Raw genomic sequence first — 144,179 nt, 5'->3', positions numbered from 1 at the left:
TGGGACAGAACACAGGGAGGGTGGGGGGGGGTGACACAGTGACAACAGAACAGAGAGGAGGAGTGACAATGGCTGGGACAGAATACACGGGGGGGGGGACAGTGATTGGGTCAGAATACAGGGGGGGTGACAGTGACTGGGACAGAAAACGAGGGGGGGGGGGTGACACAGTGATAAAACACAGAGAATGGCTCAGGCAGATACAGGGTGTGACAATTGCCAGGACAAAATACAGAGGGGCGGTGACCCTGACAGAACACAGAGGGAGGGGCTGACATAGTTGCTGGGACAGATCACAAGGGGTATTACAATGCCTGGGACAGAATAAGGTGGTGGGGGGGACACTGACAGAACACAGGGAGGGGTGACAGGATAGAAGGGCCAAGAGAGAGGGGTGGCAGGGCCAGCACAGAGGGGACAGAACAGGGGTGACAGGGCCAGCACAGAGGAGACAGGACAGAGATGACAAGGACAGGACAGGGGTGACAAGGACAGGACAGGGGTGACAAGGACGGGACAGGGGTGACAAGGACAGGAGGGCCAGTAGACAGAGCAGATGTGACAGGGATAGGACAGGGATGACAGGACAGAAGGGCCAAGAGAGAGCGGAGACAGGGCCAGCACAGGGGTGACAGGGACAGGACAGAGGGGAAACCGGACCAGCACAGGAGTGACAGGGACAGAACAGAGGTGACAGGGACAGCACAGAAGGGCCAGGAGCGAGAGGAGACAGGGCCAGCACACAGGGGACAGGACAGGGGTGACAGGGCCAGCACAAGCGGGACAAGGACAACAGGACAGAAGGGCCAGGAGAGAGGGGAGACAGGGCTAGCATATAGGTGACAGGGACAGGACAGAGGTGACAGGGCCAGCATATGGGGGGACAGGACAGGGGTAGTAGAGTGTGGAGACACAGCCCTGAATTCAGCACTGGTGGGAGTAAGTAGTTAGCAGCCCGGCCTCACTCACTATATACTGTAATTGATACCGTATGCCCTACCTCCAATCCCACTCACTACATTACTTAGCAACAGGACAAACACAGCCCTGCACCCCGCGCAATTCCCCGTCCAATACATTTACCTCTCCACACCCAGTTAAACTGTTGAAGCTGTCCTCCGCCAGTGACTCGCCCGCTGAAGCTCGGCCACTTCCTCCTTGGATCCTGGATCACTGGGCAGCAGCAGCAGAGGCCGGGAGCCGTGAAGAGGCGGAGCATGCAGGCGGCCAGCTGGATCGCTGTCCGGCTATGTGAATGCATGTGGAGTGGCACCGTGGCGGTAGAAGAAAAAGCCGTCTGGGTCTTCAAAACGGGCGGCAGTGACGCTACTCCAGTCGCTGCTGCTGCTGTAAGGAGTCCGCTCTGTGGCCTTTCTGGTGGCCGCGCAGGAGAAGGGGGGGGCGCTGTCGGCCACGCGGAAGCGGTTTAGAGAAAGTGGGCAGCCACGCGGGAGAATGTGGGGAGGGAAGGGGAAGCCCGCAGCAGCAAGAGCCTGGTTTTCTCTCACCCACAGGGATGCAGAGCAGGGAGAGCGCCTCTCCAGCCAAGCGCTTCCCTGCACTGCATCCCTTTGCAGAGCGAATTGCGCTGTCTGTGGGCATCGGTATTGTGACCGCTGGCATCCTGTCTGCCAGTCACACATCCTGAACCCCTGTACCCATATCCTTCGTTATGCAAGTAGTGATTACATTGAATTTGCTTGAAATAAATGTGCTCCATCTGTACACTAAGTAAAAATAATAACTCATATACATATTCCTTGCTGCTGGCGTGTACTATAAAAATTAAATCTTTTTGTGTGATGATAGCCTGTTTCCTTTTACTGATGAGAACTTTTGTTATTATCCACCGGGTAGGACATGTTTTAAATGTTATTACTTAAATTGTGGTAGGACGTAAAGAGTAAGCTTTGCTTTGGCATTTTATTCAAGTGTTCCACCAGCACAGAGAAAGGGTGTCCCTTCTCATTATGGAGCCTGATTCAGATCACGTTGCTGTTGTATTTCATGTCACAAAGTACCAATGTTTGCGCATGTGCATTATGGGTCCTGCGTCTTTGGACGCACTATGGCTTCAGGTGTCAAGTGATTGACAGTCTGCAGCTATTTAGGGGTGAGGAGGGGGCGGCGATGGATACTGTTTCCCAAAATGGGGGTGTTTCACCTCTATTTTGGGAGAGTGCCCCTACCAGGATCTCCGTCTTCTGACCGAGATTTTCTGGCCTCTTTGTATGAGCTGTGGTGGCTAGCTTGTGTGACCCATGAGTCACGCAACCGGCCGATGGTGTTGCAAGTGATTCGATGCTGTGTTCTGGGAGACAGTACTGGATCACACATTCATGCAGGAGACATCTACTTATACCAGATGCCTTCTACTGCATTGCCATATCTGTGCATCGCTGCTGGCTCCAAGTAAGCAGCAGCTATGCACAATCCAACCACATCTGAATCAGGGCCATGGTACAAAGATGTACAGTAATTATCTATTATCGGTAAGTTAAATTCCTGAATATTACTAGTAGGCTGCCGGCTGGCAACTTTGGGGGTCATTCCGAGTTGTTCGCTCGGTAAAAATCTTCGCATCGCAGCGATTTTCCGCTTAATGCGCATGCGCAATGTCCGCACTGCGACTGCGCCAAGTAAATTTGCTATGCAGTTAGGAATTTTACTCACGGCATTTTCATCGTTCTGGCGATCGTAATGTGATTGACAGGAAATGGGTGTTACTGGGCGGAAACAGGCCGTTTTATGGGCGTGTGGGGAAAAACGCTACCGTTTCCGGAAAAAAAGCAGGAGTGGCCGGAGAAACGGGAGAGTGTCTGGGCGAACGCTGGGTGTGTTTGTGACGTCAAACCAGGAACGACAAGCAGTGAAATGATCGCAGATGCCGAGTAAGTCTGGAGCTACTCAGAAACTGCTACGAGGTGTGTAATCGCAATATTGCGAATACATCGTTCGCAATTTTAAGATGCTAAGATTCACTCCCAGTAGGCGGCGGCTTAGCATGAGCAAATCTGCTAAAATCCACTTGCGAGTGAACAACTCGGAATGACCCCCACTGGATTGTTTACAGCCAAATTTTTGTCTTCAAAAATCATCAGTGGATTTGTTGCCACACTCGTAAGTTTTTTTTTTTCTTGCTACAGTACATTTTGTTTGTCAATATGAAATATAATTGCTTTAGAAAGGTGTTTATTAAGCAACTCGTTTTTTAAATGAATTTTGATTAGTGTTTGATGGTAAAAAGCCATTGTTAATACTCCTAGAAGATTTTATATTATGACGGTATATCTGCTACAAACATATTTCCAAGGAGCTATTCACAAACATAAAATATAACATTTTAGATGTGCTGTCAAAACAAAATCCATTCAGTAGTTGTATTTTTATGTAGGTCTTATTATACATTTTATTAAAAGGTTAATACTGTACAATAACTATTAATCAACATTATGCATACCCTCTTAATCGGAGAAGAATAAATGAGATTCAGGTTAAATTTTACAGCAGTGGGTATATTTGGATTTTATACCAAACCAGTAATAGTGACACAGTCATTTCTCAATGAATCATATTGAGAGCCTGCCTGCCATGAGGCTATGTGAGTCAGGTAGCATTTTTGATTCGCAGAAGAATCAGCAAAATAAAATTGTTGTTATCTGAGAGTCTGTTTTCACTGTGTAGATTGTCCCCCAGTGCCAGGAAGCAAGCTGCCAGTTTGCCGTACATAGCGGGCAGTCTGCGTCCCAGCACTTAGTCTCACACTGTCAGTTTACCTCCCAGAACATCAAAAATAGCTTGTCCCTAGCTATTGCTTCAGTGTAAGGGTAGGCTAGTAATAAGGCTCTTGGAGTCAAGCTGAGAGCACTCAGCTTTACGGTGTGCTTTAAATGTTTTAACGCATATTACAGTAAAAGTATAATTGTTTCTCACTTTTTTAACAGAATCTAGACCAATATAAATTTGTTTATATACTCTTATCGGCTTTGCCTGATGTCCCACTTCCAGGACAGTTGAGAGCCTGGCTGGGCCCAGGTACTTTTAAGGGGCCGTGGCCCAATCACAGGAGGGGTGGTTATACATCCTTAGAATAAAATGGTATTTTACGTGGGCTGGGCTGAGGAGGAGAGCTGCAGCTGCTACTGCAGGGTAAGGGTGAGGGGGCCCGGGGGCCCAACTGGACTCCTCAATCAGACCTGGGCCTGGGTAATTTGTACCCTCTCCCCTCCTCTCTAGGCACTACTGCCCACTCCTACTCACTGACTTTTTCTCAGTCCGGGGTTACAGACATCATGTAAAATCAAATAAAAAAAGAATGTTTGTAAGTGGTTTGGAGTACAGTACCACAATTGTCATTTCAATTAATGATAACAATATCTGTGAACATTTTCTTACAATGAGTCGGTTATATTTCACCATGGTCTGGTGTCTTGCAATTATGTCTAGTTTAGTTGACTTAATTTGTGCTTGCCCTTTATTTGAATGTCTTGGTTTTTATTAGAAAATATTGGGAATTGCGTACCTTCCTGAAAAATGTGTTACCCAACCGCTTCTACCTGCATAGGTCAGCAGTAGAAGGGAGGTACTGTAGCAGGGATGTGGAGCAGTGAATAACACCTGCTCACTGATGGCTAATTTTTTGCAGTATTGGGCAGATCCATGAAGTCACCAAACTGTTCACTTTGCTGGGGAAGTGGGTGATACAGGAAAGCTTGTAAACCAGTCTGAGTGGCTTGAGCCAACGAGCTCCTTCAGCAAATGGATAGATTACATTTAGATCTGGCACTGATGTGAAACTAGTACTGTATATAGGAAACTGTATGTAGGGATAAAATAGTACATATATTCACTTCATTGTTGACATTTTTTTTTACAATAGTATGATAATAGGAATATTACAAAAGCTCTAAGACGAGAATGACTATTTTCATAAAGATTGTATTTTATTGTATGGGAAGCAACAAATTAGAGCTCTGCTTTTTGAACCTGTAGAATTACAGTTTGGACTACACTTCATATTATTTCATATATACTGTTTTCAAACCAGCATAAGAGGTCAATTTACTGATACAAGGCCAGACATTCTTTAAGAGGGAGTAGGCGAGTAAGTTGCCTACATGTCCCGAACCTGAAATGCAATCTATCTATTGAGTAGCAAGCAGAGCCGTAACTAGGGTGGTGCTGGAAGTGGCCCACACTCTACCCCTTTGGGTAGAATCGGCTGCTTCTAAAATGTCCATTAGCTGGGCACCCACTGTAATGTTTTTATTAGCGGTGCCTGGCTGCTTCTCAACTGTCAGTAGTGTCCGGCGCTTGAGCTCCAGAGCTACACCTACCAGCTACTGCACAGAGTATAGGGAGGGAGAGATGCCGCAGTACTGAGGACTGAGTAGCTGCAGGATCAGTGGCAGTATCAAGGAGGTAGCAACCGGCACAGTGCTGTGGTCAGGAGAGTCACTATGCGGGAGCAGGTGGGCAGGCAGGCAGGCTTTTGGCCAGGCAGGGGGCATAATGTTCAGGAACAGGGAACATATTGCAGCTGATTTTAAACTAATTTCAGTGGTTCTGATTTTAGAACCAAGTAGCACTATAGAATTCAGGACATGTTTACTTGACTAGTGATCTGATTTACTGTATATCACAGTGATTTAAAATGCTGTGCAGGGGCGGCTCCAGATGTGGGGCAAAATTCAAGTAGGGGAGCCACACCATCTGCCAGTGAGTCAGTCTGAGTTGGCAGTTGGTGTGGCTCCCCTATTTGAAATTTGAACTGACCTGCAGTCCCACTTCTGGAGCCGCCACTGATGTACTGTATGTGATCTGACGTACTGTATGTATCACAGTGATTTATTGTGCTGTGCATGATCACTGTGATCTAATGTACAGTACTGTGTGTATCATAGTGATCTGATCTACTGCTGTAACTTGTATGTATAAGGGGCACTACTGTGTGATGTAACATGACTAAGAGGCACTACTGTTTGGTATAACATGAATCATAGTATGAGGCACTAGGGCCCGGGGGGGAAGGGGGGGGCATCAGTGCTCTTTCTGGCACAGGGCACCACAATGTCTAGTTATGTCTCAGACAGAAGGTTAGGCCAGCCTGGCTAGTGGGGGCCTTATGGTTAGTACAGGTTATATTGAAGACTGTATGTAAGTGTAGTAGATCATCCATCCAGTGGAGCTCATGGATGAGTTTCCTCTCTATTACAGGGAATAATGATGAGTAAACAGTTTTGATTTACTGTCATTGTCAATCCTTCCAATAAAGAGGGTCCTCCCACTGCCCAGCAGAACCCTCAGCTTCAGCAATAAATCTGTCACTCACTCACTGAAATTGCAGAATTTCAGATACTTATTTCTAAATGAGTATTTCTGCCCCATCCCTAACTTTAATCTCTTCCCCTAATCCTAACCATCCTTCCAGTGCCTAACAATAGCCCCCCCCCCCCTCAGCCTAACCCTGACCTCCCCTCCACAGCCAAACACTATCCCTCCCATCTACAGCCTATACCTAACACCAACATTCTAGCCAAATTGACATTTCCCATAACTGTGGTGGCGACACTATGAATATTGTCATTGTCTCCCCCAGCCACAGTTATGCACTAAGGGGTCTATTTACTAAGATTTGGATGGAGATAAAGTCCATGGAGATAAAGTACCAGCCAATCAGCTCCTAACTGACATTTTTCAAACCCAGCCTGTGACATGGCAGTTAGGAGCTGATTGGCTGGGACTTTATCTCTGGCGACTTCATCTCCATCCAAGGCTTAGTAAATAGACCCCTAAATTCTGAAGACAGTGAAGGAAGTGGAAAACTGTCAGTTATAGAGTAATGCTAGGGGTGCTATCTGTACCCCTCCAGTGCCAGATGAGTGGGTGTTGCTATGAGCATAAAGGTAGAATTTAATTCAGTTTCCAGGGTACTCTATGTACCCAATATCACTTAAGGAAGGGAAGATGGCAATCAAAGCTACCACTCAGGGCTCAATATGATTTTTTGGCATATTATAAATATTAATAATGTAAAACAAAGATGCATAATATGACTTTACCAATTACATAAAATGATGTCCCCCACCCCGAAACATGTTAAATAATGGCAAGTTACAGAGGCCCTCATTCCGAGTTGTTCGCTCGCAAGGCGATTTTAGCAGAGTTACACACGCTAAGCCGCCGCCTACTGGGAGTGAATCTTAGCTTCTTAAAATTGCGAACGATGTATTCGCAATATTGCAATTACAAACTACTTAGCAGTTTCAGAGTAGCTTCAGACTTACTCGGCATCTGCGATCAGTTCACTGCTTGTCGTTCCTGGTTTGACGTCACAAACACACCCAGCATTCGCCCAGACACTCCTCCGTTTCTCCAGCCACTCCTGCGTTTTTTCTGGAAACGGTAGCATTTTCAGCCACACGCCCCTGAAACGCCGTGTTTCCGCCCAGTAACACCCATTTCCTGTCAATCACATTACGTTCGCCGGAGCGAAGAAAAAGCCGTGAGTAAAAAAACTATCTTCATAGCAAAATTACTTGGCGCAGTCGCAGTGCGAACATTGCGCATGCGTACTAAGCAGAAAAACGCTGCGATGCGAAGAAAATTACAGAGCGAACGACTCGGAATGAGGGCCAGAGAACCAATTTACCATTTTCATTTATTTACAATTAGTCTCTCGAGGGAAAACCTTCATAATATTCCTGGGCTGACTTCATATTACAGTTGAAGAGAACTGAGTGGTTTTCCTACAATACAAGCCGCAAACTCATTGTAGGAATGTATTACGATAATCCATCTATCTATCCCACTGCGTTCTAATGACATTTTGTATAACCTGAAGGCAGCAAGAGTAGCATTAAATGAAAAGTCAGTGACATTAGATGGTAATCGTTTCATGACTAATGTCTGGATTCAAATACTTGTACCACTTCTTCATATTTTATAGTGAAATAATTGTCCCACCATCCTGCCTCACAGATATTTGTTTCCAGCTCATTATACTTTGCCTTCATAGAGAGCCACCACAGGGGGAAAAGCTTTCCAGTAAAATAAAGTGGCTTAGCACATAGGCCAATGACCTTATTGAAAAGAGTTCCATCTATATGTTAACCAACACATTCCAGCATGAAATAACCTAACACAAAAGGTTCTTGTTTTCTTAATGTTACAACAACATAAAACAACATACACTAGTGAAATGGCAGAATATATTCACCTGTATCAATGCAGGAGGTTGCTCTCTTAATGCAATTAATACTTGTCAATGGTTGGCTCGATTATGCTTGCTTTTCTAATCAATCAATGTTTTCCTCCAGTAAAATTAGAAAGGAAATATGATTAAAAGCTGGGAATGATAATGGTAAAAAAATGTTCTTCTCTGAGACAATTTGCCATTTATATAGTATAACAAATTATATAAATGACAATGAATATTTATAGAAACCACAATTGCACTGTAAGAGGTTTTAGCATTTTAATAGTGCAGTATAAATTCTAATAATTCCATTCTAATTTCTTCTGATGGCATGCGCTATACAACTGCCCAAATTATATCTTCAAATTACCTGCTTTATATATCTGATAAACTTGTAATGCATTCTTAATAACCTTGTAAACCAAAAAGAAAATGTTAGAAGAGGCCTGTCAAAAGGTCATAAAGAAAATGTTATTACTATACTGTGCATTATATGGCTTGCTTCAATTTTATTTTTAGCACGTATAAACAGACAGTACAGAGATAATGTAATAATGCACTTAGATGTAGGCAAGCTTTGTGTCTACTAAAAAAGCAAATGAAAATGAATATGAAAAATAGTTTTATATGTTTAAGACATACAGTATATGAGAAAATACTTAATTTCCTGTTACAACAAAAATATCTAGTAAATAAAGTTATTCAGTTTGCACATTAGAATTTAACAAATCTGACAAACCCTGAAATTAAGGGGAAGGGTATTACATTTAATCTACAGTTTTTCTATTTGCCAATGCATGTGATGTCACCAACCTGAGCAAAGCATGTTACTGAGGACTTACTGTCTTGGCTCACCTTTTGTGGGAGCAGAGGTAACATTTCCTTTTGGGTATGAATCTGTTTTAGGGTGATGCCTACTCTGTTAAATCTGCTAAAGCGCCAACCCCACAGCTGGAAACAGGCCTTCCCTCCTCCTTTAGGTAAGGTGTTCAACAAAGTTCACTTACACTTTACAATTTTTGTGCCATTCTCTTCCTCAACCTCCTCTCCCCTCATGGAGTGGATGGCCTGGCACGCATACTGTATGTGACTGATGGCGAGAGTGCTCAATATATCCATAACCCTTCTCTGTCAGGCCCATTGGCATTAAATTAAATTATATTGACTCTTCTTGAACTGTCCTTTTTACCAGTTATTGTCTGTTTGATTTCCTGTATCTACTGTTACTTATTTGGCCTTATTATTCATTATATTGCATTGTGTACACATTGGATTATTCTTGTATCCTTTACTACATATGCCCCCTCCCCCTCTCTGTTTTTCTTTTTTCAGTACCCCTTTCCTGGAAAAATCTCAGTAAAAATTATAGAGTTAAACAAACAAATAAATTCAACATATGAATACCAAATGTATAATGCTCCAACAATTACGTAGTTTATTTCTCAGCAAGGGCGTAGCTACCATACAGATGGAGCCATGCTCATCTGGTGCGGCTCCATCGCATAGCGGCGTTCCTGGCATGACTAGATGATCCGTCCGCCTAGTCACGCCGAGAGCGCACAGAGATGCTCCCATTCAAGTGAATGGGGCACGTGCACATCATGGATGCGTGCACGCCTTGGACACAGATGGAGCCGCGATTAGTGTGGCTCCATCTGTAGGTGCAGTGAGTGCAGCTGCTATGGGGCCCAGAGCTGATAGGAGCCACATTACCTGTCAAAGTTACATGTTTTATATATTTATCACCATTGGGGGCATTCAAATATTACATAATATGAACTGGGGCACTATAATAGAGTATACTGTAATATGAACTGGGAACACTGTATGTGATAATGTGAATTGGTTATACTGTGTTGCATGATGTGCATTGGCGGCCCTACAATGTGACATAATGTGAACTAGGGCATTACTATGAGGCATAACATTAAAAAAGACACTACTAAGGTTCAGAAAGTGAACAAGGGCACTATTATGGGGCATAATATTAACAACTCCAGTGGTCTCTCTCTCTAATAATTGGTACAGGGCCCCCTCATAATGTTGCTATGGGGTCCACAAAGTTCTGGCTACGTCCCTGTTTCTCAGCATCAAAATAAACAGAAACATCCAGTTAAAGGGACCAGTATTTAGGATGACTCACTTTCAATGGAATACATATAATATCCCGGCAGACGGAATGCCGGCTGCCAGCATCCCATCTGCTGGAATCCCAGCAGCGATGCCACGAGTCCCCTCGCGGGCTCACCGCGCTTTAGGTCCAGTGGCTCACTGTGCTCACCACAGGTTATATTCGGTAGCGTTGACCCACCAACTGAGTGGGAATACTCTGTGGAGGTTGGAATTCCGGGCATCAGTATTGTACTGGAGGTTGGGATTCCGGCATTGTTCTCCTGAACGCCGGGATCCCGACAGCCGGAATCCCAACAGCCAGAATTTTAACATGGGAACACCCTGCGGAGGACAGGATGATTAGCGGTTTTTGGGCCAAGGGTGGCAGTATTTCTGTAGTTTGTAGACTGAATGAATGCCGCTGGTCAGATGAAAATGGGGCTGTTTACAGGGATTTGGTTTTGCCTGCCCGGCTTATTGGGGCTAATAGGATAGCCCCCGGCGGGACAATTAGCCCCAGTAATTAATCACGGTTAATTAGATACAGTACCACCTTTGTTTCTAAAGGTTTAAGGTCAAAGCTTGTGAAAGATCAATATATGCTTTCTGATAAAAAACGAAAAAATCTTTTTGGTGAATTCCGGTTGTAGCTCAGGTTTGACTACTACTGTACTCATTTTGGGAAACGGAAGAATTTCCCTTTTTTATACATACTGTACCTTTTGTCAGTTAACCTATTAGCTTAAGGAAAGTGAGTTCGGTTTACTATTATTTCATGTTATTCACAAAGTCTTTTTATACTTGGAAATCAGTCAGAATGGCATCATTCTGGTCCTCTAGGATAAATCTTTGCCAAGGATTTGTCAGTCACCAGGGATAAAATGCATGGATTCTGACTACTGTGCCAGACTCAATTTGTTAGCACATAGTGATCCAAAAGTAAGTAAGAAGCCTTTTATCTTAAGCAAACAGCTACATTGATAAGATCACAGAAAGCTGCTTTGGATTAGTGCTAAATTGTTTCCACTCCTAGCAAGATTCATAGAAAGTACCTGTGAAATGACAATCTATGATGCTAGTCTCCTTCAAAGTTGGGTTACTGAAAACAGCTAAAGGTCAAATTCCCTGACTGGCTCTATGTTAAGCAGTAGGTCACAAACCACGGGGGAAATGTAATAGGGTGTGAGAATCAGAAAGTGAGAAATTTTGGTAAAATTCTCCTGTTATTTTTTAAAGTGGCAATCATTTACATCTCAAAATCAACCTGGTTTTTCCATGTAAATGATTGCTACTTTAAAAAAACAGGAGAATTTTACCAAAATTTGAAAAGCAGATTACTGTTAAACCATTTATTAACCAAGAAATCAACACCCAGACCTAGGGATTGGATAAGGATACAGAAACAATCAGTGTGGGATGTATTCCCGACACCACCACATACATAGTCACAATAACTGCACATACTGTAGCAAGGATATACTAGTTACATTGACATCTAATTATTAAATCGTGCTTTGCTACATTTGCTGTGAAACTGTCAGGCTCTGTGGTTCTGGAGATGTGATTGGCATATTGAGATCCCAGAAGTGACTGTGAGAGAAAAGCATCAAATTTCAGTGTGAAATCATTTTACAGGAAGAGGTACAAACCGAGGCATACTATAGAAAACTCTAAACAGTGGATCATCATTAACATTTGATAACAGTAAGTGGCTTTTCGTAGCACAGAAGCTTTTAATATTTTACCGTAGTTTCACTTTAAGAATGGTAAATTAGACTATTTCTTATAGTTTAGATTTCCTCAGAAGTTGGATATAAGATTATTCAATAATGATTGCTCTGTTAGTATGGACATTTAGAGGCTGATACATGCAAGGTGGCAATAAATACTCCCACAATGCGTGCATGGGACTAGATGTGTATATAATAATTATACTCACATTTGCGAGTGTATGGCTCCTTTTCAAATGTTTGGAAAGGAGAGCTATACTTGGTGCAATAGATACATCTGAAAACAGACATTTTCATGCTTTTCTGAAAATCGCCCTAGCCCGCAATTCCCTCACCATGTCCTCTTGTCAAAATTCCCCTTTACATTCCGCTTATACCTGTCCAGTTGCAAGTGGAAATGTGCGTGAGATGCTCCTAGAATGTGTACAACTTTGCATCACCTGTGCTTGCGTATGTTTGGTTTCTGAACATGCACAGCATGAAAGCACACAATGCAAACAGGGGTGTGGTATGGTATGCCGGCGGTCGGGCTCCCAGCGACCAGCATACCGGCTCCGGGAGCCTGACCGCCGGCTAACTGACAGTGTGGCAAGCGCAAATGAGCCCCTTGCGGGCTTGCTGCGCTCGCCATGCTGCGGGCACGGTGGTGTGCTACGCGCGCCACACTATTTTATTCTCCCTCCAGGGGGGTCATGGACCCCCACGAGGGAGAATAAGTGTCGGTATGCCGGCTGTCGGGATTCCGGTGCCGGTATACTGTGCGCCGGGATCCCGACAGCCAGCATACTGAAGACCACCCTGCAAACAGGCATGTTCTACACATCAGCTCTTAAATGTCGCTTTGCTGGAGCAATGAAATGAATATAACATAAAACTGTTTATATCAGAGTAGAAGGCTTCTTAAAAAAGTGTATGTATGATGTTTACAAATTTGGTGTGACTGGAAGACAAGATGGAATTTTGTTGTATGGTTTTATTTTGTCTCCCTGCAGAATAGGTACATAATTGATTTAGAAGAAATGCTTGATTAGGAGCAGTGACGGAACATGTGAGTGGTGGACTCAGGTGACCCCCCTACTCCACCCCAACCCATGTTCACAATAAACCACACGGCAATGGGTGATAGGCGGAGGCAGCGTAAGGGAAAGGGAGGATGAGGATAACATAGAGAGGCAGTGGAAGACAGCAGAAGGTAAGGGGAGGCAGAGGGTGACAGCAGAAGGCAAGGGGAGGCAGAGGGTAACAAGGAAATGGAGTGGGTGACAGGGAGAGGGTGAAAGGGAAAGGCAGTGGAGCCACCCTGTTCTCTGTACTGAACCATTCATCTGACATTGCTTAAATTGGTGCGGGATAACTCATTGCTGGTCTGGTCAGCAGTGGACCCCTTAGACCTCAGGGGCCCCGGTGCAATGCACCTGCTGGACCAATAGTAGTTCTGCCTCTGATTAGGAGTAACAAGGGCATGATTCAGAGGAGCATGCAGATAATATGTGGCTGCAATTTCTCACAGATTCTCAAGTGTGAAAATATGCTAGTCCAAGTTTAAGCATTGCCCCTGTGCTCTACCGGACTTCGTAATTACTGCGACGCCCACTTTGCAAATGTGAGCAAAGGCACTGGGGGATCCGATTACTCCACAATCGATGCTCCATCAGTCGCTTACCTGCACAAACATCGGTACTAATTGATCTTTTCCTGTTTAGATTTGTACAAGACAAAGTATAAAATCTAAAGTGAAATGATGGAAGCGCTAGATAGAGGCACAAACAATGGTGACACCCCGTGGAAAAGTGGAATGTGCGTGCCTCCTCTGTGGAGCAAGCCAGTGCCTCGAGTGTGCCAGCAGCTTACATGACCCGTCTGACACCTGGGGAATGCTGTTGCCCCAATCTTCTGAGAAAAGGGTCATGGGCTGGTGTGATACTTTGGGGGTATGACTGCACCCATTGCCCAGTGGTCTGGCAGCCCCCAGATTCTCCCTGGACTCCTGGCTGCTTGGTGACACAGCCCAAGGGGGTGACACCATAATAGGAGAGCAGCTTTATTTTTTTGGTACCACCCCCTAAGATGGTGTCACCCAGTGTGGTCTGCACCCCCCTAGTGATGCCACTGGGTACAAGCATAGACATAACAAACACAATATTCAAATGAATACAGCTCTTTTGATGAATATATTTAATTGAATGGCAAGTTCCAATAGTGGATGATATTATTATTATTATTATTACTATTATTATTACTACTACTGGTTAATTAAACATGCAAAACGTCATAAAAAGAGATACAGTATATTAAGTTGAATGTCATGTCTATGCTTCTACCTATAGGGCCTAACACTTGCTAGCGTTTTTTGCTGTGAAGCGATCAGGTAACTACTGCACATGCGTATGCACCGCAATGCGCAGGTGCATCATACGGGTACAAAGTGGATCGTTGCTGTGCACTGGTTCTAGCAAAGAATCCATTCACACAGCCGATCACAAGGAGATTGACAGGAAGAGGGCGTTTGTGGTGTCAACTGACCGTTTTCTGGGAGTGTCTGGAAAAACGCAGGTGTGTTGAGGCGTTTGCAGGGCGGGTGTCTGACGTCAATTTCGGGCTCAAATAGGCTGAAGTGATCGCAGCGGTTGAGTAAGGTCAGAGCTACTCAGAAACTGCACAAACTGTTTTTGTACTACTCGGCTGTACATGCGTTCGCACACTTGCAAAGCTAAAATACACTCCCCTATAGGCGGCGTCTATCTGTTCGCAGCGCTGCAAAAAATAGCTAGCGAGCGAACAGATGTGAATTAGGCCCATACTGTGCTGCATGTGAGCCCTATCCTACACTTATTGTAAACTTAGCACATACTCTAGAGCTTCCATTGTTTCACTTAACAATCAAATCTATTTTGATATTGATAGCTGATTATAAAATACCCAGAAGCCAGAGCCGGCCCTAAGCAATATGATGCCCTAGGCAAGATTTTGTCTGGTGCCCCCAAGCACCACCTTCTGGTTCCGCCTCTGACCTTGCACCTCTTTCCCAGCACCATCACCCCTCACCCATAGCAGTCCTTATTTTGGTGTTTGTATCCCCTATATTTGAAATAGGAACAGATCACACATTTGGCGCACAGCCCAAGAAGGGGTGTGTTTTGCTGGCAAGGGGCATGGCCACACAATAGTAACCCCAATTCCAATTACGCCACACAGTACTGCAACTTTATTCACATTTGATCATGCGATAGTGTCCATAATTCATATTACATCCCACAGTAGTATCACTTTACCTTATAAACGTTACTCCTCACAGTAGAGCCCCTTATTCACATTACATCACACCGTATTGCTCTTTCTTCACACTAGACAACACAGTAGTGCCCTTTCTATGTGCAACGCCACATAGTAGAGCACCTTATACACATAATGCCACACATAGTAATGCATTTATACACATAATTCCACACAGTAATGCCCTTTAAACATATGAGACACATTATTAATGTCCTTATAAACAAAATGCACCTTACACATTATGACAACCTTTATTAATGCCCTTTTAAACATAATGTACTTTACACATATGCCGCACATTATTAATGCCCTTATACACATAATGACACACATAGTGCCCCCTACACATTTGCTGCACATTATTAGTGCCCCTATACACGTAATGACACACGTACAGTAGTACCCTGTTACACATATGCCGCACATTATTAATGCCCTTATACACATAATACACATAGTGCCCCTTACACATATGTTGCACATTATTAATGCATTTTTACATGACACACACAATGCTCCTTACACATATTCCGAACACTACTGCACAACCAACCCACTCACATGCACACAGCACTCACACTGCCACTAACACTGTGACCTCTGCATCTGCTTGGATACAGATGTGTCCTCATAAAGCTTGCCTCAATGCTAACGTCGGGCACCATTTTTTATGAAAATGCATCTTATTTGCATTACTATGTGGCTAGGATGCACAAGCAGCTTCTGCTGATTAAAATAATATGCAGCATGTCTATATACTTTGTGAGACAGTGGCTGTATCTGCATATGAAATGCTGCACACAGAATATAGACATGCCGCATATCATTTTAATCAGCAGAAGCTGCTGATGCCCATGGGCATATCAAATGCCCTAGGCAATTGCCTAGTTTGCCTATGCCTATGGCCGGCTCTGCCAGAAGCACTAAGAATTCCGCCATTTTTTAAAGAATAAACTATGCTTAACTAAACCAAACAACAGAACAATAAAATGCTGAAAATAATTCAATTAAACCTAAACTTTTTGAACAAATTACCATATACAGTATAGAAACAGGTATATAGCACATCAGATACAAAAACAAAACTAAAATTTTTAAAAAAAGAGAGTCACAATAATTACATTTTATCTTATGTACTGAGTACACCATTGTATTCTGTTTTAAATGTACAAGCATATCTCCCAACATGACCCTCTCCTGGAGGGACACAATGCTCTGCTTCTGGACTTATCTCTTAATGTATGATTGCTGGCACCTGTTTTGAACAGGTTAATGGATAAGAAAGGTGTTTCAGCACAGGTGATGGCATCATACATTCAGAGGGAAGTCCAGGAACAGAGCATTCTGTCCCTCCTGGAGAGGGTCATGCTGGGAGGTATGTACAAGTTATTACCCCACACATATAATAAAGGAAATCCGTATTAACCCTTAAGTGGTGAGTAGAACAATAATAAAATTATGGAGAAATGAGCAGCATTTAAAGAGACAAATAGTAAATATTGAGTTGGATAGAGCATAGGTTCTCAGACTCAGTTCCCGATTTCCAGGTTACTAAACAGATGCACAGGCGTATTTATTACTCACTGACACATTTTAAAAGATCCACATGTGGAGCTAATTATTTCACTTGTGATTCACCTTCTGATGAAACTGTGGTTTGATTTTCATGGAGAAACATGTTAAGGACATCTCACGCTGCTGTTTTTCCCTGAGATCTACACAAGCACAGCACCACAGTCCGGACTCCAGCACACGGCAAACTGCCTGAATTCTGCAGCTACGAACGGCGCCCTCCCTCCCCGGTGAACTGAATAGAACACCGCCGCTCCCAACAACCACAACGGATTCCGCATGCTGACAGCCAGCCTCACATGAGACTCTAAGGAATAAGTGGTGAGCACAAAATTGTTTGGCGGTCGGGGGAGGTAGTAGCATAGCGCCCTTCGTTTATACAGCTGAACATTCACCATCTAGTGAACACCATTCACATTCCCTTAAACAAATTGGGACTTTATAATTTGCTTTGGAGCGAACCAGCCACACTGGTCTTTTGGATGTGTATATCTGTGCAATATACAATTGGGATACAGTATATGTCAGCGTGTAAATAATATCAGCAGTGAGAATAATTATTTTATGAAAATATGCATTGCATTTTTTATGCTTTTATTTTATGTGATTGAATAAAATGTTTATATAGTAATGATCGGTATCTAGCGCTCTCTTGTGATATTGCATGTTTCACAATTACTTTGTATTCTTTGAGGAGACCTTGAAAACATGAACCATTTGGTGTCCTGAGGGCCGAGTTTGAGAACTCATTGAATAGAGCAGAGGATCCCAATCACGATCCTCATGGCATACTAACAGTCCAGGTTTTAATGATAGCCATACTAGAGCACAGGTGACTTAATTAGTATATCTTTTTTTTGTTTTGACCATCTGTGTTCACACATGAATATCAATAAAACAGGGACGTGCAGTCAGGGGAGGCAGGGGAGGCAGTGCCTCCCCTGTCATTAATGAGTAAAATAATACAAAGAAGATACTTATGACACATAAGTATCTTCTTTATTATTTTACTCATGATTAAATCAGTTTGGGAGGCACCGATCGTGGTGCCTCCCGTACCGACTGATAAAAGATATGGGAGCGGGGGCGGGTGCGGGTGGGGCCTAACAATGGGCAGGAAAAGCCCATTGAAATTGTATGGGAATGCGGCACCATTAGAGGTGCCGCTTTCCTACAGGCACGTGCTTTCAACCTATGAAAGCACGTCCCCTGTCAGTGAGGCCACAGTGATTGGCCAGTGGATCCGTCACTGGATCCGCTGTCAATCACTGTGTGGGCCTCGGTGGCGGCGGAGGTGCGAGCGGCGGAGGTGCGGGATGCGGCGGGCCGGGCGGCGGAGGTGCTGGCGGCGGTGATGCGGACGACGGTAGCGGCGGCGGGGCGCGGCATTACCTACAGTTCAGCAGAGTTTGGCAGCGGAAGCGGTACCCATTTCAAAAATGGCGCCTCAGCGTCATTTTTGAAATTCAAGATGGCCGCCGCGAGCCAATCATGGCTCGCCGCGTCATCGCCCCGCCCCCTCCGCTGACTTATATAAGTCAGCGCGAGGCAGCGGCTGTCAGTCCGACGGCGGAGGAGGAGCTGAGAAGAGCTCCTGAAGACCGAAGACGCCGGAAGTCCAGGATGGGCGGCGGCTATGCAAAAGAGCTTAGCAGCCGCCGCCCACCAGGTGAAGATGCTGGAAGTCCTGGATGGGCGGCGGCTATGCAAAAGAGCTTAGCAGCCGCCGCCCACCAGGTGAAGATGCTGGAAGTCCTGGGAAGGCGGCGGCCATGCAAAAGAGCTTACAGGCCACCGCCTCCCAGGTGAAGACGCCGGAGGAAGACGCCAGAAGCCCTGGGGAGGTGGCGCCCCCCCATGTGAAGACGCCAGAAGCCCTGGGAAAGGCGGCGGCCACGCAAAAGAGCTTAAAGGCCGCCGCCCCCAGGTGAAGACCCTGTTTAATAAAGTTTTTTTTTTAAGTATGTGTTGTGTTTTATTTTTAATATTTTCTTTACAGGTGGACTACGGGTGCCAGCGGGCCCTTTATGTCCGGGCATGCTGGCACTTGTGGTCCTCCAAGTGCCAGCATGCTGGGGCAGGCTTGCTGGGACCTGTAGGTCACCTGTAAAGAACAATATTACTATTCTTTACAGGTGGACTGCAGGTGCCAGCAGGCCATTTATGTCCGGGCATGCTGGCACTTGTGGTTCTCCAAGTGCCAGCATGCTGGGGCAGGCTTGCTGGGACCTGTAGGCCACCTGTAAAGAACAGAGCATACAATGAACCCCGCACCCACCGCCACCAGGGGTGCGGGGCATAGCACTGGGCTATCAGCCCAGTGCTGGTTATTGCTCGGGAGGGGGGACCCCATTTTCATTTTTTGGGGGCCCCACTTTCTGAGGAATGCCAACACTGGGCTGACTGGCTGGGGGGTGTATAATGGCATGGCAGGGGGACCCCACTCTGAGTGTCTCCCCTGCTATGGCATTACCCCCCCCCCCCCAGCTGGTTCTGCCTGGTGCTGGTTTTAGCGGTGGGGGGGAACTGCATTTTTTTTTGTGTGGGGGGGGGGGGGTTAGTTGCAGTGCCTCCCCAGCCCCTGACCTCGCCGCACGTCACTGCAATAAAACCTGGGCTGTTAGTGTGCTTTGAAGACCAATGTTGGGAATCCTGGTATAGAGCCTACTGTCACAGTTCATAATACGGTTTTAATTAATTAAATAGTTTTATTTACAGTTGACTAGACTAGACTACGGTACAATAGAAAAGTTTTTAATGTACAATTTTTAAAACATAAAAAAGGAATATGAGTTCAAAAGGGAGACAAAATTAGAAAGGAGGTAATGGAGGAGGTCACGATAATTAACAACAACAACAACAACAACAACAACAACAACAACAACAGGTACAGTAAGAGGGTATAGTTTATGTGGTGATGCGATCATTACTTGGCCATTCTATAAAACAAAAACAGAAAATGTGACATAGAAAAATAAAAAGTAAAGATCACTGCCGTGACTACATGTGTGCCGAGTGTGCTCGACCTACAGCACATAGGCACTGTGGGCATAGAACCGGCACATCTGCCCCACCCCCGCAGGCCCCTGCCACCTCCCGCATCCACAGCAAACCGGTCAGCACCCTCAATTGCTTTAATCTTCCTTCTGCCACCCGCTCGCAGCTGACATGTCTCCCTTGAAGGGAGACCTTTCTGTCAGCTCACCTGTCAGCTTTGTTACATGCAGAGCTCCAGAGCTCTGCCTTCCACTCGGTCCACATGTGAGTGTAGGAGGGAGAGTACAGCACGGTAGCAGACTAAGGCAGTGGTATGGTAAGTCACAGAGGCAGGGGTAGGATACAGCGGGCAGCGGGAACACACACTGGGCTCAGCGGTTCCAAACTCATTGCTCCCTACATTCACCCTCACTGCTCCCTACACCCACTCTCTCTGCTCCCCTCACTCACTGCTCCCTATACCTTTCCTCACTGTCCCCTACACTCATTCACCCTCAATGCTCCCTACACCCAGCCTCACTGCTCCATACACCCACCCTCACTGCTTCCTACGCCCACCCTCCCTTACTGTCCCTCTATAACAACCTTCACTCACTGCTTCCTACACCTACCCTCACTGCTCCCTTTACCATCTCTCTCTGCTCCCCTCACTCACTGCTCCCTATACCCTTCCTCACTGTTCCCTACACTCACCTACCCACACTGCTCCCTCCACTCACCTTCACTGCTTGATAAACTCACCCTCACTCACTGTCCGCTGTGCTGCCCTGTGTGTCCATGCAAGTGACAGTAGCTGCAGCACTACTTGTACAGAGCTACATTGAATGGTAACTGGGTAGCACTGCAGGTTGTGTGTACATGCTCTGGCCATTGTGGTTTAGTCATAAGGTAAAGTTGTGTGCTTGTTACGGTTGTCAGTAACCAGACGACCAAAGTTACCAGTATGGAGAGAGACAAGGGCAAAGTGATAATAAAATAAGAAATGGTGACTTTATTGTCACAAAAAAACCTGGACACAAATAATAATCACTCAGAGTCCAAAGCAGGAGAGATGGCTGAACGCCGATGATGCAACTGATAGTCACTCAGAGTTCAAAGCAGGAGAGACAGCTGAACGCCGATGATGCGGCTGAACGCTGGTGATGATAAATGAAACTGACTACTGAGCTGTGGAAGTGGTTAGTGAGTCTATATTATGGCCAGGGAGCCAGTATAATAGTTTGTAATCAAACAGTGTGGCAGTTCTGCCGATGTTGTGCGCTAGTGAGCCAATCTAGTAGTAAGTTTACAGAAGGTGCGGCAATTGCGCCTATGGTTAGTTAAAGGTGCGCCGATTGTGCCTATGTTGTGGCTAGTGAGCCGGTATTGTAGTTTGTTTGTTGAAAGTGCGGTGATTGCGCCGATGTTGCAGCTAAAGGCGATATTGTGGCTAGTGAGCCAATATTGTCGTTTGTTTGCAAAAGATGCGGCGATTGCGCAGCTGTTGTGGCTAGTGTGCAGATATTATTGTTTGTTTGCTGAAGGTGTAGCGATTGCACCGATGTTGCGGCTAAAGTGCCGATATTGTAGTTTGTAAGTTAAAGGTGCGTCGATTGCGCCGATGTTGTGGCTGGTTAGCCGAGATTGTAGTTTATTTGCTGAAGGTGCATCGATTGCATCGATGTTGCAGCTAATAAGCCGATATAGTAGTTTGCTTGCTGAAGGTGCGACTGGAGGCCGGAAATGCAGGATCCAAACAACCGATAGGCAGATCTGGAAGATGCAGGTACACAATCTGGAGAAAACGAGGTGGAGCTCACTGCAGGTGAAGTATATGGTTTCACCAAACTTCAGATGAAATATAGATGGGTCCTCCGTTATCTTGGCTGACTGAGGCGTTAGTCGCGATCAGGCATACGCAGGGTGCCTGGGCGCAAGGAGGCGCGCCCAGTCAAAGGGAGGCGCACAGAGCATTTGACGTTACCTTTGAGTATAATACCTAAGATCACCCACCAGATGTCGCTTTTTAAAATCACCAATGCACATGCGTATGGTCTCCATTAAAATACAATACTGAACTACAGCATAAGAACTACTTTACTGGTGCGTCTCATTACACTACATTATGCTACAGTATGTATAACAGTATAACAGTATATACAGTACAGATGCAAATAGTACAGCATATACAGATGCAAATGAATGTGTTACAGATACAGTATGGCCTATTGATGTTAGGGATATGTGAGTGTCCAAATCCCATTGTATTAAGTATAATGGGGAGAGATAAAAGCTCCTCCCTAAGTTCCTGGATGCCAAATCACTGTGTGTATAGTTTATACAGACGCAAATGAACGTGTTAAAACACTTGTGTATGCAGACGCAACTAATGTGTGAAAGGAATAATGTAGCTCATTAACTTTACAGTATGTACAGTGAACAAAATGAGCGTCCGAGTCCCCTAATGGCATAAACAAACACCAATGGGAAGGAATCACTCTTTGCAGTACTTTTACGCATGAACTTGTGAATTTTCCATGCAGTGTCGTGGGCTAGTGATGAAGGCTCCTGCCTGCCACGCTTAGAGTCCCGTGTTCGATTCCCAAAGTGCCAATCTTTTTTTTTTGTATTCCCATGACATTCACTTTATTATTATTATTTTTTGTGTGTAATCCATTGTAAAACATTCAATGGAAGGGTGCACACAGGTTTCACACAAATCGAGGTAAATCTGCAGGATCGACAATTTGCTATCTAAAATACATAGCAGTAAAGAGCACCTGTAGACATACCAGTAAATATAAATAAAGAGAGATAAAAGCTCCTCCCTAAGTTCCTGGATGCCAAATCATCATCCTTAGTATATCTGTACAGTATGTTTCTATTAGGGTACTAATTAGCTGTTCGTGCTAATTAGTACTCTAATAGTAAATACTGTACAGAGATACTAAGGATGGTGATTTGGCATTCAGGAACTTAGGGAGGAGCTTTTATCTATCTCCATTATACATAGAAAGATTAACCTTGCTGCCGTATGTTACAAGCTGTTTGTGCTAATTAGTACAATAATAGAACATACTGTACAGAGATACTAAGGACGGTGATTTGGCATCCAGGAACTTAGGGAGGAGCTTTTATTTCTCTCCGTTATACTTAGAAAGATTACAAAGGATAGAGATAAATGCTCCTCTCTAAATTCCTGGATGCCAAATCACCATTCTTAGTATCTCTGTACAGTATGTTCTAATAGGGTTCTAATTAGCATGAACAGCTTGAAACATACAGCGGCAAGTTTAATCTTTCTATGCATAGCGGAGAGATATAAAAGCTCCTCCCTAAGTTCCTGGATGCCAAATCACCATCCTTGGTATCGCTGTACAGTATGTTCTATTAGGGTACTAATTAGCTGTTTGTGCTAATTAGAACTCTAATAGAAAATAGTGTACAGAGATACTGAGTCGCTCCTGCAGATTTACCCCCCGATTGTGTGAAACCTGTGTGCACTAGAGATGAACGGGTTCGGTTCCTCGGAATCCGAACCCGCCCGAACTTCAGCTTTTTTTACACGGATCCGAGCGACTCGGATCTTCCCGCCTTGCTCGGTTAACCCGAGCGCGCCCGAACGTCATCATGACGCTGTCGGATTCTCGCGAGGCTCGGATTCTATCGCGAGACTCGGATTCTATATAAGGAGCCGCGCGTCGCCGCCATTTTCACACGTGCATTGAGATTGATAGGGAGAGGACGTGGCTGGCGTCCTCTCCATTTAGATTAGAAGAGAGAGAGTGAGATTGAGACAGAGACACTTGATTTACTGGAGTTTAGGAGTACTAGAGAGTGCAGAGTTTACTAGTGACTGACCACTGACCAGTGACCACCAGTGCAGTTTTATTTAATATAATCCGTTCTCTAGACAAAACAGATACTCTCCCTTTTGCGCTATTAAACAGAAAGTGAGAAAGGATTGGGTTAAGGCTGCCAAATTCCACTAAGTCCCTTGTTAGGAGGGACTAAAAAGATACAAATATGTGCCAATAGAGGAATGGGCGCACTTGGGTTGTTTTTCCACCCAATATTCAACGGGGAAAAACAGCAGTCTCCCTAAGATATTTACTCCTAATTTGTGAGCATAAAACCACATTTAACATGTTCCATGTAAAATTTATCACAACATAAAAGCAATGATACAAAACGGTATAGTATCTCTTCTTGCAGATAACACCATATAGTACAGAGGACCAGTTGAAATAACTTTGATAGATTCCTCCTTCTCCTTTGACAATTCGGAGATTTGATGTTTATGAACAAATAACCCGACGCGTTTCGTCTTACTCTAAGACTTCATCAGGGGTATGTCTCTAGTGCTTGATAAATACTGTTAGTGCATCAATAAAATGGCAATTACGTATTCTGGATACTTGAAAAAACCACACACCGGTGGGGTACACAGGTGAAAGTTAGATTAAGCCTTATGGTTAAGTGCTTGAATAACAAGTTCAAACGCATAGGCCTGAACGCAAGTTCAAATAGGTATGTGACCTTATGATTCAGGGATTTGGATAACAAGTTCAAATACACAGGTCTACCACAATTTCATATGCGTGTGTAACCTTGCCAGCAGCTACAATAGCTTCAAGTCACAACCAGTGTAATCCGTTCTCTGCCTGAAAAAAACGATACACAGTGACTCAGTCACATACCATATCTGTGCTCAGCCCAGTGTGCTGCATCATCTATGTATAATATCTGACTGTGCTCACACAGCTTAATTGTGGGGGAGACTGGGGAGCAGTTATAGGTTATAGCAGGAGCCAGGAGTACATATTATTAAAATTAAACAGTGCACACTTTTGCTGCAGGAGTGCCACTGCCAGTGTGACTGACCAGTGACCTGACCACACTGACCACCAGTATAGTATACTATATTGTGATTGCCTGAAAAAGTTAAACACTCGTCGTGTGACTTGTGTGGTGTTTTTTTATTCTATAAAAAACTCATTCTGCTGACAGACAGTGTCCAGCAGGTCCGTCATTATATAATATATACCTGTCCGGCTGCAGTAGTGATATATATATATTTTTTATATCATTATTTATCATCCAGTCGCAGCAGACACAGTACGGTAGTTCACGGCTGTAGCTACCTCTGTGTCGGCACTCGGCAGTCCATCCATAATTGTATACCACCTACCCGTGGTTTTTTTTTTCTTTCTTCTTTATACATACTACATCTCATTATCATCCAGTCTATATTAGCAGCAGACACAGTACAGTACGGTAGTCCACGGCTGTAGCTACCTCTGTGTCGGCACTCGGCAGTCCATCCATAATTGTATACCACCTACCCGTGGTTTTTTTTTCTTCTTTATACATACTACATCTCATTATCATCCAGTCTATATTAGCAGCAGACACAGTACAGTACGGTAGTCCACGGCTGTAGCTACCTCTGTGTCGGCACTCGGCAGTCCATCCATAATTGTATACCACCTACCCGTGGTTTTTTTTTCTTTCTTCTTTATACATACTACATCTCATTATCAACCAGTCTATATTAGCAGCAGACACAGTACAGTACGGTAGTCCACGGCTGTAGCTACCTCTGTGTCGGCACTCGGCAGTCCGTCCATAATTGTATACCACCTACCCGTGGTTTTTTTTTCTTTCTTCTTTATACATACTACATCTCATTATCATCCAGTCTATATTAGCAGCAGACACAGTACAGTACGGTAGTCCACGGCTGTAGCTACCTCTGTGTCGGCACTCGGCAGTCCATCCATAATTGTATACCACCTACCCGTGGTTTTTTTTTACTTCTTTATACATACTACATCTCATTATCATCCAGTCTATATTAGCAGCAGACACAGTACAGTACGGTAGTCCACGGCTGTAGCTACCTCTGTGTCGGCACTCGGCAGTCCATCCATAATTGCATACCACCTACCCGTGGTTTTTTTTTCTTTCTTCTTTATACATACTACATCTCATTATCATCCAGTCTATATTAGCAGCAGACACAGTACAGTACGGTAGTCCACGGCTGTAGCTACCTCTGTGTCGGCACTCGGCAGTCCGTCCATAATTGTATACCACCTACCCGTGGTTTTTTTTTCTTTCTTCTTTATACATACTACATCTCATTATCATCCAGTCTATATTAGCAGCAGACACAGTACAGTACGGTAGTCCACGGCTGTAGCTACCTCTGTGTCGGCACTCGGCAGTCCATCCATAATTGTATACCACCTACCCGTGTTTTTTTTTTTCTTCTTTATACATACTACATCTCATTATCATCCAGTCTATATTAGCAGCAGACACAGTACAGTACGGTAGTCCACGGCTGTAGCTACCTCTGTGTCGGCACTCGGCAGTCCATCCATAATTGTATACCACCTACCTGTGGTTTTTTTTTCTTTCTTCTTTATACATACTACATCTCATTATCATCCAGTCTATATTAGCAGCAGACACAGTACAGTACGGTTGTCCACGGCTGTAGCTACCTCTGTGTCGGCACTCGGCAGTCCGTCCATAATTGTATACCACCTACCCGTGTTTTTTTTTTTCTTTCTTCTTTATACATACATACTACATCTCATTATCAACCAGTCTATATTAGCAGCAGACACAGTACAGTACGGTAGTCCACGGCTGTAGCTACCTCTGTGTCGGCACTCGGCAGTCCATCCATAATTGTATACCACCTACCCATGGTTTTTTTTTTCTTCTTTATACATACTACATCTCATTATCATCCAGTCTATATTAGCAGCAGACACAGTACAGTACGGTAGTCCACGGCTGTAGCTACCTCTGTGTCGGCACTCGGCAGTCCGTCCATAATTGTATACCACCTACCCGTGGTTTTTTTTTCTTTCTTCTTTATACATACATACTACATCTCTTTATCAACCAGTCTATATTAGCAGCAGACACAGTACAGTACGGTAGTCCACGGCTGTAGCTACCTCTGTGTCGGCACTCGGCAGTCCATCCATAATTGTATACTAGTATCCATCCATCTCCATTGTTTACCTGAGGTGCCTTTTAGTTGTGCCTATTAAAATATGGAGAACAAAAATGTTGAGGTTCCAAAATTAGGGAAAGATCAAGATCCACTTCCACCTCGTGCTGAAGCTGCTGCCACTAGTCATGGCCGAGACGATGAAATGCCAGCAACGTCGTCTGCCAAGGCCGATGCCCAATGTCATAGTACAGAGCATGTCAAATCCAAAACACCAAATATCAGTAAAAAAAGGACTCCAAAACCTAAAATAAAATTGTCGGAGGAGAAGCGTAAACTTGCCAATATGCCATTTACCACACGGAGTGGCAAGGAACGGCTGAGGCCCTGGCCTATGTTCATGGCTAGTGGTTCAGCTTCACATGAGGATGGAAGCACTCAGCCTCTCGCTAGAAAAATGAAAAGACTCAAGCTGGAAAAAGCACAGCAAAGAACTGTGCGTTCTTCGAAATCCCAAATCCACAAGGAGAGTCCAATTGTGTCGGTTGCGATGCCTGACCTTCCCAACACTGGACGTGAAGAGCATGCGCCTTCCACCATTTGCACGCCCCCTGCAAGTGCTGGAAGGAGCACCCGCAGTCCAGTTCCTGATAGTCAGATTGAAGATGTCAGTGTTGAAGTACACCAGGATGAGGAGGATATGGGTGTTGCTGGCGCTGGGGAGGAAATTGACCAGGAGGATTCTGATGGTGAGGTGGTTTGTTTAAGTCAGGCACCCGGGGAGACACCTGTTGTCCGTGGGAGGAATATGGCCGTTGACATGCCTGGTGAAAATACAAAAAAAATCAGCTCTTCGGTGTGGAAGTATTTCACCAGAAATGCGGACAACATTTGTCAAGCCGTGTGTTCCCTTTGTCAAGCTGTAATAAGTAGGGGTAAGGACGTTAACCACCTCGGAACATCCTCCCTTATATGTCACCTGCAGCGCATTCATAATAAGTCAGTGACAAGTTCAAAAACTTTGTCCGACAGCGGAAGCAGTCCACTGACCAGTAAATCCCTTCCTCTTGTAACCAAGCTCACGCAAACCACCCCACCAACTCCCTCAGTGTCAATTTCCTCCTTCCCCAGGAATGCCAATAGTCCTGCAGGCCATGTCACTGGCAATTCTGATGATTCCTCTCCTGCCTGGGATTCCGCCGATGCATCCTTGCGTGTAACGCCTACTGCTGCTGGCGCTGCTGTTGTTGCTGCTGGGAGTCGATGGTCATCCCAGAGGGGAAGTCGTAAGCCCACTTGTACTACTTCCAGTAAGCAATTGACTGTTCAACAGTCCTTTGCGAGGAAGATGAAATATCACAGCAGTCATCCTGCTGCAAAGCGGATAACTGAGGCCTTGACAACTATGTTGGTGTTAGACGTGCGTCCGGTATCCGCCGTTAGTTCACAGGGAACTAGACAATTTATTGAGGCAGTGTGCCCCCGTTACCAAATACCATCTAGGTTCCACTTCTCTAGGCAGGCGATACCGAGAATGTACACGGACGTCAGAAAAAGACTCACCAGTGTCCTAAAAAATGCAGTTGTACCCAATGTCCACTTAACCACGGACATGTGGACAAGTGGAGCAGGGCAGGGTCAGGACTATATGACTGTGACAGCCCACTGGGTAGATGTATGGACTCCCGCCGCAAGAACAGCAGCGGCGGCACCAGTAGCAGCATCTCGCAAACGCCAACTCTTTCCTAGGCAGGCTACGCTTTGTATCACCGGTTTCCAGAATACGCACACAGCTGAAAACCTCTTACGGCAACTGAGGAAGATCATCGCGGAATGGCTTACCCCAATTGGACTCTCCTGTGGATTTGTGGCATCGGACAACGCCAGCAATATTGTGTGTGCATTAAATATGGGCAAATTCCAGCACGTCCCATGTTTTGCACATACCTTGAATTTGGTGGTGCAGAATTTTTTAAAAAACGACAGGGGCGTGCAAGAGATGCTGTCGGTGGCCAGAAGAATTGCGGGACACTTTCGGCGTACAGGCACCACGTACAGAAGACTGGAGCACCACCAAAAACTATTGAACCTGCCCTGCCATCATCTGAAGCAAGAAGTGGTAACGAGGTGGAATTCAACCCTCTATATGCTTCAGAGGTTGGAGGAGCAGCAAGAGGCCATTCAAGCCTATACAATTGAGCACGATATAGGAGGTGGAATGCACCTGTCTCAAGCGCAGTGGAGAATGATTTCAACGTTGTGCAAGGTTCTGATGCCCTTTGAACTTGCCACACGTGAAGTCAGTTCAGACACTGCCAGCCTGAGTCAGGTCATTCCCCTCATCAGGCTTTTGCAGAAGAAGCTGGAGACATTGAAGGAGGAGCTAACACGGAACGATTCCGCTAGGCATGTGGGACTTGTGGATGGAGCCCTTAATTCGCTTAACAAGGATTCACGGGTGGTCAATCTGTTGAAATCAGAGCACTACATTTTGGCCACCATGCTCGATCCTAGATTTAAAGCCTACCTTGGATCTCTCTTTCCGGCAGACACAAGTCTGCTGGGGTTGAAAGACCTGCTGGTGAGAAAATTGTCAAGTCAAGCGGAACGCGACCTGTCAACATCTCCTCCTTCACATTCTCCCGCAACTGGGGGTGCGAGGAAAAGGCTCAGAATTCCGAGCCCACCCGCTGGCGGTGATGCAGGGCAGTCTGGAGCGACTGCTGATGCTGACATCTGGTCCGGACTGAAGGACCTGACAACGATTACGGACATGTCGTCTACTGTCACTGCATATGATTCTCTCAACATTGATAGAATGGTGGAGGATTATATGAGTGACCGCATCCAAGTAGGCACGTCACACAGTCCGTACTTATACTGGCAGGAAAAAGAGGCAATTTGGAGGCCCTTGCACAAACTGGCTTTATTCTACCTAAGTTGCCCTCCCACAAGTGTGTACTCCGAAAGAGTGTTTAGTGCCGCCGCTCACCTTGTCAGCAATCGGCGTACGAGGTTACATCCAGAAAATGTGGAGAAGATGATGTTCATTAAAATGAATTATAATCAATTCCTCCGCGGAGACATTGACCAGCAGCAATTGCCTCCACAAAGTACACAGGGAGCTGAGATGGTGGATTCCAGTGGGGACGAATTGATAATCTGTGAGGAGGGGGATGTACACGGTGATATATCGGAGGATGATGATGAGGTGGACATCTTGCCTCTGTAGAGCCAGTTTGTGCAAGGAGAGATTAATTGCTTCTTTTTTGGGGGGGGTCCAAACCAACCCGTCATATCAGTCACAGTCGTGTGGCAGACCCTGTCACTGAAATGATGGGTTGGTTAAAGTGTGCATGTCCTGTTTTGTTTATACAACATAAGGGTGGGTGGGAGGGCCCAAGGACAATTCCATCTTGCACCTCTTTTTTCTTTTATTTTTCTTTGCGTCATGTGCTGTTTGGGGAGGGTTTTTTGGAAGGGCCATCCTGCGTGACACTGCAGTGCCACTCCTAGATGGGCCCGGTGTTTGTGTCGGCCACTAGGGTCGCTTATCTTACTCACACAGTCAGCTACCTCATTGCGCCTCTTTTTTTCTTTGCGTCATGTGCTGTTTGGGGAGGGTTTTTTGGAAGGGACATCCTGCGTGACACTGCAGTGCCACTCCTAGATGGGCCCGGTGTTTGTGTCGGCCACTAGGGTCGCTTATCTTACTCACACAGTCAGCTACCTCATTGCGCCTCTTTTTTTCTTTGCGTCATGTGCTGTTTGGGGAGGGTTTTTTGGAAGGGACATCCTGCGTGACACTGCAGTGCCACTCCTAGATGGGCCCGGTGTTTGTGTCGGCCACTAGGGTCGCTTATCTTACTCACACAGCTACCTCATTGCGCCTCTTTTTTTCTTTGCGTCATGTGCTGTTTGGGGAGGTTTTTTTGGAAGGGACATCCTGCGTGACACTGCAGTGCCACTCCTAGATGGGCCCGGTGTTTGTGTCGGCCACTAGGGTCGCTTATCTTACTCACACAGCGACCTCGGTGCAAATTTTAGGACTAAAAATAATATTGTGAGGTGTGAGGTATTCAGAATAGACTGAAAATGAGTGGAAATTATGGTTTTTGAGGTTAATAATACTTTGGGATCAAAATGACCCCCAAATTCTATGATTTAAGCTGTTTTTTAGGGTTTTTTGAAAAAAACACCCGAATCCAAAACACACCCGAATCCGACAAAAAAAATTCGGTAAGGTTTTGCCAAAACGCGGTCGAACCCAAAACACGGCCGCGGAACCGAACCCAAAACCAAAACACAAAACCCGAAAAATTTCCGGCGCTCATCTCTAGTGTGCACCCTTCCATTTAATGTTTTACAATGGATTGCACAGAAAGAAAATATTAATAAAGTGAATGTCACAGGAACACAAAAAAAAAGATTGGCACTTTGGGAATCAAACCTGGGACTCTCAGCGTGGCAGGCAGGAGCCTTCATCGCTAGCCCACGACACTGCATGAAAGATTTACAAGTTCATGTGTTAAAGTACTGCAAACAGCGATTCCTTCCCATTGGTGTTGGTTAATGCCTTAGGGGACTCGGACGCTCATACCGTATTTCAAAAGCACGGTATTTTCCACTGCCTCCCCCTACCCCCATCGTCCTTCCCCCCTGGGAGCCTGCACAGTTCATGCAGTAGACAGGTCAGGTTACAAGATATGTGCAACAGTATGCTGTGTATGAAAATCACATAGAGAACTGCAGTCGCGTTGATACTGTAGATGTGCAAATGGTACAGTAGCAGTGATCCCTTCTCATTAAGTACAACACAGATTCTCACAACACAGATTCTGTAATGTCGACGATCTAGAGTACTGTGTTGCTCAAACAGTTAGTTGCATCAGAATACACTCATTTATATTTACTGGTATGTCTACAAGTGCTCATTACCGCTGTATATTTTAGATAACGAATGAGTCGCTCCTGCAGATTTACCCCGATTTGTGTGAAACCTGTGTGCACCCTTCCATTGAATGTCTTACAATGGATTACACAGAAAAAAAATAATAATAAAGTGAATGTCACGGGAATACAATTTTTTTTGGCACTTTGGGAATCGAACCCGGGACTCTCAGCGTGGCAGGCAGGAGCCTTTATCACTAGCCCATGACACTGCATGGAAGATTCACAAGTTCATGCGTAAAAGTACTGCAAAGAGCGATTCCTTCCCATTGGTGTTGGTTTATGCCTTAGGGGTCTCGGACGCTCATAATCAAAAGCACAGTATTTAGTGCACTGTACATACTTTAAAGTCAATGAGCTACATTATTCCTTTCACACATTAGTTGCATCTGCATACACAATCTTTAGTTGCGTCTGCATACACAAGTGTTTTAACATGTTCGTTTGTATCTGTATAAACTATTTATTTATTTTTTAACTCTCTCCGTCTGACCATTGGTCACCATCTGTGTGTATAGTATGCAGTACAGGACTATATATTAACATTACAGTCATCACTGACCATTTGCCAGAGCTTGTAGATTAATCCGCCGCTATTCGATCTAAAGTACTGGATTAGTGGAGCATTAGCTACCCCAGTGGTGGAGATGTGTATTGCATGCTAAGTATCTAGTCATGCCTCAACGCGCCTGTCCGTGATTAAACTCAGCAACCTAAGCTATCACCTAGGTGTGACTAAACCTCGGTCTAGGCGCAGAAAGAGCCAAGATAATGGAGAACCCATCTGTAGGTGGCACTCCAGCAGAGCTGACTACTGGAAGGATTAAGCAATAATCTCATTGGAATTTGCAGGCTAAAAAGCCTCTGGAAAGTCTGAGTTTAGAGACAGTATAATCAGCACTGAGTACAGGGCTGGCAGTAACTTAAAGAAGGCAGGGCCCAATCAGACAGCTCCTAGAGAGTAATTTTAAATCAAAGGCATGTGTGTACCTGCTGTGTAGACAAACAGTGAATTACTTAGTGAACACATGATGTGAACATATAGGGAGGCAGGAAAGACCAGCTAAGCTGTATGAAAACAGAACCATGTTTGAAGCCATAACCCATGGCAACAAATGACCGGGACCTGCCAGCAAAATGATCCACTACCTGCAGATCCTAACAGTGCTGTGGGGGAGGGTGTCAGACAACTCTCTCTCTCACACACACACACACACACACACACACACACACACACACACACACACACACACACACACACACACATAATAATAACAACATATTGTGGGCTCTACCTGACATAATGTATATCAGAGGCTCCACCTGGCATAATGTGGGCTCTACCTGACATAATGTATATCAGAGGCTCCACCTGGCATAATGTGGGCTCTACCTGGCATAATGTATATCAGGGGCTCTACCTGGCATAATGTGGGCTCTTTCAGGGATAATGTGTATCAGGGACTCTACCTGGCATAATGTGGGCTCTACCTGGCATAATGTGTACCAGGGGCTCTACTTGGCTTAATGTGTATAAGGGCCTCTACTGTGGTGTAATGTGTGTAAGGGGTACTACTGTGTGGTGCAATGTGAATAACGGACACTACTGTGCTGTGTAATGTGAATTGGTACTTGAGTCCCCACTGTCCCCTCTGACAGGTCCACACAGGTCCAGTATTGGGTCATCTGTACCCACCCTTTATCCCTGGCCATTGAAAACATTTTATTAAAATGGAAGAGGCAGAGAAAATGTCATGGAAGCTATCAATCTCCATATAATAACTTCTTGAACCCATACATATACTGGAAGGGAGAAGCAGATAGGAGATTTACAAAACTAAGGTGGAGGTGTAAGAAGGGTCATTATGGGGGAAAATGTGCAATATGACAAGGGCAGTATGCAAACCTGTCGTTATTGGTGCCGCTGTCTGTAGGTAGGGTGCTGAAATGGGGAGGCAATGTATGAACGGTCAGTAGCACTGACCATTCCAACAACTACAGAACTGTCCCTGGCTGCAGGAATATGCAGCCAGGTACCCTGTTTACAAAAAAAACAAGATTTTTTTTAATAGAGGCACGGGTGCTCCTGGGAGAAAGAGGCAGCATCTGCGCAGTCCAACTCAAACGTCAATTAAGGAGAGCCGAATGTGTGAGGGTACAGATCATAGGACAGGTGATTTTATGCCCTCCCACTTCAAAACCAGCAACATTAATACATGAGGCCAGTAGCAGGACCCGCTTCACTGCAATCCGGCGAAAATGCAGGTCCACACAAATAACACACAAAGCCGGCCCCATCATAAATCTCTGGTGGCTTTAACGATAAGCTATGTACTACAACACATCTAACAGTAGTCTGACGCAGTCTGGGATTATGATGTAGAAGGATCAGTTCCAGTGAGAAGTGGCCAAAAGCTGGAAGTACTCAATTAATTAGGATTAAGACATCTTTCCACAGACTAACTACAATAGGGCAACTCCAGAACATCACATTGTCACAACCCCTCCAACAAACTTTTCATATTATCCATGGTCAAGTATAATTTATAATTGACAATTATTGATCTTTATCTCACTTTTCTTTGCAAATGATAACAAAGTGTTGATCTGTAAGTAAATTGTTAAATATTACAAGCTGTCTCTTAACATTACTGATCAGCCACAATAACATCACATGTCTGTGTTGTTATCATGCATGGATCATTAGCCACAGTAACATCACATGTCTGAGTCACCAGACTTAAAGGTCAGGCTGTTTAGACTATAGGTGCATGTTGCCTACTTGGCCCTATAAAAGGGTGCGCATATGTCCAAGTCTGTCACTGTTTTATTGGAGCATCATAGTGCTGTACAGCTGTACAGCACTTAGCCCATGAGAGATTGCATATTTACTACTGTTGTTTTCTATCACCTGTATCATGTTATCTTCAATAAAACCTACTCTGGATTGAAATCAATGTGTTAACTAACCTACTAGCTTACACCTTCTATGCACCTTCCAACTTGTAGGCAACTGCCAATACAAACCACCTAGTCTATGCCACAAGGAAATATGTAACTCTGGAGTCAACCTAGAGAGGTCAAGGATAGAAAGGTGGGAAGTGGGGAGTATACATTTCTGGCTCAGGTTCAACTTTTGATCCCAGGCTGTCACAGTATCCAAGACAAATTTTAATGAAGAGCTAGAGGCATTTTATGTTTTGTATTGCAGGTCACCTAGTGGGAATGGTTCAGAGAGAGACTTTTGGACCATCATCCACGGTTTTGGAGGTTCAAGAGCAAATGAAAAATGTTATCTAAGGTGAGTCTGGGATGCCTGCCTGAAACACAGTGGCATAAAATGTATTGATAACACTATGTATAGGATAGGTCAATATAGACACAAGACCTTTCAGGAAAAGATCATTTTTAGCTGCTATCTGTCAATGTCACAAGACCAAGTAGTTAAACCAAGTTTTAGTCACGGTTTAAGATTTCTGCAAAAGCATATTTTAATTACTGTCAACAGCGTCTTAAGTGTGTATAGGGATATTTATGCCAAAATAATTCAAGTAAGAACAAAGACAAAAATATGAAACATTTCCTTGAAGCTAATGAAGTGGGTTATGGGGAATGTTGATAGTTGTAACTTAAGATTCAGAGGTATTAACAGCCTTATTCAGGTTTGTTAGCAAACCAAAACAGTTAGCAATTGGGTATGTTGGGTATGTTGCACTGCAGGTGGGGCAGAAATAACATGTGCAGAGAGAGTTAGATTTGGGTGGGGAGTGTTCAAACTGAAATCTAAATTGCAGTGTAGAAATTAAGCAGCCAGTATTTACCCTGCACAGAAACAATATACTGTAACCCACCCAAAACTAAATCTCTCCGTACATGTTACATCTGCCCCACCTGCAGTGTAACATAGTGTTGCCAAATTGCTAACTGATTTGGTTTGCTAACAAACCTGAATAACCCCCTTAAGTTTGTAAAAAGTAATTATTGTGAAGAATTTCATTTAAAGTGGGAAGAGAATCACTGGGACTGGACAAAAACAGCAATATATTGTCAGCGAAAAGCCAAATGTTATGATGAATGAGACCAATCACTGATTAAACAGATTAAAACTATATTTTATTAAAAACAATGTGCATAATAATTTTTTAACACAGTTCAAAACACAAAGACATAGGAAAATGACAGCTAACGTACCCTCATAATTTGCTCATCAAAGTCTGCCAATTTCAGTTAATACTGGTTTATTCTCAGAACAAACCTATGTTTATCCAAGTCATTGTTTCATTCCATCACTGTTGTTGTTTTCCATTATAAATCCTGAAAGTTTGTTCCAAACTTCTACTCTTCTGAATAATAATAATAATCCTTAATAATTTATAAGTAAAATTATATACTTTCATTCCCACCATAACCTGGCAGTCGAATGTTTACCATAACATCAAATCAAATTCACTTGGGGACTATGGGGGTCATTCCGAGTTGATCGTAGCAATGCTAAATTTAGCACAGCTACGATCAGGCACTCAGACATGCGGGGGGACGCCCAGCACAGGGCTAGTCCGCTCCGCATGTCAGTGCCGCGCCCCCCCCCCCCCCTCCCACACAGAAATGCAAAGGCATTGCACATTGGTGATGCCTTTGCACTTCAAGAGTAGCTCCCGGCCAGCGCAGCTTTAGCGTGCTGGCCGGGAGCTACTCATCGCTTCCCGGCCCACAGCCGCTGCGGGCCACTCCCCACACAGTCCGGCCACGCCTGCATTGGCCGGACTGCGCCCACGAAACGGCGGACAAATGCCGCCATTTCGCCCCCTCCCGCCCATCGACCGCCTCTGCCTGCCAATAAGGCAGAGGCGATCGTAGCGCAGCGATGGGCGGCCATGCACTGGTGTACTGTGGTGCCGGCGCATGCGCAGTTCTGACCCGATCGCTACGCTGTCAAAAACTGCAGCGTGCGATCGGGTCAGAATGACCCCCTATGTACTAATACTTGGAGAGAGATAAAGTGGACAGCGATAAAGTACCAGCTATTCAGCTTCTACCTGTCATTTTAAATGAGGGGTTGGTTGGTACTTTATCTCCGTCCACTTTATCTCTCTCCAAGGATTAGTACATAGACCCTATTGTCCGTAAATTCCATACTTATGCATAGTTTTAACAGCGATATTATAAGCAATAAACCGAGTCAGCCTGGTGCATTCCTTTTGTTTCCTTGCTCACTGTACATACACTCACAGACACCTGATTGACACTGGACAAACAGGTTAGTTTTCATTATTCTCACGTTGAAGCCTCAGTGACACCAGGATAAAGAAACAAGAATCACACGACAAGATGAGTTTGCCCAGGATCTTGCAACTGAGCAAAATAACAAATAGCAAATAAGAGCTACATGTGAATTTCCCAGAACAAATTGGAACCAAAACATGAATTAATTTAAGGGTAATAACAAGAAACAGATAGATTCTAGTGAAATCTACAAGTTTAAAAAAACACAATTTGGTACATATAGAGAGCTGCATTGAACTTTTTAAATGGAGATTTTACTGCTAAAATAATACACCAATAACACCAGTAACATAAATAAATAAAAAAATACAAAACATTTGTCAAATAGTATAAGTTCTATACATGGTTCCAGCACCTAAACCTAAAGATATGAAATAAATGAATGAAATAGCCCAATAGTGTATTATTGTATGTTAAAGAAACATCCTCAAGGACTAATGGTGTGTACACACGGTGAGATATTTTCTCACGATTTTGACTATATAATCAAAATCGTAAGAAAAGTTAGTGCAGATTGCAAGGTGAAAGTCACCTTGCGATCCCGATTCTATGCCGATGCGCAGTCCCGCGCAGTCGGCATCGCAAGAAAAGATAGACTGTGTAGGCAAGTAAATTTTGACTGTCTCGTAGAAAAGATAGTCAAAAATAAGAATTTACTTACCGATAATTCTATTTCTCGTAGTCCGTAGTGGATGCTGGGAACTCCGTAAGGACCATGGGGAATAGCGGCTCCGCAGGAGACAGGGCACATCTAAAGAAAGCTTTAGGATCACCTGGTGTGCACTGGCTCCTCCCCCTATGACCCTCCTCCAAGCCTCAGTTAGGATACTGTGCCCGGACGAGCGTACACAATAAGGAAGGATTTTGAATCCCGGGTAAGACTCATACCAGCCACACCAATCACACTGTACAACTTGTGATCTGAACCCAGTTAACAGCATGATAATAGAGAAGCCTCTCGAAAAGATGGCTCACTACAACAATAACCCGAATTTTTTGGTAACAATAATTATGTACCAGTGTTGCAGACAATCCGCACTTGGGATGGGCGCCCAGCATCCACTACGGACTACGAGAAATAGAATTATCGGTAAGTAAATTCTTATTTTCTCTGACGTCCTAGTGGATGCTGGGAACTCCGTAAGGACCATGGGGATTATACCAAAGCTCCCAAACGGGCGGGAGAGTGTGGATGACTCTGCAGCCCCCAATGAGAGAACTCCCGGTCCTCCTCAGCCAGGGTATCAAATTTGTAGAATTTTACAAACGTATTTGCTCCTGACCAAGTAACTGCTCGGCAAAGTTGTAAAGCCGAGACCCCTCGAGCAGCTGCCCAAGATGAGCCCACCTTCCTTGTGGAGTGGGCATTTACAGATTTTTGGCTGTGGCAGGCCTGCCACAGAATGTGCAAGTTGAATTGTACTACAAATCCAACGAGCAATAGTCTGCTTAGAAGCAGGAGCACCCAGCTAGTTGGGTGCATAGAGGATAAACAGCGAGTCAGATTTCCTGACTCCAGCCGTCCTGGAAACATATATTTTCCGGGTCCTGACAACGTCTAGCAACTTGGAGTCCTCCAAGTCCCTAGTAGCCGCAGGCACCACAATAGGTTTGGTTCAGGTGAACACTGAAACCACCTTAGGGAGAAACTGAGGACGAGTCCTCAATTCCGCCCTGTCCGAATGGAAAATCAGATAAGGGCTTTTACAGGATAAAGCCATCAATTCTGACACGCGCCTGGCCCAGGCCAGAGCCAACAGCATGACCACTTTTTCTGTGAGATATTTTAACTCCACAGATTTAAGTGTGTCAGACCAATGTGACTTTTGGAACCCAAAAACCACCTGGAGATCCCAAAAGTGTCACTAAAGGCACAAAAGGAGGCTGTATATGCAGTACCCCTTTAACAAATGTCTGAACTTCAGTGACTGAAGCTAGTTCTTTTTTGGAAGAAAATTGACAGAGCCGAAATTTGAACCTTAATGGACCCCAATTTCAGGCCCATAGATACTCCTGTTTGCAGGAAATGTAGGAATCGACCCAGTTGAATTTCCTCCGTCGAGCCTTACTGGCCTCGCACCACGCAACATATTTTCGCCAAATGCGGTGATAATGTTTTGCGGTTACATCCTTCCTGGCTTTGATCAGGATAGGGATGACTTCATCCGGAATGCCTTTTTCCTTCAGGATCCGGCGTTCAACCGCCATGCCGTCAACGCAGCCGTGGTAAGTCTTGGAACAGACAAGGTCCTTGCTGGAGCAGGTCCCTTCTCAGAGGTAGAGGCTACGGATCCTCCGTGAGCATCTCTTGAAGTTCCGGTTACCAATTCCTTTTTGGCCAATCCGGAGCCACTAATATAGTGCTTACTCCTCTCCATCTTATCAATCTCAGTACCTTGGGTATGAGAGGCAGAGGAGGGAACCCATACACTGATTGGTACACCCACGGTGTTACCAGAGCATCTACAGCTATTGCCTGAGGGTCCCTTGACGTGGCGCAATACCTGTCGAGTTTTTCCCAACGGTTTATAATCATGTGGAAGACTTCTGGGTGAAGTCCTTACTCTCCCGGGTGGAGGTCATGCTGAGGAAAACTGCTTCCCAGTTGTCCACTCCCGGAATGAAAACTGCTGACAGTGCTATCACATGGTTTTTCGCCCCGCGAAGAATCCTTGCAGCTTCTGCCATTGCCCTCCTGCTTCTTGTGGCACCCTGTCTGTTTACGTGGGTGACTGCCGTAATGTTGTCCGACTGGATCAACACCGGCTGACCTTGAAGCAGAGGTCTTGCTAAGCTTAGAGCATTGTAAATGGCCCTTAGCTTCAGGACATTTATGTGAAGTGATGTCTCCAGGCTTGACCATAAGCCCTGGATATTCCTTCCCTGTGTGACTGCTCCCCAGCCTCGCAGGCTGGCATCCGTGGCCACCAGGACCCAGTCCCGCATGCCGAATCTGCGGCCCTCTAGAAGATGAGCACTCTGCAACCACCACCGGAGGGATACCCTTGTCCCTGGTGACAGGGTTATCCGCTGAAGCATCTGAAGATGCGACCCGGACCATTTGTCCAGTAGGTTCCACTGGAAAGTCTTGCGTGGAATCTGCCGAATGGGATTGCTTCGTAGGAAGCCACCATTTTTACCCAGAACCCTTGTGCATTGATGCACTGAGACTTGGTTCGGTTTTAGGAGGTTCCTGACTAGCTCGGATAACTCCCTGGCTTTCTCCTCCGGGAGAAATACCTTCTTTCTGGACTGTGTCCAGGATCATCCCTAGGAACAGAAGACAAGTCGTCGGAACCAGCTGCGATTTTGGAATATTGAGAATCCAATCGTGCTGCCGCAACACTACCTGAGGTAGTGCTACACCGATCTCCAACTGTTCCCTGGATCTCACCCTTATCAGGGAATCGTCCAAGTAAAGGATAACTAAAATTCCCTTCCTTCGAAGGAATATCATCATTACGGTCATTACTTCAGTAAAGACCCGGGGTGCCGTGGACCATCCCTACGGCAGCGTCTGAACTGATAGTGACAGTTCTGTACCATAACCTGAGATACCCTTAGTGAGAAGGGTAAATTTTGACATGAAGGTAAGCATCCTTGATGTCCCGAGACATCATGTAGTCCCCTTCTTCCAGGTTTGCAATCACTGCTCTGAGTGACTCAATTTTGAATTTGAACCTCTGTATGTAAGTGTTCAAAGATTTTAGATTTTAGATTTTAAAATCGGTCTCACCGAGCCGTCTAGCTTCGGTACCACAATAGTGTGGAATAATACCCCGTTCCCTGTTGCAGGAGGGGTACCTTAATTATCACCTGCTGTGAATACAGCTTGTGAATGGCTTCCAAAACTGCCTCCCTGTCAGCGGGAGACATCGGTAAAACAGACTTTTGGAAACGGCGAGGGGAATACGTCTCGAATTCCAATTTGTACCCCTGAAATATTACCTGAAGGATCCAGGGGTCTACTTGCGAGTGAGCCCACTGCGCACTGAAATGCATTGAGAACGGGCCCCCACCGTGCCTGAACTTGTAAAGCCCTAGCGTCATACTGAGAGCTTGGCAGAGGCGGAAAAGGGTTTCTGTTCCTGGGAACTGGCTGATCTCTGCAGCCATTTTCCTCTCCCTCTGTCACGAGCAGAAAAGAGGAACCCTTTTGTCCGCTTGCCAACCAGGACTGCGCCTGATAATACGGCGTCTTATTTTGAGAGGCTACCTTTTTTAAGGCAATACTTCCAAATGCCGTTTGGAATCCGCATCACCTGACCACTTTACTGGTATAATTGGACAACGCACTTATACTTGATGCCAGTCGGCAAATATTCCGCTGTGCATCATGCATATATAGAAATGCATCTTTTAATTGCTCTATAGGCAATAATATACTGTCCTTATCTAGGATATCAAATTTCCAGTCAGGGAATCCGACCACGCCAACCCAGCACTGCACATCCAGGCTGAGGCGATTGCTGGTCGCAGTATAACACCAGTATGTGTGTAAATACATTTTAGGATACACTCCTGCTTTCTATCAGCAGGATCCCTAAGGGCGGCCATCTCCAGAGAGGGTAGAGCCCTTGTTCTTACAAGCGTGTGAGCGCCTTATCCCCCCTAGGGGGTGTTTCCCAACGCACCCTAACCTCTGGCGGGAAAAGGTATACTGCCAATAACTTTTTAGAAATTATCAATTGTTATCGGGGGGAAACCCACGCATCATCACACACCTCATTTTATTTCTCAGATTCAGGAAAACTACAGGAAGTTTTTCCTCACCAAACATAATACCCCTTTTTTTTGGTGGTATTTATATTATCAGAAGAGTGTAAAGTTTTTCCATTGCCTCAATCATGCAATGTGTGGCCCTATTGGAAATCACGGTTGTCTCTTCACCGTCGACACAGGAGTCAGTATCCGTGTCGGCGTCTGTATCTGAGGTAACGGGCGCTTTAGAGCCCCTGTATGAGACGTCTGGACATGCACAAGCTGAGTAGCTGGCTGTCTCATGTCAACCACTGTCTTTTATACAAAGCTGACACTGTCACACAATTTCAACAGTACATCCACTCAGGTGTCGACCCCCCAGGGGGTGACAACACTATTACAGACACTCTACTCCGTCTCCTCATCATTTTTCTCCTCATACATGTCGACACAAACGTACCGACACACAGCACACACACAGGGAATGCTCTGATAGAGGACAGGACCCCACTAGCCCTTTGGGGAGACAGAGGGAGAGTTTGCCAGCACACACCAGAGCGCTATATATATATACAGGGATAACCTTATATAAGTGTTTTTCCCTTTATAGCTGCTGTATTGTTTATACTGCGCCTAATTTGTGCCCCCCTCTCTTTTTTAACCCCTTTCTGTAGTGTAGTGACTGCAGGGGAGAGCCAGGGAGCATCCCTCCAACTGAGCTGTGAGGGAAAATGGCGCCAGTGTGCTGAGGAGATAGGCTCCGCCCCTTTCTCGGCGTCCTTATCATCCGTTTTCTTGTATGTTTTGGCAGGGGTTAAATGCATCCATATAGCCCAGGAGTTATATGTGATGCATTTATTTTAGCCATAAAAGGTATTCTATCGATTTATTGCGTCTCAGGGCGCTGCCCCCCCAGCGCCCTGCACCCTCAGTGACCGGAGTGTGAAGTGTGCTGAGAGCAATGGCGCACAGCTGCGGTGCTGTGCGCCTACCTTTATCTGAAGACAGGAAAGTCTTCTGCCGCCGATTTTTCCGGACCTCTTCGCTCTTCTGGCTCTGTAAGGGGGCCGGCGGCGCGGCTCCGGTGACCCATCCAGGCTGAACCTGTGATCGTCCCTCTGGAGCTAATGTCCAGTAGCCTAAGAAGCCCAATCCACTCTGCACGCAGGTGAGTTCGCTTCTTCTCCCCTTAGTCCCTCGATGCAGTGAGCCTGTTGCCAGCAGGTCTCACTGAAAATAATAAACCTAAACTAAAACTTTCACAAAGAGCTCAGGAGAGCCCCTAGTGTGCACCCTTCTCGTCGGGCACAGAAAATCTAACTGAGGCTTGGAGGAGGGTCATAGGGGGAGGAGCCAGTGCACACCAGGTGATCCTAAAGCTTTCTTTAGATGTGCCCTGTCTCCTGCGGAGCCGCTATTCCCCATGGTCCTTACGGAGTTCCCAGCATCCACTAGGACGTCAGAGAAATTAACACTTAGCCAAAATCGCACATAGGGGGATATTCAATTTGGCCTGAAGAGACATCGGGAGTAAAAACCCCCGATGTTTCTTCGGGTGATGCGGTGTGTTTTCGGGTGAAATAGCCCCGTTTACTTTTCGGATGAAAACAGGGCTGTTATCGGGCATTTTGCTTCGCCTGCCAGAGGCAGGTGAAGCAAAACCCCCAATAAGCCACAGCACCTGCCAGCTTATTGGGGCCAATTAAATAGCCCCCGGCGGCGTTACTTATCACCCGCCAGCCTCGGGCCAGATTGAATAACCCCCTTAGTCAGTATCGCAAGGACACTCATTGGGGGAGATTCAAATGTTTGAAAAGTCAGTTGGGAGTCTGTTTTTTCCTATCTAATAGACAGGAAAAAACAGACATCCAACCAACTTTTCAAACATTTGAATTCCACCCATTATGTGCTTGCGATGCTGATCTAGCCCCTGTCGCATAGTGAGAATCGGGCATTGCCCGAATCTCACCGTGTGTATGGGCCATAACACAGTGTTGAACGGAAAATGTGCATTTTTTCCCCATCAATTGCTTTTTTTTTAATTCATGTACATAACACATTCTTACACATGGCAATATAATATACTGTAGATTCTATTTACTATTATAAAATCCACAGAAAATAATTTCTATTCAGACTAATTCTTATTTATGCACAATATGACATTCTTTACACGTCAATAGCTTCATACTAACTGATTCAATATAGGTATATTTTTTATAAATTACAATGCTTGTCTCAATTCCCCTCTCATTATAATTATGTGTTATCACAGAATTTTCCGACCAGAGTACTAATTCTATACAACAGTAGTTTTATAAACAGCAATGTATTCGTTACATTTACTGTGTGAGAGAGAATTACTGTAGGTGTTTGTCCAAGAGGGGATATATGTTAATCTGATTTCCGTTATTTTGAGTTTTCACAGTTTCTTTTCTTTGATTCTTTTTTTTTTTTTTACTTTTGTTTTTAATATTTTACTAATCAATGATTATTGTTTTAAGAAGGATTTCTAGTGTGTAATTTTAATGCATGTCTAATAAAGAGTGTTTTTAACATATTAGTTTCTATGGTTACCTTTGAGTTCCCTACTATCGAAGCACTTCCTTTTTTTCTCTTTGTAAGCATACTTTATATTATTCTGAGGAGCACCGTCTTGTACAGTAGTATATTTGTTTTTCTGGACAATTACAGAGGAACTGTATAAATTCATACTGTACTATTTATATGGGACAGTTTGAATATTTTCAAAAGTTCCAAAATCAATTACCTTGCACTATGGAAATGGAATGGAAATTGGAAGGAGCTTGTAAACATGGGCAAAGTACAGCATTGACATGGTCTCATGCTGACAACCAGAAGGATGATTATGTACCTGCGTGTAGACAGATCACTTGTGAATTCACAAGCCCCAATGAAAATTGTGAACTGATTATAACAATCATTGTCCACTTATTATTGGGTGAATGCTTCTGAATCTGTCCAATTTATGATAATACTTTAGCAATGTTGCCACTACAATTTATTCCGGGATGCAATTGAGTTGGCTCCCACCGGGATCCTGGCCTGAAGGGGGCACCACTCCTCAGGGATGCCATCAGCATCAGGGGGGACTGGGGTCCCGGCAGGCAGCCGCAGCCATGGACAGATAGAGCTGCAGGCTGTCTCACTCTCCTGTCTAACTCTCCCCTCCTCCACCCACCCCTGAAAGTACTTCAGTCTCGCGATCCTGGCCGACGGTCACTGCTGTGCAGGGAGTATGGGGGTCACCGATGGTGGCTTCCGGGTCCTATGTCTCCTCTGTGTGTTCTGCTGCTGCTTGTCCCTCCTCAGACTTTGTTCTCTGTCAGCGCCCATCACAGACACCCAGACCCCGAGGTACAGGCTGGGTGTTACTGTGTGTGGGGGAAGGGGGCACAGGCTGGTTGTTGCTGTGTGTGTGTGGGGGGGGCACAGGCTGGGTGCCTCTGTGTGTGTGTGTGTTTGAGGTACAGGCTGCATGTGACTGTGTGTGTCTATCTATCTATCTATCTATCTATCTATCTATCTATCTATCTATCGTATACCGGTATACTATATATATATATGATGTGCACCAGATACTATTCTGGTTTTGTGTTTTGCTTTAGGATCTGGATCTCCATTCGTGTTTTCAATCAGGATTGGTTTTGCCAAAATCACCCTTTTGGGTTTTTGGTTTTGGATCTGGATGTTTTTGATAAAAACAGCTAAATTCACAGAATTTGCTTTTTCTTCTGTTCCTACAGTAATATTAACCTCAATAACATTAATTTCAACTCATTTCAAGTCTATTCTGAATGCCTCACACCTCACAATATAGTTTTTAGGCCAGAAGATTGCACCGAGGTAGCTGGATGACTAAGCTAAGCGACACAAGTGGGCGTCACAAACACGTGGCCTATCTAGGAGTGGTACTGCAGTGGCAGACAGGATGGCAGTTTTAATTAAAAACTAGGTCCCAAAAGCACATAATGCAAAGAAAAAAAAGTGCAAGATGGAACTGTCCTCGGGTCCCCCCACCCACCCTTATATTGTTTGAACAGGACATGCACAGTTTAATAAACCCATCATTTCAGCGACAGGTGGTCCCCCTGGAAAAAGCTCACCAAGTTCTCCGAATCATAGCTAGCTACAAACATACTACCCCCATATTTGATGACTTTTCACATTATGAGAAGAGGCAAGAGGAAGAGGACAGTGTCAAGAAGAGAGGCACATGCAATCAGAAACAACACACAGGCTTTCACCTCCACTCCTGTATTGGTGTGGAACAGAAAGGACTTCAACCAAGCAAATATATAATTACCACATTACTGGACAATCTCAAAAACTAGGGGCCAAAGCCTCTGAATTTGTACCCCCTTCTACATTTTCAGGGATTAAGATAATCTCAGATTTAATGCTGGGAGGCAAAAAAACAAACAAAACAGTTTTATACTACAGGATCAAGATTGGATATTTTCCCTTCCACGGAGTCTGGAGTCTTATTTTGTGGAAATCTCGTGGGTTTCTTTTTTCCATTTTTTATTTACATAATTTGTGGCAGATGCCTTAAGGGGGGTACTCACGGAGCGATATTCTAAGCAATCTGACTAGATTGCTTAGAATTTAAGCAGGATCGCTCCATGTGTACCCCATACAGCGATAGCGATGCGCAGCCCCGCGTATCGCTATCGCTGCTGCTAGATTTCACCCGCTGGGTGAAATGAGCCCCCCCCCCATCTCCCCCCCGCATGCTCAGCACAGATCGCGCTGTGCTGAGCGGCGGGAGAGATGTGTGCTGAGCGGTTTGCTCAGCACACATCTCTCCCACATCGGCCCGTGGGTACTGGGCTTTATTTTCATTTTTCACAGCTCCCAGTTACATGCATGTGAACATACCTGTGTGTCCCAGTTACATGCGTGTGAGCATACCTGTGTGTCTTGTTTATTTTATTTATATTTTATTTTTAAATAAAGCAGCCCCTTAGATGTATTAGCAGCGACTCCTGAGCCTCCACAGCAGGGTCGGATCGGGCAAGTTGAGTTTGGGTGGGTTCGGTACAGTACTAAGCAGGATTGTGCAGTGAATTTTTTGTTATTAAGCCCCTGCCCTAGTGGAACTTACAACGCTACAGTCGAAACTAATTTAATATTACAAGTAGGACTGTGGGAGGAAGCAATGCTAAACTCTGTGCCACCACCATGCCTCAGCCTGGCAAGCCAGACAGCTTCCTGGCTGTAAGCCACCAAGAGACTCCATACTTCCTTATACAATTCTTATTCAGTAACTGTGCCTCAAAGGAGCTCCTGGCCCATCTAGTGCTGCAGTGCAATGGAAAGCTGATGCAATGCAAGATCACTAAAACTCTGTTCTTCTAACACCACAAGGTCTTACGATTACCCTACGCTGCCCTTACATTGTAGAATTATTAAGGAGAAAATGTACAAAAAATGTGCATCTTGTAAATAATCCTAAAATGTGGAACATTAATAAGTCATAATTAAGGTTCACTAATTGGAGCCATTCTTTTGCATCCCTAACATGAAATAAATAAGAAGAACCTCTCTCAACTGCTGGGTACACAGTGCACACTAGAAGATATATCTACAAGAGATGAGCGGATTCAGACAGGGCACCCCTGGAATTATATGTCAGACATATAGACATACAGTAGGTGTGTTTGGAAAATCTAGTTTTCCATGGCAGTTGCCAGAGAAAATGAAGTAGGACATGTTGCCATGTTACGTTCTGCTGGATTATGATTCTTTCTCTTCTGAGTCTGACTGACTTTGGCCACAAATGTGGTCTCTCCCCACATTATTGGAAAACACTTTGTCAAACTTAGAATTTCTATTTCCACCTTTGCGGCTATATGTTTTCACAAATCTGGTTGTGATGTTGAAGCTTGTTTCATATTTTGCTCTAGGCTTTAGTTTAAACCTAGGATCAAGTACAGCTGCACCCACGGAATTATACGGCAATGCTTCTGGACTTATATAGCAGCTAGGCAGCACCCCTGGACTTATACAGTAGTTAGGCAACACCCCTGGACTTATAAAGCATAGGCAGCACCCCTGGAGAATTACTCAGCATAGCAGACAGGCAGCAGCACCCCTGCGCTTAAATGGCAGTGGGGCAGCTCCCCTGGACTGATAGGGCAGAGGGGCAGCACCCCATATGGGGCAGCACCCCTGGAATGATGTGTCAGACAAAGAAAAGACATGCAAGATGGATTTGTCCTTGGGCCCTCCCACCCACCCTTATGATGTATAAACAGGACATGCACACTTTAACAAACCAATAATTTCAGCAACAGAGTCTGCCACACAGCTGTTGCTGAAAGGATTGGTTTGTTTGGGCCCCCACCAAAAAAGAAGCAATTAATCTATCCTTGCACAATCTGGCCTTTACAGAGGCAAGATGTCATCCTCATCCTTCGATTCCTCGCCCCCTTCAGTGTTTTCATCCTCATCTTCACAGATAAATATTTCCACACTGAAGAGGTGGATTTTTTGGTATTTTGCCTAGGCATGACAATGGGCTTTTTCATCCTATGGCCAACAACTGTCTCCACTGGTGCCTTATTCAAACAAACCACATCACCATCTGAATACTCATCATCAACTTCCTCCTCAGCGCCAGCTACACCAATATTCTACTCATCGGGTGTAGTATGGTATGCCGGTGGCCGGGCTCCCGGCGACCAGAATACCAGTGCCGGAAGCCCGACCGCCGGCATACCGACAACATGGTGAGCACAAATGAGCCCCTTGCGGGCTCGCTGCGCTCACCACGCTGCGGGCATGGTGGCGCACTATGCGCGACACACTATTCTCCCTCCAGGGGGGTTGTGGACCCCCACGAGGGAGAAAAACTGTTGGTATGCCAGCTGTCGGGATTCTGGCGCCGGTATACTGTGCGCCGGGATCCCGACAGTCGGCAAACTGAAGTCCATCCTCCTGATCCTGGTGTACTCCTACAGTGACATCCTCAATATCAGCAACTGGACTGGTGGTGCTCCTCCCAGCACTTGCAGAGGGTGTTCAAATGGTGGTAGGAGCCTCCTCTTTCCATACAGTCTTGGGAAGGTCAGGCCTAGACATCCCAATCGCTGACACACTGCGATTCTCCTTGGGGATTTGTGATATCTCTGAGTTTGAATGCACAGTTGTTTTTTCCTGTGCCTTAACAACCTTTACTTTTTTAATTTTTCAAGAGGGATGAGGGCTTCCATCTTCATGAGAAGCTGAACCACTAGTCATGAACATAGGTTAAGGCGTTAGCCTTCCTTGCCACTTCATGTTGTGAATGGAATATTTGCATGTTTTGTGTTTCTCATCAGATAATTTTTTTGGGGGGTATATTCATTTTTACTTCTTGGATTTTACATGCCCACTATGACATTGGGCATCAGCCTTAGCAAATGATGTTAGTGGAATTGCATTGTCAATGTCATGACTGGTGGCAGCAGTTTCAACACTAGTACTAGGAAGTAGTTCCTGATCTTTCACAAATTTTTCCTCCAAATATTTGTACATAGAACAGTGGCCCTTTTTTTACAGAAAACATAACAGTGCCCCTTCATTTTTATAGCACCCCTGTATTTTGACAGCATACAGGACAGGGACACAGTGCTCCTTTATTTTTACAGCATCCCTGTATTTTTACAGCACCTGACAGGGCTATTTTTACAGCACCCATGTATTTTTCAGCGTTCCTTTATTTTTACAGCACTACTGTATTTTTATAGCAAACAGGACAGGGCCACAGCGTTCCTTTATTTTTACAGCACCCCTGTATTTTTACAGCATACAGGACAGAGCCACAGTGTTCCTTTATTTTTACAGCACCCATCAGGACCACAGCGTTCCTTTCTTTTTACAGCACCCCTGTATTTTTACAGCATACCGGACAGGGCCCCTTTATTTTTTACAGCACACAGAACAGCGCCCCATTATTTCTACAGCACACAGAACAGTGCCCCTTCATTTTTATAGCACAAGGACAGTGCCCCTATATTTTTGCAGCACACAGGACAGTGCCCCTTTATTTTTACAGCAAACAGAACATTGCCCCTTTATTTTGACAGCACCCCTGTATTTTTACAGCATACAGGACAGGGCCACAGCATTCAATTATTTTTACAACATCCAACAGGGCCACTTTGTTCCTTTATTTTTGCAGCACCTGACAGGGCCGCAGCATTCCTTTATTTTTACAGCACCCAACAGGGCCACAGTGATCCTTTATTTTTACAGCACCCGACAGGACCACAGCTTTCCTTTATTTTTTGTAGCACACAGGACAGTGCCTCTTTATTTTTATAGCACACAGGACAGTGCCCCTTTACTTTTACAGCACACAGGACAGTGCCCCTAACAGCACAGGAAAGCACCCCTGTACAGCACAGGACAGCAGCACCCCTGTACAGCAATCCTTAACACCTAACAGCACAGGACACCACAGGATAGCACCCCAGGACAGCACCCCTGTACAGTACAGGACAGCAACACCATGTACAGCATCCCTAACAGCACAGTACACCCCTGGACAGCACCCCTGGACAGCACCCCAAACAGCACAGGACACCACAGGGCAGCACCCCTGTTCAGCACCCTAACAGTACACAGGACAGCACCTCTAAAGAGCACACACTGACCCCACCTGATGCCACCACCCACAGAGAGACAGATGTCTGTCTCCCTCACTTTCCAAGTCTGGAGTGAAAATGGCGGCGACACGCGGCTCCTTCTATGGAATTCAAAACCTGTGAGATCCGACAGCGGGATGATGATGTTTTTCCTCATTCTTGGATCCGAGTCTGGCGGGAAGTCTCGAGCCGGACTCGGATCCAGGATCAACATCTGAAGTCTGGGGGGGGTTTGGATCTCTGAGAGCCAAACCTGCTCATCCCTAAGATATATATATATATATATATATAAACAAACAGAAAATTCAGCACTCACCAAAGCAAGCTCCTTCACAACATCAATAAATAAATGATGGGGGTTTAGTTAGTGAATTGGCCAATGCACGGAAGCTTGCAAACCACTCGCCAAGGTTTAATTTTTAAGACTCTGTGATAGTGTAGGACCTGCATGAAGGTGGGGTACCTTGGCGAGCGGTTTGCAGGCTTCCGTGCATTGGCCAATTCACTAACTAAACCCCCATCATTTATTTATTGATGTTGTGAAGATAAGTGAGCTTGCTTTGGTGAGTGCTGAATTTTCTGTTTGTATATATTTAAGTAGGTGGCCGATTGTTTATATATATTTAGGAGGGGCATCAACCTTTATCTTGCCTCTGGCTGACTGGGATGAACTTACGCCATTGATTACAGTGACACTAACAATCAGTCGACAGCAATAAAGCAATGATCCATATAATTGTTTAAAGGGAAAGCGGACAGGTGAGTTTATTGATTTTGTCTTTGCGTCTTGCTCTAATTTCCTTCTACATAATAACTGTGACCTGCCATGTAGTAAATTTTGTATGAATTGTGTCCTATTGTGTACTATACACATTTACTACACAGAGAAGCCACAACTACTGATGTAAACCAGGTACATATACCACTGTTATCTCTAGGAGGAAAGCAGGAACATATGCTGCCATTGCTGAGCTGGAGGCATATTATGTACATACATGGACAGCTCTGTAAGTTAAGGATTATGCATGTTTTTTTTTTTCAGGATGTATTTTTACTTACGATATAGACACAAATATGATGCAACATGAACTCCTCAGTGGTTAATGTGCATACATGTAAAAGATCATTTAGCTTATCTGTTTGATATTATCCCCGCTGCAGCTTGCATAGTGGCCACTAATACTTCTAGGAGTCAGGCAATAACCTGTTCTAGTGGAAACTAGTGATGAGCGGGTTCGGTTCCACGGAAACCGAACCCCCCCCGAACTTCACCCATTTTACACGGGTCCGAGGCATACTCGGATTCTCCTGTATGGCTCGGTTAACCCGAGCGCGCCACAATGTCATTATCCCGCTGTCGGATTCTCGCGAGATTCGGATTCTATATAAGCAGCCGCGCGTCGCCGCCATTTTCACTCGTGCATTGGAAATGTTAGGGAGAGGACGTGGCTGGCGTCCTCTCCGTTTATTCATTGTTGAGTTGATGCAAATATTTGTGCTTGCTTATATCATTGTGGGGACTGGGGAGTAGCCAGAGGCGTCACTAGGGTTGGTGTCACCCGGTATGGTAACTCAGGGTGTCACCCCCATGGACCTCCTTCCGTATCACACCACACAGAACCCGTAGTAATGGTTTTGTACTAGTTTTACTTGTAAATCATAATTCCCGTATATATATTCCGTGCTCTACGTGGAGCAATGTGTGTAACGTGCTCTACCTGGCGCAATGTGTATAACGTGCTCTACCTGGCGCAATGTGTATAACGTGCTCTACCTGGCGCAATGTGTATAACGTGCTCTACCTGGCGCAATGTGTATAACGTGCTCTACCTGGCGCAATGTGTATAACGTGCTCTACCTGGTGCAATGTGTGTAACGTGCTCTACCTGGCGCAATGTGTATAACGTGCTCTACCTGGCGCAATGTGTATAACGTGCTCTACCTGCTGCAATGTGTATAACGTGCTCTACCTGGCGCAGTGTGTATAACGTGCAATACCTGGTGCAATGTGTGTAAGTGCTCTACCTGGTGCAATGTGTATAAAACGTGCTCTATCTGGCGCAATATGTGTAACGTGCTGTACCTGGTGCAATGTGTATAACGTGCTCTACCTGCTGCAATGTGTGTAACGTGCTCTACCTGGCGCAGTGTGTATAACATGCTCTACCTGGTGCAATGTGTATAATGTGCTCTACCTGGTGCAATGTGTATAACGTGCTCTACCTGGCGCAATGGTATAACGTGCACTACCTGGCGCAATGTGTATAACGTGCTCTACCTGGTGCAATGTGTATAACGTGCTCTACCTGGTGCAATGTGTATAATGTGCTCTACCTGGCGCATTGTGTATAACGTGCTCTACCTGGCGCAATGGTATAACGTGCTCTACCTGGCGCAATGTGTATAAGGTGCTCTACCTGGCGCAATGTGTATAACGTGCTCTACCTGGTGCAATGTGTATAAAACGTGCTCTATCTGGCGCAATGTGTGTAACATGCTCTACCTGGTGCAATGTGTGTAACGTGCTCTACCTGGCGCAGTGTGTATAACATGCTCTACCTGGTGCAATGTGTATAACGTGCTCTACCTGGCGCATTGTGTGTATAACATGCTCTACCTGGTGCAATGTGTATAACATGCTCTACCTGGTGCAATGTGTATAACATGCTCTACCTGGTGCAATGTGTATAACGTGCTCTACCTGGCGCAATGTGTGTAACATGCTCTACCTGGTGCAATGTGTATAACGTGCTCTACCTGGCGCAATGTGTATAACGTGCTCTACCTGGTGCAATGTGTGTAACGTGCTCTACCTGGCGCAATGTGTATAACATGCTCTACCTGGTGCAATGTGTATAACGTGCTCTACCTGGCGCAATGTGTATAACGTGCTCTACCTGGTGCAATGTGTGTAACGTGCTCTACCTGGCGCAGTGTGTATAACGTGCTCTACCTGGTGCAATGTGTATAACATGCTCTACCTGGTGCAATGTGTATAACGTGCTCTACCTGGTGCAATGTGTATAACGTGCTCTACCTGGCGCAATGTGTGCAACATGCTCTACCTGGTGCCATGTGTATAACGTGCTCTACCTGGCGCAATGTGTATAACGTGCTCTACCTGGCGCAGTGTGTATAACATGCTCTACCTGGCGCAATGTGTATAACATGCTCTACCTGGCGCAATGTGTATAACATGCTCTACCTGGTGCAATGTGTATAACGTGCTCTACCTGGTGCAATGTGTATAACGTGCTCTACCTGGCGCAATGTGTATAACGTGCTCTACCTGGCGCAATGTGTATAACGTGCTCTACCTGGCGCAGTGTGTATAACATGCTCTACCTGGCGCAATGTGTATAACATGCTCTACCTGGTGCAATGTGTATAACGTGCTCTACCTGGTGCAATGTGTATAACGTGCTCTACCTGGTGCAATGTGTATAACGTGCTCTACCTGGTGCAATGTGTATAACGTGCTCTACCTGGCGCAATGTGTATAACGTGCTCTACCTGGCGCAATGTGTATAACGTGCTCTACCTGGCGCAATGTGTATAACGTGCTCTACCTGGCGCAGTGTGTATAACGTGCTCTACCTGGTGCAATGTGTATAACGTGCTCTACCTGGTGCAATGTGTATAACGTGCTCTACCTGGCGCAATGTGTATAACGTGCTCTACCTGGCGCAATGTGTATAACGTGCTCTACCTGGCGCATGCTCTACCTGGCGCAATGTGTATAACGTGCTCTACCTGGCGCAATGTGTATAACGTGCTCTACCTGGCGCAATGTGTATAACGTGCTCTACCTGGCGCAGTGTGTATAACATGCTCTACCTGGCGCAGTGTGTATAACATGCTCTACCTGGCGCAGTGTGTATAACGTGCTCTACCTGGTGCAATGTATATAACGTGATCTACATGTCGCATGTGTAAAAAAAAAAAAGTGTAATTATACATACACACACACTTTAAAAAAAATAATAATACTGGATTCTATTGAAATTAACCATTTGTTTGTACAAACAAATGGTACTAATTTCAATAAAATCCATGTTTACTTCAGGAAAAAAAAATGTAATTCATTGACTGTATAATATTTTTTTACTGTAAATACTAACTTATTAATGAAGTATCCACAATCAACTGGCAGCGGAAACGACTTGCAGCCAGCCAGGGAGTGACAGCAGAAGGTTGAGAATGAGCCTGAGGTGCGCAAACAACTTCAAGGCAGGTCCTCCGGTCCGACCCTAGGCTCCCTGTAGCAACCGCAGCTCTAACCTCCTCCCACTTCTCCCTCCCAGCAGTGCAAGCGGCCGAGCGGCGGCGTGAAGACGTCACAGGACGTGCACAATGAAGACGTGATCATGGGTACCGCGTGGGGGGGGGTCATAAGTGTACCGTAGTGGAGTCTTCTTGTTGCAGGCGGGGGTGTCGGATTTTAAGTTGACGGGGGTGCGATCGTAACTGTTGTGCTTGGTGTCAGACGACAAATAGAGCAATGTAGTTACGATCGTACCCCCGTCAACTCAAAATCCTACACCCCCGCCTGCAACAAGAAGACTCCACTACGGTACAGTTATGATCGCATTCCCCCCTCCCCCCGACTCCATACGATTGCACCCCCAATGTCTCCCCTGCCCCGCTGATTGAAAATCACCCCCCCGCCTGGAAGACTCCGCCACGGCCAGTTCCGTGCTGTGTGACAGTGTCATGCAGCAGGGAATGGGGATGCAGAAAGGTGCGAGTGTGTGGCTCAATTTGCTGTCACCCCACTGAAGGGTGACACCTGGGTGCGGGCCGCACCCCCCGCACCCGCCTCATGACGCCACTGGGAGTAGCTTTATATTAATATAGGAGGAGTACAGTGCAGAGTTTTGCTGATCAGTGACCACCAGTTTTATCCGTTCTCTGCCTGAAAAAAACGCTCCTTATCTGTGCTCAGTGTGCTGCATATATCTGTGCTCACACTGCTTAATTGTGGGGACTGGGGAGCAGCTGTATTATATAGGAGGAGTACAGTGCAGAGTTTTGCTGACAGTGACCACCAGTATACGTTGTCTGCCTGAAAAACACTCCATATCTGTGCTCAGTGTGCTGCATATATCTGTGCTCACACTGCTTTATTGTGGGGACTGGGGACCACCAGTATAATATTATATAGGAGGAGTACAGTGCAGAGATTTGCTGATCAGTGACCACCAGTATACGTTGTCTGCCTGAAAAACACTCCATATCTGTGCTGCATTGTGTAGTATATAGTAGTACAGTGCATAATTTTGCTGACCACCAGTATATAATATATAGGAGTACGGTACAGAAGGCCACTGCTGTACCTACCTCTGTGTCGTCAAGTATACTATCCATCCATACCTGTGGTGCATTTCAGTTTTGCACAGTTTGCTGACCACCAGTATATAATATATAGCATTACGGTACAGTAGGCCACTGCTGTACCTACCTCTGTGTCGTCAAGTATACTATCCATCCATACCTGTGGTGCATTTCAGTTTTGCACAGTTTGCTGACCACCAGTACATAATATATAGCATTATGGTACAGTAGACCACTGCTGTACCTACCTCTGTGTCGTCAAGTATACTATCCATCTACATTCTATACCTGTGGTGCATTTCAGTTGTGCAGTTTGCTGACACAGTGACCACCAGTATATATAGCAGTACGGTACGGAAGGCCACTGCTGTACCTACCTCTGTGTCGTCAAGTTTACTATCCATCTAGATTCTATACCTGTGTTGCATTTCAGTTGTGCAGTTTGCTGACACAGTGACCACCAGTATATATAGCAGTACGGTACGGAAGGCCACTGCTGTACCTACCTCTGTGTCGTCAAGTATACTATCCATCTACATTCTATACCTGTGGTACATTTTAGTTTTGCAGTTTGCTGACAGTGACCACCAGTATATATAGCAGTACGGTACGGAAGGCCACTGCTGTACCTACCTCTGTGTCATCAAGTATACTATCCATCTACATTCTATAGCTGTGGTGCATTTTAGTTTTGCAGTTTGCTGACAGTGACCACCAGTATATATAGCAGTACGGTATGGAAGGCCACTGCTGTACCTACCTCTGTGTCGTCAAGTATACTATCCATCTAGATTCTATACCTGTGGTGCATTTCAGTTGTGCAGTTTGCTGACACAGTGACCACCAGTATATATAGCAGTACGGTACGGAAGGCCACTGCTGTACCTACCTCTGTGTCGTCAAGTATACTATCCATCTAGATTCTATACCTGTGGTGCATTTCAGTTGTGCAGTTTGCTGACACAGTGACCACCAGTATATATAGCAGTACGGTACGGAAGGCCACTGCTGTACCTACCTCTGTGTCGTCAAGTATACTATCCATCTACATTCTATACCTGTGGTGCATTTCAGTTGTGCAGTTTGCTGACACAGTGACCACCAGCATATATAGCAGTACGGTACGGAAGGCCACTGCTGTACCTACCTCTGTGTCGTCAAGTATACTATCCATCTACATTCTATACCTGTGGTGCATTTCAGTTGTGTGCAGTATATATAGTAGTAGGCCATTGCTATTGATACTGGCATATAATTCCACACATTAAAAAATGTAGAACAAAAATGTGGAGGTTAAAATAGGGAAAGATCAAGATCCACTTCCACCTCGTGCTGATGCTGCTGCCACTAGTCATGGCCGAGACGATGAAATGCCATCAACGTCGTCTGCCAAGGCCGATGCCCAATGTCATAGTAGAGAGCATGTAAAATCCAAAAAACAAAAGTTCAGTAAAATGACCCAAAAATCAAAATTGAAAGCGTCTGATGAGAAGCGTAAACTTGCCAATATGCCATTTATGACACGGAGTGGAAAGAAACGGCTGAGGCCCTGGCCTATGTTCATGGCTAGTGGTTCAGATTCACATGAGGATGGAAGCACTCATCCTCTCGCTAGAAAAATGAAAAGACTTAAGCTGGAAAAAGCACAGCAAAGAACTCTGCGTTCTTCTAAATCACAAATCCCCAAGGAGAGTCCAATTGTGTCGGTTGCGATGCCTGACCTTCCCAACACTGGACGGGAAGAGCTTGCACCTTCCACCATTTGCACGCCCCCTGCAAGTGCTGGAAGAAGCACCCGCAGTCCAGTTCCTGATAGTCAAATTGAAGATGTCACTGTTGAAGTACACCAGGATGAGGATATGGGTGTTGCTGGCGCTGGGGAGGAAATTGACAAGGAGGATTCTGATGGTGAGGTGGTTTGTTTAAGTCAGGCACCCAGGGAGGCACCTGTTGTCCGTGGGACGAATATGGCCATTGACATGCCTGGTCAAAATACAAAAAAAATCAGCTCTTTGGTGTGGAATTATTTCAACACAAATGCGGACAACAGGTGTCAAGCCGTGTGTTGCTTTGTCAAGCTGTAATAAGTAGGGGTAAGGACGTTAACCACCTAGGAACATCCTCCCTTATATGTCACCTGGACCGCATTCATCAGAAGTCAGTGACAAGTTCAAAAACTTTGGGTGACAGCGGAAGGAGTCCACTGACCACTAAATCCCTTCCTCTTGTAACCAAGCTCCTGCAAACCACACCACCAACTCCCTCAGTGTCAATTTCCTCCTTACCCAGGAAAGTCAACAGTCCTGCAGGCCATGTCACTGGCAAGTCTGACGGGTCCTCTCCTGCCTGGGATTCCTCCGATGCATCCTTGAGTGTAACGCCTACTGCTGCTGGCGCTGCTGTTGTTGCTGCTGGGAGTCAATCGTCATCCCAGAGGGGAAGTCGGAAGACCACTTGTACTACTTCCAGTAAGCAATTGACTGTCCAACAGTCCTTTGCGAGGAAGATGAAATATCAAAGCAGTCATCCTGCTGCAAAGCAGATAACTCAGGCCTTGGCAGCCTGGGCGGTGAGAAACGTGGTTCCGGTATCCACCGTTAATTCAGAGGCAACTAGAGACTTGATTGAGGTACTGTGTCCCCGGTACCAAATACCATCTAGGTTCCATTTCTCTAGGCAGGCGATACCGAAAATGTACACAGACCTCAGAAAAAGACTCACCAGTGTCCTAAAAACTGCAGTTGTACCCAATGTCCACTTAACCACGGACATGTGGACAAGTGGAGCAGGGCAGACTCAGGACTATATGACTGTGACAGCCCACTGGGTAGATGTATTGCCTCCCGCAGGAAGAACAGCAGAGGCGGCACCAGTAGCAGCATCTCGCAAACGCCAACTCATTCCTAGGCAGGCTACGATTTGTATCACCGCTTTCCATAAGAGGCACACAGCTGACAACCTCTTACGGAAACTGAGGAAGATCATCGCAGAATGGCTTACCCCAATTGGACTCTCCTGGGGATTTGTGACATCGGACAATGCCAGCAATATTGTGCATGCATTACATCTGGGCAAATTCCAGCACGTCCCATGTTTTGCACATACATTGAATTTGGTGGTGCAGAATTATTTAAAAAACGACAGGGGCGTGCAAGAGATGCTGTCGGTGGCCCGAAGAATTGCGGGCCACTTTCGGCATTCAGCCACCGCGTGCCGAAGATTGGAGCACCACCAAACATTCCTGAACCTGCCCTGCCATCACCTGAACCAAGAGGTGGTAACGAGGTTGAATTCAACCCTCTATATGCTTCAGAGGATGGAGGAGCAGCAAAAGGCCATTCAAGCCTATACATCTGCCCACGATATAGGCAAAGGAGGGGGAATGCACCTAACTCAAGCACAGTGGAGAATGATTTCAACGTTGTGCAAGGTTCTGCAACCCTTTGAACTTGCCACACGTGAAGTCAGTTCAGACACTGCCAGCCTAAGTCAGGTCATTCCCCTCATCAGGCTTTTGCAGAAGAAGCTGGAGACATTGAAGGAGGAGCTAAAACAGAGCGATTCCGCTAGGTATGTGGGACTTGTGGATGGAGCCCTTAATTCGCTTAACCAGGATTCACGGGTGGTCAATCTGTTGAAATCAGAGCACTACATTTTGGCCACCGTGCTCGATCCTAGATTTATAACCTACGTTGTATCTCTCTTTCCGGCAGACACAAGTCTGCAGAGGTTCAAAGACCTGCTGGTGAGAAAATTGTCAAGTCAAGCGGAACGTGACCCGTCAACATCTCCTCCTTCACATTCTCCCGCAACTGGGGGTGCGAGGAAAAGGCTAAGAATTCCGAGCCCACCCGCTGGCGGTGATGCAGGGCAGTCTGGAGCGAGTGCTGACATCTGGTCCGGACTGAAGGACCTGCCAACGATTACTGACATGTCGTCAACTGTCACTTCATATGATTCTCTCACCATTGAAAGAATGGTGGAGGATTATATGAGTGACTGCATCCAAGTAGGCACGTCAGACAGTCCGTATGTATACTGGCAGGAAAAAGAGACAATTTGGAGGCCCTTGCACAAACTGTCTTTATTCTACCTAAGTTGCCCTCCCTCCAGTGTGTACTCCGAAAGAGTGTTTAGTGCAGCCGCTCACCTTGTCAGCAATCGGCGTACGAGGTTACTTCCAGAAAATGTGGAGAAGATGATGTTCATCAAAATGAATTATAATCAATTCCTCCGTGGAGACATTCACCAGCAGCAATTGCCTCCACAAAGTACACAGGGACCTGAGATGGTGGATTCCAGTGGGGACAAATTAATAATCTGTGAGGAGGGGGATGTACAGTACACAGTGAAAGGGGTGAGAAATCGGAGGATGATGATGAGGTGGACATCTTGCCTCTGTAGAGCCAGTTTGTGCAAGGAGAGATTGATTGCTTCTTTTTTTGGTGGGGGCCCAAACCAACCAGTCAATTCAGTCACAGTCGTGTGGCAGACCCTGTCACTGAAATGATGGATTTGTTAAAGTGTGCATGTCCTGTTTATACAACATAAGGGTGGGTGGGAGGGCCCAAGGACAATTCCATCTTGCACCTCTTTTTTCTTTCATTTTTCTTTGCATCATGTGCTGTTTGGGGACAATTTTTTTGAAGTGCCATCCTGCCTGACACTGCAGTGCCACTCCTAGATGGGCCAAGTGTTTGTGTCGGCCACTTGTGTCGCTTAGCTTAGTCACACAGCGACCTTGGTGCGCCTCTTTTTTTCTTTGCATCATGTGCTGTTTGGGGACTATTTTTTTGAAGTGCCATCCTGCCTGACACTGCAGTGCCACTCCTTGATGGGCCAGGTGTTTGTGTCGGCCACTTGTGTTGCTTAGCTTAGTCACACAGCGACCTTGGTGCGCCTCTTTTTTTCTTTGCATCATGTGCTGTTTGGGGACTATTATTTTTTAAGTGCCATCCTGCCTGACACTGCAGTGCCACTCCTAGATGGGCCAGGTGTTTGTGTCGGCCACTTGGGTCACTTAGCTTAGTCACACAGCGACCTCGGTGCGCCTCTTTTTTTCTTTGCATCATGTGCTGTTTGGGGACTATTTTTTTGAAGTGCCATCCTGCCTGACACTGCAGTGCCACTCCTAGATGGTCCAGGTGTTTGTGTCGGCCACTTGGGTCGCTTAGCTTAGTCACACAGCAACCTCATTGCACCTCTTTTTTTCTTTGCATCATGTGCTGTTTGGGGACTATTTTTTTGAAGTGCCATCCTGCCTGACACTGCAGTGCCACTCCTAGATGGGCCAGGTGTTTGTGTAGGCCACTTGTGTCGCTTAGCTTAGTCACACAGCGACCTTGGTTTGCCTCTTTTTTTCTTTGCATCATGTGCTGTTTGGGGACTATTTTTTGGAAGTGCCATCCTGTCTGACACTGCAGTGCCACTCCTAGATGGGCCAGGTGTTTGTGTAGGCCACTTGTGTCGCTTAGCTTAGTCACACAGCTACCTCATTGTGCCTCTTTTTTTCTTTGCATCATGTGCTGTTTGGGGACTATTTTTTTGAAGTGCCATCCTGCCTGACACTGCAGTGCCACTCCTAGATGGGCCAGGTGTTTGTGTCGGCCACTTCGGTCGCTTAGCTTAGTCACACAGCTACCTCATTGCGCCTCTTTTTTTCTTTGCATCATGTGCTGTTTGGGGACTATTTTTTTGAAGTGCCATCCTGCCTGACACTGCAGTGCCACTCCTAGATGGGCCAGGTGTTTGTGTCGGCCACTTGTGTCGCTTAGCTTAGTCACACAGCGACCTTGGTGCTCCTCTTTTTTTCTTTGCATCATGTGCTGTTTGGGGACTATTTTTTTGAAGTGCCATCCTGCCTGACACTGCAGTGCCACTCCTAGATGGGCCAGGTGTTTGTGTCGGCAACTTGTGTCGCTTAGCTTAGTCACACAGCGACCTCTGTGCGCCTCTTTTTTTCTTTGCATCATGTGCTGTTTGGGGACTATTTTTTTGAAGTGCCATCCTGCCTGAAACTGCAGTGCCACTCCTATATGGGCCAGGTGTTTGTGTCGGCCACTTGGGTCGCTTAGCTTAGTCACACAGCTACCTCATTGCGCCTCTGTTTTTTCTTTGCATCATGTGCTGTTTGGGGACTATTTTTTTGAAGTGCCATCCTGCCTGACACTGCAGTGCCACTCCTAGATGGGCCAGGTGTTTGTGTCGGCAACTTGGGTCGCTTAGTTTAGTCAAACAGCTACCTCATTGCACCTCTTTTTTTCTTTGCATCATGTGCTGTTTGGGGACTATTTTTTTGAAGTGCCATCCTGCCTGACACTGCAGTGCCACTCCTAGATGGGCCAGGTGTTTGTGTCGGCCACTTGGGTCACTTAGCTTAGTCACACAGCGACCTCGGTGCGCCTCTTTTTTTCTGTGCATCATGTGCTGTTTGGGGACTATTTTTTTGAAGTGCCATCCTGCCTGACACTGCAGTGCCACTCCTAGATGGTCCAGGTGTTTGTGTAGGCCACTTGGGTCGCTTAGCTTAGTCACACAGCTACCTCATTGCACCTCTTTTTTTCTTTGCATCATGTGCTGTTTGGGGACTATTTTTTTGAAGTGCCATCCTGCCTGACACTGCAGTGCCACTCCTAGATGGGCCAGGTGTTTGTGTAGGCCACTTGTGTCGCTTAGCTTAGTCACACAGCGACCTTGGTGTGCCTCTTTTTTTCTTTGCATCATGTGCTGTTTGGGGACTATTTTTTGGAAGTGCCATCCTGTCTGACACTGCAGTGCCACTCCTAGATGGGCCAGGTGTTTGTGTAGGCCACTTGTGTCGCTTAGCTTAGTCACACAGCTACCTCATTGTGCCTCTTTTTTTTTTTGCATCATGTGCTGTTTGGGGACTATTTTTTTGAAGTGCCATCCTGCCTGACACTGCAGTGCCACTCCTAGATGGGCCAGGTGTCTGTGTCGGCCACTTGGGTCGCTTAGCTTAGTCACACAGCTACCTGATTGCGCCTCTTTTTTTCTTTGCATCATGTGCTGTTTGGGGACTATTTTTTTGAAGTGCCATCCTGCCTGACACTGCAGTGCCACTCCTAGATGGGCCAGGTGTTTGTGTCGGCCACTTGTGTCGCTTAGCTTAGTCACACAGCGACCTTGGTGCGCCTCTTTTTTTCTTTGCATCATGTGCTGTTTGGGGACTATTTTTTTGAAGTGCCATCCTGCCTGACACTGCAGTGCCACTCCTAGATGGGCCAGGTGTTTGTGTCGGCCACTTGGGTCGCTTAGCTTAGTCACACAGCTACCTCATTGCGCCTCTGTTTTTTCTTTGCATCATGTGCTGTTTGGGGACTATTTTTTTTGAAGTGCCATCCTGCCTGACACTGCAGTGCCACTCCTAGATGGGCCAGGTGTTTGTGTCGGCAACTTGGGTCGCTTAGCTTAGTCAAACAGCTACCTCATTGCACCTCTTTTTTTATTTGCATCATGTGCTGTTTGGGGACTATTTTTTTGAAGTGCCATCCTGCCTGACACTGCAGTGCCACTCCTAGATGGGCCAGGTGTTTGTGTAGGCCACTTGTGTCGCTTAGCTTAGTCACACAGCGACCTTGGTGTGCCTCTGTTTTTCTTTGCATCATGTGCTGTTTGGGGACTATTTTTTGGAAGTGCCATCATGTCTGACACTGCAGTGCCACTCCTAGATGGGCCAGGTGTTTGTGTAGGCCACTTGTGTCTCTTAGCTTAGTCACACAGCGACCTTGGTGCGCCTCTTTTTTTCTTTGCATCATGTGCTGTTTGGGGACTATTTTTTTGAAGTGCCATCCTGCCTGACACTGCAGTGCCACTCCTAGATGGGCCAGGTGTTTGTGTCGGCCACTTGTGTCGCTTAGCTTAGTCACTCAGCGACCTTGGTGCGCCTCTTTTTTTCTTTGCATCATGTGCTGTTTGGGGACTATTTTTTTGAAATGCCATCCTGCCTGATACTGCAGTGCCACTCCTAGATGGGCCAGGTGTTTGTGTCGGCCACTTGTGTCGCTTAGCTTAGTCACACTGTGACCTCGGTGCGCCTCTTTTTTTCTTTGCATCATGTGCTGTTTGGGGACTATTTTTTTGAAGTGCCATCCTGCCTGACACTGCAGTGCCACTCCTAGATGGGCCAGGTGTTTGTGTCGGCCACTTGGGTCGCTTAGCTTAGTCACACAGCTACCTCATTGCGCCGCTTTTTTCTTTGCATCATGTGCTGTTTGGGGACTATTTTTTTGAAGTGCCATCCTGCCTGACACTGCAGTGCCACTCCTAGATGGGCCAGGTGTTTGTGTCGGCCACTTGGGTCGCTTAGCTTAGTCACACAGCTACCTCATTGCATCTCTTTTTTTCTTTGCATCATGTGCTGTTTGGGGACTATTTTTTTGAAGTGCCATCCTGCCTGACACTGCAGTGCCACTCCTAGATGGGCCAGGTGTTTGTGTAGGCCACTTGTGTCGCTTAGCTTAGTCACACAGCGACCTTGGTGTGCCTCTTTTTTTCTTTGCATCATGTGCTGTTTGGGGACTATTTTTTGGAAGTGCCGTCCTGTCTGACACTGCAGTGCCACTCCTAGATGGGCCAGGTGTTTGTGTCGGCTACTTGTGTCGCTTAGCTTAGTCACACAGCGACCTTGGTGCGTCTCTTTTTTTCTTTGCATCATGTGCTGTTTGGGGACTATTTTTTTGAAGTGCCATCCTGCCTGACACTGCAGTGCCTCTCCTACATGGGCCAGGTGTTTGTGTCGGCCACTTGTGTTGATTAGCTTAGCCATCCAGCGACCTCGGTGCAAATTTTAGGACTAAAAATAATATTGTGAGGTGTGAGGTGTTCAGAATAGACTGGAAATGAGTGGAAATTATGGTTATTGAGGTTAATAATACTATGGGATCAAAATGACCCCCAAAATCTTTGATTTAAGCTGTTTTTTAGGGTTTTTTGAAAAAAACACTCGAATCCATAACACACCCGAATCCGACAAAAAAATTTCGGTGAGGTTTTGCCAAAACGCGTCCGAACGCGTTTTGGCAAACCTCGCCGAAATTTTTTTGTCTGATTCGGGTGTGTTTTTGGATTCGGGTGTTTTTTACAAAAACCCTAAAAAACTGCTTAAATCATAGAATTTAGGGGTCATTTTGATCCCAAAGTTTTATTACCCTCAATAACCATAATTTCCACTCATTTCCAGTCTATTCTGAACACCTCACACCTCACAATATTATTTTTAGTCCTAAAATTTGCACCGAGGTCGCTGGATGGCTAAGCTAAGCGACACAAGTGGCCGACACAAACACCTGGCCCATCTAGGAGTTTACTGCAGTGTCAGGCAGGATGGCACTTAAAAAAAATAGTCCCCAAACAGCACATGATGCAAAGAAAAAAAAAGGAGCACCAAGGTCGCTGTGTGACTAAGCTAAGCGACACAAGTGGCTGACACAAACACCTGGCCCATCTAGAAGTGGCACTGCAGTGTCAGGCAGGATGGCACTTCAAAAAAATTGTCCCCAAACAGCACATGATGCAAAGAAAAAAAGAGGCGCACCAAGGTCGCTGTGTGACTAAGCTAAGCGACACAAGTGGCCGACACAAACACCTGGCCCATCTAGGAGTGGCACTGCAGTGTCAGGCAGGATGGCACTTCAAAAAAATTGTCCCCAAACAGCACATGATGCAAAGAAAAATGAAAGAAAAAAGAGGTGCAAGATGGAATTGTCCTTGGGCCCTCCCACCCACCCTTATGTTGTATAAACAGGACATGCACACTTTAACGAACCCATCATTTCAGCGACAGGGTCTGCCACACGACTGTGACTGAAATGACTGGTTGGTTTGTGCCCCCACCAAAATAGAAGCAATCAATCTCTCCTTGCACAAACTGGCTCTACAGAGGCAAGATGTCCACCTCATCATCATCCTCCGATTCCTCACCCCTTTCACTGTGTACATCCCCCTCCTCACAGATTATTAATTCGTCCCCACTGGAATCCACCATCTCAGGTCCCTGTGTACTTTGTGGAGGCAATTGCTGCTGGTGAATGTCTCCACGGAGGAATTGATTATAATTCATTTTGATGAACATCATCTTCTCCACATTTTCTGGAAGTAACTTCGTACGCCGATTGCTGACAAGATGAGCGGCTGCACTAAACACCCTTTCGGAGTACACACTGGAGGGAGGGCAACTTAGGTAGAATAAAGCCAGTTTGTGCAAGGGCCTCCAAATTGCCTCTTTTTCCTGCCAGTATACGTACGTACGTACGTACGTACGGACTGTCTGACGTGCCTACTTGGATGCGGTCACTCATATAATCCTCCACCATTTTTTCAATGGTGAGAGAATCATATGAAGTGACAGTAGACGACATGTCAGTAATCGTTGGCAGGTCCTTCAGTCTGGACCAGATGTCAGCACTCGATCCAGACTGCCCTGCATCACTGCCAGCGGGTGGGCTCGGAATTCTTAGCCTTTTCCTCGCACCCCCAGTTGCGGGAGAATGTGAAGGAGGAGATGTTGACGGGTCACGTTCCGCTTGACTTGACTATTTTCTCACCAGCATGTCTTTGAACCTCTGCAGACTTGTGTCTGCCGGAAAGAGAGATACAACGTAGGTTTTAAATCTAGGATCGAGCACGGTGGCCAAAATCTAGTGCTCTGATTTCAACAGATTGACCACCCGTGAATCCTGGTTAAGCGAATTAAGGGCTCCATCCACAAGTCCCACATGCCTAGTGGAATCACTCTGTTTTAGCTCCTCCTTCAATGTCTCCAGCTTCTTCTGCAAAAGCCTGATGAGGGGAATGACCTGACTCAGGCTGGCAGTGTCTGAACTGACTTAACGTGTGTCAAGTTCACAGGGTTGCAGAACCTTGCACAACATTGAAATCATTCTCCACTGTGCTTGAGTCAGGTGCATTCCCCCTCCTTTGCCTATATCGTGGCCAGATGTATAGGCTTGAATGGCCTTTTGCTGCTCCTCCATCCTCTGAAGCATATAGAGGGTTGAATTCCACCTCGTTACCACCTCTTGCTTCAGCTGATGGCAGGGCAGGTTCAGGATTGTTTGGTGGTGCTCCAGTCTTCTGTACGCGGTGGCTGAAGGCCGAAAGTGGCCCGCAATTCTTCGGGCCACCGACAGCATCTCTTGCACGCCCCTGTCATTTTTTAAATAATTCTGCACCACCAAATTCAATGTATGTGCAAAACATGGGACGTGCTGTAATTTGCCCAGATGTAATGCACGCACAATATTGCTGGCGTTGTCCGATGTCACAAATCCCCAGGAGAGTCCAATTGGGGTAAGCCATTCTGCGATGATCTTCCTCAGTTTCCGTAAGAGGTTGTCAGCTGTGTGCCTCTTCTGGAAAGCGGTGATACAAAGCGTAGCCTGCCTAGGAACGAGTTGGCGTTTGCGAGATGCTGCTACTGGTGCCGCCGCTGCTGTTCTTGCTGCGGGAGGCAATACATCTACCCAGTGGGCTGTCACAGTCATATAGTCCTGAGTCTGCCCTGCTCCACTTGTCCACATGTCCGTGGTTAAGTGGACATTGGGTACAACTGCATTTTTTAGGACACTGGTGAGTCTTTTTCTGAGGTCTGTGTACATTTTCGGTATCGCCTGCCTAGAGAAATGGAACCTAGATGGTATTTGGTACCAGGGACACAGTACCTCAATCAAGTCTATAGTTGCCTCTGAATTAACGGTGGATACCGGAACCACGTTTCTCACCGCCCAGGCTGCCAAGGCCTGAGTTATCTGCTTTGCAGCAGGATGACTGCTGTGATATTTCATCTTCCTCGCAAAGGACTGTTGGACAGTCAATTGCTTACTGGAAGTAGTACAAGTGGTCTTCCGACCTCCCCTCTGGAATGACGATCGACTCCCAGCAGCTACAACAGCAGCGCCAGCAGCAGTAGGCGTTACACTCAAGGATGCATCGGAGGAATCCCAGGCAGGAGAGGACTCGTCAGACTTGCCAGTGACATGGCCTGCAGGACTATTGGCTTTCCTGGGTAAGGAGGAAATTGACACTGAGGGAGTTGGTGGTGTGGTTTGCAGGAGCTTGGTTACAAGAGGAAGGGATTTAGTGGTCAGTGGACTGCTTCCGCTGTCACCCAAAGTTTTTGAACTTGTCACTGACTTATGATGAATGCGCTGCAGGTGACGTATAAGGGAGGATGTTCCGAGGTGGTTAACGTCCTTACCCCTACTTATTACAGCTTGACAAAGGCAACACACGGCTTGACACCTGTTGTCCGCATTTGTGTTGAAATAATTCCACACCAAAGAGCTGATTTTTTTTGTATTTTGACCAGGCATGTCAATGGCCATATTCGTCCCACGGACAACAGGTGTCTACCCGGGTGCCTGACTTAAACAAACCACCTCACCATCAGATTCCTCCTTGTCAATTTCCTCCCCAGCGCCAGCAACACCCATATCCTCATCCTGGTGTACTTCAACAGTGACATCTTCAATTTGACTATCAGGAACTGGACTGCGGGTGCTCCTTCCAGCACTTGCAGGGGGCGTGCAAATGGTGGAAGGTGCAAGCTCTTCCCGTCCAGTGTTGGGAAGGTCAGGCATCGCAACCGACACAATTGGACTCTCCTTGGGTATTTGTGATTTAGAAGAACGCACAGTTCTTTGCTGTGCTTTTGCCAGCTTAAGTCTTTTCATTTTTCTAGCGAGAGGATGAGTGCTTCCATCCTCATGTGAAGCTGAACCACTAGCCATGAACATAGGCCAGGGCCTCAGCCGTTCCTTGCCACTCCGTGTCGTAAATGGCATATTGGCAAGTTTACGCTTCTCCTCAGACGCTTTTAATTTTGATTTTTGGGTCATTTTACTGAACTTTTGTTTTTTGGATTTTACATGCTCTCTACTATGACATTGGGCATCGGCCTTGGCAGACGACGTTGATGGCATTTCATCGTCTCGGCCATGACTAGTGGCAGCAGCTTCAGCACGAGGTGGAAGTGGATCTTGATCTTTCCCTATTTTAACCTCCACATTTTTGTTCTCCATTTTTTAATGTGTGGAATTATATGCCAGTAACTATCAATAGCAATGGCCTACTACTATATATACTGCGCACAACTGAAATGCACCACAGGTATGGATGGATAGTATACTTGACGACACAGAGGTAGGTACAGCAGTGGCCTTCCGTACCGTACTGCTATATATAGTATACTGGTGGTCACTGTGTCAGCAAACTGCAAAACTAAAATGCACCACAGGTATAGAATGTAGATGGATAGTATACTTAATGACGACACAGAGGTAGGTACAGCAGTGGCCTTCCATACCGTACTGCTATATATACTGGTGGTCACTGTGTCAGCAAACTGCACAACTGAAATGCACCACAGGTATAGAATCTAGATGGATAGTATACTTAATGACGACACAGAGGTAGGTACAGCAGTGGACTACTGTACCGTAATGCTATATATTATATACTGGTGGTCACTGGTCTGCAAAACTCTGCACTGTACTCCTCCTATATAATATTATACTGGTGGTCCCCAGTCCCCACAATAAAGCAGCACACTGAGCACAGATATGGAGTGTTTTTCAGGCAGACAACGTATACTGGTGGTCACTGTCAGCAAAACTCTGCACTGTACTCCTGTTATATAATACAGCTGCTACCCAGTCCCCCCAATTAAGCAGTGTGAGCACAGATATATGCAGCACACTGAGCACAGATATGGAGTGTTTTTCAGGCAGACAACGTATTACTGGTGGTCACTGATAAGCAAAACTCTGCACTGTACTCCTCCTATATTATACAGCTGCTCCTCAGCCCTCCCCACAATTAAGCAATAGTGCACAATCAAGTTCAACAATAAGGGAGAGAACGCCAGCCACGTCCTCTCCCTAACATTTCCAATACACGAGTGAAAATGGCGGCGATGCGCGGCTGCTTATATAGAATCCGAATCTCGCGAGAATCCGACAGCGGGATGATGACGTTCGGGCGCGCTCGGGTTACCCGAGCCATACGGGAGAATCCGAGTATGCCTCGGACCCTTGTAAAATGGGTGAAGTTGGGGGGGGTTCGGTTTCCGAGGAACCGAACCCGCTCATCACTAGTGGAAAGTGGAAACCCATCAAAATCGATGATTTGTTTTAAAATAATAAACTCATATCAAACAACAAATGTAAATTTGCTCGCACAGGTTTCTCCCATAGACTTTACATGGGAACTTCGCTGCTCAGCAACACCCGAACCATTACCCTAATCTCATTTTTCTTTTTGACTGGCATATCTACATGGTAAGACCTTAATTTTGATACCTCAAGTATATTTTTACGTTCAATAGGTCTCGCTGTAAAAAACCTCATAGAATTTATACATCTCCTATATATTAGCCCAGATCTGTGACTCATTTCCTAATGCTGGGCGACGTCACAATGCTGGGCAGAGTCAGAGTCATAGATTCACAGATCTGGGCAAATATATAGGAGATATCTGTGACGGTGAGTATAGGACAACAGGTAGGCTAGCAGGATGGGGACAGGCAGACGCCATATCCCGGTGTCACTGTGTGCCGCTTCCTGACAGCATGTACAGTACACACAGTGCACACTCAGTACAATAAACTACACACTCTGCAGTGCACAGTACACACATACACACAGCAGCAGGCCGGGCTGAGGCGGAGCCTGAGGATGACAATAACAAACACCCCGTGCAGCTCTAGTGCACCGCCCACACCACCCACGGGGAGGCGCAGGTTGGATTTAATTATCATCAGCAGCTGCAAGCTCAGACAGATGACTAGGGGCAACATCAGCATCTACAATCCCTGAGGAGGAGACCCGCACCCTGCTTCTGATACCTCCCTACCGGTGCCCCCCATCCCTGCCGGCGCCGTCCTCCCCTCAGTGCAGCAGCACCCGGGGAAGCTGCTATCTCTGGCTGATGGTATAAGCGACATTCTCCATCCTGGGACCCAGCCATATACAGCCAGCAGAGCCGGGACCATTGTGACCAGAGTCGGGGCAGAGAGAGTCCGAGGCCGCACACTATATAGCACTGACCTGGTGCCACCTGCTGCACAGCGCTGTGCCCTCTCCCGGGCACCGGTTCCAGAAACCCGCCACAGCCCTTACCCAGGAGGCCGCACTCTGCTGCTGTCGCTCCCATGGCTGCTGCCGCCGCCATGTCGTCCATGAGGCTATAAGACCAGCTGCAGGCAGTGAGTGGTGAGCACTTTATGATGAGAAGCAGACGCACCTAAGAAGCAGAGTTCGCGCTCCCTGCCTGAGCACACGCTGCTGCGTCTATTTCCATCCTGCCCCGGTGAATCCGCTCCTCCCCCACCCGCGGCAGACCCACACCCGCCCCTCCCCTGCCCACGGCACATCCACTCCCGCCCCTTCCCCACCCTTGGTACACCCGTATCTGCCCCCCTTCACCCGCAGCATCTACAGACACCCTCCCCCATTCACGGTACCCCCCGCACCCGCTACATTCTGTAGATCATGCTCTGCAGACGCTGTTCATGACGTTGCAAGGGGCTACGCCCACTTCACCATCGGACGCACTTTCGTTGTGCAATATATAACTATTAACAAAACTAGGAATGCAGGTAATACTCCATATAATACAAATATTGAACCCCAGAAACGCGTGCAGGTGTTAAGGGTGCGCAGCCCCTTGCGACGGTGTGAAGAGCGCCCGTAGGGCCCTATTAAGCATCTAGTTATATGTTTGGCAAAGTTTGGACATCCTCTGGGCATCAGGAATAGTAGTGCATTATTTTAGCACATCTTTATTAGAGATGAGCGGGTTCGGTTCCCAGAGAACCGAACCCTACCGAACTTCACGTCTCGAGCCCGGATCCGAGTCAGGTCGGGTTTTCCTGCCTGACTCGGAAACCCGAACGCGGCAAAATGTCATCATCCCGCTGTCGGATTCTCGCGGGATTTGGATTCCATATAATGAGCCGTGCGTCGCGGCCATTTTCACTCCAGTCTCAGAGAGTGTATAGAGAGTAGAGATGAGCGCCGGAAATTTTTCGGGTTTTGTGTTTTGGTTTTGGGTTCGGTTCCGCGGCCGTGTTTTGGGTTCGACCGCGTTTTGGCAAAACCTCACCGAATTTTTTTTGTCGGATTTGGGTGTGTTTTGGATTCGGGTGTTTTTTTCAAAAAACCCTAAAAAACAGCTTAAATCATAGAATTTGGGGGTCATTTTGATCCCAAAGTATTATTAACCTCAAAAACCATAATTTACACTCATTTTCAGTCTATTCTGAATACCTCACACCTCACAATATTATTTTTAGTCCTAAAATTTGCACCGAGGTCGCTGTGTGAGTAAGATAAGCGACCCTAGTGGCCGACACAAACACCGGGCCCATCTAGGAGTGGCACTGCAGTGTCACGCAGGATGTCCCTTCCAAAAAACCCTCCCCAAACAGCACATGACGCAAAGAAAAAAAGAGGCGCAATGAGGTAGCTGACTGTGTGAGTAAGATAAGCGACCCTAGTGGCCGACACAAACACCGGGCCCATCTAGGAGTGGCACTGCAGTGTCACGCAGGATGGCCCTTCCAAAAAACCCTCCCCAAACAGCACATTACGCAAAGAAAAAAAGAGGCGCAATGAGGTAGCTGACTGTGTGAGTAAGATAAGCGACCCTAGTGGCCGACACAAACACCGGGCCCATCTAGGAGTGGCACTGCAGTGTCACGCAGGATGTCCCTTCCAAAAAACCCTCCCCAAACAGCACATGACGCAAAGAAAAAAAGAGGCGCAATGAGGTAGCTGACTGTGTGAGTAAGATAAGCGACCCTAGTGGCCGACACAAACACCGGGCCCATCTAGGAGTGGCACTGCAGTGTCACGCAGGATGTCCCTTCCAAAAAACCCTCCCCAAACAGCACATGACGCAAAGAAAAAAAGAGGCGCAATGAGGTAGCTGACTGTGTGAGTAAGATAAGCGACCCTAGTGGCCGACACAAACACCGGGCCCATCTAGGAGTGGCACTGCAGTGTCACGCAGGATGGCCCTTCCAAAAAACCCTCCCCAAACAGCACATGATGCAAAGAAAAAAAGAGGCGCAATGAGGTAGCTGACTGTGTGAGTAAGATAAGCGACCCTAGTGGCCGACACAAACACCGGGCCCATCTAGGAGTGGCACTGCAGTGTCACGCAGGATGGCCCTTCCAAAAAACCCTCCCCAAACAGCACATGACGCAAAGAAAAAAAGAGGCGCAATGAGGTAGCTGACTGTGTGAGTAAGATAAGCGACCCTAGTGGCCGACACAAACACCGGGCCCATCTAGGAGTGGCACTGCAGTGTCAGGCAGGATGTCCCTTCCAAAAAACCCTCCCCAAACAGCACATGACGCAAAGAAAAAAGAGGCGCAATGAGGTAGCTGACTGTGTGAGTAAGATAAGCGACCCTAGTGGCCGACACAAACACCGGGCCCATCTAGGAGTGGCACTGCAGTGTCACGCAGGATGGCCCTTCCAAAAAACCCTCCCCAAACAGCACATGACGCAAAGAAAAATAAAAGAAAAAAGAGGTGCAAGATGGAATTGTCCTTGGGCCCTCCCACCAACCCTTATGTTGTATAAACAGGACATGCACACTTTAACCAACCCATCATTTCAGTGACAGGGTCTGCCACACGACTGTGACTGATATGACGGGTTGGTTTGGACCCCCCCCAAAAAAGAAGCAATTAATCTCTCCTTGCACAAACTGGCTCTACAGAGGCAAGATGTCCACCTCATCATCATCCTCCGATATATCACCGTGTACATCCCCCTCCTCACAGATTATCAATTCGTCCCCACTGGAATCCACCATCTCAGCTCCCTGTGTACTTTGTGGAGGCAATTGCTGCTGGTCAATGTCTCCGCGGAGGAATTGATTATAATTCATTTTAATGAACATCATCTTCTCCACATTTTCTGGATGTAACCTCGTACGCCGATTGCTGACAAGGTGAGCGGTGGCACTAAACACTCTTTCGGAGTACACACTTGTGGGAGGGCAACTTAGGTAGAATAAAGCCAGTTTGTGCAAGGGCCTCCAAATTGCCTCTTTTTCCTGCCAGTATAAGTACGGACTGTGTGACGTGCCTACTTGGATGCGGTCACTCATATAATCCTCCACCATTCTTTCAATGTTGAGAGAATCATATGCAGTGACAGTAGACGACATGTCCGTAATCGTTGTCAGGTCCTTCAGTCCGGACCAGATGTCAGCATCAGCAGTCGCTCCAGACTGCCCTGCATCACCGCCAGCGGGTGGGCTCGGAATTCTGAGCCTTTTCCTCGCACCCCCAGTTGCGGGAGAATGTGAAGGAGGAGATGTTGACAGGTCGCGTTCCGCTTGACTTGACAATTTTCTCACCAGCAGGTCTTTCAACCCCAGCAGACTTGTGTCTGCCGGAAAGAGAGATCCAAGGTAGGTTTTAAATCTAGGATCGAGCACGGTGGCCAAAATGTAGTGCTCTGATTTCAACAGATTGACCACCCGTGAATCCTTGTTAAGCGAATTAAGGGCTCCATCCACAAGTCCCACATGCCTAGCGGAATCGCTCCGTGTTAGCTCCTCCTTCAATGTCTCCAGCTTCTTCTGCAAAAGCCTGATGAGGGGAATGACCTGACTCAGGCTGGCAGTGTCTGAACTAACTTCACGTGTGGCAAGTTCAAAGGGCATCAGAACCTTGCACAACGTTGAAATCATTCTCCACTGCACTTGAGACAGGTGCATTCCACCTCCTATATCGTGCTCAATTGTATAGGCTTGAATGGCCTTTTGCTGCTCCTCCAACCTCTGAAGCATATAGAGGGTTGAATTCCACCTCGTTACCACTTCTTGCTTCAGATGATGGCAGGGCAGGTTCAGTAGTTTTTGGTGGTGCTCCAGTCTTCTGTACGTGGTGCCTGTACGCCGAAAGTGTCCCGCAATTCTTCTGGCCACCGACAGCATCTCTTGCATGCCCCTGTCGTTTTTTAAAAAATTCTGCACCACCAAATTCAAGGTATGTGCAAAACATGGGACGTGCTGGAATTTGCCCATATTTAATGCACACACAATATTGCTGGCGTTGTCCGATGCCACAAATCCACAGGAGAGTCCAATTGGGGTAAGCCATTCCGCGGTGATCTTCCTCAGTTGCCGTAAGAGGTTTTCTGCTGTGTGCGTATTCTGGAAAGCGGTGATACAAAGCGTAGCCTGCCTAGGAAAGAGTTGGCGTTTGCGAGATGCTGCTACTGGTGCCGCCGCTGCTGTTCTTGCGGCGGGAGTCCATACATCTACCCAGTGGGCTGTCACAGTCATATAGTCCTGACCCTGCCCTGCTCCACTTGTCCACATGTCCGTGGTTAAGTGGACATTGGGTACAACTGCATTTTTTAGGACACTGGTGAGTCTTTTTCTGACGTCCGTGTACATTCTCGGTATCGCCTGCCTAGAGAAGTGGAACCTAGATGGTATTTGGTAACGGGGGCACACTGCCTCAATAAATTGTCTAGTTCCCTGTGAACTAACGGCGGATACCGGACGCACGTCTAACACCAACATAGTTGTCAAGGCCTCAGTTATCCGCTTTGCAGCAGGATGACTGCTGTGATATTTCATCTTCCTCGCAAAGGACTGTTGGACAGTCAATTGCTTACTGGAAGTAGTACAAGTGGGCTTACGACTTCCCCTCTGGGATGACCATCGACTCCCAGCAGCAACAACAGCAGCGCCAGCAGCAGTAGGCGTTACACGCAAGGATGCATCGGAGGAATCCCAGGCAGGAGAGGACTCGTCAGAATTGCCAGTGACATGGCCTGCAGGACTATTGGCATTCCTGGGGAAGGAGGAAATTGACACTGAGGGAGTTGGTGGGGTGGTTTGCGTGAGCTTGGTTACAAGAGGAAGGGATTTACTGGTCAGTGGACTGCTTCCGCTGTCGGCCAAAGTTTTTGAACTTGTCACTGACTTATTATGAATGCGCTGCAGGTGACGTATAAGGGAGGATGTTCCGAGGTGGTTAACGTCCTTACCCCTACTTATTACAGCTTGACAAAGGGAACACACGGCTTGACAAATGTTGTCCGCATTTCTGGTGAAATACTTCCACACCGAAGAGCTGATTTTTTTGGTATTTTCACCAGGCATGTCAACGGCCATATTCCTCCCACGGACAACAGGTGTCTCCCCGGGTGCCTGACTTAAACAAACCACCTCACCATCAGAATCCTCCTGGTCAATTTCCTCCCCAGCGCCAGCAACACCCATATCCTCCTCATCCTGGTGTACTTCAACACTGACATCTTCAATCTGACTATCAGGAACTGGACTGCGGGTGCTCCTTCCAGCACTTGCAGGGGGCGTGCAAATGGTGGAAGGCGCATGCTCTTTACGTCCAGTGTTGGGAAGGTCAGGCATCGCAACCGACACAATTGGACTCTCCTTGTGGATTTGGGATTTCGAAGAACGCACAGTTCTTTGCGGTGCTACTGCTTTTGCCAGCTTGAGTCTTTTCATTTTTCTAGCGAGAGGCTGAGTGCCTCCATCCTCATGTGAAGCTGAACCACTAGCCATGAACATAGGCCAGGGCCTCAGCCGTTCCTTGCCACTCCGTGTGGTAAATGGCATATTGGCAAGTTTACGCTTCTCCTCCGACAATTTTATTTTAGGTTTTGGAGTCCTTTTTTTACTGATATTTGGTGTTTTGGATTTGACATGCTCTGTACTATGCCATTGGGCATCGGCCTTGGCAGACGACGTTGCTGGCATTTCATCGTCTCGGCCATGACTAGTGGCAGCAGCTTCAGCACGAGGTGGAAGTGGATCTTGATCTTTCCCTAATTTTGGAACCTCAACATTTTTGTTCTCCATATTTTAATAGGCACAACTAAAAGGCACCTCAGGTAAACAATGGAGATGGATGGATACTAGTATACAATTATGGATGGACTGCCGAGTGCCGACACAGAGGTAGCTACAGCCGTGGACTACCGTACTGTGTCTGCTGCTAATATAGACTGGATGATAATGAGATGTAGTATGTATAAAGAAGAAAGAAAAAAAAAACCACGGGTAGGTGGTATACAATTATGGATGGACTGCCGAGTGCCGACACAGAGGTAGCTACAGCCGTGGACTACCGTACTGTGTCTGCTGCTAATATAGACTGGTTGATAAAGAGATGTAGTATGTATGTATAAAGAAGAAAGAAAAAAAAAAACCACGGGTAGGTGGTATACAATTATGGATGGACTGCCGAGTGCCGACACAGAGGTAGCTACAGCCGTGGACTACCGTACTGTGTCTGCTGCTAATATAGACTGGTTGATAAAGAGATGTAGTATGTATGTATAAAGAAGAAAGAAAAAAAAAACCACGGGTAGGTGGTATACAATTATGGACGGACTGCCGAGTGCCGACACAGAGGTGGCTACAGGCGTGGACTACCGTACTGTGTCTGCTGCTAATATAGACTGGTTAATAAAGAGATGTAGTATGTATGTATAAAGAAGAAAGAAAAAAAAAACCACGGGTAGGTGGTATACAATTATGGACGGACTGCCGAGTGCCGACACAGAGGTGGCTACAGGCGTGGACTACCGTACTGTGTCTGCTGCTAATATAGACTGGTTGATAAAGAGATGTAGTATGTATGTATAAAGAAGAAAGAAAAAAAAACCACGGGTAGGTGGTATACAATTATGGATGGACTGCCGAGTGCCGACACAGAGGTAGCTACAGCCGTGGACTACCGTACTGTACTGTGTCTGCTGCTAATATAGACTGGATGATAATGAGATGTAGTATGTATAAAGAAGAAAGAAAAAAAAACCACGGGTAGGTGGTATACAATTATGGATGGACTGCCGAGTGCCGACACAGAGGTAGCTACAGCCGTGGACTACCGTACTGTGTCTGCTGCTAATATAGACTGGTTGATAAAGAGATGTAGTATGTATGTATAAAGAAGAAAGAAAAAAAAACCACGGGTAGGTGGTATACAATTATGGATGGACTGCCGAGTGCCGACACAGAGGTAGCTACAGCCGTGGACTACCGTACTGTGTCTGCTGCTAATATAGACTGGTTGATAAAGAGATGTAGTATGTATGTATAAAGAAGAAAGAAAAAAAAACCACGGGTAGGTGGTATACAATTATGGATGGACTGCCGAGTGCCGACACAGAGGTAGCTACAGCCGTGGACTACCGTACTGCACTTGTGTCTGCTGCTAATATAGACTGGATGATAATGAGATGTAGTATGTATAAAGAAGAAAGAAAAAAAAACCACGGGTAGGTGGTATACAATTATGGATGGACTGCCGAGTGCCGACACAGAGGTAGCTACAGCCGTGGACTACCGTACTGTATCTGCTGCTAATATAGACTGGTTGATAATGAGATGTAGTATGTATAAAGAAGAAAGAAAAAAAAAACCACGGGTAGGTGGTATACAATTATGGACGGACTGCCGAGTGCCGACACAGAGGTAGCTACAGCCGTGGACTACCGTACTGTACTGTGTCTGCTGCTAATATAGACTGGATGATAATGAGATGTAGTATGTATAAAGAAGAAAGAAAAAAAAAACCACGGGTAGGTGGTATACAATTATGGATGGACTGCCGAGTGCCGACACAGAGGTAGCTACAGCCGTGAACTACCGTACTGTGTCTGCTGCGACTGGATGATAAATAATGATATAAAAAATATATATATATCACTACTGCAGCCGGACAGGTATATATTATATAATGACGGACCTGCTGGACACTGTCTGTCAGCAGAATGAGTTTTTTTATTTTCTAGAATAAAAAAACACCACACAAGTCACACGACGTGTGTTTAACTTTTACAGGCAGACATTCACAATACAATATAGTATACTATATACTGGTGGTCAGGTCACTGGTCAGTCACACTGGCAGTGGCACTCCTGCAGAAAAAAAGTGTGCACTGTTTAATTTTAATATGTACTCCTGGCTCCTGCTATAACCTAACTGCTCCCCAGTCTCCCCCACAATTAAGCTGTGTGAGCACAGTCAGATATTATACATAGATGATGCAGCAGCACACTGGGCTGAGCACAGATATGGTATGTGACTGAGTCACTGTGTATCGTTTTTTCAGGCAGAGAACGGATTATATTAAATAATATAAAACTGCACTGGTGGTCACTGGTCAGTCACTAGTATAACTAACTAATACTATCAGCAAAATTCTGCACTCTCTGTCTGAGTACTCCTCCTAAGCTCCAGTAAATGAAGTGTCACTGTCTCACTCTGTCACTAGTATAACTAACTAATACTATCAGCAAAATTCTGCACTCTCTGTCTGAGTACTCCTCCTAAGCTCCAGTAAATGAAGTGTCACTGTCTCACTCTCCTATCTATTTCTTCTCTAAACGAAGAGGACGCCAGCCACGTCCTCTCACTATCAATCTCAATGCACGTGTAAAATGGCGGCGACGCGCGGCTCCTTATATAGAATCCGAGTCTTGCGATAGAATCCGAGCCTCGCGAGAATCCGACAGCGTCATGATGACGTTCGGGCGCGCTCGGGTTAACCGAGCAAGGCGGGAAGATCCGAGTCGCTCGGATCCGTGTAAAAAAAGCTGAAGTTCGGGCGGGTTCGGATTCCGAGGAACCGAACCCGCTCATCACTAATAGAGAGTGTAGTCACTCAGTGTATTGTGCTGCATCAGTCCAGCCAGTCACAGTGTTGGTGTTCTCTGCTGCCATATATCCAGTGTAGCTGTATAAAGTGGTGCTGTGTTGTGCAGACCAGTCCAGTGTAGTCAGTGTATTGTGCTGCATCAGTCCAGCCAGTCACAGTGTTGGTGTTCTCTCCTGCCAGTGTAGCTGTATAAAGTGTTGTTGAGTGTTGACTGTGTTGTGCTGCATTAGACCAGTGGTAGTGTCCTGTCTCATCATCAGTCATTCCAGTGATGATATACGCTGCTCTATATGTCCACTGCTGCCGTATAATAATAACAACAACCACAAGTCTCTTACAGAATTGTGTTGTGCTGCATCAGACCAGTGGTAGTGTCCTGTCTCATCATCAGTCATTGCAGTGACAATATACGCTGCTGCTATATGTCCACTGCTGCCGTATAATAATAATAACTTCAGTGCACCTCTTTTTCTTCTTTGCATCATGTGCTGTTTGTGGCCTATTTTTTAAATCTGCCATCCTGTGTGTAACTGCAGTGCCACTCCTAGATTGGCCAGGTGTTTGTGCCGCACACTTGTGTCGCTTAGCTCAGTCATACAGCCACCTCGGTGCAACTTTTAGGCCTAAAAACAATATTATGAGGTGTGAGAATAGAATAGACTGGAAATGAATGGACATTAATGTTATTGAGGTTAATAATACCGTAGGAGCAAAATTACCCCCAAATTCTGTGATTTTAGCTGTTTTTATGTTTTTTTTTTTCAAAATCATCCAGATCCAAAACCAAAACCAAAACACGAAAGGGTGCTTTTGGCAAAACCAAGCCAAAACCAAAACACGAAAGTGACCAAAACCAAAACACAAACCACGAAAAGTGCCCGCCGCACATCTCTAATCTTTATTATACAGATTAAAATGTACATAAAAATTCTTTCAAATCCGATCTGAATTATAATATGGATGAATGGAATTTTCTGTGCTGCTGCCAACAGTAGCTCTGTGCTCAACCGGGTCTGGGACTCAGGGTCGACAGCACAAAGGTCGACACACTTTAGGTCGATGCCAATTGGTCGACACACATTAGGTCGACAGGGTCAAAAGGTCGACAACAACAAGGTCGACATGGAAAAAGGTCGACATGAGTTTTTTATGTTTTTTTGGTGTCGTTTTCTTCGTAGAGTGACCGGGAACCCGAATTAGTGCACCGCGTCCCCTCGCATGGCTCGCTTCGCTCGCCATGCTTCGGGCATGGTGCCTTCGCTCCGCTCCGCTTCGCTCGGCACACTTTACCGTTCCAATCGTAGTCCACGTGGATCGTTAAGTATGAAAAGGTTCAAAAAAAGAAAAAAATCGTGAAAAACTCATGTCGACCTTTTTCCATGTCGACCTTGTTCCTGTCGACCTTTTGACCCTGTCGACCTTTTGACCCTGTCGACCTAATGTGTGTCGACCAATTGGCATCGACCTAAAGTGTGTCGACCTTTGTGCTGTCGACCTGGAGTCCGGATACCGCTCAACCAGTGTACAATATAATCAGCAAGAAGAATAGGAGTGAGCTCTTTGGGAGTTGTGTATGACTGTGTGGCCTGCAGCCATGTCTATGCATGATGTTTTTCAGTCATAGGGCGAGATTTACTAAGCCTTGAAAAGTGATAAATTTCACTGTGATAAAGTACCAGCCAATCAGCTCCTTACTGCCATGTCACAGGATGGATATAAAAAATGACCGTTAGCAGCTGGTTGGTTGGTACTTTATCACTGTGCAATTTATCACTTTTCTAGGCTTAGTACATCTGTAGTAATGTAACATGAGCAACCTCAACTGTTTTAAAAAGCTGAAACCCATAACTAGGAGTGCCTTACTGACTGTACGAAACAGCAGGAACAAAACAGCAATGCTGGAGACAGGTCTGCACAATTTGGGCAAACAACTTTATCAGGGGTGTGACGTCCTACATTGTACCAACATGGTTAATTGCCTTCCCTGTTGCTGAGGGATCCAATCAGGAGGACAACACTAAATCTATCCACAATAAGTATGTTGATTTGACAAAACCATTGCCAGGGCCCAGACATGGGTGTAATGTGACTTAGGGGGTCATTCCAAGTTGATCGCTTGCTAGTTATTTTTTGCAGCACTGCGATCAGGTCAAAACTCGGTAAAACTGCGCATGCGTATGCACCGCAATGCTCAGACGCATCGTATGGGTACAAAGAGGATCGGTGCTGAGCGATGGATTTAATGAAGAATCCATTCACACAGCTGATCACAAGGTGATTGACAGGAAGAGGACGTTTGTGGGTGTCAACTGACTGTTTTCTGGGAGGGTTTGGAAAAATGCAGGCGTGTCCAAGTGTTTGAAGGGCGGGTGTCTGACATCAATTCCAGGACCAAAAAGACTGAAGTGATCGCATCGGCTGAGTAATAGACCCTACACACTGGCCGATATCACTCAAAGCTATGAACGATCTTGTTCATTAATGAACGAGATACCGTTCATATCTTTGAGTGTGGAGGCACAAGCGATGAACGAGGCGCGGCCCCGCGCTCGTTCATCGCTGGTGCCCCGTCGGTTGTGCATGCAGGCCAATATGGACGATATCGTCCATATTTGCCTGCACTTCTATGGAGCCGTGTGACGGGGGGAGTGAAGAAACTTCACTCCCCCGGTCACTGCCCCCTGCCGCCGGGTCGCCCATTGGCCGTATCCGCCGTTGGGCAGCTCAGCGGCGGATCGACGAATGTGTATGGCCCTTAAGTCCAGAGCTACTCAGAAACTGCATAAAATGTTTTTGTACCGCTCGGCTGCAAAAGTGTTTGCACACTTGCAAAGCGAAAATACACTCCCCCATAGGTGGCAACTATCTGATCGCTGCACTGCAAAAAAAGCTAGCAAGCAATGATCTCAGAATGACCCCCATAGAGTATTTTTACAGTGCGGATGTTAAAACTTTAAACATGCACAATAAGCCATATAGTCAAAGCTATAGTATTATTAAATTACACCCATGTCAGGATCTCAGCACTATCACTGTCATGACAACATGTTCACTCTGGACTTACATGTACTAAGGGGATCTAATTATGTGACCAGCGGTCAGGAGACCGACGGTCACATAACCTCCCCATACATCCTATCCCCTCACAATCCCGACGGTCGGCATGCCGACCAACAGAGACTATTCCCACTCGTGGGTGTCCACGACACCCATAGAGTAGGTATAGAACCCATTGCGACCATAGGTCACCACCGAGCCCGCAGCGAGCCCACAAGGGGCTTGTTGCACTCGCCACCCCCCGCCAGGATTCTGCTGCTGGGATCCCAGCGTCGGTATGCTGACCGCTAGTCTCCTGACCGCCAGTCACGCATACCGCACCCGTACTAATCAGTGATAAAAGTGGAGAAGTGAGCCAGTGGAGAAGTTGCCCATGGCAATCAATCAGCATACTATAAACATATGCAGAGCAGCTTATTGGTTGCCATGGGCAACTTCTCCACTGGCTCACTTCACTTTTATTACTGCTTAGTACATGTCCCCCATAGTGAGTGTCAAGCTCCCATAACGAAACCCATTGCTGAAGGTGGGAATTCTAATGCAGGCTGGCTGTCATTACTGAATCAATATACTATGTAACACTACTAGTCATTAATAAAATGTCTATAACCAGTGGATCATAATATTTTATGATGAATTAGATTAATTTTATGAGAACTGTTGTGCCAGTTAGTTAGTAATATGTCACATTTACAGATTTTTAATGAATACTGAGTAAAAAAAAGAAAAAGAAAAACACGTTTAAAATTTTTAATTTTAACTTTGTGCAAATATTTGAGTAAGGTGTTTTTTTCTGTATTGTACATGACCTTGATATTAAGGTGTTACAGGTAATGAGTGTTTTTTTTCTATTGCCCTAGCCGAACAGGCCTTAAATCACTTTGCCATAAGATTACATCCCCGCTGTCCCTCATAACTTGTCATTACGCAGCTTGATAAAGCTTTATGGCATAGTTAACTTTTCCCCTTCTCCTTTTCCTTCATGCAGGCACCGATTAGTTTGGTGGTGTAGGCTTTGAAAGTCCAGTTCCGTAAGGCTGCACAACTCATACTTTATGTGACTTTATAAAACAGTCGCCGCGCATAAATCCCAGCAAAACACTTAGGACGGTCTCCTGAGTGACTGTGAACTTCCAAAGATAGACAATGGTTTCCCTGGGTCACTGGGATTGTATTAGAAATCACCGATGTGGATATTTATTGGATTGGTTTATAGTCCTCTGTGTTATCTATCCACCAAAACTGAAAGCTAATACTCTCCAATGGACATTAAAATAGATGAAGAAATAGAAGCATTTTAGAAGTCTTTGTGTACAATTACAGAGCCATCCGGTAACTGGCAACATGATTTCTGCTTGTTTAGGGTTTTTTTGTGTCTTAAGTACTGCAGCCAGTTCAATAACGTCTGCTCAGGAGGATGGCTCTTATGTATCAAATGCTGTCAGGAGCCATTGTCCTCTTCAGAAAGGATTAATTGCCCAGCAGGGATAACTGAAAAGTAAGAGCCATGGCTTCATGTGTGTGTTTCACAAGAACAATAGGATGCTCAGGGCTGTAGAGGAACCAATGCCTCTATTTTTAGTAGAGAGCTTTGTGCCTGTTTTATTTTATACAGCAAAAGCACGTTATAATGCTGATTATAGTCCCTAAAAATGAGCATTCACAACAAATAATCTCTAATTCCATGTTATCCCCATTGATACACAATTTTTTTTACATATTTGGTGAGTAAAACAAATATAAATACAGTATAATGCAGCAAGGTGGATATACAGCACCATATATGAATGTAATGTAATACACTAAGGACGTTCTTCCTGCACAGTTTATCAGGACACTGGAATCACTACTGCAGCTGTAATACTGTGTTTATTTACAGGTTCTTTTAGCTACAACCATTCAACCCTCTCCTGCTCATACTGTATGTCTGCCCAACTTTGAAAAATTAATATACAGATTAGAGATGTGCGGCGGGCACTTTTCGGGTTTTGTGTTTTGGTTTTGGTTCTGGTTCCATGCTCGTGTTTTGGATCTGGATTGGTTTTGCCAAAACCACCCTTTCGGGTTTTGGTTTTGGATCTGGATGCTTTTTGAAAAAGACATAAAAACAGCTAAAATCACAGAATTTGGGGGTCATTTTGATCCTAAGGTATTATTAACCTCAATAACATTAATTTCCACTCATTTCCAGTTTATTCTGAACACCTCACACCTCACAATTTTGTTATTATGCCAAAAGGTTGCACAGAGATTGCTGGATGACTAAACTAAGTGACACAAGTGGGCAGCACAAACACCTGGCCCATCTAGGAGTGGCATTGCAGTGTCAGACAAGATGGTAGTTTTAAAAACTAGGCCCCAAAGAGCACATAATGCAAAGAAGAAAAAGAGGTGCAATGAGGTAGCTGAATGACTAAACTAAGCGACCACAGTGGGCAGAACAAACACCTGCGCCCATCCAGGAGTGGCAATGCAGTGGCAGACAGAATGGCACTGTTAAAAACTAGGCCCCAAAGAGCACATATTGCAAAAAAACAAAAAAAAGAGGTGCAATGAGGTCACTGGATGACCAAGCAAAGCGACACAAGGGAGCGGCACAAACACCTGGCCCATCTAGGAGTGGCACTACAGTGTCAGACAGGATGTTAGTTTTAAAAACTAGGCTCCAAAGAGCACATAATGCAAAGAAGAAAAAGAGGTGCAATGAGGTAGCTGGATGACTAAGCAAAGCACCAAAAGGGAGCGGCACAAACACCTGGCCCATCTAGGAGTGGCACTGCAGTGTCAGACAGGATGGCAGTTTTAAAAAAGAGGCCCCAAACAGCACATAATGCAAAGAAGAAAAAGAGGTGCAAGATGGAATTGTCCTTGGGACCTCCCAGCCACCCTTATGTTGTATAAACAGGACATGCACACTTTAACAAACCAATCAGTTCAGTGACAGGGTCTGCCACATGACTGTGGCTGAATGATTGGTTTGTTTGGGCCCCCACCAAAATAGAAGCAATTAATCTCTCCTTGCACAAACTGGCTCTACAGTGGCAAGATGTCATCATCCTCCTCAGATCCCCCCCTTCAGTGTTTACATACTCATCCTCACAGAGAAATAATATTCAAACAAACAAAACCATATCATTTAGGTGTCAGTGGACTGTTTACACTATTACCCAAAGCTTCTAAACTTGACAATGACTTATGATGAATGCGCTACAGGTGACAAATAAGGGAGGATGTTCCTAGGTGATTAACATCCTTACCCCTACTTAAAATGGATTGACAAAGGTAACAGATGGCTTGACACCTGTTGTCAGGATTTGTGGAGAAATAATTCCACACCGAAGAGGTGGTTTTTTGGGTATTTTGTCCAGGCATGACAATGGTCTTTTTCATCCTATGGCCAACAACTGTCTCCACTGGTGCCTTATTCAAACAAACGATATCACCATCAGAATCCATCGTCAACTTCCTCCGCAGCGCCAGCTACACCCATATCCTCCTCATCCTGGTGTACTTCTACAGTGACATCCTTAATCTCAATATCAGCAACTGGACTGACGGTGCTCCTCCCAGCACTTGCAGGGGGTGTGCAAATGGTGGTAGGAGCCTCCTCTTCACATACAGTGTTGTGAAGGCCAGGAATAGACATTGCAACCACGGACAGTGCCAGCACCCCTGTATTTTCACAACACCCCTGTAATTTTACAGCATACAAGACAGGGCACGTGTACATTGATTTTCATTGCACCCTAGAATTATTACAGCATACAAGACAGGGCCAGTGTACATTGATTTTCACTGCACCCTATAATTTTTATAACATACAGGGCCAGTGTAATGTTATTTGAACATCCACACCCCTATAGTTTTCAGCATACAGCAGTGTGCTTTTAATTTTTAACAACTGCACCTCTGAATTTTTACAACATACAGGGCTAGCAGCACCCCTATATTTTAAAGCATACAGGAGCAGTGTGCTTTTAATTTTGAACAACTGCACCTCTGAATTTGTACAACATACAGGGCTAGCAGCACCCCTATATTTTACAGCATACAGCAGTGTGCTTTTAATTTTTAACAACTGTGACTCTGAATTTTTACAACATACAGGGCCTGTGTAATGTTATTTGAACAGCAGCAGCACCCCTATATTTAACAGCATACAGCAGTGTGCTTTTAATGTTTAACAACTGCACCTTTTACTTTTTACAACATACAGGGCTAGCAGCACCCTTTTATCTTACAGTATACAGCATTATGCTTTTAATGTTTAACAACTGCACCCCTGAATTTTTATAGCACACAGGGCCAGTGTAATGTTATTTGAAAAGCAACACCCCTATATTTTACAGCATATAGCAGTGTGCTTTTGATGTTTAATAACTGCACCTCTGACTTTTTACAACATACAGGGCCAGCAGAACCCCTATATTTTACAGCATACAGCAGTGTGCTTTTAATTTTTAACAACTGCACCTCTGAATTTTTACAACATATAGGGCCAATGTAATATTATTTGAACAGCAGCAGCAGCCCTATATTTTACAGCATACAAAAGTATGCTTTTAATGTTTAACAGCTGCACCTCTGACATTTTACAGCATACAGGGTCAGCAACACCCCTATATTTTACAGCATACAGCAGTGTGCTTTTAATTTTTAACAATAGCACCTCTGAATTTTTACAACATACAGGGCCAGTGTAATGTTATTTGAACAGCAGTGGCATCCCTATATTTTACAGCATACAGCAGTATGTTTTTAATATTGAAATTATTTTGAGCCGAGCGCTGTGTGTGCTAGTGAGTGGTGTTCTGTGCAAATATATAAAAATTAAATTAAAAAAAATTAAAAAAAATAAATAATAATAATAATAATAATAATAATGAAAAAAATAATAATAATAATAAAAAAATAATAATTAAAACCAGATATAATGAAAAAGATTCAGAAAGGGATATATATATGTATATATATATATATATATGATTACATCTATATATATATATATATATATATATATGTGAGGGAAGGAAGGAAAAAAGGAAAAAAGGAAAAAAGGAAAAGGGGGAGGTGTTGGGAATAAATGCAATGTTTACAGCTCCTCTATTGGTAATTGTAGCTATGAGACACTTGTTCAGCAGGGAAGAAAATGCAGTCTCTGAAATTGAAACTATCCCTATCTTACCCTGTTTTTCTTCTTTGGTGCGGCCGTGACCGGGAGTTACTTCCGGTAATTCCAATGTTCTTGTTGGAGGTATTGCTGGGTAAGCTGGCCTCCTTTATGTATTAGGTTGTGGCTGTGGCTGTTCCCCGGCTCTCTCCCCCACTGGCCGCACTTTGGCCGCTCTTCTGCCCGATCCGCCGTGACCGGAAGTTCGGATCTTCACTTCCGGTTGTTCGTGTGCTGGCGGCGGCGGCTGTTCTAGCGTCTTTTGTGTCTGCTCCTTTTCTGTCCCAACACGTTTCAAATCCAATTCGGATTCTTTCTCAAGGAAGTATTGAAATCTCTATCAATGTGTTTCTTTTTATATGATAACTTTATTAAAAAACAGGAAGTCGGTCACGGCGGATCGGGCAGAAGAGCGGCCAAAGTGCGGCCAGTGGGGGAGAGAGCCGGGGAACAGCCACAGCCACAACCTAATACATAGAGGAGGCCAGCTTACCTGGCAATACCTCCAACAAGAACATTGGAATTACCGGAAGTAACTCCCGGTCACGGCCGCACCAAAGAAGAAAAACAGGGTAAGATAGGGATAGTTTCAATTTCAGAGACTGCATTTTCTTCCCTGCTGAACAAGTGTCTCATACCTCCAATTACCAATAGAGGAGCTGTAAACATTGCATGTATTCCCAACCCCTCCCCCTTTTCCTTTTTTCCTTCCTTCCCTCACATATATATATATATATAGATGTAATCATATTTATATATATATATAAATCCCTTTCTGAATCTTTTTCATTATATCTGGTTTTAATTAATTAATTTTTATTTATTTTATTTATTTTTTTATTTTTATTTTTATTTTTATTTATTTTTACATTATTATTATTATTATTATTATTATTATTTTACATTTTTTAATTTTATTTTTATATATTTGCACAGAACACCACTCACTAGCACACACAGTGCTCGGCTCAAAATAATTTCAATATTGTACCCCATAACAACCTGAACAGCTTCCACAGCGCAGCAACCTATACAATTCAAGTATGTTTTTAATGTTTAACAACTGCACCTCGGACATTTTAAAACAATCAGGGCCAGGAGCACCCCTATATTTTACAGCAAACAACAGAGTGCTTTTAATGTTTAACAACTGCATCTCTTACTTTTTACAACATACAGGGCCAGCAGCACCCCTATATTTTACAACATACTGGAGGACAGTGCCCCTGCACCCTGTACAACACATTGACAGCCAGGACAGCAACACCCATGTTGAGCTGCATCACATGAAACACCAGTGACAGCCAGGACAGCCAGGACAGCACCCCTAACACAGCACAGGTACACCACAGTGACTGCAGCAGCGCCCCTACAGAGCACACACTAACCCCACCTGACTCCACCACCCACAGAGAGAGACAGAGGTGTGTCTCCCTCACTCTCCAAGTCTGGAGTGAAAATGGCATCGTCGTGCGGATGTTTATATGGGATCCAAATCCTGTGAGAATCCAATAGTGGGATGATGACATTTTGCCTCGTTCTGGTTTCCGAGTCTGGCGGGAAGTCCCGAGCCGGGCTCGGCACTGGGCTCGGAGCTTGAAGTTTGAGCGGGTTTGGTTCTCAGGGAACCGAACCCTCTCATCTGTAATATAGATGTGCCCTCATACGGCATACCTATCCTTTTTGTGCTATATGGTGCAAGATGCATGGCGTAACGCAGATGTTTCACTATGGGTAGCAATTCCCAGACTCCTGTACATAGGGGGTGATTCAGAGTTGATCGTAGATGTGCTAAATTTAGCACATCTATGATCAGTCACACTGACATGCGGGGGGACGCCCAGCATAGGACTAGCCCACCCCGCATGTCAGTCCCTGCCCCATTGCACTAGTACAAAAGCATCGCACAGTGGCGATGCTTTTGTACTGGAAGAGTAGCTCCCAGCCAGTGCAGTTCCTGTGCACTGGCAGTGAGATACTCAGAAAAGCCCGGGTCACAGCAGCTGCGTGTGATGTCACACAGCCACCGTGGCCCACCCCCTTCAATGGTCTGGGCACGCCTGCGTTGCCCGGACCATGCCCCCTAAACAGCGGCCACCCCCTCCTATCCAGTCGATAACTAAAGACAGCCATCGGCTGTCTGGAATGCGCCGGCGCACTGCGGCGCTGGTGCATGCGCAGTTCAGACCCGATCACTTCTGTGCGAAAATGCACAGCAACGATCGGGTCTAAATGACCCTCATAGTCACATACAAAGTTGATTGTAGTATACCAGGCACTTAGACTATTATGTTGCAAAGAAATTGGTATGAAGTTGCAGATTTAGCATAATGATGTATGGCAGTGTGCATGGTATGGCTTGTTTGTATTGGACATCATCTTTTGCCCGTTTTACACAGGTTAGCATTTGAGTTGCACACAGTAAATGCATGCACTTCCAGCGCCAGTTTTGTATTAGTGATGCGACTAAGATGCATATTCTGTGAATACATTTGTGATGAGATGCATGGCATGGCTTGGCTGCAAAGACTGTATTGCGTGAAATGGGGATTTTTTTGTGAGATTTGAGGATAGGTCTATAGTACAAACTCACCTATATACAAACAGAAAGAGCCACCACCTTTGGATAACAGTAAACTTGTTTTAATGGCAAACCAAAATCTACTAGTTAAGTTTAAAACCAAACCCATTACACTCTATGCACAAGATTAATGATTATTACTTTTTTAAGTCAATGTTTGACCCCTTCCCACTGTTTTATTTTTTTTTCTACTTTACCATAGTATTCTTTCCATTTATCCAGTATTTTTGTTATAAACTTATTTTATTATTTTGCTTGCTTTTCATCTACATTTAATGTACAGTATATGACATAATTCTCATCTCTCTGCTGTGGCATATTGTGGAACCTAATAATAATAATAATAATAATAATAATAATGACAATAAGTGGTGGAACTTGTGAGTGGTTGGTCTAGGTGTAAAAATATAATTTGGGCCCCCCTTCTTCACCTCAACCCAAGTTCACAATACTCCACACGGCAGTGGGTTGAGGTAGTGAGTGACATCTTAAATCAGGGGGAGGCAGAAGGTGACAGTAGAAGGCAAGGGGAGGCAGAGGGTGATAGTGGAATGTAGGTGGAAGCAGAGGATGACAGTGGGAGGCAGTGGGTGATAAAGAGAGATAGTGGGTGCATGGGTACCAGCACAATGTCCTGTGTGGTGTGGAGAAGAAGAGGCATGCACCTTGGTGAGGGCAGGCACACAATGGCCTCTGCTCTGTTCCTGACAGGTGCCCCCACCCCTTGTTCTTTCCTCTGTTTTGGCACTGCCACCAGTGAATCAGATGCAGTGAGCATTAAGTGGCTGTGATCATCCGAGCTGATAGGGGGCAGCGCTATCAGTCTGACACACACAAGTTCAGCCCTGCTTCTCTAAGGTAAGGTGCCGGATCCTCAGGCAATGGGGACAACCCTGGTCTTAGAGGGGCAGGGGATTACTCATTGCTGGTCTGGGCAGCAATGGGACCCTTAGTCTCCATGGGCCCTGGTGCAATGCACTTGCTGCACCAATGGTAGTTCAGTCTCTGATGACAATATTGGCAGATTTCTTAATATCTTGTGTACTGAATATTGTCAAAGTATTAGAGTTTTACAGGAGAAGGTATTGTATTGGCAGGAAATGGCTGGCAAATATCAGTCTGGGTCCTAGTATACACACTTGCCCACTGTTAAAAAGTGATTTTATGATTAGAACACAGTGTGGGTTATAAAAAGGGTGAAAATCAGTTTTGCAGGAGAAAATGGTTGTGTTATCCAGCAAAGGGATTTGTTTTTTAATTGCAGGTTGCCGGTATACTAACGGAGTTACTGCCAACAATAGCCTTAGAGGAACCTATTTATTAAGCATGAAGGTGACATTAACTGGTCTGGTAATCTCAGTAGACACATCTAGAGATTGTGAGAAATGCTGATAGATCAACAAATGCGGATCCAAGAAAGTGGCAGTTCCCTATGAAGGGATCAGTCACTAAGAGGTTGGCACAATTAGGGCTTGCAAGTGAAAGACCTGGTGCAGCAAATGGAAAAAGTGACTGCGATGTGGATGTGTGTGATAAAGCCTAATGTAATAAGTGGAAATGTATATTGCCGAATGAACGTAACAATTGTGAAAATTGTAATGTATCCAATTATGAGAGACTTATAAACCTATTTACAGTTGAGGTATGTCTTGAGGTTGTGATCAGTGGCTTAAACTCCCATAGACATAGGAGGCACAGGCCGCTGGACTCCAGCTGTCAGAGGGGCACCAAGAAAGAAAGAATGAGGGAGTTGCTGAACTAGGACAGCTCTCTCTACTCATTTCATAGTGATTTGCTACAGTCACTGCCGACTGCTGTTTAAGGGGTCTATTTACTAAGCCTTGGATGGAGATTAAGTCCACGGAGATAAAGTACCAGCCAATCTGCCCCTAACTGTCATTTTTCAAACACAGCCTGTGACATGGCAGTTAGTAGCCGATTGGCTCGTGCTTTATCTCCGTGGACTTTATCTCCATCCAAGGCTAAGTAAATAGACCCCTAAGTTTCCAAACCCTCTTTGCAGCCCCCTTGAGCTGAAGAATCTTGGAATGTGTGTTAAAAGATCAGTGTGTATATAGTGAGCTAGAGCTCTGCTGTTGTGCCCTATATGATGAAAGGAGAGCAGAAGTTGTTTTAAGGAAATGCACTAATTATTATAATAAAACTTTTTGGTGAGGGTTATTAATGCTAGCTTGGAGAGAGATAAAATTGTGTGGGATAATCAACCAATCTGCTCCTTTCATTTTTCAAATACAGCCTGTAAAATGTAAGGCAGAAGCTGACTGGTTGGTACTTTGGAGGAAATGTATTATAGTGACATGGCTTGTGCTGCTATAGCACTTCTTTCTTCGCCTCATTACCGAGGTGGAGCAGGAAGCTACACTGACAAGATGTATTAACATCTTGTCTGCTGGAGCGGGAAAGTGAAAACTCCCCCCTCCTGTTACGTTCTCTGTGCTTTGAATGTTAGATACTGAGTGGGAAAGTCCTGAGCACAGGAACATGATGCTGAAATAAGGGCAAAGTACAGCAGCAACACCTAGGAACCTAACTCCGTTGGTCCACCCGCGTGGTCAGTCTACGCTTGCGAGACTATGTGTTCTTGGGCCCATGGCAGCCACGTTTGAAGGGTGGATTAAGTCTACCCAACTCCGATGCCCCCCGGTCTTAATTGGAGACAAGGCGTAAACTGAGACGGGGTGAGGACAAGGGGACCTCTAATTAAATAAAGAACAGAACTAGTGGCTACTGCTAAACTCAAACAAAACGTATGTGCGGCATCGCCGCCAAAGGAAAAGGACAACAAAGGTAATACTGTCCACACCCTACACGGCACCGTTGTGTACCGGGGAGGACAGCTAGGGCGGAAACCTCCGCAAAAACATCAGCAACAAGTTTAACAACAGAATACTATGGCCTAGGCCGCAAGACACGACAGAAGCCGCTACTCACAACACCGGGAAAGTAACCACAAGTGAAAGAGAACCCAGAGATAACAGACACAGGTTTCAATCGACTGGAGGGCTGGAAGGACTCCTATGACCGGTTACCGAACACCAGGACAGGTCCACTGGAACAGGGTAGACCGGATAACAGAACACTGAGCAAGGAATTCTCCATAGCAGGAACAGCTCACAGCAAGCTATCAACAGCGTCTGGAGGGAGAATATAACAGGAATCTGCACCAATAGTTGCAGAAACCCTAAATTGATAATGTCGTGCAGCTGCCCTGCTGCATGACCACAAGCTGACAGGTGCAATTACTTATATGGCAACGGGGAACCCGGTCCGCCTGTGGCGTCCCCTTTGAAAAAAGGACCTGGCTGCTCAGAGCGCCTGTGTCCTGGCGTTGCCAGGCGCCGAGCAGGGAGCAGGTTGGCAACGACACCTGTAGTTGTCAATATCGAAAGTTGCAAGTGATGGAATGGTCAGCGCAACTGACTGTTCATACAGATGTACCCATGCTCATCTTTGCAGCGATGCAGCATGCTACAACACGGCATGCTGCGTGGCATGCTAGGCTGCGACTTTTCACAGTCGGCAATTGCTCCATTAATTCCTAAAGGACTGCTACCTCCCCAGCAGCTATGAAAGCAGCAACACTAGAGGACTCAGACTCCCCTCAGGAACGGCACCCAACAGACTCTCCTGTCACCTATGGTGATGTAGTAGAGGCCATAAAAGCACTATGGGCCCTCTACTCTCCAAAACAGTATATGACATAACATCACAATTACAATGCCTGAACAAGCAAGTCACAGATACTAAGAATAGAATAGGGGTAGTATGCCATGTAGGGCTCCTGGAGTCTTTCAAGGGCCCAGAGTATGCTCTGTTTATCCACTATGCCTTGCCTTCATTGTTGGGAATAGAAGAAGAATGAAGGGCCCCTCTCCGAAGTCCACAGATGCTTGCCCTGGAGTAACCCTATTCCTTTAACTATGTGCACAAACTCGCTTTCTGGATGACATCCAGGAAGCAGAAGTCTATACAATGGGAGGAAAGCACCTTTACATCTTTCAAGGCTTTTCAGTTGAGTTGTCAACTTTTGAGTTGTAGGCTTTCTCCCCTATCTGCCCCTGTTTGGTACAGAAAATTAAGAAATTTGCCCTAATCTATGTTATGCCTACAGAGCCGTACCTAGACATTTTGGTGCCCTGTGCCAGAAAGAGAATTGGTGCCCCCTCTACCCCCATATCTAAAATAGGCAAAATCCAAAAATATAGGGCAAGGCTTTATGGGTAAGGTGCGTGGCCACAGAATAGCAACAGTTCACATTTCACCGCACAGTATTGTCCGTTAAACACATTGCACAGCACAGTAGTAACCGATATTCAAATTGCTATCGGCGGTACAGTATCTACATTCCTCCACCGATACAACCCCCCCTCCCCCAGCATTATCCTTTCACTAGATGCCGAAAAGGCATTTGACCTGGTTCTGTGGCCTCACTTATTCCGAACATAGATCCAACAACAATTCATTATAATATTGCAAAACTTATATTCCAATCCCCAATTACTGGTCTCTTGCAATGGATACCCGTCATCTCCATTTCCCATTCAGTAGAGGACATGGCAGGGATGTAAATTGTTTCCCCTCTTATTTGCGAAAGCTGCAGAACCACTAGCTACAGTACTGCGCATCAAGGGACTCCCTTGTTCCATGGAATGTCGAATGCTAATGTTAACCTTAAAATAGCACTATTTGTAGGTGACATGCTGTTGTTTATATCAGATTCAACCACCTCAGTCCCAGTAACTCTGAAGATCATCCACTCATTCAGCTCCTTCTCAGGTTACAGAATTAATACTGACAAATCAGAGATCCTACCAGTCTCTGGTTCTATTTCTTATCTTAAAGCATGCCTGCATATAGTGGTATTAAGATTAACACTTCCCAAATTAAATATCTAGGAATTCACATTACATCCTCCCCAGCTGACTTTTACTTGGCCAATTATCTCTAAGATTTCCTCACTCTTGGATAGCTGGAAACTTATCCAGATGTCTTCACTTGGCAACACTGTGTCCTTAAAAAGCATGGCATTCCCGAAAATGTTCTCTTGTCAGCAAGATGTATAGTTATCATGATTATGTGGGAATCATATAGTCACAGCAGTATTCATTTTGCACACAAAATGGATTATTGAATTGTCTATTTTATTTTGGGCAAGGTTACATGGATCACTAACCAGGTCATGTTAATGACTGATCTGATGAGGATGTAAGGCGGATTACATAATGGGAAAGTGTTGCTGTTAATGTGTGTAATTCAAGGCTTTTCCCATCACTTTTTACTATAAGGATCAGTTTGTTATAAATAGCTATATAACGCAAAGAGTGGTCTATTTACTAAGCCTTGGAGAGAGATAAAGTGAAGCGAAAGAAAGCACCAGCCAATCAGCTCCTAACTGTAATTGTTACAGGCTGCGTTTGAAAAATTACAGGAGCTGGTTGTCTCTCTCCATCATATCTCTCTCCAAGGCTTAGTATATAGAGTCCATAAGTACTAATTGAGTAGTGCAGATAATACAGAAGAAAGATTAATTGTGACTATGCTCAGCTTTGTTCAGTGCTAAGGAACTACTTGATGAGATGGGTGGTATGGCCACTCTTTTAGGCTGTGAACATTTAGTACACCCTATCTGTGATTGTAGGAAAGTATGTCATAGCTATAATATCGCAACTTATGGGCCCTACACATTAGGCGACCCGCCGCCAAGCTGCCCGACAGCCGATACGGCAGACGGGGGGCGTGGGGGGGAGGTGATGGGGGCAGTGAAGTTTCTTCACTTCACCCGGCTCCATATGCGTGCATGCTAATATGGCCGAGATTGTCCATATTGGACTGCATGCATAAACGACCCGGCACCAATGATGAACGAGCGCGGGGCCGCGCATCTTTCATCCTTGGTGCCTACACACTGACCGATATGAACAAGTTCTCGTTCATTAATGAGCGAGAACGTTCATATCGATCACTGTTCTCGGCCAGTGTGTAGGGCCCTTAAGAGCCACACTACTAGTCTGATTACTGGAAATGATTTCTGCCACATTTTCATCTGCTAATTATAGAAGCTGTGGGTTTGAAGATGTAATGCTGCCCCCACTGCGGAGATCCTACTCAAATGTGCTATTGCCTGATATCAGGTGCCTTTTCATTATTACACTTATTTATACAGGGAAATGTAACAACTGACTACAATGGTGGTGTCAGGGTATTAAATGTTGCATCTTCTGATGTGGAGAAGGGTGCTTAGTGTGCTCCTTGCTAAATGCACAGCTGACATACTTGTATTTATGTCTGGTATTGCAAGATTATGTTTTTTTTGAGACTAGAGATTCAAAAAGAGAGGTCCCCAAAACCCTTCACTGTCATGATTAACAAGCAGTATTTTAGAAGAAACACTGGCAAAGAACAGGTGCATTAATATAAGTTGGACATTCAAGTTACATTTTCTTTCTTTCTACAAAGTGCACTGTCAACAGCACCTGATGAAGTAGGTGCAGAGGTGTAGTGTGTAGCCATTGCGCCCAAAGCATGTGTGTTCTACGACACATACTCAAGTGTGCATCTGGGGTTAAATTAATGGCAATATCAAACTGGGGCATGGAGGCCTAGATATTCCAAACCCATTGATTTAATGCCACTAATAAAAATCCCAGCTTTGTGTGTACTAAATAAAATATGCCTTACATATATGGTGGTTTTCTGCAACAGGGAACCTCTGAAGAATTAATCCTCCCTGGGCAGTCAGCGTCTTTAGTCGGTATACACTATTCATGTAGAGATCACATGGTTCATAGATTCCTGTTTATGTAGGAATATAACCATTGTCATTATCATACAACAAAGGTTTTAACCAGACTCATGCCTCCTGGTCTGTCTTCCCAGCTACTTGCCCCTTTACCCCTTCCTCCTGTCTTTTCAGCCTCTTGCCTTGTCATTCCAGTCCAATCTCTCCAGCCTCCTGCTCCAAGTGTCTATCCAGCTTCCTGCCCCCTTTGTCTTTCCAGCCACCTGCCACATGTCACTACAGTTCCATCTCTCCTACATCCACCTCACCTGATGTCTCTCTCAGCCTCACCCTCTGTGTCACTCAGTCTCCCCGTCACCCTGTGTCTCTCAGTCTCACCTTGTCTCTCTCAAACTCCCCCTCACACTGTGCCTTTCAGCCTCCCCCAAACCCTTTGTCTCTCTAACCCTCATTGTGTCTCTCTCAGCCTTACTTTGTCTCTCTCACCCTATCTCTCTCAGCCTCATCATGTGTCTCTCTGTGTGTCTCTCTGAGCCTCACCATGGCTCTCTCACCCTCACCCTGTGTCTCTTATCCTCCCCATTATCCAGTGTCTCTCAGCCTGCTCCTCCCCCTTTGTCTCTCAGTCTTCCATTTTCTCTCTCAGCCTCCCCCTTATCCTTTCTCTCTTACCTCCCCCTCACCCTGTGTCTCTATCAGCTTCACCATGTCTCTCTCAGCCTCACTGTGTTACTCTCAGCCACACCCTGTGTCTCTCAGCCTACCCCTTACTCTGTCTCTCAGCCTCCCCTATGCCCAATCTCTCTCAACCTCCCACTTACCCAGTCTCTCTCAGCTTCCCCCTCAATCTGTGCCTCTTTCAGCCTCCCCATGACCCTGTGTCTCCTTCAGCCTTCCCATGACCCTATGTCTCTCAGTCTCCCCATGTCTCTCCATGGCCACCTCCACCTCTGCATCTCTCCAAGTCTGCCTCCTCCCCTGTGTCTCTCTATGGCGGTCTCACCCCATGTCTCTCCAGCAGCCACACTTACCTTTCCTGCCATAGCCCCCGGATCATCTGCATTGCTGAGCTCCTCGTCATTGTAGCAGTGCCTCATCTGTCCTGTTCTTAAGTCACAGTATGTGGACATCATGATGTAATAATAATAATTATTATTATTATTAATAACATTATTATCATTATCCTTATTTATATGGCACCTCAAGGGATTTGCAGCCCCAATCATAGAGTACATAAACAAATAATCAAAACAGAAAAACAGGGACTTACAGTTGAAGTCAATATAGGACAAGTATCAGTGTGGCAAAAAACCATGGGATTTGGTGCGGTTCGAAGATCATTAAAGTAAGAAAAGGATAAGCACGTGAGGGAAGAGGGCCCTACACATGAGAGATTACATTCTAAAGAAGAGGAGCAGACAGGCATAAGTGACACAGATGGGGTAGACAGAGAGTTTGGAATAAGGGATTAGGATGAGATCTGTCTGGGTTACAGATTTAAATGGGAGAGGAGTGGGTGAGGGCTTTGTATGTGAGTGTGAGAAGCTTGAATTGGATTCTAAAAGGGAAGGGAAGCAAGTGAAGAGCTTGTAGGAGAGGGGAGGTGGATGTAGTGCATTTGGTGAGGAAGATTAACCAGGCTGCAGTATTGAGGACAGATTGGAGTGGAGAGAGGCATTTGTCAGGTATGCCAGTCAGGTGGAGATTACAGTAGTCTAGTCTGGAGATGATCAGTGAGGGGATAAGGGTTTTTAGTAGCATTCTGGGTGAGAAAGGATCTGATCCTGGAAATATTTTTGAGAAGAAAATTACAGGTTTGTGAGATGTGCTGAATGTGTGGTTTGAAGGAGAGGGAGGAGTCAATGATTACTTTAGGACAGCGCACTTGGGGGCTAGAGGAGATAGTTGTACCATCGATAAAAAAATTAAATTGTGGGAGATGAGGTTGTGTGGGAAGGTGATCAGCTCAGTCTTAGACATGTTAAATTTCAGAAAGCGCTGGGACATCCAGGAAGAGACAGCAGAGTGACAGTAGGAGATACAAGTGAAGAGAGTGGGGAGAAGCTAGGGGAGGAAAGGTAGATTTGACTATCATCAGCATAGAGATGAAATTGGAAGTCAAAAGAACTAATTAGTTCACCTAAAGTGGACGTATAGAGATAGAATAGGAGAGGACCAAGAACAGAATCTTGTGGGACACCTACAGGTAGTGGAAGTTGGGGGGTTGAGTCATGAGAGTAGACAGAGAGGAATGGTCAGAGAGGTAGGAGGACAGCCAGGAGTTGCAAAAAGAGAGGGTAGTTCACAGTGTCAATAGCAGCAGAGAGGTCAAGAAGAATAAGAGAGAAGTGGCCTTAGATTTGGCAGCATGGAGGTCATTGCAGACTTTTGTGAGGGCAGTTTCAATGGAGTGAAGAGGATGAAAGCCAAACTGGAATGGGTCAAACAATGAGTGTGAGAAAAGAAAGGCAGTAAGGTGGTTGTAGATAATACACTCAAGGAGTCTGAAGGCAAAAGGAGGAGAGAGATGGGTCGGTAGTTGGAGAGGGTGTTTGGATCAAGGGTGGGGTTTTTTAAGAATAGGGGAGATGAGTGCATGCTTGAAGGCAGAGGGCACTGTGCCTGATGAGAGGGAGATTTTGAGAAGGTGGGCAAGATGGGAACAGGCAGAAGGGGAGAGGTAGCGGAGGAGGTGGGAGGGAGTAGGGTCACGTGGGGAGGTGGTGAGGGGAGAGGAAAAGAAGAGGGCCATGACATCCTCACCAGATACATGGGAGAAAGATGTCAGAGATGGTGAGAGTGATGGGGAGGGGTGGTAAGGGATAGGAGGTGGGTGGTTGCTGATGGGCTGGTGGGATTTGATGTCCTGATATATGGAGTCAATTTTGGATGTGAAGTAAGTGGCAAAGTCAAGAGCAGAGAGTGAGTAGGGGAGACAAGATGGGGGTGGGCAGAAGAGGGAGTTGAGAGTGGCAAAGAGGCGCCGGGGGTTGGAAGACTGGGAGGAGATGAGATTCTTTAGCAAGGGGATAGGACTGTTTAGCGAAGGAGAGAGTAGCACTGAAGGATGAGAACATAAGTTTGAAATGCAGGAAATCTGCCTTAGAGCATGATTTCCTCCAGTGTCGCTTGGCAGTACGTCCGCATTTTTGCAGATGGGTTGGGGCTGGGTGACCGGCGGAGGGGATCCCAGCGGTCAGCATACCGACCCCATCATACCGGCTGCAGAATGCCAGTTGGGGGGCGAGCACAACAAAGCTGCTTGTGGGTGGGAATAGTCCCTGAGTGGGAATAGTCCCTGTTAGTCAAAATGCCAACTGGAGGGCTTTTGATCGTTCGGGATCCCGAGCGCCGGTCACATTTCCGGATCCCTTGCAGATATCATGTTTTCTGTGCCAAAATAAAAACAACTTCATTATGCAGGGGGTTTCGGGGGGAGTATCCATTCCTCTGCCTCCCACAGCGCAGAACAATGCATCGCCGAGAACTGTGACTTGCTCGGCAGCATAGTTTGTATTTACTGGCAGCAGTTAGGTGGTCACCCTACTTGCACCAAACACAGAGCAGTGATGGAGGGATTTCAGCTACTGCGCCCTTACTGGAGCAGGCGCCTGGAGCACAAGCCCACGCTACACCCCTGAGTAGTTGCACAATAATTTTCTGTGGCAATGTGTCTGGTAGGACATTTATACACTGGATTTCCACATGTTTGCCAGTGAAAATGAGATGTGTTTTGGTAAAAACACAGCACAAACTTGTAAGAATATAAGTAGATAGATTATTAAAAGAAAAAGATATATACACTTTGCTGTATTCAGTAATATTCAGAAATATGAAAAAAGATCAAGACTTCCTGAGTATCCATGTAGGCTAAGTCAGTTAGACACCAAGGGGTATATTTACTAAGGTCCCGATCTACAGTAATTCGAGTTTGTATTTCTCTTCTAAGTCTGATCTCGGAAATTTACTACACTCAAATCTTGGCAGTGTTGGGGCTATTCGTATGGTTTTTCCCGGCAGAGTTCACAAATACGAATTAATAGACCATCGGTCAAACACGACTCTTTATGTATAGAACACGGTAATTTACCAAGCTTTCATATTTGTAATGTCATCCGTGAAAAGGCAATTGCGACCGTGAAAAATTGTGAATCGCAAAAAAAAACGTTGGAAAAAAATAGACCTGCTTTTGGCTGCCGTGTTTACATGTGTTTCAACGTCCCTATTAATCACACCAGAATTTTGAAGCCTTTAAAAGGGGCCTAAGCACATTATTCACAACCCACACTCTGAAATGTCTGCTGTGCTGTGTTGCAGTGTGCTGTGGGATTCCTGAGACTGCTCCATCAGTCTGGAAGAAACCAGGGGCATGAAACTGAACATGGTCAGCAGGTTGTACAGGTGCCGCGGAGGCTGCGCAGGCCTCGTTTTTTTAGAGGGCGTTTAAACTTAAACGCATTGGCCGATGACCAGGTCATCATACATACTCATCTGCGCCAAAGTAGTTTATGCGGAATGTTTTATTGCACAGTGTTGTTGTTAGTTGTACTCATCTCACTCACCTCATTCGTTCAAATGTACACACAGGTGTTGGATGCTTTGCAACCCCACATAGATGCCTCTATCTGCTTCCCTACTTAGGCGTCTCAGTGGCATGCAGTCAGGGTAGCTTTGTATGGCCTTGCTGGCATGCCCAATTTGCTAGGTGCCATAGATTGCACACACGTTGAGCTGAGACCACCAAGGGGAAGACAGTATATTTATACTAATCGTCATCTGGACCACTCTCCTAATGTCCAGGTGGTTTGTGATGCAAAACTAAAAATAATGAGTGTTGTTGCTGGTTACCCTGGTGGCTGCCATGACTCCTTAATCCCCAGTCAGTCATCCCACTTTGACAAATTTGATTCAGGACAAATGCCCAATGGATGGCTGCTGGGTATGTAATTAGACATGTGTATAAATGTATATATTGTCTAAATGCCCACTATGTCAGCAATGTGTTGCTGTATACCTACTTTACAGTCTATACTATATATGTCTTTCAGATGATGAACACAATTACAATAATGAACATAAGGTCACTCGGAATGTGATAGAAAGATGTTTTGTGGTAGTGAAATCTAGGTTTCGGTGTCTTGATAAGTCTGCTGGCCTTTTGTTGTAAAGTCCCTTAAAGGTGACTAGGATTGTGTTCTGCTGCGATTTCTTCATAACATGTGTTTGCAACAACATCTGTCACATGTTGATGATGATGAGGAGAATGAAGAAAACAGCCAGCAAGTAGAGGTGTAAGAAACATCTGGCGACACTTGGAGTACAGATGTAGTGAGGCAGGTAAGGCAAGAACTAATCGAGCATAATTTTTAAGGTAAGTGTATGTGTCTAACTCTGTTTTTTTATGTTTTTATGAAATATATAGCTAAGCAATGTTTGGGCCTGGCCAGTACCTGGATGGGAGACCTCCAGGGAACACCAGGTGCTCTAATCCGGAAAGGAATTCCGAATGGGTATCCCTGCCACATAGGGATAAACTGCCTGCTCATCCCCTTATATACTGTCGTGCACAACTGTATTCATTTTCTAAATACGATAACACAACTCTATTTAGAAACTTTTCATATTTTTTTCTCTTTGCAATCAGTTTACCTATTCCTTACTGATGCATGTTATATTAGTTTTTAAATAACTCACGCAACGGTTTCTAGACATGATGTCTAGTTAGTTATTTTCCACGGTTTCTGAGAATTTCAATGAATATCCAAAATGTGAGAGATCTTACCTCTAAACCTGCTCTAACATTACAACCATATCATCTTGGGGACGCCCAACACCGTCCGATCTTGGAAGCTAAGCAAGGTTGGGCCTGGCCAGTACAAGGATGGGAGACCTCCTTGGGAGACCGGGTGTTGTAAACCTGAAGGCGACAGGGGATGGAGCTAAGTTCTCTCTATATTCTGAACGTATTATTTCCCCCTAGCATATATTGGCTTCACCTAAGTTCTGATCCAATTCCAGTACCTATCCAACGCCCACCGAGGAATTCACTTACTGCTTCTCTTTTCACAGGGACCACTTTCATAGAGTCCCGTTCAGCGCATTTTATGTGTTCTGCATCATGTCCTAAGCGGTATATTCAGCTAATCCTAAGTATCACCCCTCTTTTTTTAGTATGAAGTTAGAGATATCAATGCCTTGTTTATTTAATTAATGACATAAAGATTTTTTGTAAAACTAGTTCTTGATCCCCATCTCTATGTTGATTTTCTTTATTTCATGAATATCACTGGGGAGCCAAAACAGAATATGCAAATCAATCCCTTCAATGAAAAATAAGACCACAGGCATATCCTATTTGTGTATTCAGGAAAAAGCCTTTTCTAACATGGCCGTCGGAACAAAGAAATCCGAAAACCACACTTCAATGGGTCACGTCCGCCGAGAACTACTATCCAGCTCGGCTACAGATAACCAGAAACATGGCCGCCGTTCACAGAGACAGCTACAAGCGCTGCAAGCCGCACTGCGCCACACTTAGCCGGCGCATGCGCATATCGAGTACGACACCACCGGATGTGGGGCAGATGTGGGGCGGAAGTGGGGCGGATATGACGCTTCACACAGTCTGGACCGGAAACCGGCGGACTCGCCCGTCTTCTATGTTTTTAAGCATTCTACTGTACTGTTTCAAAACATGAACATAACAGCTTGTGCTCTAATCTGACTAGCTCCATGTATTTTCCTATATCCCTGTATTTTGATTATATGAAGCTATTTCATCAATTAACAGACAGGAAGTGATGTAGACACCACTTCCTTTAGAAATGAGGTATAAATATGCTCTGTCTCTAGCTCTGAATCACCCCTTGATGAAGTCCATGAGGGACGAAACGCGTTGGGTGCCACTTTGATTATACCTCAATCACTGAAGTTAAGCTATTTATCTTTTATCCTGCACATTTTATGCCTTATCTCTTATGTTTTTATGTTCTCTTTTATGAATTTGGCATATTGAAATTTTTTACTTTTCATTTTTTTTATACATCACTTTGCATAGGTTGCATTTTTATTGTTATTATTTTATACAACACCCCTTTTTTTAGTGCTATGTTTTCTCAAATAAATTTTATGTTTTCATAAATACCTGGTTCCATAAAAATAATTGACACCATTGGTCGCTTGCCAACACCTCATCCTTTTGCACCAAATAAATATATATATATATATATATAGAGAGAGAGAGAGAGAGAGAGAGAGAGAGAGAGAGAGATAAGGGGGCAGCGTCCGGCACTCTCATCAATGTAAACAATGGGCCTGGGTGCCCTTCCAAAAGCAATATTGGACACAATGTGACGGATTACACTCCAGGATACAAATTAAATCAGGCAAGAAACCAGGAATATAGTCAACGTCTCAGAGCTTGCACTCCTTTATCAAGACCTCAAAAATGCAAATACAAAACACATTTATATATACATTACTGCATACTCCCCCAACGTGCACAGGGAGACCGCCGTAGCCACCCGCTCCAGAGTCTAGGTGACGTCATTGGCAGCCGCCGGTGCCAAGGACCCATCACAGGGGCGTATGGCGGGGGGAGTGAACCATCACCATGTCAACGTATACAAACTGGCTACAGAGTGAACGAAAATAGTAAAAGACATAATGTATAGCAATAGTAAACAGCAGCATATGTGTGTACATGTCAGGCAGATCACAGAACCAACTGTATATGACACTATCTGAATAACTAATCAGCACATATAGAGCATATAAATAATGAACAAATGCGAGCTGCAGTCTGCACATAACAATAAATTACAGAGACATAACATATGCTATCTGCAAATACTATCGGGCTGTAGAGTCTGGTCGCTGGAAAAAGACCTAAATATCTAAATGCACCCATAACCCATAGTCACTGTAACTACGTACAGGGGTAACTAACCCTATAAACCTAATATAATGGGGGCTGGGGCGAAATGTATAAGAAAACAATAAAGTATGATCCACCGACAAGGGCACTCTACATATATGCAACTGTTACTAAATATCTACACACTAGCATGAAAGGAGAAAACATTAAATTCATAGAAAGCAGGTAAGTGAAAGCGATTCATTGAGTCCCAATGGCTGGACAGTTTGTAACACATGTACAGTATCCATCTGGCCTCTTTTTGTAATAGGATACGACCTCTGTTGCCACCTCTAGGATTTGGAGGGACCCAATCAATGATGCGGTACCTAATAGAAGATAGATTGTGATGCAAGTCCCTAAAGTGACGAGCAACTGGCTGATCACAATTTTTACCCTCAATAGCTGCGCATATGCTGGAACTGTGTTGGATCATGCGTTCCTTCATTTGTCTGGTGGTTTTGCCCACATATAGTAAATTACATCGGCATTTGATGTAGTACACCACGAATCTCGTTGTACAAGTGACTGGATGATGTATCTTAAATATTTTGCCAGACCTGGGGTGTAAAAAAGTGTTTCCCATCTCCAGAAAACTACAGGTCGTGCAGCCCAAACATCGGTAGTTGCCACCCTTCCTGCTCAAAAAGTGGGTGGCTGTAGTGGCCGTGTGCTGACTGATATCGTTATGGACCACAATATCTTTGATATTTTTTCCTCAAAAGAATGATGGTAAAATTGTCGTACCCTGTAAAGCTGGTAAATTGCGGTCGTGTGATACAATGGGCCATATGTCCTTGGCAGTTTTCATCAGTGTGTTGCTAGATGTGGTGTATTGCTGAGTCCACACAATACGATCATCTTGTTCGACGGACTTTGTTTTGTGCAGTGCCTGATGCCTGGAAATGGACAAAGCCTTTTGTTTAGCTGCTTTCAATGCTTTAGGATGATAACCGCGTACCAAAAACTTTATAAGCATCTTATCAATTTGGTCCATGGTATCAATTGGATCACTACATATCCGGATGATTCTCATGAACTGAGAAAAAGGGAGACCTCTGACTAATGATGGTGGGTGATGGCTGGCTGCGTGTAGTATGGTATTACAGTCTGTTTGTTTGAAGTACATGGAAGTATGTAATGTTCTATCCTCCTCTTGTTTGAGGGTCACATCCAAATAATGGATGCCCTCAAAGCTGGTGTCGGTGGTAAATTTAATTGGAAAGTCCTGGCCATTGATGTCAATCATCATATCCAGAAATGCGTTTTGTGTACCATTCCAAAACAAACAGATATCATTGATGTATATAGTGTATCCGGTAATTTGTTGACGTTGAATATTGTCAGAAAAGAAGAATTATTTTTCCACCGCAAACATATATATGTTCGCGAAGCTTGGTGCTACGTATGAACCCATAGCGCAGCCTGAGTGCTGGATGAAAAACTTGCCATCAAAAATGAAGTAATTCCGCATTAATGTTAACCATAACAATTGAATGAAAAATTCCACATCAGGGCCTGTATATAACGAATGGTTCATGATATATCGTTTAACAGTCTCAATGCCTTGTTCTTGAGGTATTGATGTGTATAAGCTCACAATATCAATGGTGCACATGAGCTGTTTCACTGGCAATGGGGAAAGCTTCTGTAGCCACAAAATGAATGTAGTCGTGTCTTTGAGAAAAGTAGCTTCCTGACTAATCAACGGCTGTAAGAAGTGATACAAGTACCTAGAAATGTTATAATAGAGGGATTCTTTGGCTGCGATGATGGGACGTCCTGGGGGCCTGTTTGGAATTTTATGGAGTTTTGGTATTGTGTATAATACTGGCACTTTGGGCCAGTCTACTGGGAGGTCATCTTTAATCTTAGAATCAATAATGTGCATATCCATACCCCTAAGTAGAATTTCATCCACTTCTTTTTTGAACAATTGGGTGGGATCTGAGGAGAGCTGTTCATAAACCTGGGTGTCAGATAATTGCTGATATATTTCTGCTGTGTAGTCACCTAAGTTTTGGATTACAATGCCCCCTCCCTTATCCGTGGGGCAGATGACAATGTCCCGATATGATCCCAACTTCTTTAGGGCAACTCTTTCTGAAGAAGTTAAATTGTAATCCATCTTACATTTCTGCAGAATCTGTTGTTCCATGACACTCTCCATATGTCCCGTAAAACTTTTAATATTGCAGTTAAAAGACTGTGGAATAAATATGGATGGTTTATGAACTGGTAAACTCGTCGGCTGTGTAGTGGTTTTACCAAAAAATTCTCTAAGCTTCAAACGTCGATCAAATTTTAACAAGTCAACTTTATTTTGGAAGCCGTCAGGCTTTAATGTGGGAACAAAGGATAGACCTTTGTGTAATACTGAGAGTTCCTCTGTGGAGACAGTGCGAGATGACAAGTTAAAGATTATCTCTTCTGGTTGTACTTGCGCTTTTGCTTGGTGGGCCCACTGCCCCCCACACCTGGTGGGGGCTCCTTTGTTAAAACTAGGGCGGTACGTGTGGCCACTTCTAAAGGGGGCTTCTGACTGCTGAAATGAGCGCCTCGCTCTGCACTTTCTGCCTCGCTCGAGGATGCTGCCCCGCTGGATTGATCCGTCTCTAGTGGAAACCTTCGGGTTCTATGAAACTTAGGTCTTTGTTCACGGTTAGGGCCCTGGGTTGTATGCCCAACTATATACTTTAAATTCGACGTAGTCGCATATCACCGTAGCTAATTTAGATTTCTTAAAGTAGACGAGGTCAGCCCGGTATTTTTCCACTTGAGTGGTCAATTTACTCAACCAATCTTGCGTAATATCAGCTTTGATTGTGTTCAAATGGGCATCCTCAAATGCTTTGATTTTATCAGCAGCAATATTCAATTCTCTCCGGGACTCCTCTATGACAAGTAAGATCAAATCATAGGAGCAAATCATAGAAATATTTATTCAATACTGCCGCCCACCGGCGGCAGAAATCCGCATTGTATCTGCCAATGGTCGGGATGTTTTTAATTCGGACTACACAGCAGAAATATATCAGCAATTATCTGACACCCAGGTTTATGAACAGCTCTCCTCAGATCCCACCCAATTGTTCAAAAAAGAAGTGGATGAAATTCTACTTAGTGGTATGGCTATGCACATTATTGATTCTAAGATTAAAGTTGCCCTCACAGTAGACTGGCCCAAAGTGCCAGTATTATACTCCATACCAAAACTCCATAAAAATCCCAACAGGCCCCCAGTACGTCCCATCGTCGCAGCCAAATAATCCCTCTGTTATAACATTTCTAGGTACTTGGATCACTTCTTACAGCCATTGATTAGTCAGGAAGCTACTTTTTTCAAAGACATGACCACATTCATTTTGTGGCTACAGAAGCTTTCCCCATTGCCAGTGAAACAGCTCATGTGCACCATTGATGTCATGAGCTTATACACATCAATACCTCAAGAACAAGGCATTGAGACTGTTAAACGCTATATCATGAACCATCCGTTATATACAGGTCCTGATGTGGAATTTTTCATTCAATTGTTACGGTTAACATTAATGCGGAATTACTTCATTTTTGATGGCAAGTTTTTCATCCAGCGCTCAGTCTGCACTATGAATTCATGCGTAGCGCCAAGCTTCGCGAACATATATATGTTCGCGGTGGAAAAATAATTCTTCTTTTCTGACAATGGGGGTCATTCCGAGTTGTTCGCTCGTTGCCGATTTTCGCTATGCTGCGATTTGTTGCTAACTGCGCATGCGCATGGTATGCAGAGCGCATGCGCTAAGTTATTTAACACAAAACTTAGTAGATTTGCTGGTGTTCGAGAGACGCTTTTCAGTCTCACTGCTAATCGATGAATGATTGACTGGAAAGGGGCGTTGCTAGGTGGTAACTGAGCGTTTTCCGGGAGTGTGCTAAAAAATGCAGGCGTGTCAGGGAAAAACGCGGGAGTGTCTGAGGAAACGGGGGAGTGGCTGGCCGAACGCAGGGCGTGTTTGTGACGTCAAACCAGGAACTAAACGGACTGAGCTGATCGCAATCTAGGAGTAGGTCTGGAGCTACTCAGAAACTACAAATAATGATTTAGTAGCAGTTCTGCTAATCTTTTGTTCGCTATTCTGCTATGCTAAGAAACACTCCCAGAGGGCGGCGGCCTAGCCTGTGCAATACTGCTAAAAGCAGCTAGCGAGCGAACAACTCGGAATGAGGGCCATTATTCGACGTCAACAAATTACCGGATACACTAGATACATCGATGATATCTGTTTGTTTTGGAATGGTACACAAGAAGCATTTCTGGATATGATGATTGACATCAATGGCCAGGACTTTCCAATTAAATTTACCACCGACACCAGCTTTGAGGGCATCCATTATTTGGATGTGACCCTCAAACAAGAGGAGGATAGAACATTACATACTTCCATGTACTTCAAACAAACAGACCGTAATACTGTGCTACACGCAGCCAGCCATCACCCCCCCTCATTAGTCAGAAGTCTCCCTTTTTCTCAGTTCATGAGAATCATCCGGATATGTAGTGATCCAACTGATACCATGGACCAAATTGATAAGATGCTTATAAAGTACTTGGTATGCGGTTATCATCCTAAAGCATTGAAAGCAGCTAAACAAAAGGCTTTGTCCATTTCCAGGCATCAGGCACTGCACAAAACAAAGTCCGTCGAACAAGATGACCGTATTGTGTGGACTCAGCAATACACCACATCTAGCAACACACTGATGAAAACTGCCAAGGACATATGGCCCATTGTATCACACGACCACAATTTACCAGCTTTACAGGGTACGACAATTTTACCATCATTCTTTTGAGGAAAAAATATCAAAGATATTGTGGTCCATAACGATATCAGTCAGCACACGGCCACTACAGCCACCCACTTTTTGAGCAGGAAGGGTGGCAACTACCGATGTTTGGGCTGCATGACCTGTAGTTTTCTGGAGACGGGAAACACTTTTTCACACCCCAGGTCTGGCAAAATATTTAAGATACATCATCCGGTCACTTGTACAACGAGATTCGTGGTGTACTACTTCAAATGCCCATGTCATTAACTATATGTGGGCAAAACAACCAGACAAATGAAGGAACACATGACCCAACACAGGTCCAGCATACGCACAGCTATTGAGGATAAAGATTGTGATCAGCCAGTTGCTCGTCACTTTAGGGACTTGCATCACAATCTATCTTTTATTAGGTACCGCATCATTGATTGGGTCCCTCCAAATCCTGGAGGTGGCAACAGAGGTCGTATTCTATTACAAAAAGAGGCCAGATGGATACATGTGTTACAAACTGTCCAGCCATTGGGACTCAATGAATCGCTTTCACTTACCTGCTTTCTATGAATTTAATGTTTTCTCCTTTCATGCTAGTGTGTAGATATTTAGTAACAGTTGCATATATGTAGAGTGCCCTTGTCGGTGGATCATACTTTATTGTTTTCTTATAAATTTCACCACAGCCCCCATTATATTAGGTTTATAGGGTTAGTTACCCCTGTACGTAGTTACAGTGACTATGGGTTATGGGTGCATTTAGATATTTAGGTTTTTTTCCACCGACCAGACTCTACAGCCCGATAGTATTTGCAGATAGCATATGTTATGTCTCTGTAATTTATTGTTATGTGCAGACTGCAGTGAGCATTTGTTCATTATTTATCTGCTCTATATGTGCTGATTAGTTATTCAGATAGTGTCATATACAGTTGGTTCTGTGATCTGCCTGACATGTACACACATATGCTGCTGTTTATTATTGCTATACATTATGTCTTTTACTATTTTCGTTCACTCTGTAGCCAGTTTGTATACGTTGACATGGTGATGGTTCACTCCCCCCGCCTTATGCCCCTGTGATGGGTCCTTGGCACCGGCGGCTGCCGATGACGTCACCTAGACTCTGGAGCGGGCGGCTACGGCCGTCTCCCTGTGCACGTTGGGTGAGTATGCAGTAATGTATATATAAATGTGTTTTGTATTTGCATATTTGAGGTCTTGATAAAGGAGCGCAAGCTCCGAAACGTTGACTATATTCCTGGTTTCTTGCCTGATTTGATTTGTATCCTGGAGTGCCATCTATCACATTGTGTCCTATATATATATATATATATACACACACACACACACTGCTCAAAAAAATAAAGGGATCACTAAAATAACACATCCTAGATCTGAATGAATTAAATATTCTTATTAAATACTTTGTTCTTTACATAGTTGAATGTGCTGACAACAAAATCACACAAAAATTATCAATGGAAATCAAATTTATTAACCCATGGAGGTCTGGATTTGGAGTCACACTCAAAATTAAAGTGGAAAAACATACTACAGGCTGATCCAACTTTGATGTAATGTCCTTAAAACAAGTCAAAATGAGACTCAGTAGTGTGTGTGGCCTCCATGTGCCTGTATGACCTCCATACAATGCCTGGGCATGCTCCTGATGAGGTGGATGGACTAAAGCATCCGCCAACTCCTGGACAGTCTGTGGTGGATGGAGCGAGACATGATGTCCCAGATGTGCTCAATTGGATCCAGGTCTGGGGAACGGGCGGGCCAGTCCATAGCATCAATGCCTTCGTCTTGCAGGAACTGCTGACACACTCCAGCCACATGAGGTCTAGCATTGTCTTACATTAGGAGGAACCCAGGGCCAACCGCACCAGCATATGGTCTCACAAGAGGTCTGAGGATCTCATCTTGGTACCTAATGGCAGTCAGGCTACCTCTGGCGAGCACATGGAGGTCTGTGTGGCCCCCCAAAGAAATGCCTCCCCACGCCATTACTGACACACTGCCAAACCGGTCATGCTGGAGGATGTTGCAGGCAGCAGAACGTTCTCCTTGGCGTCTCCAGACTCTGTCACGTTTGTCACATGTGCTCAGTTAGACCCTGCTTTCATCTGTGAAGAGCACAGGGCGCCAGTGGTGAATTTGCCAATCTTGGTGTTCTCTGGCTAATGCCAAATGTCCTGCACGGTGTTGGGCAGTAAGCACAACCCCCACCTGTGGACTTTGGGCCTTCATGGAGTCTGTTTCTGATCGTTTGAGTAGACACATGCACATTTGTGGCTTGCTGGAGGTCATTTTGCAGGGCTCTGGCAGTGCTCATCCTGTTCCTCCTCGCACAAAGGCAAAGGTAGCGGTCCTGCTGCTGGGTTGTTGCCCTCCTACAGCCTCCTCCACATCTCCTGATGTACTGGCCTGTCTCCTGGTAGTGCCTCCATGCTCTGGACACTACGCTGACAGACACAGCAAACCTTCTTGCCACAGCTTGCATTGATGTGCCATCCTGGATGAGCTGCACTACCTGAGCCACTTGTGTGGGTTGTAGACTCCGTCTCATGCTACCACTAGAGTGAAAGCGCCGCCAGCTTTCAAAAGTGACCAAAACATCAGCCAGAAAGCATAGGAGCTGAGAAGTGGTCTGTGGTCACCACCTGCAGAACAACTCCTTTATTGGGGTTGTCTTGCTAATTGCCTATAATTTCCACCTGTTGTCTATTCCATTTGCACAACAGCATGTGAAATTGATTGTCAATCAGTGTTGTTTCATAAGTGGACAGTTTGATTTCACAGACGTGTGATTGACTTGGAGTTACATTGTGTTGTTTAAGTGTTCCCTTTTTTTTTTAGCAGTATATATATATATATATATATATATATATATATATATATATATTTCTTAAAACCATAAAAAAAAGTTATGTATAGTGTGTGTTCAATATTTACATTTATTTTTGTAAACAGACATACTTAAAATCCCAGGCATTGCCAGGTACTCCAACTAGTATGTAATAATTTACACTACATTGGTCCCCCGGTAGAATTATTTATGGATTTGCTTAATCTGGTTCTAACCCGTAATTATTTCTTATTAAATAAGGAATTTTATTTACAAATACACGGATGTGCAGTGGGTTCTCCAGTTGCGCCGGCTTACGCTAACGCGTTCATGTTCGGAGTGGAACAAAAATTATTTTTTTATGTACCAGAGTTTAGGGATAATATCCCATTTTTTACTAGGTACATAGATGATGTTTTCCTGATTTGGACAGGTACTAAAGAAACTTTTGTTTCCATGATGACAAAGGTTAATTTGTGCGATGTAAATATAAAATTTACATTTAACATACAGAGAGATAGTATTCACTTTTTGGATGTTAATGTAACTCGTGACAATGTGGGTTTTAAAACTACTGTCTATAGTAAACCCACTGATTGCAACAAATACCTTATGGCGTCCAGCCATCATCCTATACCCCTTATTAAAGGTTTGCCGTTTTCTCAGCTGTTAAGGGTACATCGTATATGTAGTGACGTCACGGAAGAAAAAATCCAAATTGACAAACTTATATCTAAATTCCTTGAGAAAGGTTATCCAAATAAATTATTGCAAGATGCTAAAAAACGAGCACTAGCACATCCAAAGGTTAAACTGCCTGATGTTTCCACAAAGTCCATGAATAACAAAGTTATTTATGTTAACTAATTTTCTACTGCTAGTCCTGCACTGACTCGATGTGCAAAGAGGCATTGGCCGGTCATACAGGCATATCAGGCACTATCTTCACTAGCTTCTAAACACCTTATCCCATGCTACCGGAGGGGACGCAATTTGCATGATTCTTTAGTGCATTCCGATATCTCGGATTTCACGACATCAAAACCTAGTCACTTTTTAGTTAAAAAAACAGGAAATTATCGTTGTTTAGGCTGTACCACCTGTTTGTATTTGGATATCGGAGATACCTTCTATCATCTGGTAAAGCTTTAAAAATTACCCATAGTCTCACATGTACTTCGAGATATGTGGTTTATTATATTAAATGCCCATATGGGTTATTTTATGTGGGTAAAACCACTTGCATGTTTAAAGAACGGATGGCAGTTTTTTGTAAAACATTAATTCATGTACAATTTGCTATAAATATCATAGTATGTTGAAAGCATCATTGAAATGTTATTTGAGATAGTACTGATATAGAATTTATTCTTATATTTACAGTTGTTTCCATTGTATTGTAATTTTCATGGTGAGGTCAGGTCTGAGGTATGTCAGAGGAAGTCCGGGGCTCCGGACATCTGGTGACCACTGCACATGTATCTTTGTATGGTATTTAAGGTAAGACGGTTTTATGTATTGTTATTAAGCCTGACGACGGTTGGAATAAAATACAGAAACGTTGCACATTTAATGGGCTAAGGAGCCTTTATTTCTTATAAAGTCCTGGGAGTGCCGCTGATTTCTGTTCGTATACATCACAGTGCTGTCTGTGGGAGAAGGCACCGGGCAATTACTATTTCTAACTTGGAGTGCCGAATACTGGGTTTGATATATATATATATATATATATATATATATATATTTATATATATATTGTGATACCAAGTGAAAACCCTATATTGTGCTGTACCTTAAGCTTCACCAATAAGAAATACCTTCTGTCAGAAGAGGTATTAAAGATAGATAGGAAATATATAAAAGATTCTCATGGGAGCTGATTCGCCTTAAACATCAGTATTTAGTATTAAAAGGTTTTTATTCACATAAAATGAACAATAGGATCAGGAACAACCTCACAGGAACACAGGTAGCTGTGTTCCTGTGAAGATGTTTCTGATCCTATAAAAAAGGAGTATCACAGCATCTCAATCTATGTGTTAAAATTGTTATGGTGAAGCCATTTTGATATCATATTTGTTGAATACCGAATGTTCTATTGGATGTGACATTGAGAATAACAACCAGTGGTAATCCTTTCTGTTAAAGAAAATTTGATCTAAACCCCTGATGAAGTCCTAGCGGATGAAACGCACTGGGTTTCTTCATATTGGTTAAATAGAACCTACATCAGAATCATCAGGTTGGAGATACATCCTCCCTAATATCCAAGTGGAAATCACCAGATTGTAATTCCTCTGACCAACCTAAAAAAAAATTTGTACATAAGATTGATGTATATATTTTTTAATTGTGTCAATTGACGAATACAACAATGTCATAAGTTTTATTGTTCATTTTAAGTGAATAAAAACCTTTTAATATTATATACTGACGACGTTTAAGGCGAATCGGCTCCCACGAGAATCTTTTATATATTATATATATATATATATATATATATATATATACTAGCTGGAGTACCCGGCGATGCCCGGGATTTTAAGAATGTCTTTTTACAAAAATAAATATTAAATATTAAACACACAGTATTAACAACATTGTAGATAGCTGAATACCCATACTTTGCTACCGGATGAGGATGGTAAATTAGAATGATAGTTCTTCATTAATTTACGTTGGTTTGAGATCTAGTATATAGGCATATCTTGCTTCCCTGATGCACTTTGTGTAGTGGCTGGACCCCTTTTTGGTCCGACAAGGGACCCTGCTCTTCCCACTATACAACTCTCAGTCTGTGGCTTCCTGCTACCTCTATTCCCCTCCTCACATCATGTCAGTGCCCCTGTGAAATTATATTTTTTTTTACAGTTTATTATATAGCACAGCACATTATGTATCTCCTGCTATACTCTGTTCTGCTGTGGGACCGTGCTACTTCCACTATATCACTCTCAGTGTGTGGGTTTGTGCTACCTGCATTCCCCTCCTCACATCATGTCACTGGCCCTGTCACATGCAGCCCTGTCATCACTGACATATCATGCATGTCGTGATATTGTCTGTGCTGCTGGCCCACCCTTAGGGGTGCTAGTGGTGTGTTACCCCCACAGTGTTTGTTCCCAGAGTGTAAGTCATTTGTGTAGCAAGTTTGGTGTAAATTGCTCCAGGCATTAAAGAGTTATGCTGTCTGCTGAAAAACCTCTGTGCTGTTGCGTCACCCCAAGGGGTGCTAGGGGTGTCTTACCACTACAGTGCTTCTTCCCAGCCTGTAAGTCATATGTGTACCAAGTTTGCTGTAAATAGGTCCAGGCATTCGGGAGTTATGCTGTCTTCTGAAATACTCTGTACTGCTGTCCATCCCCTAGGTCTGCTAGTTGTGTTATCCTCACAGTGTCTGTTCCCATAGTGTAAGTCATTTGTGTAGCAAGTTTGGTGTAAATTGCTCCAGGCATTTCAGAGTTATGCCATCTGCTGAAATACTCAGTGCTGTTGCATCACTCCTAGGGGTGCTAGGGCTGTCTAACCCCCACAGAGTTTGTCCCATTATTGTAAGTCAGATGTGTACCTAGTTTGGTGTAAATTGCTGTAGCCCTTCCACAGTTATGCTGTCTGCTGACATACTCTGTGCTGCTGTCCCACCTCTTGGGGGTGTCTGACCCCCACAGTGTTTGTTCCCAGAGTGTAAAGGTGGGTACACACTGGTAGATATATCAATTGATCGTCAGATATATCTATGGACGGATCGGGCAGTGTGTTGAGCATACACACTGCCCGATCCGTCGGGGACTGATGTCATAAACTGGGTGGGCATGTACACATGCACGCCCAGTTCAGCTGTCAATCACCGCCGGCCGCCACAGCATGTGTACAGGCGGTCGGCCGACCGCCCGTACACACACACAGCGACGCGCCAATATATCGGTAGATATATTGGCCATCAGCTGTGCAGCGGTGCCGACGTGATACGTCTGTGAACGATGGAGCTCACAGATGTATCGGCCGTACACACTCGCCGACGGACCCACGATATATCAGCCATTCAAGAGAGCAGACGATATATCGGCCAGTGTGTACCCACCTTAAGTCATATGTGTACCAAGTTTGTTGTAAATTGCTGAAGGCATTCCAAAGTCATGTTGTCTGCTGAAATACTCAGTGCTGCTGCCTCACCCCTAGAAGTGCTAAGGGTGTCTTCCCCCCACAGTGTTTGTTCCCAGATTGTAAGGCATATGTGTACCAAGCTTGTTGTAAATTGGTTCAGGCATTCGGGAGTTATGCTGTATCCTGAAATACTCTGTGCTGCTGTCCTACCCCTAGGGGTGCTAGGGGTGTCTAACCCCCACAGAGTTTATTCCCAGATTGTAAGTCAGATGTGTACCAAGTTTGGTGTAAATTGCTCCAGGCCTTCCACAGTTATGCTGTCTGCTGACATACTCTGTGCTGCTGTCCCACCCCTATGGGTGCGAGGGGTGTCTAACCCCCACAGTGATTGTTCCCAGATTGTAAGGCATATGTGTACCAATTTGGAGTACATTGCACTAGCAATTTCTGGAGTTATGCTGTCTCCTGATATAACCTGTGCTGCTGTGTCCCCCCCCCCCCCCCCCCCTCCCAGGGGTGCTAGGGATTTCTAATTTTTTTAATACGCTTGTATGTCAAAATTCACGATCTCCGCTTGTAAACTGTGGATTTTTATAGAAATACAGACAGAAGGACAAATGCTCACTTTTATATAGTATATATATATATATATATATATATATATATATATATATATATAGTATATATATCCACGTGTGGTCCGGCTCTCCCCGTACTGCAGTTGCCGATCTGGGTGCCCTCATATTGCATGCAAAATTCAGGTACTGAGGTGCGGCACTCCCAGACACAGAAGTAATCACATATACAAGCGCTTGTATATGTGATTACTTCTTTGTCTGGGAGTGCCGCACCTGAGTACCTGTGTGTATATATATATATATATATATATATATATATATATAATATGAACAATGCATTACTGACATACAATTAATGCATGTGTAATATATTGTGTTGATATGTGTAAATGTAATATTATGTGTGGTGCTCATGGGTTTTTCAGGTAGACAAGCATGTGTTTTTTTCTAAAAAATGTATTTTGCTGTTTTGTTTGTTTAAGGTGCATGATTGTGTGGCCAAACCACAGAGTACAAATACAAGTCATTAACTAAGACCTAACTGCGTAATGTTTTTGTAAAACAACATAATTGTTACAATTCACATCTTCATAATGTGGATACATGGCATTGCTAAAGCGCAACGGAATATGCTGCGCTATATAAGAAACTGTTAATAAATAAATAAATAAATAAATAATTGCAATTATGAAAAAACATGGCCTAATCACAGCTCTACATAAAACCATTGTATCAAATACAAAAAAAGGCACATTTAATAGAATTACTCATGACATTGTTATAATGCAAATACATGTCCTGCTAATAATGTGATTTATTGGTTTAGAAATTATATGACATAATGTTCAGGTATTACTGATTCTGATTATTGTAAAGAATACGGATAGTTACCAAGGAATACTGATTCTGATTGTTATTGTAAAGAAGTGTCATAATGGTCATGTAATACTGAGAGTGATTAGTAATTTGAAGAAATGACATTATGGGAGTGATTAATGATCCAAAATTAACATTTTCAGTGTCCTTCATACACTTAAACTGACCCTGTTTTTTTCACCAAAACAGAATGAACACCAACACCTGAAGGCTATTTTTTGGGGGGCACTTTGGAGGCTGATGTGCCTTTCCCAGTGATGTGTCTCCGTGTGCAGCTGGATCGCCTTGGTGGGGAGGTAACTGGGGAAATGATAGGAGTTGGGGTTCCTGAGCTGTTGCTTGATTGTAATGCTTGTTGGGAACTGATGTTTTGGCTCAGGTTACTCAGTGTAGCATTGAGTTCTCTTGTAGCTGCAGTGTGACTCTACATAATTTTCTATTAACATTTGTTTGGTTTCCAAAATGTTGAGTTAGTTTTGGTGCTGTCTGTGTTGTTTATCCATTACTCTCTGGAATGTGTTCATCATATATGTGTTGCGGCATGCATTAATTCCATTGTGTTGGCGATTCGAGTGACTTGCACATTTATACAATTACTATTTCGACTAATTTGGGGAAGATGATGTGGTAGACTAGCTAGAAATTGTGTCTGGCTATGCAGAAAATCCACGTTATTTGCCTGCTGGGTTGACCAAGTACGCCAAAAAACCTGATCCTGTGTTGTCACTTGTGGTGATGGTGGACTGATTTTTTGTGGTGAAGGTGTTGTTTCTGTTGGAGGCGTACTCACAGGTGGTGTTGTAGATATTGTTTGGTCGATTGGCTGGAGATGTAACACAAAGCTTTCCTCCATTTCTGTGTCACGCTAGTGGTCCGGGGGAATGTTGTCGTCATCTGTATGGGGTGTAATGAAAGAACATTTGAGTTTGTGTAGACATATATTGGTTTAATATGTGTTTTGAATAATTATGAGACAAGACATGTTAAAGCTGAGTCAAAATGGGGTTGTTGCCAACAACATCAATACTCCAGTTACATTAAAGCCATTCCTTTCTACTATATTAGATTTGTTGCTTTAGAATGTAATATTAAGCAGAACTCATCTCAGAAATACACAACATACTGTCCAAACACTGTTTTTTATATGGGTATGCAGGATCTCCACACTACATCTAACTACATCACCACACACCATTTGTTATAGATCTAATCCTTGTGAAGTTTGCCCTTGTGTTTTTGTTGCAGCCTCTTCATCTTAATATGCTACTCTATGGCTGAAGTGGACACACATATATTTTAGAGATGTGCACCGGAAATTTTTCGGGTTTTGTGTTTTGGTTTTGGGTTCGGTTCCGCGGCCGTGTTTTGGGTTCGACCGCGTTTTGGCAAAACCTCACCGATTTTTTTTTGTCGGATTCGGGTGTGTTTTGGATTCGGGTGTTTTTTTCAAAAAACACTAAAAAACAGCTTAAATCATAGAATTTGGGGGTCATTTTGATCCCAAAGTATTATTAACCTCAAAAACCATAATTTACACTCATTTTCAGTCTATTCTGAATACCTCACACCTCACAATATTATTTTTAGTCCTAAAATTTGCACCGAGGTCGCTGGATGACTAAGCTAAGCGACCCTAGTGGCCGACACAAACACCTGGCCCATCTAGGAGTGGCACTGCAGTGTCACGCAGGATGTCCCTTCCAAAAAACCCTCCCCAAACAGCACATGACGCAAAGAAAAAAAGAGGCGCAATGAGGTAGCTGTGTGAGTAAGCTAAGCGACCCTAGTGGCCGACACAAACACCTGGCCCATCTAGGAGTGGCACTGCAGTGTCACGCAGGATGTCCCTTCCAAAAAACCCTCCCCAAACAGCACATGACGCAAAGAAAAAAAGAGGCGCAATGAGGTAGCTGTGTGAGTAAGATAAGCGACCCTAGTGGCCGACACAAACACCGGGCCCATCTAGGAGTGGCACTGCAGTGGCACGCAGGATGGCCCTTCCAAAAAACCCTCCCCAAACAGCACATGACGCAAAGAAAAAAAGATGTGCAATGAGGTAGCTGTGTGAGTAAGATAAGCGACCCTAGTGGCCGACACAAACACCGGGCCCATCTAGGAGTGGCACTGCAGTGTCACGCAGGATGTCCCTTCCAAAAAAACCTCCCCAAACAGCACATGACGCAAAGAAAAAAAGAGGCGCAATGAGGTAGCTGTGTGAGTAAGCTAAGCGACCCTAGTGGCCGACACAAACACCTGGCCCATCTAGGAGTGGCACTGCAGTGTCACGCAGGATGTCCCTTCCAAAAAACCCTCCCCAAACAGCACATGACGCAAAGAAAAAAAGAGGCGCAATGAGGTAGCTGTGTGAGTAAGCTAAGCGACCCTAGTGGCCGACACAAACACCTGGCCCATCTAGGAGTGGCACTGCAGTGTCACGCAGGATGTCCCTTCCAAAAAACCCTCCCCAAACAGCACATGACGCAAAGAAAAAAAGAGGCGCAATGAGGTAGCTGTGTGAGTAAGATAAGCGACCCTAGTGGCCGACACAAACACCGGGCCCATCTAGGAGTGGCACTGCAGTGGCACGCAGGATGGCCCTTCCAAAAAACCCTCCCCAAACAGCACATGACGCAAAGAAAAAAAGAGGCGCAATGAGGTAGCTGTGTGAGTAAGATAAGCGACCCTAGTGGCCGACACAAACACCGGGCCCATCTAGGAGTGGCACTGCAGTGTCACGCAGGATGTCCCTTCCAAAAAACCCTCCCCAAACAGCACATGACGCAAAGAAAAAAAGAGGCGCAATGAGGTAGCTGTGTGAGTAAGCTAAGCGACCCTAGTGGCCGACACAAACACCTGGCCCATCTAGGAGTGGCACTGCAGTGTCACGCAGGATGTCCCTTCCAAAAAACCCTCCCCAAACAGCACATGACGCAAAGAAAAAAAGAGGCGCAATGAGGTAGCTGTGTGAGTAAGATAAGCGACCCTAGTGGCTGACACAAACACCGGGCCCATCTAGGAGTGGCACTGCAGTGGCACGCAGGATGGCCCTTCCAAAAAACCCTCCCCAAACAGCACATGACGCAAAAAATTAAATTAAGAAAAATTAATTAATTAATTAAATTAAGAAAAATTAAAGAAAAAAGAGGTGCAAGATGGAATTGTCCTTGGGCCCTCCCACCCACCCTTATGTTGTATAAACAGGACATGCACACTTTAACCAACCCATCATTTCAGTGACAGGGTCTGCCACACGACCATGACTGAAATGACGGGTTGGTTTGGACCCCCACCAAAAAAGAAGCAATTAATCGCTCCTTGCACAAACTGGCTCTACAGAGGCACGATCTCCACCTCATCATCATCCTCCGATATATCACCGTGTACATCCCCCTCCTCACAGATTATCAATTCGTCCCCACTGGAATCCACCATCTCAGCTCCCTGTGTACTTTGTGGAGGCAATTGCTGCTGGTGAATGTCTCCACGGAGGAATTGATTATAATTCATTTTAATGAACATCATCTTCTCCACATTTTCTGGATGTAACCTCGTACGCCGATTGCTGACAAGGTGAGCGGCGGCACTAAACACTCTTTCGGAGTACACACTTGTGGGAGGGCAACTTAGGTAGAATAAAGCCAGTTTGTGCAAGGGCCTCCAAATTGCCTCTTTTTCCTGCCAGTATAAGTACGGACTGTGTGACGTGCCTAATTGGATGCGGTCACTCATATAATCCTCCACCATTCTTTCAATGGTAAGAGAATCATATGCAGTGACAGTAGACGACATGTCCGTAATCGTTGTCAGGTCCTTCAGTCCGGACCAGATGTCAGCATCAGCAGTCGCTCCAGACTGCCCTGCATCACCGCCAGCGGGTGGGCTCAGAATTCTGAGCCTTTTCCTCGCACCCCCAGTTGCGGGAGAATGTGAAGGAGGAGATGTTGACAGGTCGCGTTCCGCTTGACTTGACAATTTTCTCACCAGCAGGTCTTTGAACCCCAGCAGACTTGTGTCTGCCGGAAAGAGAGATCCAAGGTAGGCTTTGAATCTAGGATCGAGCACGGTGGCCAAAATGTAGTGCTCTGATTTCAACAGATTGACCACCCGTGAATCCTTGTTAAGCAAATTAAGGGCTCCATCCACAAGTCCCACATACCTAGCGGAATCGCTCCGTGTTAGCTCCTCCTTCAATGTCTCCAGCTTCTTCTGCAAAAGCCTGATGAGGGGAATGACCTGACTCAGGCTGGCAGTGTCTGAACTGACTTCACGTGTGGCAAGTTCAAAGGGCATCAGAACCTTGCACAATGTTGAAATCATTCTCCACTGCGCTTGAGACAGGTGCATTCCACCTCCTATATCGTGCTCAATTGTATAGGCTTGAATGGCCTTTTGCTGCTCCTCCAACCTCTGAAGCATATAGAGAGTTGAATTCCACCTCGTTACCACTTCTTGCTTCAGATGATGGCAGGGCAGGTTCAGTTGTTTTTGGTGGTGCTCCAGTCTTCTGTACGTGGTGCCTGTACGCCGAAAGTGTCCCGCAATTCTTCTGGCCACCGACAGCATCTCTTGCACGCCCCTGTCGTTTTTTAAAAAATTCTGCACCACCAAATTCAAGGTATGTGCAAAACATGGGACGTGCTGGAATTTGCCCATATTTAATGCACACACAATATTGCTGGCGTTGTCCGATGCCACAAATCCACAGGAGAGTACAATTGGGGTAAGCCATTCCGCGATGATCTTCCTCAGTTGCCGTAAGAGGTTTTCAGCTGTGTGCGTATTCTGGAAAGCGGTGATACAAAGCGTAGCCTGCCTAGAAAAGAGTTGGCGTTTGCGAGATGCTGCTACTGGTGCCGCCGCTGCTGTTCTTGCGGCGGGAGTCCATACATCTACCCAGTGGGCTGTCACAGTCATATAGTCCTGACCCTGCCCTGCTCCACTTGTCCACATGTCCGTGGTTAAGTGGACATAGGGTACAACTGCATTTTTTAGGACACTGGTGAGTCTTTTTCTGACGTCCGTGTACATTCTCGGTATCGCCTGCCTAGAGAAGTGGAACCTAGATGGTATTTGGTAACGGGGGCACACTACCTCAAGAAATTGTCTAGTTCCCTGTGAACTAACGGCGGATACCGGACGCACGTCTAACACCAACATAGTTGTCAAGGCCTCAGTTATCCGCATTGCAGCAGGATGACTGCTGTGATATTTCATCTTCCTCGCAAAGGACTGTTGGACAGTCAATTGCTTACTGGAAGTAGTACAAGTGGGCTTACGACTTCCCCTCTGGGATGACCATCGACTCCCAGCAGCAACAACAGCAGCGCCAGCAGCAGTAGGCGTTACACGCAAGGATGCATCGGAGGAATCCCAGGCAGGAGAGGAATCGTCAGAATTGCCAGTGACATGGCCTGCAGGACTATTGGCATTCCTGGGGAAGGAGGAAATTGACACTGAGGGAGTTGGTGGGGTGGTTTGCGTGAGCTTGGTTACAAGAGGAAGGGATTTACTGGTCAGTGGACTGCTTCCGCTGTCACCCAAAGTTTTTGAACTTGTCACTGACTTATTATGAATGCGCTGCAGGTGACGTATAAGGGAGGATGTTCCGAGGTGGTTAACGTCCTTACCCCTACTTATTACAGCTTGACAAAGGCAACACACGGCTTGACACCTGTTGTCCACATTTCTGTTGAAATACTTCCACACCGAAGAGCTGATTTTTTTGGTATTTTCACCAGGCATGTCAACGGCCATATTCCTCCCACGGACAACAGGTGTCTCCCCGGGTGCCTGACTTAAACAAACCACCTCACCATCAGAATCCTCCTGGTCAATTTCCTCCCCAGCGCCAGCAACACCCATATCCTCCTCATCCTGGTGTACTTCAACACTGACATCTTCAATCTGACTATCAGGAACTGGACTGCAGGTGCTCCTTCCAGCACTTGCAGGGGGCGTGCAAATGGTGGAAGGCGCATGCTCTTCACGTCCAGTGTTGGGAAGGTCAGGCATCGCAACCGACACAATTGGAGTCGGACTCTCCTTGTGGATTTGGGATTTCGAAGAACGCACAGTTCTTTGCGGTGCTACTGCTTTTGCCAGCTTGAGTCTTTTCATTTTTCTAGTGAGAGGCTGAGTGCTTCCATCCTCATGTGAAGCTGAACCACTAGCCATGAACATAGGCCAGGGCCTCAGCCGTTCCTTGCCACTCCGTGTGGTAAATGGCATATTGGCAAGTTTACGCTTCTCCTCCGACAATTTTATTTTAGGTTTTGGAGTCCTTTTTTTACTGATATTTGGTGTTTTGGATTTTACATGCTCTGTACTATGACATTGGGCATTGGCCTTGGCAGACGACGTTGCTGGCATTTCATCGTCTCGGCCATGACTAGTGGCAGCAGCTTCAGCACGAGGTGGAAGTGGATCTTGATCTTTCCCTAATTTTGGAACCTCAACATTTTTGTTCTCCATATTTTAATAGGCACAACTAAAAGGCACCTCAGGTAAACAATGGAGATGGATGGATACTAGTATACTTATGGATGGACTGCCGAGTGCCGACACAGAGGTAGCTACAGCCGTGGACTACCGTACTGTGTCTGCTGCTAATATAGACTGGATGATAATGAGATGAAATCAATATAATATCACTAGTACTGCAGCCGGACAGGTATGTATATTTATTATGTAATGACTGATGACGGACCTGCTGGACACTGTCAGCTCAGCAGCACCGCAGACTGCTACAGTAAGCTACTATACTATAGTAGTATGTACAAAGAAGAAAGAAAAAAAAAAACCACGGGGAGGTGGTATACAATTATGGATGGACTGCCGAGTGCCGACACAGAGGTAGCTACAGCCGTGCACTACCGTACTGTGTCTGCTGCTAATATAGACTGGATGATAATGAGATGAAATCAATATAATATCACTAGTACTGCAGCCGGACAGGTATGTATATTTATTATGTAATGACTGATGACGGACCTGCTGGACACTGTCAGCTCAGCAGCACCGCAGACTGCTACAGTAAGCTACTATACTATAGTAGTAAGTACAAAGAAGAAAGAAAAAAAAAACCACGGGGAGGTGGTATACAATTATGGATGGACTGCCGAGTGCCGACACAGAGGTAGCTACAGCCGTGGACTACCGTACTGTGTCTGCTGCTAATATAGACTGGATGATAGTGAGATGAAATCAATATAATATCACTAGTACTGCAGCCGGACAGGTATGTATATTTATTATGTAATGACTGATGACGGACCTGCTGGACACTGTCAGCTCAGCAGCACCGCAGACTGCTACAGTAAGCTACTATACTATAGTAGTATGTACAAAGAAGAAAGAAAAAAAAAACCACGGGGAGGTGGTATACAATTATGGATGGACTGCCGAGTGCCGACACAGAGGTAGCTACAGCCGTGGACTACTGTACTGTGTCTGCTGCTAATATAGACTGGATGATAATGAGATGAAATCAATATAATATCACTAGTACTGCAGCCGGACAGGTATGTATATTTATTATGTAATGACTGATGACGGACCTGCTGGACACTGTCAGCTCAGCAGCACCGCAGACTGCTACAGTAAGCTACTATACTATAGTAGTATGTACAAAGAAGAAAGAAAAAAAAAACCACGGGGAGGTGGTATACAATTATGGATGGACTGCCGAGTGCCGACACAGAGGTAGCTACAGCCGTGGACTACCGTACTGTGTCTGCTGCTAATATAGACTGGATGATAATGATATGAAATCAATATAATATCACTTGTACTGCAGCCGGACAGGTATGTATATTTATTATGTAATGACTGATGACGGACCTGCTGGACACTGTCAGCTCAGCAGCACCGCAGACTGATACAGTAAGCTACTATACTATAGTAGTATGTACAAAGAAGAAAGAAAAAAAAAACCACGGGGAGGTGGTATACAATTATGGATGGACTGCCGAGTGCCGACACAGAGGTAGCTACAGCCGTGGACTAACGTACTGTGTCTGCTGCTAATATAGACTGGATGATAATGAGATGAAATCAATATAATATCACTAGTACTGCAGCCGGACAGATATGTATATTTATTATGTAATGACTGATGACGGACCTGCTGGACACTGTCAGCTCAGCAGCACCGCAGACTGCTACAGTAAGCTACTATAGTAGTATGTATAAAGAAGAATGAAAAAAAAAAAACCACGGGTAGGTGGTATACAATATTATATATATATATATATTATATACAATTATATATATATATATATATATATTAAACTGGTGGTGATTGATTATTAAACTGGTGGTCAGGTCACTGGTCACACTATCAGCAACTTGCAAGTAGTACTCCTAAGCAGACAATCACAAAATATATTATACTGGTCTGGTGGTCAGTGTGGTCACAATGGCAGTGTGGCACTGACTCTGGCAGCAAAAGTGTGCACTGTACGTTATATGTACTCCTGAGTCCTGCTCTCAGACTCTAACTGCTCCCCACTGTCAGTGTCTCCCCCACAAGTCAGATAATTAATACAGTCACACTATCTAATCTATATCACTTCAGCAAGTAGTAGTAGTATAGTAGTACTCCTCCTAATAATGCTCCCCAAAATTACTACTACTGTGTCTCTCTCTACTGCCTCACTCTCTTCTCTAAACGGAGAGGACGCCAGCCACGTCCTCTCCCTATGAATCTCAATGCACGTGTGAAAATGGCGGCGACGCGCGGCTCCTTATATAGAATCCGAGTCTCGCGATAGAATCCGAGCCTCGCTAGAATCCGACAGCGGGATGATGACGTTCGGGCGCGCTCGGGTTAACCGAGCAAGGAGGGAAGATCCGAGTCGCTCGGACCCGTGTAAAAAAAACTGAAGTTCGGGCGGGTTCGGATTCAGAGGAACCGAACCCGCTCATCTCTAATATATTTAGTGTAGAGCTGTAACTCCATAACATTTGTGAGCCATTTTGTTGTTGTTGTTCAGCTGTACGTATGTTATTGTGTGTTCTCCAACCAGGCTAATTATTTTTAAAGTGCCCTGAGTAAGTATGTGTCCTAATGTTATGTTTTTTCTTCTCACCAGGCAGCAGAGGGGATTGTGGATCCCGTGTTGGCGGACTCTCCAATACTTGGAACGGTGGCCTTGCTGACACATTTGATATGCGTCATTGTGGTGGTGACTCCTGTTGTCTGGTGTGCACATCCGGCCTGTGTCTCTTGTGGACCATATGCCTTGGCCTGCAAGAATCCTCAGGACACCTCCTTCTGGAAATGAGCCATTGTATGGATGGTCCTATACCAAACAAAAAAATGAATGTTGTGCCAAATCATTTGCACTCATAATATGTCCAAAAATGTTAACTTTACCTGCTTCACCATCATCATCATCATCTTGTGCCTGAGTGGGGGCATGGCACCCTGTTGTTGTTGTTGTTGTTTTTTTGCCACTGTGAATATATGACAAGCGTATTTTTATTGAGAAAATTGTTTAGGCAAATTCTGTGCATCATTACCTTTTATTAATTTCTTAAGTAAATATACATTTTTAAAATTAAAAAAGCATCCAGTTATTTAAGTGTATATTGTGTGTACTTTGTCCAGGAACCAAACATAGAAAAATACACACATAATTGGTCCATGTGCTTAGTTAAAAGAACAAACCACTAAAATTTTGAAGCACTAATATTAACACACCAAAAACTCATACATGAACACACAACACTACAAATGTCAATCATGTGTTTAAAGAATGTGGAGTCTAAAAGATATAAGGTAGGAGGAAACCAAACAGTATGATGTGGTACATTCCACAAACACTATTACACCATCCCAAAAAAAACCAAAAAACATATACTGCTACATTTAAAAAACAAAACAAAATGCATAACACATTGACTTCAAACAAACAAAGCAAAAATAGTACTTTTCTCACATGGCAAACAAAGTGAACCTCACCACCAAATATCCAAAAACAACAGTAAAAAGGCCAAACATACTCAATCAGCCAAAACAACAACGTATGGAAATTTACAATGCAAAGCATACATTTTACATTTGCAGACAATTTTAAAAAGCCAAGAGTAAGTGCCCCTGCCTCATGAGCCACACAAATAAGTATACAGTATGAAAACATAGCCATGCAACGGAAACAAACAACTGCAGTAATATGATTATGTTTTTCCAGACACAAATTAAATATGGACATTCAAATCTGCGCGAAAAAAAATCAACACAACTACTAAACAGAAATGCATAAAGTCATTTACACAAACAAATACAGTAAATAGAAGTTGGCATGTTTGTAAAGGTGACAAACACGCTTTGAAATGTTAAAATAAAAAATAAAAAACTCACCATCCTGCCTGGACCAATCCGAATCCCGGACATAAGCAGATCCCACAACTTCAGGAGGAATTAGGCTCCTCGTACTCAAGATATTTGGCGATAAAGAGATTACCCCCACCTGTCTGTCGAACAGACTTCGCCTCCTTGGCCATTTTCGCCTTCACACGCCGCTTTATATCATAAAATCGTTTGCAGCACGTGTCTTCTGACCAAAAATAAGAGAACGCAAAAAAAAACACAACAAGAATGACAAGACTATTTCAAACACAATACAGCACTCAGAACTTGCTAAACCTCACCAAATCCACAAACCAACTCACCAACTCCACAAAACAACCTCTCACCTCTCCACTAACTAAACCCATGAGGTTCGGATTGTTTGGGGTGTATTTATGCGGTGCCGCACAGACACTCCTACATCTGAAACACAACCAAACATGTCGGAGTGACAAAAACGAAAGTACAAGTGGAAATGCGGCCGCAAAATTGAAAACACTGCCGCGATTGAAAAAACTAATCTGGAAAAAAACAACCCATTTTCGGGCAAAAAACACTAATCCGGTCGTTAATTAAGAAAAAAATACGAAAAACATCGACATCGAAAAATAAGAAAAACGACAACATGCCAGCTTAGTAAATTCCCGAAAATTATTACAAAAAGTTACAAAAAAACACGTCCGATAAAAATCGAGAACAAACGCCCACCAAATCGGTAGAAACACATTCTTAGTAAATATACCCCCAAGATTGAAGAACATGGATGGTGCATACATCAGCAGGAAGTTCCAGGAAAAGAGGTTAACGTTTGTTGGTGAGGGGCGGTTATAGGAGGCAGTGACTCCCCAGGACTTAGAGCAATACTGACATTAATTCTCTGCTCCTAGTTATGGTTAAAACATATTCAAGGCATATTTATATAAATCAGCAATATTACCTCAATAATGATTGTGTGTGTTAATTGCGAACATGTTTGCAACGTCTGTTCTACAAACAAAATGTTTTGTTCTACAGATAAGAACAGACGCAGGCTTACACTGCTGAACATTATGAGGCTAGGGTCACAAACTACTGTCATTAACCCAGTGCCGTAACTAGACATTTTAGCACTGTGTAGAACAGGGCCAGTGCGCGCCGTATGCACGCGTCACAAATGAAGGGGCATGGCTTAATGGGGTAGGGGAGTGGCCACAAAATAATACCAATTCATATTACGCTGTACAGTAGTCTCCATTATTCAAATTACGGTGCACAGTATCACCACTTACACACATTACACCAGGTAGAGTACCTTTTATACATTATGCGAGGTAGAGCCCCTGTCACACATTATGCCAGGTAAAGCCCTTCACACAATACGCCAGGTAGAGGCCCATTTTACACATTACTCTTGGTAGAGCCCCTATCACACATTATGCCAGGTAGAGCCCCCTTTTACACATTACGGCAGGTAGTCCTCCCTTTTACACATTACGGCAGGTAGAGCCACCTTTTAAACAGTATGGCAGGTAGAGCCCCATTTTATATATTACAGCAGGTAGAGTCCCCTTTTACACATTACAACAGGTAAACCCACCTTTTACACACTGCACCAGTTAGAGACCCGTTTTACACTCTGGGCCAGGTAGCACCCTCTTTTACATACTGCACCAGGTAGAGCTCCATTTCCTTTTATACATTACACCAGGTAGACCTACTGCACCAGGTAGAGCCCCCTTTCTTTTTATACATTGCACCAGGTAGACCTATTGCACCAGGTAGAGCCCCCTTTTTTCTCTTTCTCTCTTTCTCTCTCTCTTTCTCTCTCCATGCACAAACACATACACACACACACACACACACTCACTGTGCAGCCAGGCAGAGGGGGCAAACTTAATTATCCGGCCTTCTGTTTTCTCCTGAAAGGGGCTGCTCACTCCTCCAGTGCGCCCGCAGCACCTCTGTCCTCTAGAGGCATGCCGTGATGTCAGGCACCGCAAATAAACTTTATTGTTCTGCTGCTGTGAGCAGTAGCCAGCAGGACCTGGGCCCTCCCTCTCTTTCTGGCAGGGGCGGGCAAGCAGATTGTCAGGTAGGCGGGATGGTTGGCGGCCGGCCAACCATGCAGAGGACCGGCTTGTCATGGGTGCTTGATTGATAGCGGCGGCAGGAGCGCGGTCCTATGGGTGCTGCTGGCGGTATTGCACCCACAGTGCATTTGCGCTGTGGGCAAGGCACCGCTAGCACACTGCTAGTTATGGCCTTGGGTCAGGGTAGGGGACAGGGGTGGTCAGGAGATGCTGGACTTCAAAAAGGGTCAAATCTGCAAGTGAAAGTAATTAAAACAGATAATTGACAAGTGCCGCCAACAGCACCCCCTACCCTGCAGCGCTATGTGCTGTGCCCCATTCGCACACACCTAGTTACGGCCCTGCATTAACCCCTACTGGTAACTGGCAGTTTTAAAAATTGGAATGCAGGCATGCAATATTTGTAATGTGCGGTCAAAAAAGGAAACAAATGGGATGGGCGCTAGAAATGAGTAATCCACTAATAGCAGCTGCTACAAGGAGAGTCACTTCTTATACATCGGCATATATAAACACAATTTAGCAGAGCTGGACAATATTAAAAATATATATGGATAGATTGCTTTAGCTGTAAAAATAGGTTTTTATTAATACATCATGAATATAAGAGTATAAAAATGAATAAAAGTTTAAACACATAAAAAATGAATGTATTATGCACCTCTGCTCCTATGATTAAATGCAAAAGTTCGGTCCTATAAGGGCTTTGCACTTAAATTTAAGCTCTATTCTCCTCAGGCAGGCTGTTGTAAAATGAGCAATGATATTTACCAGTCCACCATTAGCATAGGTGTCTACTTGTATATTAACGTGGTGATGAATGTGAATCTGTTGGAAATTGCTTCACAAGCCTCCTTCCATTTGTGAAAACAGTGGAGCTATTTGGAATAAAGTGCAGTGCTGGTTCGGACGATTCTTGTAAAAATCCTTGGAGTCTTTTTAAGGTGCTGGTGGGGTCTTCCTTACATGTTTCGCTGCTTTTCCCCAAATTGCAGCTTTGTCAAAGGTGATTCTGGTGTATCTGGCTTGGGTTTATATACCATGTTAAGTGGTGCTATTGTTAGCACCTGTGGCTATGCAATCAATCCAATTAATATAAATTGTTTAAAAAATACTTAGTAAAAATGAAGGAGGCAGATCTATTAATATACTATGCATCTACTCACTGTTTTATTCAAAAATTCCAAATATATACAAAGGATTATTACCACATTTCTTCCCTTTTTCTTTTTTTTTTTGAGATTGGTGGATCAGTTTGTTTAAAGCAGTTGCTTAATAACTGCTGATCCACACATCTCATTGATTCACCCAATTATATGATATTTTTAGTCCAGTCATGTTTTTAGTCACATGATACAGCACTAGCACCCAAGTGGACTTAGTAATCCACACTATATGTGGCATCATCGGCGCTGTGGCCCGTGTCATCCCCCATGCGACGGCACCGACAGTGCAGAACTGCCCCGCCGTATCCACCACCAGCCGCATGGGGTCCACCCGGGACACTGCAGTCACCAATCACCCACATACAGTGCATGCGCGTGACCTCCGGAGACTACGTTCCCGACGTCACCACATTGTGATGATGCCGGTCATGTGTCTACGGCGCCTGCGCATGCTCCGTATTAATCAGTGATGTAAACGCATCTCCTCTATTAGGACATATGTGTGCATGTGCGCTAACGTACCTAAGCAAATAGCGTTGATATATCAATCTCTGGGCTTTCTTTTAAATACCACGATAGCTGGTAAAATATAATTTAAGCAAATATTATACAATATACAACATTTCTTCTGAACCCGTTCATATGAGGATAAATCTCTTATATAAAACACATTTCCATATCAATCCAGTTGTTATGGCAACCAATCCGATAACCAAAACAATTTTCTAATAATTCAATTCACAATAGCTGAAATATACTGTAATCTACATTTAATACATTTTACATACATATCAAGGTTGCCCCAGATGTTTCACTATTATTATTTACCATTAACCCATTTGGCTAATTCAAAAGTCTTGGCTTTTGGCCTTTTTCCATTCTCAGCATAACTGTAATATGAACCAATTTCTCTATGTAGGGCAAACCAGCATATATAAACACCTAAATCTCACATATAAGGGAATGAGGGAGCAGTATATAATGATGCTGGGAGGGGGGATAATAGGTGGGGATGTCAAATAACAGAATTTAATTCCACAGCTTCATTGAGACCCATGGGGTATATAGACCCCACCTTATACATCCAGTACACCTCCTGTTTGCACAGTTTTTTAAAACTATCCCCTCCTCTTTTCGTTGTTTGTATAGTTTCTACCCCCACAATTCTAAGACCTGTGGGGTCGCTTCTGTGATGTTCAGAAAAGTGTATGGACACACTGTGTGTCATTACACGTTCTGAACATTTCTGCGATGTTCCAAAAACCTAGTTCTTAATTTTCTAGTTGTTCTCCCCACATACATGAGGTTGCAGGTGCAACTGAGAATATATATAACATGTGTGGTGTTACAGTTTATAAAACTTTTTATTTCATATTTTTTATTCTCCCTAGCTTCCCTCTGTGTTTCTAGATCTACTACGTGTTTACATGTAATACAATTATGTCCCCCACACCTAAAAAAACCATTTGGTTTTGGGGGAGCCAATTTAAACATGTATCTACCTCTTTCAATTTAGATTCTACCTTCAAAAGACTGGGTGCCAGAATATTTTTGAGTGAGGTGTTCTTTTTAAAATTAAAATTAGGTTTAAGGGGTATATGATCTATCAAAAGAGGATCTTGTCTCAGGATATTTTAATTTATCTTAATAATGCATTTAATAGCCAGACAATAATTAGTATAGGTGGAGATAAAGGTAGAAGTCTGTCTAATTTTTCTACAGGTAATTTCCTCTGCGAAAGGAGAAGTTCCCTTCTACCTAACTGTGAAGTTTCTGAAAAGGCTTTCTCCAATAAGGGTTCAGGGTATCCCCTTTGTCTAAAGGAGTTCAGCATATTACCTGCTTGCTCCTCAAATTTTTCTTGATTGGAACAATTGTGTCTTAAACGAGTTAATTGCCCCTTTGGAATATTTGCTTTCCAAGGAGGATAATGTTAGCTTTGATAATGTAGGTAGGCATTTGTTCCCACTTCTTTCACATAATTTGTTTCAATCACATTGTTTATCACCTCTAGGGTCAGGTCCAGAAAGTTTATCCGGCTCGTGTGAACGTCAAATGATATGGGTTGGTATTACGGTGATCAACAAATGATAATGCCAAAAATGAATCCCCATCCCAAATTATAAACAAATCATCAATATAATGGCCATAGAGGACCAGATTCACGCCAAGTCACCACCCTAAATTAGATGGTCCTCCACTTCCCCCATATATAGGTTAGCGTAACTTGGCACAAGTCTGGTCCCCATAGCCGTTCCCATCACCTGTAAATAAAAAGTGTCCAAAAACAAAAAATAATTGTGCTTTAGAATTAATTCTATAGAGTCCAAAATAAACTGTTTATGTTTCTCCAACAGGTCACCATCTATTTCCAATCTATTAGAAATGGCCTTTAACCCTAAATAATGCAGGATATTGGAGTACAAACTTTGTACATCCAATGTTAAAAAACTATAAGTGTCCTTCCATTGGAAGTTTTCAATCAATTTAAGAAAATGCGTGGTATCCTTGATGTGTGACCTGAGGGAGGAAACTCATTACTGTAAAAATGTGTCAATATAATAAGACAAATTAGAAGTTAAAGAATTAATCCCAGAAATAATAGGCCGCCCAGGAGGTGATGTGAGGGATTTGTGAATTTTGGGTAAATGATAATAAATAGGCACCAGGGGGTGTTCAGAAAATAAAAAACGGAATTCCTCTCTGGATAGGACCCCATTTAGTGTCACCCCGTCTAAAAGATTACATAATTCTACAAGGAAGGCAGAGGTGGGGTCACCCTGCAGTTTTTTATAAAAACTCTGATTATCTCATTGCCTATTGACTTCCAACACATAGTCGGTTCTGTTTTGTATTACAAGGGCCCCACCTCTATCTGCCTCTTTGATAACAATTGAAGAGTTTTTAGTAAGTTCTCAGAGGGCTTTTTGTTCCTGTTTTGTAAGGTTGGTTATTTTCTTACCACTACCTTAATCCGATTTTTTATTTATATCCGAACACAGAAGCTTAAATTCATCCAAAGTCTTGGTATAAAAGGATTCTATTTTTGATTCCTTCGACTTAATCGGATAAAATTCCGATCTGTGTTTGAATTTGTTCCCAGAAATATCAAACAATTTTTGTGATTCGTTATTAGACTCCTTCCGTAGTTCTGTAAGAGTATCTATTAGTGGAAGATCTCCCACATCCAAAAGGATAGGGGTTGCCTCTTCCTTCTTTTTGTCAAGGCACTGCCTGGCGAAATATTGTGTATGGCAAAGTGACCTGACAAACCTGTTTAGTTCCACAAACAGAGTAAATATATTAGGTGTGGAGGAGGGGGCAAACTTTAAACCACGACTCAATAGAGACAATTCAGCTTCTGTGAGATTTTTAGAGGATAAATTAAATATACTACTCGAGACAAATGTTTTGTTTTTAGCTTTTAGCTTTCTTAATTTCTCTTTCTTTCCTCCTGTACTTCCTCTGAACTTGTACTTTGTCTTCTTCTTTTTGGAGTACCTTGTAGGTTTTCTTTGATTACAAAGGACTCTCTGAACGGTTTCTTCCAGCGTTGTTCTAAAAAATTGCTAGAATCATCATCCCGATTTCTGTAATTAATTGTTGTTTTATTTTTGGTCTTGTACCTGTTCTTTTACTTTCCCTAAAGTCTTCGTTGTAATCCTTTTCTATGTCTCTCTGATTCTTATTAGTAACCGTCTTGTTTTGGTTATCGGATTGGTTGCCATAACAACTAAATTGATATGGAAAATAAGAATTTACTCACCGGTAATTCTATTTCTCGTAGTCCGTAGTGGATGCTGGGAACTCCGTAAGGACCATGGGGAATAGACGGGCTCCGCAGGAGACTGGGCACTCTAAAAGAAAGATTATGTACTATCTGGTGTGCACTGGCTCCTCCCTCTATGCTCCTCCTCCAGACCTTAGTTAAGGAAACTGTGCCCGGAAGAGCTGACACAACAAGGAAAGGATTTGGAATCCAGGGTAAGACTCATACCAGCCACACCAATCACACCGTACAACTTGTGATAACCATACCCAGTTAACAGTATGAACAACAACTGAGCCTCAGTAACAGATGGCTCATAACAATAACCCTTTAGTTAAGCAATAACTATATACATGTATTGCAGAGAGTCCGCACTTGGGACGGGCGCCCAGCATCCACTACGGACTACGAGAAATAGAATTACCGGTGAGTAAATTCTTATTTTCTCTGACGTCCTAGTGGATGCTGGGAACTCCGTAAGGACCATAGGGATTATACCAAAGCTCCCAAACGGGCGGGAGAGTGCGGATGACTCTGCAGCACCGCATGAGCAAACTCAAGGTCCTCCTCAGCCAGGGTATCAAACCTGTAGAACTTAGCAAACGTGTTTGACCCCAACCAAGTAGCAGCTCGGCAAAGCTGTAATGCCGAGACCCCTCGGGCAGCCGCCCAAGAAGAGCCCACCTACCTTGTGGAATGGGCTTTCACCGATTTTTAATGCGGCAATCCAGCCGCAGAGTGAACCAGCTGAATCGTGCTATAGATCCAGCGAACAATAGTCTGCTTCGAAGCAGGAGCGCCAACCTTGTTGGCTGCATACAGAATAAACAGCGAGTCAGACTTTCTGACTCCCACCGTTCTGGAAACATACATTTTCAAAGCCCGGACTACGTCCAGCAACTTAGAATCCTCCAAGTCCCTAGTAGCCGCAGGCACCACAATAGGCTGGTTCAAATGAAACGATGATACCACCCTAGGAAGAAATTGGAGACGAGTCCTCAATTCTGCCCTGTCCATATGGAAGATCAGATAAGGGTTTTTACATGACAAAACCGCCAATACTGACACACGCCTAGCCGAAGCTAAGGCCAATAGCATGACCACTTTCCACGTGAGATATTTTAGCTCCATGGTCTTAAGTGGCTCAAACCAGTGGGATTTCAGGAAATCCAACACAACGTTAAGATCCCAAGGTGCCACCGGTGGCACAAAAGGAGGCTGAATATGCAGCACCCCCGGAACAACGTCTCAACTTCAGGCAGTGAAGCCAGTTCATTTTTAGAGAAAATGTATAGGGCCGAAATCTTGACCTTTATGGATCCTAATTTTAGGCCCATAGTCACTCCTGACTGTAGGAAGTGCAGGAATCGACCCCACTGGAATTCCTCTGTAGGGCCTTCCCGGCCTCACACCAAGCAACCTATTTTCGCCATATACAGTGAAAAAGTCTTGCTGTCACGTCTTTCCTAGCCTTTATCAGCGTAGGAATAACTGCATCCGGAATGCCCTTTTCCGCTAGGATCCGGCGTTCAACCGCCATGCCGTCAATTGCAGCCGCGGTAAGTCTTGGAACAGACAGGGCCCCTGTTGCAACATGTCCTGTCTGAGAGGCAGAAGCCCTGAGTCCTCTGAGAGCATTTCCTGCAGCTCCGGGTACCGAGTCCTTCTTGGCCAATTCGGAGCAAAGAATATTGTTTTCACTCCTCCTTTTATTACAATTCTCAGCCCTTGGGTATGAGAGGAAGAGGAGGGAATACATAGACCGACTGGAACACCCATGGTGTTACTAGTGCGACCACAGCTATCACCTGAGGGTCCCTTGACCTGGCGTAAAACCTTTTTTAGCTTTTTATTGAGGTGGGACGCCATCTAGTCCACCTTAGGCAGTTCCCATCAATTTGCAAACTGCGTGAAGACTTCCTGATGAAGTCCCCACTATCCCGGGTGGAGGTCGTGCCTGCTGAGGAAGTCTGCTTCCCAGTTGTCCACTCCCGGAATGAACACTGCTGACAGTGCACTTACTCGATTCTCCGCCCAGCGAAGAATTCTGGTGGCTTCTACCCTCGCCACCCTGCTCCTTGTGCCGCCTTGGCGGTTTACATGAACCCCTGCGGTCTGACTGGATCAGAACAGGTTGGTCGCGAAGCAGGATCTCCGCTTGACTTAGGGCGTTGTATATGGCCCTTAGTTCCAGGATATTGGTGTGAAGGCAAGTCTGTTGACTTGACCACAGACCTTGGAAATTTCTTCCCTGTGTAACTGCCCCCCACCCTCGGAGGCTTGCATCCGTGGTCACCAGGATCCAGTCCTGAATGCCGAATCTGCGGCCCTCGAGAAGGTGAGCCCTCTGCAGCCACCACAGGAGAGACACCCTGGCCCTGGGGGATATGGTTATTAACCGATGCCTCTGAAGAGGTGATCCGGACCACTTGTCCAGTAAGTCCCCTTGGAAGGTCCTCGCATGGAACCTGCCTAAGGGGATGGCCTCGTATGATGCCACCATCCTTCCCAGGACTCGAGTGCAGTGATGCACTGACACCTGTTTTGGTTTTAATAGATTCCTGAGCAGTGTCATGAGCTCCTGAGCTCTCTCTATCGGGAGATAAACCCTTTTCTGGTCTGTGTCTAGGATCAGGACTAGGAGAGGCAGATGAGCTGTAGGAACCAACTGCGACTTTGGAATATATAGAATCCAGCCGTGTTGCCGTTACACTTCCAGAGAAAGTGATATGCTGTTCAGCAACTGCTCTCTTGATCTCGCTTTTATGAGGAGATCGTCCAAGTACGTGATAATAGTGACACCTTGCTTCCGCAGGAGCACAATCATATCCGCCATTACCATGGTGAATATTCTCGGGGCCGTGGAGAGACCAAACGGCAACATCTGAAATTGGTAATGACAATCCCGTACCGCAATTCTGAGGTACGCCTAATGAGGTAGATAAATGGGGACCTGAAGGTATGCATCCCTTATGTCCCGATTCACAATAAAGTCTCCCCCTTTTTAGGCTTGCACTGACCGCTCTTAGCGATTCCATCTTGAACTTGAACCTTCTCAGGTATATGTTCAGGGATTTTTAATTCAATATGGGTCTGACCGAACCGTCTGGTTTCGGGATTACAACATGGTCTAATAATAACACCCTCTTGTTGAAGGAGGGGACCCTTGACCACCACCTGTTAAAGATACAATTTGTGAATTGCAGTTAACACTGGCTCCATCTCTTGGGGGGAAGCCCGCAGGGCCGTCGGTGAGGGGGCATCTTCTCACAGTCCAGCTTGTATTCCTGAGACACAATATCTATTGCCCAGGGATCAAACAGGGAGTGAACCCACTTGTGGCTGAACTTACGAAGGCGTGTCCCCACCGGGCCTAGCTCCGCCTGTGGAGCCCCAGCGACATTGGTGGATTTTTGTAGGGGCCGGGGAGGACTTCTGTTCCTGGGAACTAGCTGCCCGGCTCTGACAAGAAAGGGCGCACCTCAGACTTTCTTGTTTCTTTATTCGAAAGGCTGCATTTAATAATGTCGTGCTTTCTTAGGCTGTGCAGGAATATAAGGCAAACTAGCATAATTACCAGCTATAGCTGTGGAGACCAGGCCCGAGAACCCTTCTCCACACAATCCTCAGCCTTCCATATGCCTCTTAAGTCGGCATCATCTGTCCAATGCATATTCTACAGGACACGTCAAGCAGAGATCGACATAGCTTTAACTCTAGGACCCAGTATACTCATGTCTCTTTGGGCATGCTTTATAACTATATATCTATCACTTAAGACAGCATCTTTAATATATTTATATTGCATACTAGGGTCTCATCTCTGCTGTTAAGGTACCTGTCCACGCTGCCACAGCACTATAAACCCATGCCGACACAATCGCCGGTCTGGGTAATATACTAGAATGTACACGCTATCTGCAGGATCCCTGAGAATAGCAAGTGCTACCGTCTGTGCAAACAGGACACCCTAGGGGAAGATTCTAAACACATCCTGGCCCTAGTGGGGAAAGGATACAGCCTGAGAATTCTCTTGTGGGAAGCTGCCGTCTCTTGTCTGGAGATTCCCGCTCTTTTCCTCATGAGAGGAGGGAAATTTACCTCAGCATTCTTCCCCTTAAACATGTGTACTCTCGTGTCAGGGACAGATGAGTCATCAGTGATATGCAAATCATCTTTTATTTCAATAATCATATATTGAATACCTTCTAGCCATCTTGGCTGTAACTTTGCATTATCGTAGTCGACAGTGGAGTTAAACTCCATGTCGATACCAGTGTTTGTTATTATGGATAGTGAGCATTGAGAGACTCTGAAAGTCTCTGTGACATAGGGACAGACCTGGGTAGATTTCCTGTCTGTTCCCTAACCATTTGTGCAATAAATTCACCTTAGCACTTACACATATCCAAACAGGTGTCGGCGTTGTCGACGGAGACACCCTCTCACACACATATCCGCTCTATCACCTCCTTAGAGGAGCCTTTTACCTCAGACATGTCGACACACGCGTACCGACACACCACACACACAGGGGATGCTCTATTTGAGGACAGTTCCCCCACAAGGCCCTTTGGAGAGACAGAGAGAGAGTATGCCAGCACACACCCCAGCGCTATATAACCCAGGGATTACACTACAACTCAGTGTTTACCCAGTAGCTGCTGTATATACAAATTTTGTGCCTAAATTTATGTGGCCCCCCCCCTCTCTTTTCACCCTTTGTGTACCAGGATACTGCCGGGGAGAGCCTGGGGAGCTTCCTTCCAGCGGAGCTGTGAAGAGAAAATGGCGCTAGTGTGCTGAGGAAGAAGGCCCGGCCCCCTCAGCGGCGGGCTTCTGTCCTGTTTCTGACTAAAAATGGCGGGGGTTTTACACATATACAGTCACAGACTGTATTATGTGTATATAATGCCAAAAGGTAATCTTATTGCTGCCCAGGGCGCCCCCCCCCCCCCCCCCCCAGCGCCCTGCACCCTACAGTGACCGGAGTGTGTGGTGTGCACTGTGCAGTGGGAGCAATGGCGCACAGCTGCAGTGCTGTGCGCTACCTTAATGAAGACTGGAGTCTTCTGCCACCGATTTCATCTCCTTCTTCTGTCTTCTGGCTCTGCAAGGGGGACAGCGGCGCGGCTCCGGGAACGGACGATCGAGGTCAGGCCCTGTGTTCGAACCCTCTGGAGCTAATGGTGTCCAGTAGCCTAAGAAGCACAAGCTAGCTGCACGCAGGTAGGTTTGCTTCTCTCCCCTCAGTCCCACGTAGCAGTGAGTCTGTTGCCAGCAGATCTCACTGAAAATAAAAAACCTAACAAATACTTTCTTTCTAGCAAGCTCAGGAGAGCCCACTAGGTGCATCCAGCTCTGGCCGGGCACAGATTCTAACTGAGGTCTGGAGGAGGGGCATAGAGGGAGGAGCCAGTGCACACCAGATAGTACCTAATCTTTCTTTTAGAGTGCCCAGTCTCCTGCGGAGCCCGTCTATTCCCCATGGTCCTTACGGAGTTCCCAGCATCCACTAGGACGTCAGAGAAATGTGTTTTATATAAGAGATTTATCCTCATATGAATGGGTTTAGAAGAAATGTTGTATATTGTATAAGATTTGCTTAAATTATATTTTACCAGCTAGTGTGGTATTTAAAAGAAAGCCCAGCGATTGATATATCAACGCTATTTGCTTAGTAGCGCTAGCGCACATGCACACATATGTCCTGATATAGGAGATGCATTTACATCACTGGTTAATACGGCGCATGATCAGGCACTGTGTGTCACGATCCGGGTTACTGGACACCATTATCTACCTTTCAGGTGTCTCCTGAGGCTGGCTCAGCGCTCCACGGCTGGGTCTCGGTCGTGCTGCTGACATCCTCACTCCGCATCTCCACCCTGTCATTCCGCAGGCGCTATCACAGTAAGCTCCTAAAGTCAAGAATGGTGTCTCCAGCCCTTCGTGGCCTCCGCCGCCATTCCTGCGCCTCCAGTATTCAAATTAGTCTGCATGGTGTCTCCTGCCCGCTGCGGCCTCTGCCGCCATCTCTGTGGTTCAAATGTGTATACAAGTCTGCATGGCGTCTCCTGCCCGCTGCGGCCTCTGCCGCCATCTCTGTGGATCACGTGTGCAAGTTGGCGTTTCCTGCCCTCCGCGGCCTCCGCCGCCATTACTGTTTCTCCTCACATGGTTCCACAAACTAACTTTCCCTCCAAATGCTAGTATGGGCGCAGCCATGTTGGTTTCAGTTACATGACATTACTTCCACCAATCCGCTGTACCGCTGAACTCTGCCTAATTGATCAGCCAATGCCTGCCCAGCTGCAGGTATAAATGTCCTGTTCCTGAACCAGGAAGTTGTCAGTGCTTTGGTTGTCAAATCCAGTGTTACCAGTCTCCCTGCTTTGTGGTAGTTTGCTCATTACAGGTATTCCAGCTTCTGTCTCCAACTCCACTAGAGACCCGCACCAGTTTAACATCTAGCAGTGCAGCCTGACTCTGCAGTGTTCTAACATTGCTTCCTGCAACTGACAGTGTCTAACACCGGCTTCCAGCATCCAGCTTCCAGCGGTGTCCTGTTTCCAAATACCATCGGTTCTCCATCATCGAATACCAGATACCATCGGTGCTCCACCATCGAATACCAGATACCATCAGTGCTCCGCCATCGAATACCAGATATCATCGGTGCTCTGCCATCAACTTTCTCATTCCAGTGATCCCTAGCATCACCAGTGCTACTAGCTATTCTCCAGCTACATTGGTGCATCAAGCACTCCACTCAGCTCATCGTTTCAGTCCGGTTTCATCCGGCCTACACAGCAGCTAACTTGTACTCCAGCCAATACAACCAGCTTCCAATGGACCACCTGCTGGTCAGTTCCTGTTACCGTTCTACTATTCAGCACTTGTTTGCCGGTTAAGGACATTCCATCTCCTGGTCTGCCAAGACTGATACCTACAATTAACGCACCCAGAAGCATCCGCATCTCTGCTGTATCTAACTGGGACTGTGTATTTGTCATTACATTTACCATACCTGACATTGCTGCTGATGTACCATCTGAACTGTGCTTGAATAAAACCTGTTAACCTTATTCCAGTTGTCGTGTTCACACCTCTGGGCTTGGGTACTGCATGTCTAAAAGTCCCATACTACCTCCCAGGTTTAACTACACCTCAGCCCCTACAACTGAGGCTTCCTCCAGTCAGCACCAGCCCTCAGTTGTGACAGTAAGCACTGAACTAATGAATCTGGCTGTAGACCAAGGCCAAGCGACCAGGCCGATGCAAGAACTGGCAACCTGACTTGAACATCAGGAGGCTGCACAGGGCCATGTTATCCGTTGTCTCCAGGACCTCTCCTCTCAGCTGGATGGCATCCAAACGACCCTCCGTGGCTTAGGGGCACCCAGTGTGCCGACTGCAGTACCTACGGTGGTAATCCCACCCACCATACCCATTTCTGTTCCACGTCTCCACTTGTTGACTCCAGCAAAATTTGATGGGACCCCAAAAGCCTGTAGGGGATTCCTCAACCAGTGCAAAATTCATTTCGAGTTACAACCTGGCAGTTTCCCAACTGACCGCACCAAGGTTGCCTACATCATCTCCCTCCTCAGTGGCTCCGCCCTTGACTGGGCAACACCCCTATGGCAGAGATCGGATACAATGCTGTCCTTCTATACAGACTTTGTGGCAACATTCAGGCGCATCTTCAACAAGCCAGGTCGTGTAACCTCAGCCTCTTCAGAGATTCTCCGGTTACGCCAGGGGACACGAACTGTTGGGCAATATTAGATACAGTTCCAGATTCTGACATCTGAACTTTCTTGGAATGATGACGCTCTGAATGCAGCCTTTTGGCATGGCCTATCTGAACGTATAAAGGATGAGCTCGCTATCAAAGACTTGCCTCCAAAGTTAAACAAGCTCATATCGCTATGTACCAAGGTCGACCTGCGGTTCCGTGAAAAGACAATTGAGCAAGAAAGGTCAACGTTTCCCAAATCTTCTACTGCTCCTCCTCCTCGTCAACCATCTCAGCCCAAGGACGAACCCATGCAGATAGGTCACTCTCGTCTATCTCCGGCAGAGCGTAGAAGACATCTATCTGAGCATCTCTGTCTGTATTGTGCTGCACCATCTCACGTTATCAATGCCTGCCCCAAGCATCCGGGAAACTCCATGTCCTAGCCTGCCAAGGAGAGGGCCGGCTAGGAGTAATGCACTCCTCTCCATCTTCTAGTGATTGTAATCTCCCTGTCTCACTTCAAGTGGCTCAGCGCACTAGGAACATTATTGCCCTGTTAGACTACGGAGCAGCTGGGAACTTTATGACTGAGGAATACGTCAAGCGGTGGTCTCTACCCACCGAGATACTTTCATCTTCATATCCTTGACTGCCGTGAATGGCAGTAGGATTTCTGATGCAGTCATTTCCTCCAAGACTCTACCTATCCGTCTGAAGGTAGGAGCTCTTCATTCAGAATTAATTTCCTTTCTGGTGATTCCAAAGGCCACTCATCCCATGGTTTTAGGCCTTCCATCACTTTGTTTGCATAACCCCCAAATTGATTGGAGGACGACTCATATCCTGGCATGGGGTTCTTCCTGTTCTGAAACCTGTCTTTCCAAAGTGCTACCAGTTTGTTCATCATCCTCCAAGTCTTCTGATGTTCTGCCTCCTCCA

The 144,179-nt window shown here is 45.0% G+C and overlaps 1 pseudogene; it reads left to right on the top strand.

Annotated features, from left to right (window-relative positions):
* The first annotated feature begins 102,807 nt into the window (after nt 1–102,807).
* On the top strand, nt 102,808–102,926 carry LOC134948242 (5S ribosomal RNA; annotated as a pseudogene).
* Nucleotides 102,927–144,179: the final 41,253 nt, after the last annotated feature.

The sequence above is a fragment of the Pseudophryne corroboree genome, chromosome 1 (genome assembly GCF_028390025.1).
Source record: "Pseudophryne corroboree isolate aPseCor3 chromosome 1, aPseCor3.hap2, whole genome shotgun sequence".
In the NCBI taxonomy this organism is placed as follows: Eukaryota; Metazoa; Chordata; class Amphibia; order Anura; family Myobatrachidae; genus Pseudophryne; species Pseudophryne corroboree.
Note: the sequence above shows the minus strand (reverse complement) of the source record. Positions and strands in the feature narration are given on the sequence as shown.